Raw genomic sequence first — 144,179 nt, 5'->3', positions numbered from 1 at the left:
CAAATACAAATGACTAATCCAAAATCGTTGGATTAGTACTTGGCAATATTAAGAAGAAAAATTTCCTCCTTACTTTTCGCCCCCAATGCCTCACAGTGACTTTCCACTTAATTGTGATGTTTCCTTTCCTGTCCCAGAAGGGGAGGTGGGTGTTTCTATGGCACTAATATTTTTTATACAGTGTATGTGCCTTTGTACAGACTTCTCAAAGCTTTCTAGTGTTTAAAGTTGACATTACGTAAAGTAGAGAGTAGTAACTTTACAAGTTATGTTATTTCCCTTTAAATATTTTCATCTAAATGGTTTTCATCTGAATGGCTTAATATTATTTGACTTTTCCTTTACAAAGTGGATTTTTTAAACTCCTTTTTCTGGGAGTTGTAACACTGGTTACTTTATTCTTTTTAAGATTTTATTTATTGATTTTATAGAGGGGGGTGGGGAGCAAGAAGTATCAATTCATAGTTGCTCCACTTCAGTTGTTCATTCATTGCTTGTAACATATTCCTGTCAAAGCCCAGGGTTTTGAACCGGAGACTTCAACATTCCAGATCAATGCTTTATCCACTGCACCACCACAGGTCGGCCAAAACTGGTTACTTTAAAACATTAAAAGGAATATAAAAAGCCTTGCCTGTGGTGGCGCAGTGGATTAAAGCGTCAACCTGGAAACACTGAGGTTGCCGGTTCGAAACCTTGGGCTTGCCTGGTCAAGGCGCATATGGGAGTTGATGCTTCCTGCTCCTCCCCCCTTCTCTCTCTCTCTTTCTCTCCTCTCTACAATGAATAAGTAAAATCTAAAAAAAAAAAAAAAAAAAAAAAAAAAAAAAGGAATATAAAATTGAAGGAGTTTACAATATCAGCCTGCTGGACAGAGCAAGATGACAATCAGGCCATAAGACACCCTTTAGAACAGGGGTCGGGAACCTATGGCTTGCGAGCCAGATGTGGCTCTTTTGATGGCTGCATCTGGCTCGCAGACAAATCTTTAATAAAAAAAATAATGACGTTAAAAACATAAAACATTCTCATGTATTACAATCCATTCATTTCCTACTGCTCATGTTCATGGATGTGGGTGGCTGGAGCCAATCACAGCTGTTTTCCGGGACAACACCAAATTCTTATTGGATAATGCATAACGTACACGGGTTGTTATATGGCTCTCACGGAATTACATTTTAAAATATGTGGCATTTATGACTCTGTCAGCCAAAAAGGTTCCCAACCCCTGCTTTAGAATCTGGATAGCCTGTCTGAATTATAGCAGAAAAAAATATGTTTCATATTCACTGGCTTAATTCATAAACTAACTCAGTCATTAGGAGGCAATCATAGTGTCTTTGTCCCTGACAGAATTTTCTTCAGACCTATGGAGTCCTTCTGGCTCTAGAGCCATCATCCTTTCTCCATAGAAAACAAAAAATGGGAGCAGGAAGAAAAACAATCTGTCATAGAATCATGCCAGCCACCACAATCCCTTCTGGATGCTGAATGCTGCCTGGCAGGACTGAGTGTCCTGCCTGGCCTTCCTGCCACTCAGCTCTTTTATGGAGACCTTTGGTATAAAACTCAATGAATCTCCCCAGGGGACTTGGCCCTCTTCCTGTGTCGTAGTCACCTGCACTAAGCACCTATAGTTTCCCACCTTGTTCTGGAGAGTCACTATTATAAATGAAGAAACTATGACTAAGGAAAGTGAGATTACTACACTGTCTTCCCTCCTGCAGTGGGTGAATCCCCACTTCTGAACTCTTCTGTCTCTGCCCCATCACTGTTATTTCCTGGCAAGACAGCTATTGCAAATGCCTGCTTTGTAGAATAGTACAAAGAGTACAAACTTGGAAGTCAGGTAGATCAGGATTCAGTTCTCCCAACTGCCACTTATGAATGATGGATTTGGGTCAAGTTACTTAACCCTGCCATGGTAGGCTGGTAATGGCTCCTAAGGTACATATCCTAATACCCGGGACCTGTGAATATGACCTCATATGGTAATGTTTTTGCAGGTGTAATTAATTAAGGATCTCGAAATGAAAAGATTATCCAGGTGGGCCCTAAATGCCAACACAAGTGTCCTTAAAAAAAGGGGGGGGATGCTATACACACAGAGAAGAGAGCAATGCGAAGATTGCTTCGTAGTAGAGATTAAAGTGATAATAGCCACAGCCAAAAATGCAACGGCTACCAAAATCTGGCAGAGTAAGCAATGGATGCTCCAAGGGGCCTCAATTCAGCTCTGATGACATTTTGATGGCTGGCTTCTGACCTCCAGAACTAAGAGAGAATAAATCATTGTTGGTTTCAGCCATCAACTTTGTGATAATTTGTTACAGCAGCCCCAAGAACTAATACAGCTACTAAGCCTCAATTTTCTCGTCTATTAAGCAAAAATAATAATATATACCTACCTGGGCTGTTTTAATAACAGAAATTAACAAACCCAAAATAGAAGCTCAATCTCTGGCATGTAGTAAGCATAAGGTACATAGCAGCTATTGTTTCTATTATAATTATCTTTATTTTTTTAAAAATACAGATAAAGAGGCCCTGGCCGGTTGGCTCAGTGGTAGAGCGTCGGCCTGGCGTGCAGGGGTCCCGGGTTCGATTCCTGGCCAGGGCACACAGAAGAAGCGCTCATCTGCTTCTCCACCCCTCCCCCTCTCCTTCCTCTCTGTCTCTCTCTTCCTCTCCCACAGCCAAAGGCTCCATTGGAGCAAAGATGGCCCGGGCGCTGGGGATGGCTCCTTGGCCTCTGCCCCAGGCGCTAGAGTGACTCTGGTCGCGACAGAGCGACGCCCGGGAGGGGCAGAGCATCGCCCCCTGGTGGGCAGAGCGGTCACCCCTGGTGGGCGTGCCGGGTGGATCCCGGTCCGGCGCATGCAGGACTCTGTCGGACTGTCTCTCCCCGTTTCCAGCTTCGGAAAAATACACACACAAAAAAAATACAGATAAAGATTGTGGGCAGCTTATCCAAAGCCCATCATCTCTGTTTTAAAAATCAGTCAAACCAAATACCCAGTGGTATCATCTTTGTATCAGAAAAACTGCATATTTATTTATACTTTGTTTCCAGATATGGCCTCTCATCAAAAAGCTGTCTTCTATACTGTTGCTATTTTATGAAATGCCAAATCTATTCATGCTAATAATTAAATAAACCATGTTGCACTTTTTCAAGTATTTAATTGTATGTTTTGCACATTAAAATGAAAAGTAGACATTTCCAGCTGTTTTGAGAGCAGCAAATCTAAATTTAAACTGCTGAATTCTGAAAAAATTATGAATATTTTAAATTTACTCTTATTTTTTTAAAAAAATGTCAAATATTGCTTATTTAAAACTTGAACATTCAGGATCTGCGTTACTGAACCTGGTCCCCGGAGTCAGGTCTTTGCGTCTCCATCATCCTCACCCCCAGCAGGACTTGTCCACAACTGGTGCCCAAACGTGGGGCAGGGGCCTAACCAGCATCCAAGGGATGGATTCTGGAAAGTTAGTGTGAAGATATGCATTAATAACCTTGTAGTGGATGAATGACATCAGAAAAATGGCACTGTGAGGAGCACTACCGATAACTCTCCCCAAAATTTCAACAAGTTCTTCAACCAGTGACAGAAAAATCTATCCTTGGAGCGTCTGGAAGTCCCACACACTGAACACGAAGTGCTATCAACAAGACCACCCTCAGATGCCATTAAGGAAAAGGAAGTCGAATATCATGGATACAAAAGACAGAGATGTAGCACAGATAGATGAGAAAAAATCTAAGGAGAAAAAATTTAATATATTAGAAACCTTGGAGCTAAATGACATAGAATTTAAAATAGAAATCCTAAAAATACTCAGAGATATACAAGAAAACACAGAAAGGCAATTTTTGGAGCTCAGAACACAAAGAATATATTACCAAGGAAATTGAAACTATAAAAACAAATCAGGCCCTGGCCGGTTGGCTCAGCGGTAGAGCGTCGGCCTGGCGTGCGGGGGATCTGGGTTCGATTCCCGGCCAGGGCACATAGGAGAAGCATCCATTTGCTTCTCCACCCCCCCCCCTCCTTCCTCTCTGTCTCTCTCTTCCCCTCCCACAGCCAAGGCTCCACTGGAGCAAAGATGGCCTGGGCGCTGGGGATGGCTCCTTGGCCTCTGCCCCAGGCGCTAGAGTGGCTCTGGTTGCGGCAGAGCAACGCCCCAGAGGGGCAGAGCATCGCCCCCTGGTGGGCAGAGCGTCGCCCCTGGTGGGCGTGCCAGGTGGATCCCGGTCGGGCGCATGCGGGAGTCTGTCTGACTGTCTCTCCCCATTTCCAGCTTCAGAAAAAAAACAAAAAAAACAAAAACAAATCAAACAGAGATGAAAAACTCAATTCATGAACTGAAAAATGAGGTAACAAGCTTAGCTAATAGAACAGGCCAGGTAGAAGGTAGGATTAGTGACATAGAAGAAAAGCAACTTGAGGCACAAGAGAGAGAAGAATGGAGAGACTCAAAAATTTTTAAAAATGAGAAAGCCCTACAGGAATTGTCTGACCGATCAAAAAGACTAACATAAGGCCTGACCTGTGGTGGCGCAGTGGATAAAGCGTCAACCTGGAAAAGCTGAGGTCACTGGTTCGAAACCCTGAGCTTGCCTGGTCAAGGCACATATGGGAGTTGATGCTTCCAGCTCCTCCCCCTTCTCTCTCTCTTTGTCTCTCCTCTCTCTCTCTCTCTCTGTCTCTCCCTCTCCTCTCTAAAATAAATTTTAAAAAAAAGACTAACATAAGAATAATACGTATATCAGAAGGAGAAGAGAGAGAAAATGGAATGGAGAACATATTCAAACAAATAATAGATGAAAACTTTCCCAAGCCTGTGGAAAGAACTAAAGCCTCAAATTCAAGAAGCAAACAGAATACCAAGTTTTCTTAACCACAACAAACCTACTCCAAGGCACATCATAATGAAAATGGCACAAACCAATGACAAAGAAAAAATTCTCAAGGCAACCAGGGAAAAGAAGAATACAACATATAAAGGAAGGCCTATTATATTATCATCAGATTTCTCAGCAGAAACTCTACAAGCTCGAAGAGAGTGAACCCCAATATTTGAGGTCATGAAAGAGAGGAACTTTCAGCCAAGAATACTATACCCATCAAAGCTATCCTTCAAATATGAAGGAGAAATAAAAACATTCACAGATACAGAAAAGATGAGGGAATTTATCATCAGAAAACCCCCACTCCAGGAAATACTAAAGGGGGTTTTCCAACCAGATACAAAGAACAAAACAAAACAAAACCACAAGTAAAGGCTCCAGCAAGAACACAATAAAACCAAATTTAAACTGTGACAACAAAAAAAAGGAGGGGGGACAGAAATTAACAGTAGCAAAGAAAAATGGAATACAGAAGCACTCATAAGATAGTGTACTACAATGAACATGGTAGGTACCCTTTTCATTACTTATTGGTAACCACCCTTGAAGAAACCACCACAGAAGCACATGACTTAAAAAAGGTAGCAACAGCTTGACCAGGCAGTGGTGCAGTGGATAGAGCGTAGGACTGGGATGCAGAGGACCCAGGTTCGAGACCCCGAGGTCGCCAGCTTGAGTGTGGGCTCATCTGGTTTGAGGAAAAGCCCACCAGCTTGAACCCAAGGTCGCTGGCTCCAGCAAGGAGTTATTCAGTCTGCTGAAGGCCCGCGGTCAAGGCACATATGAGAAAGCAATCAATGAACAACTAAGGTGTTGCAACGCGCAATGAAAAACTAATGATTGATGCTTCTCATCTCTCTCCGTTCTTGTCTGTCTGTCTCTGTCTATCCCTCTCTCTGACACACTCTCTGTCTCTGTAAAAAAAAAAAAAATCATCCCCAAGAAAATTGTTTATAGCCACATGTGACTTTGCAGATTGGTTCTTGTATATCTTAAAGAGAAAGACATAATTTATATGCTAAAGAACATAGAAAAAGAAGTGTTTCCCAATTCATCTTACAAGATCACTACCTTAACATTTAATCCTGAAAATACTTGCAAAAATTGCATTATCTATTATGTAGAGATTTAAAATCCTAAATAAAATAGTGGAAAGTATAACCCAGTAGTATATTTTTAGAATATCTTAATTTATAATTGAATTAATGTATTTACCATGTTAAATCAAAAATATAAAAACCATGTGAGCCTGACCAAGTGGTGGCATAGTGGATAAAACACTGGCCTAGGATTAGAAGACCTAGGTTTTAAACCTGAGTTCACCAGCTTGAGTGCAGGTTCATCCAGCTTGAGCACTGGCTAACCAGCTTAAGTGGGGGGGGGGGGTCCCCAGCTTGAACGTGGGACCATAGACATGACCCCATGGTCGCTGGCTTGAGCAAGGGGTCACTGGCTCAGCTGGAGCCCCCCAGTTAAGGCACATATGAGAAAGCAATCAAAGAGCCACAATGAAGAATTTATGCATCTCATCTCTCTCCTCTTCCTGTCTATCTCTCCCTTTCTGTCTGTCTGTCTCTCTCTCTTCTCTTACTAAAAAAAAAAGTTCATGTGATTATCTCAATAGACACAGAAAAAATATTTCACATCTAAATTTTAGCAAACTAGGTATAGAAGGAAACTCTCTCAACAAAAATTTTAAAAACCTACAATTAATATCAAACTCAGTGGTGAAAATCCTGAATGCTTGCTACCTAAAATCAGGAATAAGACAGAATGTTTACTCTCACCAGTTCTAGTTACCATTGTACTGGAGATTCTAGTTGGTGCCATAGTCAAGAAAAAGAAATTAAAAGCATCCAGATTGGAAAAGAAAAGTTAAACTGTCATTATTTACAAATGGCATGTTTGTCTGTGTAAAAATCTGATGTCATCTATAAAGTGCTACTAGACTAATAAGTGAGTATAATAATATTTCAGGATACAAGATCAATCCATAAAAATCTATTGTATTTCTATATGCACTAGCAATAAACAATTAAAAATTTAAATAATACTATTCACAATAGCAACAAAATGTATTAAATATTTTAGCGATAAATCCAACAAAAGATGTGGGGGACCTGTATACTGAAAACTACAAAACAATGAGAAAAAATTGAAGAAGACTAAAAAGTGGAGATATATATATATGTTCTTGGATTGGAAAATTCAATATTGTTAAAATGGTGATTTCCCCCAAATTGGTATGTAGATTCAACATAATCCCAATGAAAGTCTCAGCTTCCTTTTAGAAATTAACAAGTTAATTTTAAAATTCACATGGACCTAGAATCCACAAAGGACCTAGAATTGCCAAAACAATTTTTAAAAAGAAAAAAGTTGGAGGACTAATACTAACTGATTTCAAGACTTATTATACACCTACAGTATTCAAAACCATATGGTATTGGCTTAAAGAAGGATAAATAGATTAATGAAACAGAAAAGAAAATCCAGAAGAAAAGAAACACACATACATGGGCAACTTAGTTTTGACAAAGGTGCAAAGGGGTAAAAAATAAATTCTTCAAAGAATAGTCTTTTCTGGCCCCAGTGGGCAGGCACCGGCAACACCCATACCCGAACACCCTGGGCAGCAGCAGCAGAGGGGATGGCGCGCCTACAAACAGAAAACACATAGGGAACACAGAGGCCACACCCAGTGTACCCCAGTGGCCAAAACCTTCTTTTAAACAGACAAAATGAGAAGGCAGAGAAATGCAACACAAGTGAATCAAGAGAAATCTGCAGAAAAAGACCTAAATGAGTAACATATAACCAAATTACCAGATGCAGAGTTTAAAATAACGATTGTTAGGATGCTTAAAGATCTTAGAACAACAATAGATGGTCATTACGAACACCTAAATAAAGAGATAGCAAATATAAAAAAGGACACTGAGATAATAAAAAGAATCAGTCAGAAATGACAAATACAATATCAGAAATAAAGAACACAATGGAAGGAATTAAAAGCAGGATGGATGAAGCTGAGAATCAAATCAGCAAGTCAGAGGACAAGATAAATGAAGGCACAGAAGCAGAGCAGAAAAAAGAAAAGAGACTCAAAAAGTCTGAGGAAACACTAAGAGAGCTCTGTGACAACATGTGACAACATCCGCATCATAGAAGTTCCTGAAGATGAAGAGGAAAAACAAGGGATAGAGACTTTGTTCAAATATATCATAGCTGAAAACTTTCCTAAATTAAGGCAGGAAAATGTCTCACAAGTTCAAGAAGCATGGAGAACTCATTCATGATGAAAACTCTCAGCAAAGTGGGAATACAGGGAACATACCTCAACATGATAAAGGCCATCTATGACAAACCCACAGCCAACATCATACTCAATGGACAAAAATTAAAAGCAATACCCTAAAGATCAGGAGCAAAGCAGGGGTGCCTCCTTTTACCATTCTTATTCAACATAGTTCTGGAAGTCCTAGCCACAGCAATCAGACAAGAAGAAGAAATAAAAGGCATTCAAATTGGAAAAGAAGAAGTAAAACTATCATTATTTGCAGATGATATGATATTGTATATAGAAAACCCTAAAGTCTCAGTCAAAAAACTACTGGACCTGATAAATGAATTCAGCAAGGTGGCAGGATATAAAATTAATACTCAGAAATCAGAGGCATTTTTATACACTAACAATGAACTGTCAGAAAGAGAAATTAAGGAAGCAATCCCCTTCACCATTGCAACCAAAAAAATACAGTACCTAGGAATAAATTTAACCAGGGAAATTAAAGACTTACACTCAGAAAATTATAAAACATTGATAAAAGAAATCAGGGAAGATACTAACAAGTGGAAGCATATACCGTGCTCATGGTTAGGAAGAATAAACATTAAAATGTCTATATTGCCCAAAGCAATTTATAAATTCAATGCAATACCAATTAAAATACCAATGACTTACTTCAAAGATATAGAACACATATTCCAAACATTTATATGGAACCAAAAGAGAACACGAATAGCCTCAGCAATCTTGAAAAGAAAGAATAAAGTGGGAGGTATCACACTTCCGGATATCAAGTTATGCTACAAGACCACTGTACTCAAAACAGCCTGGTACTGTCATGAGAACAGGCATATAGATCAGTGGAACAGAACTGAGAACCCAGAAATAAACCCACACCTTTATGAACAACTGATATTTGACAAAGGAGGTAAGAAAATACAATGGAGTAAAGACAGCCTCTTCAACAAATGGTGTTGAGAAAATTGGACAGCTACCTGCAAAAAAATGAAACTAGAAAACCAACTTACACCATTCACAAAAATAAACTCAAAATGGATAAAAGACTTAAATGTAAGCTGTAAAACCATAAGCATCTTAGAAGAAAACATAGGCAGTAAGCTCTCTGACATCTCTCACAGCAATATATTTGCCGATTTATCTCCACGGGCAAGTGAAATAAAAGACAGATAAACAAATGGGACTATATCAAACTAAAAAGCTTTTGCACAGCTAAAGACAATAAGAACAGAATAAAAAGACAAACTACACAATGGGAGAATATATTTGACAATACATCTGATAAGGGGTTAGTAACCAAAATTTATAAAGAACTTGTAAAACTCAATACCAGGAAGACAAACAATCCAATAAAAAAAATGGGCAAAAGAAATGAATAGACACTTCTCCAAAGAGAACATACAGATGGCCATTAAGCATATGAAAAAATGCTCAACATCACTAATCATTAGAGAAATGCAAATTAAAACCACAATGAGATATCACTTCACATCAGTCAGAATGGCGCTCATCAACAAAACAACACATAATAAGTGCTGGCAAGGATGTGGAGAAAAGGGAACCCTCCTGCACTGCTGGTGGGAATGCAGACTTGTGCAGCCACTGTGGAAAACAGTATGAAGATTCCTCAAAAAATTAAAAATCGAACTGCCTTTTGACCCAGCTATCCCACTTTTAGGAATATACCCCAAGAACACCATAGCACTGTTTGAAAAGAAGAAATGCACCCCCATGTTTATGGCAGCATTGTTCACAATAGCGAAGATTCGGAAACAGCCCAAATGTCTGTCAGTGGACGAGGAGATTAAAAAGCTTTGGTACATATATACTATGGAATACTACTCAGCCATAAGAAATGATGACATCGGATCATTTACAATAACATGGATGGACCTTGATAACATTATACTGAGTGAAATAAGTAAATCAGAAAAAACTAAGAACTATACAATTCCATACATAGGTGGGACATAAAAATGAGACTCAGAAACATGGACAAGAGTGTGGGGGTTATGGGGTGGGGGGGAGGAGAGGGAGGGGGTTGGGGGTGGGGAGAGGCACCAAGAAAACCAGTTAAAATGTGACAGAAGACAATTGGACTTTGGGTGATGGGAATGTAGCATAATCAAATGTCAAAATAACCTAGAGATGTTTTCTCTGAACATATGTACCCTGATTTATCAATGTCACCCCATTAAAATTAATTTAAAAAAAATAAAATGTTAAAAAAAAGTAAAACTATAAAAAAAAGAATAGTCTTTTCAACAAATAATGCTAAAAAGCTTGTGGACCTCTATGCAAAAAACAGCAACAACAATTAATGTATACTTTGTACCATATGCAAAGATTAACTCAAAATGAGTCATAGACTTAAATGTAAAACCTAAAAGTATAAAACTTTTAGAAGAAAACATAGAAGAATATTTTTTGTGACCTTGGGTTGGACAAAATTTTTCTAAAGCATGAAAATAAAAATCACAAATCATAAAAAAAATAGATAAGTTGCACTTCATCAAAAAATTTTCATTTTTTAAGACTTTATGGGGAGAGGAGCAGGAAGCATCAACTCTCATATGTGCCTTGACTGGGCAAGCCCAGGATTTTGAACTGGCGACCTCAGCGTTCCAGGTCAACGCTTTATCCACTGCACCACCACAGGATAGGCCATTTCATCAAAATTTAAAACTTGTGCCTGGACTGTGGTGGCACAGTGGATAGAGTGTCAACCTGGAACACTGGTGTTGCTGATTTGAAACCCTGGGCTTGCCCCGTCAAGGAACACACAACAAGCAGCAAGCAAGCAATGGGCAACTAAAGTGAAGCAACCATACTCCTCACTATCCCCTTCCTCTCAGTAAAATCAATCAATAAAATCTTTTTTAAAAAATTAAAAGCTTAGACTGACCAGATGGTGGCACAATGGATAGAGCATTGGACTGGGACACAGAGGACCCAGGTTTGAAACCCCGAGGTCACTGGCTTGAGCACAGGCTCATCCGGCTTGAGCACAGAGTTGCTGGCTTGAGCGTGGGATCATAGACATGACCCCTTGGTCACTGGCTTGAGCCCAAGGTCCCTGGCTTGAGCAAGGGGTCACTCGCTCTGCTGCAGCTTCCCGGTCAAGGCACATACAAGAAAGCAATCAATGAACAACTAAGGAGACTAAGGAGCCACAAAAAAGAATTGATGTTTCTCATTTCTCTCCCTTCCTGTCCGTCTGTCCCTATCTCTGTCTCTGTCACACACACACACACGAAATTAAAAGTTTGTGTTCTGAAAAATACCCTATTAAGAAATGAAAAAGACAAGCCACAAACAGGGAGAAAACATTTGCAAAGCATATACTTAACAAAAGACATATCCAGAATATATAAAAAAAACTTTCATAACTCAACAGTAAGTAAACATAGAATCCAATTTTCTAACTAAGCAAAAATGTTTCAACTACCACATTACCAAAGATATATTTGGATGGTGAATAAGCACGTAAAAATATGCTCAGTCAATATCACTGGTCATTATAAAAATGTAAATTAAAATCACAATGAGATACCACTATAGACCCATTAGAATAGTTGAAATTTAAAAGACTGACTATATCTAGTTACAAAATAGTCACAGAGATGTAAAGTACAGTACAGCATAGGGAATGTAGTTAATAATATTGTAATAACTATACAGTGGTACCTTGAGATGCGAGTTTAATTCATTCTGTGACCAAGCTCGTAAGTCAGTCAACTCGTATATCAAACAAATTTTTCCAATTAAAATAACTGAAATAGATTTAATCCATTCCAGCCCTGTGAAACATCCCCAAACCATCCTAAATTATGAAAAAAGACATTTTTAATTAAGAAACACACATGTATACTTTACCAATGCATAACAAAATATGTGAAATAAAAGAAAAAAGTGTTATTTAGTACTGTACTGTATTCTTACCTTGGAGACAGACGAGTGCGGCTAACGGAGGTGAATGGCGGAGGAGGAGGGAGGGAGAGAGGGATGCAGGCACTGTAGACACGTAAACTAAAACTGCACTTTCTTAACACTAAATGTAAACTAAAACTGCATTTTCTTTACTTTAAACAAAACTAAAACTGCACTTCCTTTACTTAAAATGAAACCACAAAAACTTAATTGTAAAAAAAATGCACTTTCTTAACTTTAAACTTAACCTAAGCTGAACATTACATATTTTTCATTTAATCATCACCTGTTTTTGCCTTTTTGGCTGCACTTTCAGCACTTTAACTTGCAGGACTTTTGAATAAAAATCTATCCAAAGAGGTTTGCTTTTGCCTGCCTTTTAAAATGTTATGTGACAAACAAGTGTCACATAACATAAAAAGTGCTGAAGCACAACCAGCTGAAACTTATTCTGGGTGTTTCTTTTCAATGAAACTTAGAAGCTTCTCCCACATTGCCAGCATGTCTTTAATTTCACTTGTAGAAATAACTTCCTTCGACTCTACCTTCTCTTCACTACTAATCTCTTGCAGAAGCTCCGGATGTTGCAACATCTGTAGCTCCTTCATCTCCTCAGTTGAGAGTTCCTCCTTATGTTCCTCAATGAGCTCGTTTACGTCACCCTCATCTACCTCCAGACCCATCGACTTTCTGAGGAACACAATCTCCTCCATTGCTTCTACCTCGGTCAAGAAATCCAGATTTTTTTTTTTTATTAAAAAATTATTTCTGAAGCTGGAAACGGGGAGAGACAGTCAGACAGACTCCCGCATGCACCCTACCGGGATCCACCCGGCACGCCCACCAGGGGCGACGCTCTGCCCACCAGGGGGCGATGCTCTGCTGCGACCAGAGCCACTCTAGCGCCTGGGGCAGAGGCCAAGGAGCCATCTCCAGCGCCCGGGCCATCTTTGCTCCAGTGGAGCCTTGGCTGCGGGAGGGGAAGAGAGAGACAGAGAGGAAGGAGGGGGTGGGGGGTGGAGAAGCAAATGGGCGCTTCTCCTATGTGCCCTGGCCGGGAATCGAACCCGGGTCCCCTGCACGCCAGGCCGACGCTCTACCGCTGAGCCAACCAGCCAGGGCCAAGAAATCCAGATTTTTTAAAAATATTATTTATTTTTTTAGCAACAGACAGGCAGACAGACAGGAAGAGGGAGAGATGAGAAGCACCAACTCATAGTTGCGGCACTTTAGTTGTTCATTGATTGTTTATCATATGTACCTTGATGGATTTGGGGGGGGGGGGAACTCCAGCCAAGCCTGTGACCCCTTGCTCAAGCCAGAAATCTCAGGCTCAAGTCAGCGATCTCTGGGCTCAAACCAGTGACCATGTGTCTATGATCCCATGCTTTAGCCAGCAACCCCATGTTCAAGCTGGTGAGTCCACGCTCAAGTCGGAGCACTCAAGCCAGCAACCTCTGGGTTTCGATCTTGGGACCTCAGAGTCCCAGGAAGATGTTCTATCCATTGTACCATCATGTGGTCAGATACAAATAAATAAATAAATAACCATACCTAATGTTGGCAAGGATGTGAAGAAAATAAAACTCTCATACAATGCTGAAGGAAATATTACATGGTACCATCATTCTGAAAAATTGTTTGGCTGTTTCTTAAAAACAATTAAACACCCTTCTCAGTTTTTCCACTGGATTATGTAGCCTGTTCTAAAATGTCATCTAAATGGGATTATACAGTATATACCATTATGTGTAAAGCTTCTTTTTTTCATCAGAATGCCTTTGAAATTTATCAGTATTGTTGCATATATCAGTAGTTCTTTTTTTATTGCTGAGATTATTCAATTGTAGAAATAAACCACAGTTTATTTATTCAATCACTTATGGATGAACATTGGACTCTTTCCAGTTTGGGACTACTGAGTAAAGCTCTGAATGTTCTTGTGTAAGTCTTTCTGTGAACCATGTGTTCATTTCTCTTGGGTAAATGCCCAGGAATTAAATATCTGGATTATAAAGTAAGTGTATGTTTCATTTCATAAGGTATTGCCAGAACTTTTCTCAAAGTGGTTGTACTATTTTATATTCTCACCAGCAATGTGTGTAAGTTTCAGTTTGAGGTGCAGCAGAAATGGAGATTAACTAAGCACAATCATGAGCAACTTTCTAGAGTGCTGGAAAGGTTCTATATCTTTATATGGATTTGTTTGCACACATTAATGTACTTATCAAAACTCAGCAAAGATACACTTTTGTGTACATTTTGTTGTAGATAAACTTTGTATCACAAGAAAAACTATAAACAAATACTGACTACTAGCCAGTGATATGCTTATTGAAATATTTAAGGCCCTGGCCAGTTGTTCAGTGGATAGAGCATTGGCCCAGCATATGGACATACTGTAATACTGTACCAGGTTTGATTTCTGGTCAGGACACACAGGAGAAGCAACCATCTGCTTCTCTCTCCCTCCCTCCCTCTCCTCCTTCTTTACCTCTTTCCCTCCCATAGCCAGTGGCTCAATTGGTTTGAGCATGGCCTTGAGCACTGAGGATAGCTGGATTGGTCTGAGCACATCAACCTCAGGCACTAAAAATAGCTCTATCCTCAAGCATTGGCCCAAGATGGGGTTACTGGATGGATCCCGGTGGGGGTGGATGTGGAAATCTATCTCACTATATCCTCTCCTCTCACTTTAAAAAAATATATTTAGGGTGAATTGGACTGATTCTACAATTTACTTTGTAGTGCAGCCAAAAATTGATTGGAAGACAGAGGGCTGGTTGCAAAGATAAATATCTGAAAAAACAAAATGTTTTATATGATAAAATAGAAAGCTAATGGTAAAATTTTATAGTTAATAAAAGGCAGTTGTAAAAAATTTTTCATCTTGACTATGTATTTAAACATTTCAAAACAAAATGCTAAACCTGAAAAAAAGGCAAAACTTACTCCTACAATAGGAGCAAACTATTCCACTTTCCTCCTAGATATTTTCCCAAGAGAAATGAAAGCATATGTCCACATAAAGACCTGTACATGAATGTACAAAGCAACTTTACTTATAATGACAATAAACCAGAAACAAGCAAAATGTCCACTAAGAGGTGAGTGGATAAACAAAAGTTCGCATATTCATACAATAGACTACTATTCAGCAATAAAAAAGAACTATCAATATGGGGAACATGAATGAATCTCAAAATTATTGTGCATTCTGAAAGAAACTAACCCCCGCCCCCAGAAAGAGTTCATACTGTCTGATTTTATTTATATAAAAGTCATAGAAACTAATCTATAGTGACAGAAAGCAGAACAGGAATTACCTGAGGATTGGGTGTGAGGAGGAATGTGGAGAGAGGCAGGGATGGGGAGAGAGGGAAGGATTACAAATGAGAACGAGGAAACAGTTGGGCCTCATTGTAGTGATGGTTTCACAGTTATGTGCATATGTCAAAACCTATCCAATTTTACACTTTAATTAGGTGCAGTTCTGTGTATTCCAACTGTACCTCAATAAAACTGTTTTGTTTTGTTTTTTAATTTTTTTAAATTTTATTTATTCATTTTTAGAGAGGAGAGAGAGAGGGAGAGAGGTACAGAGAGGGAGAGAGAGGAGAGAGAGACAGAGAGAAAGAAGGAGGGAGGAGCTGGAAGCATCAACTCCCATATGTGCCTTGACCAGGCAAGCCCAGGGTTTCAAACCGGCAACCTCAGCATTTCCAAATAAAACTGTTTTTAAAATCCTAAGATATTGAAATTTTGAATCTGATAATATATTTTATAATATCTTAATCATGTAAGCTTTATGCAATGAATGCAAAATTATATAATATTGAAATTTTACTAATACTTTAAATTATATTTACTGAAAGTTAAGATTTCAGTTAGCATTTTTAAATTATGATATTTTTAATTCTAAGAGAATTTTATAAACATTTCATAAAATGATTTTAAAAAAGCTCTCAACCAGCCCTGGCCGGTTGGCTCAGCGGTAGAGCGTCGGCCTAGCGTGCGGAGGACCCGGGTTCGATTCCCGGCCAGGGCACACAGGAGAAGCGCCCATTTGCTTCACCACCCCTCCACCGCACTTTCCTCTCTGTCTCTCTCTTCCCCTCCCGCAGCCAAGGCTCCATTGGAGCAAAGATGGCCCGGGCACTGGGGATGGCTCTGTGGCCTCTGCCTCAGGCGCTAGAGTGGCTCTGGTAGCAACATGGCGACGCCCAGGATGGGCAGAGCATCGCCCCCTGGTGGGCGTGCCGGGTGGATCCCGGTCGGGCACATGCGGGAGTCTGTCTGACTGTCTCTCCCTGTTTCCAGCTTAAAAAAAAAAAAAAAAAGCTCTCAACCTGGTATCCAAAATGGCATTAATGGTAAAATACTGGATATTTACTCATAAAGCCAAGAATGCCCACTATTACTACCTTTGTTGATTTTTAAAAAATAAATCTTACACTTTTAGCTATTAGAATTAAATAAGTAAGTTAAATGAAAGGTACAAGTATTGTAAAAAGGGTGATAGACATGTCATTATCTCTAGATGAACTGCTTTTCTACCAGAATTTACAAAAATAAATGAAAGACTTGTGGAAGAAATTTCAGTATTTGATTTATTACAAAACATATAAAAATAATGGTATTTGTATATACTGATAATAATAAAAATGTAAACTATTTCATAATGAAAGACATTTTGCGTTTCTGCAATAAGAAGGCTCATTGGTAAGATGTCAGTTCTATAGAAATTAATTAAATAATTAATTAATTACAGTAAAAATGCCAACAGGATTTCTCTTTAATTTGATATAATTCAAAATTTTATCTGCAAGAATAAACACACAAGAAAAAAAAAAGAACAATATTAGGAAGGAATATCAATGCCGAAAAACTTGTCCAACAAGCTAATAAAATGTATTAAGAAGCCACAGTAACATAAAATTAGGCTGGAATTTGGGGCATCATAGACATATCAGTGGAAAACATTTTAAAACCAGAAACAGACCTGGTTATGATCACAGTAACATCTTAAATCAAATCAACAGGTGTTCTAAGGACAAACCAAAAGAATTCAAAATATAAAGTATAAAAACTGACAAAAACTTTGAACTTTGACCTGTGGTGGCACAGTGGATAAAGCGTCGACCTGGAAATGCTGAGGTCGCTGATTTGAAACCCTGGGCTTGCCTGGTCAAAGCACATATGGGAGTTGATGCTTCCAGCTCCTCCCCCCTTCTCTCTCCCTGTCTCTCTCTCCTCTCTCTCCCTCTCTTTCTCCCTCTCTCTCTCCCTCTCTCTCTCCTCTCTAAAATGAATTAAAAAAAAAAAACTTTGAACTTCTTTCTAACAGAATATACTACAAACAGAAAAGGAAAGACAAATTGTGGGGAGAAAGATAAAATGTATAAGACAGAAAAATGACCGGTTACTCAAATACAAAAAAATCTCTAACAACATAATGCACCACATTAGAAAAACATGCAAAATTATAAACAGAGCACTTTTAAGAAAGAATAGTGAATAGGCAAAGAATGAACATAATTGTTACTATTAATTTGAGAAATGAATATGAAAATAATTCTATAAAGAGAATTTTACCAAATAGGCAAAGATATAAAAGTATAATAATACTAAATATTTGTAAAAGTGACTTTTTGTTGCATTTGGCCAGAAAGAGAGAGGAAGCAAGAGAGACTAGAATTTTTATTTCCCACATTCAGGCTGTGTTCCTCTACCTAAAGCCACAGTGTCTATTATATGGTCCCTCTCTGTAGGCTACAGCTCCCATCAGATTACAGTAAGAGCTCTCTCCTCATATCCCTTCAGACCCAGGGGCCTCAAGTGGAGGTTTCCTTAGATATCTAGTCCTTGTATACATTGTTTCCCCTAATGCGCACCTCTGTAAATGCTCCTTCTGTAAAACTCCTTTTAATAACCCCCTTGAGCAGGGGTCCCCAAACTTTTACACAGGGGGCCAGTTCACTGTCCCTCAGACCGTTGGAGGGCCGGACTATAAAATAACTATGAACAAATCCCTGTGCACACTGCACATATCTTATTTTAAAGTAAAAAAAACAAAACAGGAACAAATACAATATTTAAAATAAAGAACAAGTAAATTTAAATCAACAAACTGACCAGTATTTCAATGGCAACTATGGGCCTGCTTTTGGCTAATGAGATGGTGGTACCCCTTCCGGAAATGTGCCGGGGGCGGATAAATGGCCTCAGGGGGCCGCATGCGGTCCGCGGGCCGTAGTTTGGGGACCCCTGCCCTTGAGTATGGTTTCCTGGCAGGACCCTGACTGATACACAGCCTACCGTATGAATTTATTGTTTAATCTCCATGTGCATGTGTGTGTAGATGCAAAGGTTAAGTTAGACAAGAGTAGAGACACTTGGAAAAATGTATAGATACCAAAATGTGTCAGGAGGGATAAATTAGAAACATACACATGGCCCTGGCCAGTTGGTTCAGTGGTAGAGCGTGGGCCCCGACTGGCGTGTGGATGTCCTGGGTTCATCCCCGGTCAGGGCACACAGGAGAAGCGACCATCTGCTTCTCTACCTCTCCCCCTCCCTTTCTTTCTCTATTTCACTCTTACCCTCCCACAGCAGCCTTGGTTCAATTGGTTGAGCAAGTTGGCCCCAGGCACTGAGGTGGCTCCATAGCCTCACCTCAGGCACTAAAATAGCTCGGTTGCTGAGCAATAGAGGAATGGCCCCAGAGGAATGGGCAGAGTATTGCCCCATCGGGGGGTTTACCAGGTGGATCTCGGTTGGGGTGCATGCAGGAGTCTATCTCTCTGCCTCCTTGCCTCTCACTTAATATCATAAAAGAAAAAAAAGAAACACACACATATTTACATGCACATATACACACTTATAAATTCAATAAGTGATAAAGAATTACTCTCTAAAAACCCATTGCTCAGTTTTTTTGTATAAAATATCCATTTAGACATTCAATATACTCAGACTATTTAAAAATTGCATGTGGAAAATTAAAACCTCAAAAGAAGAAAATACAATTAAAATTTACCCAATCTCTGAGCAAAGAGGAATTTGTAGGCTCCACAGAAAGACTTGGAGGGGAAGATTTGGAAAAGATGAATCAATTTAACATTTAAAGAATGTTGGCCCTGACCAGTTAGCTCAACCAGTTCAGAGCATTGTCCCAAAACAACAAGGTTGCGGGTTCTATCCCCAGTCAGGGCACACATGGGAAGCAACCAAAAAATGCATGACCGAATGAAACAACAAATGCTTCCCTTTACCCTCCCCCATCTCTCCCTTCCTCTCTGTCTTTCTAAAAAAAATCAATAAAAACTAAGTCCTGGCTGGATACACTCGTCCTGGAGCGCACGTTGCTGGTTCGATTCCCCTGTCAGGGCACATACAGGAGCAGTTCAATATTCCTGTCTCCCTCTCTCTGCCTCTCTCTCAAAAAAAAAAAATAATTTTTTTTTAAATTTCTAATGCCCACAAACAAAACTGAATAAAAGTGTATAGAAAAAAAAAATTACGAGGCCAACAAAAACTTTAGATCATTAATAAATATATATAAAGGAAAATGAGAAAAGACATCAATGGAAAGTCCACAAAGTGAAGGTGACATTTTATACCACCTTATAAAACGTTCAAGCCTCATCGCACACAACCCCTCCCCAACCCTATGCCTGTTCCTTTAGTTTAGAACTCTCATTCCTTCCCAATCAAACATTATCTCAACCCTCCACATTCCCACCAAGTCTCACCCTATCTACCAACTTCACAGGCAAACATCTCACCTGATAAAACCCCAGCGGGAACCGCCCCACCTTTGAGCCCACAGGCTAGCCACTGTGTTACTGGGGAAAATCACACAACTATGCAGACTGATCGCCCTTTAAATCAGTGGTCCCCAACCTTTTTCCGGCCATGGACCTGTTTAATGTCAGAAAATATTTTCACGGACTGGCCTTTAAGGTGGGATGGATAAATGTATCACGTGACCGAGACAAGTGTCAAGAGTGAGTCTTAGATGGATGTAACAGAGGGAATCTGGTCATTTTTTAAAAATAAAACATCGTTCAGACTTAAATATAAATAAAACGGAAATAACGTAAGTTATTTATTCTTTCTCTGCGGACCGGTACCAAATGGCCCACGGACTGGTACTGGTCCGCGGCCCGGGGGTTGGGGACCACTGCTTTAAATGAATGACCATGAGTCTCAATTAGGTACTCCACATTGCTCAGAAATCCTACTAAATTCTTCTAATAATTTTGCTTTCCTACTCTTCAAGATAATAATTGCCTTTGAAAGCATTGTCTACCAACTGAATCCACTTCCTTATCTCTCATTCACTTTTCAACCTCCCCTCATCTTTCCCCTTTCCTGATCCATGCTAATAGCATGTTTCTTACTCAGGTTGCCAAATCCCATAGACATTTTTCAATCCTCATTTTATTAAACCTCTCAATTGTTCATATCCTCCACATTGAAACACCTTTCCCTTCTGATTCCATGAAACTTCATCCTCCTTCATTTCTTCCTTGCCTCCTACCTGTCTAGCTCCTTTTCCAGCTTTCCATTCTCTTGCCAATTCTAAAGAGTGTAATTATCCCAGCCCTTATTCTGGGGTCTTCGCACTCTATACTGGATGATCTCATCCATTCTCGTTTATTCTAACATCTATTCCAGGGGTCGGGAACCTATGGCTCGGGAGCCAGATGTGGCTCTTTTGATGGCTGCATCTGACTCACAGACAGATCTTTAATAAAAAAATAATAACATTAAAAATATAAAACATTCTTATGTATTACAATCCATTCATTTCCTATCGCTCATGTTCATGGTTGCAGGTGGCTGGAGCCAATCACAGCTGTCCTCTGGGACAACACCAAATTTTTATTGGATAATGCATAACATACACGGGTTGTTGTATGGCTCTCACAGAATTACATTTTAAAATATGTGGTGTTCATGGCTCTCTCAGCCAAAAAGTTTCCTGACCCCTGATCTATTCTATGCTGCCAACTCTCAGATTTTTATCTCCAAATCAAGTTCGTCTCCCAACTCAAGACTCATATCACCACTGCATTCTCGACATCTCCACTTGGATGTTTCAGAAGCGTCACATCTAATATATTTAAACAGAACTCATTCTTTCTATACCCTCCTCCATCCAAGCCTGTTGCTTCACATTTCAGTAAATGACACCTCCATTAAACCAGTTGCATAAACCGGAAACCTGAAAGTCATCATTGATGACTTTCTGACTTCCTCTTTCTTACTTCCCAGCTCTAATCCAGCACAAATTCTTGCTGATTCTACCTCTCAAACCCATCCTCTTCAACTGAGGATTTGGCCCCATCCAAGCCACCTTCATTTCCCTTCTAAACTACTTTCATAGCCTTTTGACCGATCATCTCACTTCTACTCTTCCTTTTCCCCAATCCATTCATCACACAATAACCAGAAAAATATTCCTCTAATGCAACTCTGTTCAAAACTCTTTAGTGGCTTTCTATTAAAATTAAGATAAAAATCCTGAATCCTCATCATGAGTCTGCACGATGGGATTCATTGTACCTTTTTTACTTCATCTAATATCTTTTCTTTTTTTTCTTTTTTCTTTTTTTTTTTTTTTTGTATTTTTCTGAAGCTGGAAACAGGGAGGCAGTCAGACAGATTCCCACATGCGCCCTACCGGGATCCACCAGGCACGCCCACCAGGGGGCGATGCTCTGCCCATCTTGGGCGTCACTGTTGCAACCAGAGCCATTCTAGCACCTGAGGCAGAGGCCATAGAGCCATCCTGAGTGCCCGGGCCAACTTTGCTCCAATGGAGCCTTGGCTGTGGGTGGAGAAGAGAGAGACAGAGAGGAAGGAGAGGGGTAGGGGTGGAGAAGCAGATGGGTGCTTCTCCTGTGTGCCCTGGCCGGGAATCGAACCCAGGACTCCTGCACGCCAGGCCGACGTTCTACCACTGAGCCAACCGGCCAGGGCTAATATCTTTTCTGACTCCTCATTTTCCTCCAGCCACACTGCTCTTCTTTCAAGTCCTCGAGCATATCAGACTCTTCCCACTGTGGGGGGTTCATATGTGTTTTTCCCTTTACCGATCCACTTTCCAAGGTTCTTTGCCTGTCTCTTATTTTTCCTACTGGTTTCAGCTTAAATGTCATTCTCTCAGAGAGACTTTCCCCAACTATTATCACCCCCAGTCTAAATTATATCTCTCTACTATAGCATCTTGTACTCTGCTCTCACAGAATTTCCCTTGATTTGTATTATAAACCTATTTACATTTTTATTTCTAGTGTGTTTTTCCATGAGAGCTACGTTATACACTGTATTTGAGAACAAGCGTCAGGGAATATTTGCTTGGTCATCACTTTTATATCAAGCACTCTGCCAGCACCTGGCCTATGGTCTTGAGATTTTTTTTCTACATTGGATTAATGAATACATGAAGATTCAGCTCAAGCCTCTCTTCTTCTATAACTCCTTTCTCAGCCACCCTCCCTACTCCCCAAAACTGGTAGATTTCAGCACTTGCTTTCTTGTTCCCCACTGAGTACTGTACTCATGACTCAGTCTTGACCATCTCACTGAACTTGTTTGGGTTCTCTCTTTTTTTTTTTTTTTTTTTACAGGAACAGAGAGAGAGAGTCAGAGAGAGGGATAGATAGGGACAGACAGACAGGAACAGAGAGAGATGAGAAGCATCAATCATCAGTTTTTCGTTGCAACACCTTAGTTGTTCATTGATTGCTTTCTCATATGTGCCTTGACCGCGGGCCTTCAGCAGACCGAGTAACCCCTTGCTTGAGCCAGTGACCTTGGGTCTAAGCTGGTGAGTATTTTTTATTTTGCCCAATTCAGATGAGCCCGCGCTCAAGCTGGCTCGAACCTGGGTCCTCGGCATCCCAGTCCAACGCTCTGTCCGCTGCACCAATGCCTGGTCAGGCTTGTTTGGGTTCTTACCAAATACTACATATCGCCTCTGAGTCCTACTCACATATGCTATCTCCTCCACCTTGGCCCTGCTTTCCTTACTTCGCTGAGTGATCCAGCTCACCTGGTTAGGGTCAATTAATGTTAGACAATGAATTATGGACTTGTTTGAATAGTTCCCTCCCTGGAAAGGAAAGAATAGACCTGCTTCTACCTTCTTAAACCAACACTTTACAATGGGAAAAACACATTAGGAAAAAGAAATTCTAAAATGAGCCATTACTGACCCCAGAGCACACTTTGCTGCTGAAAACATTAACTCTACCACCCACCAATGGAGTGGAACTAAATAAACCAGGTTCTCTAAATTGGCTTCAAGGACAATGTCAGTGTTATCTGTGTTAACAAAATTTTTGGCAAAAAAAAGCCATGGTTACATAAGACAAGAGTGCTTAATTCTCTACATGGTTGACTGGCTTTTTCACAAGAACAGCCTTGAAAGTATCCAGAAATCAATTGATTGAGTAATGTACGCTCAGCAATCCCAAAGTTACAATAGAGCTTAAAATCACTGAGTGTAAACCAGGAAGGCCTTAATAGGCACTGTCCAAGTAAAGATGTACCCTGAGACTAGAGCAGGGGTCCCCAAACTACGGCCCGCGGGCCGCATGCAGCCCCCTGAGGCCATTTATCCGTCCCCCGCCGCACTTCTGGAAGGGGCACCTCTTTCATTGGTGGTCAGTGAGAGGAGCATAGTTCCCATTGAAATACTGGTCAGTTTGTTGATTTAAATTTACTTGTTCTTTATTTTAAATACTGTATTTATTTCAGTTTTGTCTTTTTACTTTAAAATAAGATATGTGCAGTATGCATAGGGATTTGTTCATAGTTTTTTTTATAGTCCGGCCCTCCAACGGTCTGAGGGACAGTGAACTGGCCCCCTGTGAAAAAAGTTTGGGGACCCCTGGACTAGAGAATGCATTGGGAGAGAATGACTAACATGTAACTGACACAAACTCAATCACTGAAGAAGAGCCAAATCCTCCTTTTAGGAAATTCTGCCGGAGTCCACATATTTTAAGCAATTGCTCCTTGCCAAGTGCTTCTTTCCTAACAGGCAAGGGGAGAACCACACAAAACTGTGTTCAGTCAGACATTAACCACCACCACCCAGTCGCCCTTCTCCCCCTTCAACAAGCACCTCTATGACCCCCCTCACCAAATCAAAAATATCTTTAAAATCAAAATATAGATTTGCAGCCACTAGCATTTATGCTGTACCAAAATTGGTTACCAAAACATACCCACCTCCCTGCTGCCTATGGCAGTCTGCTACTCACCTCAGTGACAAAAATTGACAGCTAGAGTGCTTCTTCCTCTACTTCAGAGTTAGTGGGCTATCCTGCTCCCTCCCTTTTAGAAACCACAGCCAAAGATGCTCTTGGTGAGCATCCTCAACGTGCCAAAGGGAAGGGCGGAGCAACCTTGGCAACCTGATTTTTTTTTTTTTTTTTTTACACAGAGAGAGAGTCAGAGAGAGGGATAGATAGGGACAGACAGACAGGAACAGAGAGAGATGAGAAGCATCAATCATCAGTTTTTCGTTGCGACACCGTAGTTGTTCATTGATTGCTTTCTCATATGTGCCTTGACCGTGGGCCTTCAGCAGACTAAGTGACTCCTTGCTCAAGCCAGTGATCTTGGGTCCAAGCTGGTGGGCTTTTGCTCAAACCAGATGAGCCCGCGCTCAAGCTGGAGACCTCGGGGTCTCGAACCTGGGTCCTCCGCATCCCAGTCCAACGCTCCATCCACTGCACCACCACCTGGTCAGGGCGGCAACCTGATTTTAAAAGGGTGCTAGTCTATGATGTAAAAAGAAGACAAAATTATCCTTTAAACGTGAATACTACCCGTTTTATTTATGGCAGACATTAGCTGGTGTCTTTGGCAGAGAACATATTGTGTAAGCTTTTCCATATGGGTTTGTAGCCTTGGAAATATATTATACAAAACAAAAAGCGAAATTTTTTTTGTTTCCCAGTTTGCTCCCACACATTCACCAAGACACCCCATTTTAAAAAATATTTTTTAAACAAAGCAAGAGCCAAGTTTATATTCCCACTTTCCTCTTACCAATGGTGAGTCATTCAGATTTTTACTTCTCTTTTTGTTCTATTTTCTTTCCCTTCTCAATTAAAAGAAATATTTTTGTCACCAGTAACTATTGTACTTCCCATTTTCCCTTTTCTGTTTCTTGGCCTCATTTTTCCTGTCCTCTACCTGAACAAAAGAAAAATTTTAAACTAAATTGAATCATGAGTAATCTGTAATTGAAATATAGTTCATATATATAAAACTGCATTGAATAAGATTTGACTCAATAGATCATTTATTTCTTTACAAATATAAATACAGGTATGTTTAGCATTCATTACAAAATGCTTTTAAAGAGAAATGTAGCCCTGGCCATTTGGCTCAGTGGTAGAGCGTTGGCCTGGCGTGCAGAAGTCCTGGGTTCGATTCCCGGCCAGGGCACACAGGAGAAGCGCCCATCTGCTTCTCCACCCCTCCCCCTCTCCTTCCTCTCTGTCTCTCTCTTCCCCTCCCGCAGCCGAGGCTCCATTGGAGCAAAGATGGCCCGGACGCTGGGGATGGCTCCTTGGCCTCTGCCCCAGGCGCTAGAGTGGCTCTGGTCGCAACAGAGCGACGCCCCGGAGAGGCAGAGCATCGCCCCCTGGTGGATCCCAGTCGGGCGCATGCGGGAGTCTGTCTGACTGTCTCTCCCCATTTCCAGCTTCAGAAAAATACAAAAAAATAAATAAATAAATAAAAATAAAATGAAATGTAAAAATTTTTCTCAAGAAACTTTTATTCTGGAAGGTCACATACTCACATTATGCCAATATCACATTATGATAAAATAACAAAATTGAACTACTATAAACTCTTTTCCACTAGATCAATGACATGAATTTAACAGGAAATCAATCCAGAGTTCCAACTTCAACTTTATCCAATTTAATGTGAAACCTCTGATTATCATATGCTCTATTTAATGAGTAACTAGCTGGAGAGTAGTAAGATTTCAGTTTGATTGCAGCATGATATGTACAAACCAGAGGACTGGTTTTTCTATGTTTAATAATGTTAAAGAGTAATAACTATGTTTTTAAAGACCATGGAAAAATACCACATAGCATTATATAACATTTCACTCCATTTCTTATTCTCTTTATGTTTTGGTTTGAGGCTTGGAGTTTTTGTTTCTTATTATTGTAGTTTGGGGAAAATATAAAATCTATTATAAATTGGTCCTTTAAGGCTCCTTTTCAAAGGCAAATTCAAAAGCAAAAAATGTTTTAGATCAGGTATGTCCAAATTTGCTTGGAACAACATTCTCTGAAGAGATTAGATATACATGCAAAGCAAATACATGATGAAAGAGCAGAAACCTTTTTATATTAGGTCTTTCTTTTTTTTTTATTTTGGCAGAGGTAGATGGGTGGAGTAAATGCCCCAGGAGCACAGGGTTGAGTTCATATTCTTCACTTCACAGCCCATTATCATCACTGGTCTGTGCAAGGCCTCACCCTTATTTTATTTGTTTATTCCCTTTAACCCTCATTTCTCATGCCTTTCTCCTTCATACCCCATAGGCAATCATACCAATGTGTTGAATGTATATATTTTAGTTTGTTAAGTGTGTTTGTAAAATTTATTGTTTTATGTAAAGGTAATTTAGGCAAATAGTATAATGCTATATCTTTCCATTCATTGTTTTCACTCTACACTATGCTTTTAAGCTCATCTATATTGTCATTTATAAATTTAATAGCTAGCCTTACCAGGCAGTGACGCAGTAAATAGGGTGTCTGCCTGGGACACTGAGGACCCAGGTTTGAAACTCTGAGGTCGCTGCCTTGAGCATGGGATCATAGGCATGACCCCATGGTAGCTTGGCTTGAAAACCCAAGGTCGCTGAATCGAGCTCAAGGTCGCTAGATTGAGCAAGGGGTCACTGGCTTGGTTGGAGCCCCCACCCAGGTCAAGGCACATATGAGAAAGCAATCAATGAACAACTAAGGTCCTGCAACTATGAATTGATGCTTCTCACCTCTCTTTCTTTCTGTCTGTCTGTCCTTATCTGTGCCTCTCTCTCTCTCTCTAAGAAAAAAAAAATTTACTTAGCTATTTCTAATTCTTGCCTTGTTCCCATGGTGTTCAACCACCACATTTTACCTAGTTACTTTCCCAGTAATGAACACTCAAGAGAACATTCAACTACCTACTACCATAAATAATGTTGAAATGAAAATTGTTATATGAGTTCTCACATTTATCTGTAGAAACTTCTTTGGCATACATCTCCAGGAACAAAATTACTATATACTAGAGTATAAATAAACCTTTAATTTTTTCAAGTACTTCTGGATGACCCCTGTCCACCAGTACCAGCATTACCTGTAAGTGCTTATAATTTCAAACTTGTCATGATATAGCTTCCTAATAAATAGAAACCAGTATTTCATTGTTTTAACTTGCATTTCTCCAATTATTGATTCATTTGAACATCTCTTCATTTGCCTGTTGGAGTTACCTATATGTTAAATTAGGCAATTTATGTTCATATCCTTTGCACAGTTTCCTATTAGAATTGCTGTCTTGCCCTAGCTGGGTAGCTCAGTTAGTAGAGTATCGTCTCAACATGCCAGGGTTGCAGGATCAGGGCACATACGAGAATCAACCAATGAATGAATAAATGTGAAGAACAACAGACCAATGCTCTCGTTCTCTCTCTCAAAATTCAATAAATTAAAAAAAAACTTTAATTTAGAATTGTTGTTTTTTTCTTGTTGATTTGTATCAATTGTTTGGATATGGTAGATATTAATTCCCTGTCAGTTTAACTTCAAAAATATATTCTCTTCTTTGAATATATGTACCCTGATTTATTGATGTCACTCCATTAAAATTAATAAAAATTTATTTATTTAAAAAAATAAAAATATATATTCTCATTATGTCATCTATTAATTTTGTCCATAGTATATCCCTTGTATAAATCCTTAATTTTGATGTAGTATCATTGTTTTATGCTTTGTGCTTCTGAAGTTTTGTTCTTTCCTTGCCCTTGGGTCACAAAAAAATTCTCCTAAGTTTTCTTCTACTAGCTTTGTAGCTTACCTTTCTTGTTTTGGTTAAATTTTTTTTCTCTAAAAACAATGAAGTTAAAATTACCAGCATCAACGGCACTGATTTTCAAACTTGCACCCAAGAAGCAGTTTAGCAGTTTCAGAAGGAAAAAAAAAATACAGATATTGGTCGACTTACGACCTATGCAACTTACGACCATTCGACTTTATGACCACAATCGCAGGCCACGACTGCTCTGTGTCTGGCAGCGCAAGCGTTGCCCAGCTGGGCTTACAACAGTGCGGACCAGCTTCTGGCAGCACTACCATCTCCACGTGCACCATTTCAACTGTTATCCCAGACTTGGTACAGCAATTTGTGCTTTGTGTCTTGGATATTTTTCATCAAACCCCTCCCAAGATGTCTACCAAGAGGAACTGCTGCCTCAGATGAAGACATCAACGATCCACAGCCATGCACCAGTGGCCAATAAAATATTTCGTACATGTTTATATATTTTGATATGTTTTGCAATTGGGAAAATGTTTCCTATGGTATTTTTTACACCTGTATTTTGTATTTTTGTATGCACCTGTATTTAGTAATTTTGTATGTTTTGCAAATATTAAACCAGTTGTACTGGTAATGCAGTGTTTTACTTAAACCTGACGAATGTAAAAATAAGAAACAAAATGGTGTAGAGATGATACAAATGGCGTAAAGTGAACAAAGAAAATTATGATATATAACAATAATGAAAGAAAATGATGATAAAATATGACTTAAAGATTTTTATAACATCATTTCACAGTACTGTACATATAGCCTACTCAACTTATGACCAAATCGTGTTACGACCGGTCTGTCAGAAATAATCGTGATCATAAGTTGAGCACTAGCTGTAAAAGTATTTTGTTCATGCACATTCAACAAATTTGAAGTTTAGATTATATTTTTCACAGAAATCCCATGCCAGTTTTAAAAGCCATTCTGTTCCTCAGAGTTTTCACAAATGCTTCAAGGACAGCGTTTCAGTGAGTAGGGTAAAGTTCATCTAAACTTACTTTTTCAATATCATTTGGAATCAATTTTTATGTTTGTAAAATTTACAATTCTTTACTGTTATGTTGAGTTATATTTACTCAAAGAGATGTATTTGTCAATCATTCTTCAATAAAGCTGGAAATATTTATTAAACTTCAACATAGTTTATTAAGGAATTCAAATAGTGATAAAATTGTAACAGAAGTATTATCATTAAGAATCACCACAAGTGTACAATGTAAATACAGAACTAGAATTGGTTTAGAAACATCTCTGAGTATGATTATTTCATACAAAACCTGCAAAAGAAAAGTATAACTAAGTATAGTGTTTCATAAGAATTTTGAGAACTCACAATCCATTTTCTCTTGGTCTCCACAGTATTATTTCTTATAGAAATGTGTGAAACATTTCATGCCATTGAAACATTAGGGTTATTTAAATTAAAGCGCCGTGATTTCTCCAGTAAGCCAAATGTGCACAAAATAATGTTTCCCAGTTTTAAAATGAGGAGATTTGGTTGCTAAAGACGAGAGAAAAAAAAAGGCCAACATTACAGAAGCATTATTCAAAGTTTCATTCCTTACAGTCAAAGCAGGCATAAGTTATAGTATTGGTAAGAAGTTTAGCCTGACTTGTGGTGGCACAGTGGATAAAGCGTCGACCTGGAAATGCTGAGGTCGCCAGTTCGAAACCCTGGACTTGCCTGGTCACGGCACATATGGGAGTTGATGCTTCCAGCTCCTCCCCCCTTCTCTCTCTCTGTATCTCCTCTCTCTCTCTTTCTCTCTCTCTCTCTCTCTCTCTGTCTCTCCCCCTCCTCTCTAAAATGAATAAATAAATTTTAAAAAGTTTAATAAGGGCCATAATCAATAAAATTGATATTTTTCTCTTAGAAAACATAAACTACTAGCAAAATTTCTTTAATCAAATAACACCATTGAATTCTGAATATCTGGAATATAGCTGTGGAAAGCAATTACTATCACATATTCATGCTAGAATACACTCCACTCTAATGTTGCTCAAAACCACTGAAATTATGAATCAACTCTTAATGTTATATTAGATAATTTTATACATAATTATATACAGCTCTTTAGATGATAAGATGCACCTGATGGCTTTACATGTTTAGCCCTGGAACTGCATGCGGTAGAGAAAGAGATTACAGTTAACAATTATTTTGTGAGTATATGATATGAAATGGAAAATGTGTGGCAGATTTAGTAGTGATGAATTACCATCTATATATTAGAGCAAGGGATGTGCTGCTGAGCAAATGAAGGTGACGCCTACATGCCAATCCACAGGCTGCTGTTGTGAGTTACAGAGCACAGCTGGCTGTCCACATATACTTCCTGATCTTCACTCAGTGTGAAAGAAATAGTGACAATTTGACAATAATCAAGGTTAAATACTTCAAGTTTTTGATGAGGAAACATTTTTTAAAGAATAAAACTTTTTATGCTGAAGTATGCCAGCTTATCACACTAGTGTTTAAAGTGACGCCTGAAAATAAAATATTGTCCTATCCTGAACAGAATGATTTGTTCAGATCATGCTGTAAAAACCATTTTTAAAAATTCAAATGGCTTCCTTAAACTGTATATCTCAGGAATATACCTGGTATCTTGACTAGCCAGAACCTCTTGTTTTAAGGTAAAAATACCATGATGTTTACAATGCTGAGGTTAAAGTACTGAGATTTCATAAGAAAACTGAATTGTAGTGAAAAAAATGACTTAATAGTCAAGAATTTTATTCTGCCGACACTTGATTCGCTTTACTCTTCAAAGAAAGAAATCTATGGTATCTAGACTTATTTTAATATTACAACCAGATGCTTCAACAGAATATCAAGTAATGTATTTTAGAGCCACATATAACCAAAGAGTGTGTTATTAGACATCCAAATGTTTGAAACAATTGAAACATTAGCATCTGACTGAGAAGAGAACCAAATGTGCTAGTCAGAGAAAAATCTCTCCAACACTTTTGGATCTGTATTCAATCAAAAAATCCAAAACTATCTGAAAAAGTCTGCAAACATTCATTCCCACTTCTGATGACATATAATTGTGAATTAGCATTTTCCATTTGAAGAAAATAAAGGGTAAGAAAACATCTGCGGCCCTGGCCGGTTGGCTCAGTGGTAGAGCGTCGGCCTGGCGTGCGGGAGTCCCGGGTTCGATTCCCAGCCAGGGCACACAGGAGAAGCGCCCATCTACTTCTCCACCCCTCCCCCTCTCCTTCCTCTCTGTCTCTCTCTTCCCCTCCCGCACCCAAGGCTCCATTGGAGCAGAGTTGGCCCGGGCACTGAGGATGGCTCCATGGCCTCTGCCTCAGGCGCTAGAATGGCCCTGGTTGCAACAGAAGAATGCCCCAGATGGGCAGAGCATCGATCCCTGGTGGGCATGCCGAGGAGATCCGGGTCGGGCACATGCGGGAGTCTGTCTGACTGCCCGTTTCCAACTTCAGAAAAATACAAAAAAAAAAAAAAAAGAAAGAAAGAAAACATCTGCATAAAATCTGACCTACAGTTCAGGTGAATCATAATCAAACCTATCAAAGATTATTATTAATAATTTTTTTTTCAGAGACAGAGAGAGAGTCAGAAAGAGGGATAGATAGGGACAGACAGACAGGAATGGAGAGAGATGAGAAGCATCTATCATCAGTTTTTCGTTACGACACCTTAGTTCATTGATTGCTTTCTTATATGTGCCTTGACCGTGGGCCTTCAGCAGATTGAGTAACTCCTTGCTCGAGCCAGTGACCTTGGGTCCAAGCTGGTGAGCTTTGCTCAAACCAGATGAGCCTGCGCTCAAGCTGTTGACCTCGGGGTCTCGAACCTGGGTCCTCCGCATCCCAGTCCAACACTCTATCCACTGCGCCACCGCCTGGTCAGGCTCATCTGCTTTATTTTTAATGCTAGTGGATTTTAAGCCTAAAATTGGTGATATGCATATTTTCTAAAAATCTAATAAGAGATCCATGAATGTCAAAAGTTAGAGAAACAAAGATTTTGGTAAGTATGATGACAAAGTATTTTGGTCTGTGCCTCTGGATAATACAGATCCACAACTAGCATCCAAAGTTTTAGATAGTTTCTAAAAGGACAGTTGTTCTCTTCCTAGGTATGAGACATGGGAATGGCTGTTATTACTATACCATACTATTTTTATAAGTACAACTCCGCTTTACAACCCCTCCCTCTCAAAATTAGAGACTTTTGGGTGTGTTTGGTATAACACAATGCTTTAGTTATTTAAACCAACAACTTAAAGGACTACTTATCCTGGAACTCTAATTTGATTGATGGTTACTAACCAGCTGAACTTCCTACACCAAAACCCTAGATGCTAGTTGTTCAGCTTTCATTGTGAACTCCGTCCTATTCACAAAATTATCTCCTTCCTGCCGCCTAAAGAGAGCATTCAATGCAGCTCAAAGCAATGCCTATTGGAGTCCAGAGCTCTCTCTATTTTAATGGCACTCTATTCCCTGGACCTTACACAAAGCACCAGTTTATCTTCCTACCTCGCAATCAGACCTCTAATTTCACTTTCAGACTTGGACATAAGAAAGTATCTGAATACCAGATACTTTTTAAAAATATGTAGTTGAACTGAAGGTTCCCATTCATTTTATCTGCCAGTCTTTAAAAACTTAGTTAAACTATTTCCACTAGATGGCTGTCTTTACCAAGAACTGTGAGTGATGCTGGCTTGCGGCAATTGGCAAGTTTTAAAAACTTACCTTTTACAGAGGTAAGTACATATGCAGGCATTATTAAACATACTCATGCAAAGCTTTTATGATTCCATATTTTAGACCCCACTTTGGAAAAAGTCAGTAAATGTTAAAAATATAATGTGCTTCTAAAAAATAGAAATTCTATTTGTTTCAGATTGCAATTTTTTATTTGAAATATATTTGAGGCCCTGACCGGTTGGCTCAGTGGTAGAGCGTCGCCCTGGCGTGCGGAAGTTCCAGGTTCGATTTCCGGCCAGGGCACACAGAAGAAGCGCCCATCTACTTCTCCACCCCTCCCCTTCCTTCCTCTCTGTCTCTCTCTTCCCCTCCCACAACCGAGGCTCCATTGGAGCAAAAGATGGCCTGGGCGCTGGGGATGGCTCCTTGGCCTCTGCCCCAGGCGCTAGAGTGGCTCTGGTTGCGACAGTGACACCTCGGATGGGCAGAGCATCGCCCCCTGGTGGGCGTGCCGGGTGGATCCCCGTCGGGCGCATACAGGAGTCTGTCTTACTGCCTCCCCGTTTCCGGCTTCAGAAAAATACAAAAAAAAAAAAAGAAATATATTTGACTTATAGCATTGTGTAAATTTAAGATGTGCAACATGGCCCTGGCTGGTGACTCAGTGTAATAGAGCATCAACCTGGCATATAGACATCCTGAGTTTGATGCCTGGTCAGGGCACACAGGAGAAGCAACCATCTGCTTCTCCCCCACCTCTCCTCCCCCTTTTCTCCCTCTTCCCCTCCCTCAGCCAGTGGCTCCATTGGTTCGAGTGTGGCCCCAGGCACTGAGTATAGCTCCGTTGAAGCACATCAGCCTCAGTACTCAAGCATCAGCCCCCAGACAGGGGTTGCACGGTGGATCCTAGTCAGGGCACATGCGGAAGTCTGTCTCACTGTCTCCCTTACTCTGACTTAAAAAAAGAAAAAGAAAAAGAGTTACACTGAACAGAGATCTAAAAAAAAAAATTATATTTCTTAATTTGAGGATTTTCTACTGAACAGTTTTTTAATTGAATTTATTGAGGTGACACTGGTTAACATAATTATACAGGTTTCAGGCACCCAATTCTATAACACATGTCTGTACATATACCATGTTCTGTGTTCACCCCCCACTTCCCACAAGTCAAGTCTTGTGAACAGTTTTTGATTTCTAACTGGATTTATTACTGTCAGAGAACACTTTCTCTATGATTTCAAGCCTTTGAAATTTTGATGAGGCATGCTTTATGACCTAGCATGTGGCCAATTTTGATAAATATTCCCTATGCACTTATAGTGAATGTGCATTCTGTTGTTGGTGTGTGTAATGATTTGTGTATGTCAGTTAGGAGGTTTGTTAATCATGTTATTCAGCTCTCCTTTTACTAATATTTTGTCTACTTGTTTTAACAGCTATTGAACCGTGTTAGTGTCCCACTACGACTAGAAATCCACTACGACTGTGGATTTCTCTAGTTCTCCTTTAGTTTTGTCAAATTTTTTGTTTCATATACTTTGAAGCTATCTAATTGGTTGTAGATAGGTATAAAATTGTTGTATCTTCCTGAAGATTCACCTATTTTAAACTATTAAATGTTTCTCTTTATTTCCAATAACGTTTCTTGCCTGAAAGTGTTCTTATCTGATATTGGTATAGCTACATCAGGTTTTTTTTTGATTAGCATTTGCATGATATCCTTTTGAATTCTTTTACTTTCAAATTTTCTATGTCCTTATATCAAGGTATGTTTCTTATAAGCAGCATGTAAGTAGGGGTTTTTTTTTTTATATTCTGAAAAGCAGAGTGGAGTTTTTGTTTGTCTCACGTACTGAGGAGTCAAAGATTAGAGTTCAAGACAGGTCATGGAGGAGAACTACCCAAGCTTTTTTTTTTTTTTGTATTTTTCTGAGGTTGGAAACGGGGAGGTAGTCAGACAGACTTCCGCATGCGCCCCACCGGGATCCACCCGGCATGCCCACCAGGGGGCGATGCTCTGCCCATCCGGGGCTTTGCTCTGTTGTAACCAGAGACATTCTAGCGCCTGAGGCAGAGGCCACAGAGCCATCCTCAGCGTGTCCGGGCAAACTTTGCTCCAGTGGAGCCTTGGCTGCGGGAGGGAAAGAGAGAGACAGAGAGGAAAGAGAGGGGGAGGGGTGGAGAAGCAGATGGGCGCCTCTCCTGTGTGCCCTGGCCGGGAATCGAACCCGGGACTCCCGCACGCCAGGCCGACGCTCTACCACTGAGCCAATCGGCCAGGGCCCCAAGCTTTCAGTTTGAACTCTGCAGGCTACCCTCTACTCTGGGAGTGATGAAGAGGCAGAAGGAGCTTCAGGAAAACTGCAGCCTAACCTTGAATCAGCTCAGTCCTGGATTGGGTTAAGGTGATCAGCTCAAACCCTATCTCCCTGGCAGAGGAAATGGCGTACTCACTCTGGAGATTTCCTTATCATTCAGAGCTTCTACAAAATATCTAAATGCCAATCAAAGAGTATCAGGCATCCCATGAAATATATTATAGGACAAAATGACCAGAAACATAATATGAAAACAAGTGATTCAGAATTATAAATATCAGTCAAATTTTAAATATAACTGTGATGACTATATTTAAGAAAACAGAAAGAAAGGAGAAAATAGATTAAGAAAAAGAGGATTTCACCAGAGACAAATGGGGCATAACAGGTCTAACATACATGTAATGAAAGATTCAGCAAATTAGGTAAAAAGGGGAGAATAAATGTCCCAGATGGAAAAAGAAAATGCAGAAAAAGTGAAGGGCAATGGAAAAGCTAAAATATGGGTAAAAAATGAATGGACTTTGACTATATGAAAGAATAGTAATGTTCTTTATGACTTAAAATATGTAGAATTTAATGCATGATAACAATATCACAAATGCCAGGAAACGGTAAATTGAGTTACAGTGCTCTAAAATCCCAGCATTGTCAGAGAAGTAATAAAAGTAATCATTAATTTAAAGCTGTATCGAGGGTGAAATTGTGTTCCTCCAAAAAAGATATGTTGAAATCCTAAGTCCCAATACTCAGAATGTGACCTTATTTGGAAATATGGTCATTGCAGATGTAGTTAGTGAAGCAGAGATGAGGTACTAGGGTAGAATGGGATCATAATACAATATGGTGTGCTTATAAGAGAATGAATGATACGTCTATAAGCCAAGGGGTCCAAGTATTGCTGGCTATCCCCAGAAACTATGAGAGAGGCATAGTTCTTCCTCAGAGCCCTCAGAGAGAACCAATTCTGCTGACACCTTCATATTTGGGCTTCTAGCCTCCAGAACTATGACAGAACACTTTTCTGTTTTTAAACCATCCAGTTGGTAGTAATTTTTATGGCAGCCTTAGGAAACTAATAAAGACTATAATAAATTATGATATTTAGGCTAACCACTAAAAGAACAGCTAAAAAGTATAACTAATAGATAAGAAAAAAGAATAATAGCCCTGGCCGGTTGGCTCAGCGGTAGAGCGTCGGCCTAGCGTGCGGAGGACCCGGGTTCGATTCCCGGCCAGGGCACACAGGAGAAGCGCCCATTTGCTTCTCCACCCCTCCGCCGCGCTTTCCTCTCTGTCTCTCTCTTCCCCTCCCGCAGCCAAGGCTCCATTGGAGCAAAGATGGCCCGGGCGCTGGGGATGGCTCTGTGGCCTCTGCCCCAGGCGCTAGAGTGGCTCTGGTCGCAACATGGCGACGCCCAGGATGGGCAGATTATCGCCCCCTGGTGGGCAGAGCGTCGCCCCTGGTGGGCGTGCCGGGTGGATCCCGGTCGGGCGCATGCGGGAGTCTGTCTGACTGTCTCTCCCTGTTTCCAGCTTCAGAAAAAAAAAAAAAAAAAAAAAAAAAAAAAAAAAAAAAGAATAATATAGTATTATTTAATCAACCCAAAAGAAGATAAAAAATGAAAGGTAAAAACCACCTGATTGAGATATAAAACACATAATAGGATAGTAGACATTTTCATATTATATATTGATCATTACATTAAGTGTACATTTAGTAATGTGCTTCTAAAAAATAGAAATTCTATTTGTTTCAGATTGCAATTTTTTATTTGAAATATATTTGAGGCCCTGGCCGGTTTGCTCAGTGGTAGAGCGTCGGCCTGGCATGTGGAAGTTCCAGGTTCGATTCTCCACCGGGCACACAGGAGAAGCGCCCATCTACTTCTCCATCCCTCCCCTTCCTTCCTTTCTGTCTCTCTCTTCCCCTCCCGCAGCCGAGGTTCCATTGGAGCAAAAGATGGCCTGGGCGCTGGGGATGGCTCCTTGGCCTCTGCCCCAGGCGCTAGAGTGGCTCTGGTTGCGACAGAGTGACACCTCGGATGGGCAGAGCATCACCCCCTGGTGGGCGTGCCGGGTGGATCCCCGTCGGGCGCATACGGGAGTCTGTCTTACTGCCTCCCCGTTTCCGGCTTCAGAAAAATACAAAAAAAGAAAAAGAAATATATTTGACTTATAGCATTGTGTAAATTTAAGATGTGCAACATGGCCCTGGCTGGTGACTCAGTGTAATAGAGCATCAACCTGGCATATAGACATCCTGAGTTTGATGCCTGGTCAGGGCACACAGGAGAAGCAACCATCTGCTTCTCCCCCACCTCCCCTCCCCCTTTTCTCCCTCTTCCCCTCCCTCAGCCAGTGGCTCCATTGGTTCGAGTGTGGCCCCAGGCACTGAGTATAGCTCCGTTGAAGCACATCAGCCTCAGTACTCAAGCATCAGCCCCCAGACAGGGGTTGCCCGGTGGATCCTAGTCAGGGCACATGCGGAAGTCTGTCTCACTGTCTCCCTTACTCTGACTTAAAAAAAGAAAAAGAAAAAGAGTTACACTGAACAGAGATCTAAAAAAAAAAATTATATTTCTTAATTTGAGGATTTTCTACTGAACAGTTTTTTAATTGAATTTATTGAGGTGACACTGGTTAACATAATTATACAGGTTTCAGGCACCCAATTCTATAACACATGTCTGTACATATACCATGTTCTGTGTTCACCCCCCACTTCCCACAAGTCAAGTCTTGTGAACAGTTTTTGATTTCTAACTGGATTTATTACTGTCAGAGAACACTTTCTCTATGATTTCAAGCCTTTGAAATTTTGATGAGGCATGCTTTATGACCTAGCATGTGGCCAATTTTGATAAATATTCCCTATGCACTTATAGTGAATGTGCATTCTGTTGTTGGTGTGTGTAATGATTTGTGTATGTCAGTTAGGAGGTTTGTTAATCATGTTATTCAGCTCTCCTTTTACTAATATTTTGTCTACTTGTTTTAACAGCTATTGAACCGTGTTAGTGTCCCACTACGACTAGAAATCCACTACGACTGTGGATTTCTCTAGTTCTCCTTTAGTTTTGTCAAATTTTTTGTTTCATATACTTTGAAGCTATCTAATTGGTTGTAGATAGGTATAAAATTGTTGTATCTTCCTGAAGATTCACCTATTTTAAACTATTAAATGTTTCTCTTTATTTCCAATAATATTTCTTGCCTGAAAGTGTTCTTATCTGATATTGGTATAGCTACATCAGGTTTTTTTTTTGGTTAGCATTTGCATGATATCCTTTTGAATTCTTTTACTTTCAAATTTTCTATGTCCTTATATCAAGGTATGTTTCTTGTAAGCAGCATGTAAGTAGGGTTTTTTTTATATTCTGAAAAGCAGAGTGGAGTTTTTGTTTGTCTCATGTACTGAGGAGTCAAAGATTAGAGTTCAAGACAGGTCATGGAGGAGAACTACCCAAGCTTTTTTTTTTTTTTGTATTTTTCTGAGGTTGGAAACGGGGAGGCAGTCAGACAGACTTCCGCATGCGCCCCAACGGGATCCACCCGGCATGCCCACCAGGGTGCGATGCTCTGCCCATCCGGGGCTTCGCTCTGTTGCAACCAGAGACATTCTAGCGCCTGAGGCAGAGGCCACAGAGCCATCCTCAGCGTGTCCGGGCAAACTTTGCTCCAGTGGAGCCTTGGCTGCGGGAGGGAAAGAGAGAGACAGAGAGGAAAGAGAAGGGGAGGGGTGGAGAAGCAGATGGGCGCTTCTCCTATGTGCCCTGGCCGGGAATTGAACCCGGGACTCCCACATGCCAGGCCGATGCTCTACCACTGCGCCAACCGGCCAGGGCCCCAAGCTTTCAGTTTGAACTCTGCAGGCTACCCTCTACTCTGGGAGTGATGAAGAGGCAGAAGGAGCTTCAGGAAAACTGCAGCCTAACCTTGAATCAGCTCAGTCCTGGATTGGGTTAAGGTGATCAGCTCAAACTCTATCTCCCTGGCAGAGGAAATGGTGCACTCACTCTGGAGATTTCCTTATCATTCAGAGCTTCTACAAAATATCTAAATGCCAATCAAAGAGTATCAGGCATCCCATGAAATATATTATAGGACAAAATGACCAGAAACATAATATGAAAACAAGTGATTTAGAATTATAAGTATCAGTCAAATTTTAAATATAACTGTGATGACTATATTTAAGAAAACAGAAAGAAAGGAGAAAATAGATTAAGAAAAAGAGGATTTCACCAGAGACAAATGGGGCATAACAGGTCTAACATACATGTAATGAAAGATTCAGCAAATTAGGCAAAAAGGGGAGAATAAATGTCCCAGATGGAAAAAGAAAATGCAGAAAAAGTGAAGGGCAATGGAAAAGCTAAAATATGGGTAAAAAATGAATGAACTTTGACTATATGAAAGAATAGTAATGTTCTTTATGACTTAAAATATGTAGAATTTAATGCATGATAACAATATCACAAATGCCAGGAAACGGTAAATTGAGTTACAGTGCTCTAAAATCCCAGCATTGTCAGAGAAGTAATAAAAGTAATCATTAATTTAAAGCTGTATCGAGGGTGAAATTGTGTTCCTCCAAAAAAGATATGTTGAAATCCTAAGTCCCAATACTCAGAATGTGACCTTATTTGGAAATATGGTCATTGCAGATGTAAGTTAGTGAAGCAGAGATGAGGTACTAGGGTAGAATGGGATCATAATCCAATATGGTGTGCTTGTAAGAGAATGAATGATACGTCTATAAGCCAAGGGGTCCAAGTATTGCTGGCTATCTCCAGAAACTATGAGAGAGGCATAGTTCTTCCTCAGAGCCCTCAGAGAGAACCAATTCTGCTGACACCTTCATATTTGGGCTTCTAGCCTCCAGAACTATGACAGAATACTTTTCTGTTTTTAAACCATCCAGTTTGTAGTAATTTTTATGGCAGCCCTAGGAAACTAATAAAGACTATAATAAATTATGATATTTAGGCTAACCACTAAAAGAACAGCTAAAAAGTATAACTAATAGATAAGAAAAAAGAATAATATAGTATTATTTAATCAACCCAAAAGAAGATAAAAAATGAAAGGTAAAAACCACCTGATTGAGATATAAAACACATAATAGGATAGTAGACATTTTCATATTATATATTGATCATTACATTAAGTGTACATTTAGTAATGTGCTTCTAAAAAATAGAAATTCTATTTGTTTCAGATTGCAATTTTTTATTTGAAATATATTTGAGGCCCTGGCCGGTTTGCTCAGTGGTAGAGCGTCGGCCTGGCGTGCAGGAGTCCTGGGTTCGATTCCCGGCCAGGGCACACAGGAGAAGCGCCCATCTGCTTCTCCACCCCTCCCCCTCTCTTTCCTCTCTGTCTCTCTCTTCCCCCCTCCCGCAGCCAAGGCTCCACTGGAGCAAAGTTTGCCCGGACACGCTAAGGATGGCTCTGTGGCCTCCGCCTCAGGCGCTAGAATGTCTCTGGTTGCAACAGAGCGAAGCCCCGGATGGGCAGAGCATCGCCCCCTGGTGGGCATGCCGGGTGGATCGCGGTAGGGCGCATGCGGAAGTCTGTCTGACTGCCTCCCCGTTTCCAATCTCAGAAAAATACAAAAAAAAAAAAGCTTGGGTAGTTCTCCTCCATGACCTGTGTTGAACTCTAATCTTTGACTCTTCAGTACATGAGACAAACAAAAACTCCACTCTGCTTTTCAGAAACTTTCTGCTTAGCTTCTTAGCCTCCTTCCTGCCCATCACCGCTTCAGAATTCAGCAAAATGGCTCAAGAAAACCTGACCAACTGGGCTCAGTTTTCTTCCCCTCCACCTTTAAATTTGTGTCTCCTTACACCCAAAGGATTGCCAAATGCTCTGGGGCTTTCTCTGCCTTCCGGCAGCAGCCCTTTGCCCAAGACTTTTATTGGATTTTCAGCCGCATTCTTTGAGCATAGAATTGTGAAATTCTCCCTGGAAAAACATGGCTATGGAATGCTCATTCAGCTCTTTATGGTTTTCTCATCTCCAGAATCTTGACTTCTAAAATTCTAAGTTGCCTTAGCAGCTTTCCAATATACATAAAAAGAACTTTTTTAAAACCCAAGTTTTCTAGTTATTCTTAAAGAGTGTATTTTTCTGCCATAAGTTACCCTGTCGCGCTAAATGTAGAAGACCTAACCACAGAACTTTAGGCTTCCTCTTCAGTGAAGCTATTGCTTATGCTTTGGGAAGTTGAATTGCTGAATAAGAGAGTTTCTCATTCTTTAAAAAATCAGGTATATGATGGTCTCTAAATTCCAGCAGTATAGAAATTAATGTGCCCTATAGAAAAATATAAATTTAAATAAATTGTGAGAACTTGTCATTAAGCTATTTTGTCAAGAAACAAATAAGAAAAATAAATATACAAAATTTTAAAACAAATATATAATTAATAAAGATAATTAATAAAGCACATTAAAAATACATTTTATTCAAGATTGGAGAAAAAACATTGTGTTTTCTTAATTTTTATTGATTGATTGATTGATTTTAGAATGAGAGAAATGGAGAGAGATACATCAATTTGTTGTTCCACTTATTTATGCATTCATTGGTTAATTCCTGTATGCATCCTGCCCAGGGTATAGAAACAATGCTCTAACCAATTGAGTTATCTGGCCAGGGCAGGTGAGTTTTTCATAGAAATACAAATGCTCTTATTATTAAATGTATGCTGCATTAACCTAATAAAATAATTTCATTTAAATAAAGATTGGAGCAAAATGTTAAATTTGCTTCATATTGGTATAGATAACCAAACTAAAATATTTATAAAATAAAATTTTTTCAAGTGTTACACCTTAATGAATTATTAGCAGAGGCTTCTTCTTCTTCTTTTCCTTACCTAGATGTATAGAATTGAATTAACAAATTTTTTTATTCACTGAGATCAGGGGAGGCAGAGATGGACTCCTCATATGCATCCCAACCAGGATCCACCAAGCAAGCCCACTAGGGGGTGGTGTTCTGCCCATCTGGGGCATTGCTCTGTTGCTCAGCAACCGAGCTCTTCTTAGCCCCCTGAGGCCATGGAGCCATCCTCAGAACCCAGGGCCAATGAGCTCTAATTGAGCCGTGGCTGCAGGAGGGAAAGAGAGAGAAAGAGAGAGAAAGAAAGAAGCAAGAAGGAGAGGGTTGGAGAAGCAGATGGGTGCTTCTCCTGTGTGCCCTGACCAGGATCAAACCCAGGATTTCCACATGCCAGGCCAGCACTCTACCACTGAGCCAATCGGCCAGGCTGAAATAACATTATTAATTTCATGGTGAGTTAGTATATTATACATCCAGATTAAGCCTTATGTAAAAAAAAATTTTTTTTAATTTATTTACTGTCTCTTTTCTTTTTCTCTATTCCTGATCCCCAACTTCATTTTTAACTTTTTCATTGCCATTTACTTTTTTCTGCATTTTCTTTTCATCTTGGAGAATTTTCTCTCCCAAGATAAGAGCTTGCATCCCATTATAAGGTCTATCTTTTATATATTTAATGTATGTTTTTCAATCTACCTTTCAAACAGGTATTTGTCCTTGAAAATGTGAGAGTATTTTTGTGTATTTCTTAGTTTACATACATGAAACTGAGCTATCAATTGCATTCTTTTAAAATTTTTGTACAACCCTTTTATGAGGTCTATTCACACTGCTCTATGAAAATTCAGCTCATTTCTTCTCAGCACTGCATCATATTCATTCATATGCCTATATATTATTCTTATCTATTCTTTGATGAAGGACATGTAACTTGTCCCCAACTCTTGGTTACCATAAGCAACCGCAATAAACATCCTGTACATGTCTCCTTGTGCATTTATGCAAGAGCTTATCTGGGGTAAAACCTCCAGAGAGGAAATAACATTTCTTGGGGGAAAAAAATATGAAAGTTCTTTTTTTTTTTACAAAATAAGAATACGTTTCTATCTGCTTTAGCAATAACAAAGCATGCCAAAATTTCTGTCTTGAACATAAAATAGCTGAAAGTACCATAGAAATTGAAAAGCCAAAATACCATTTCTATTTATGTAGATAAAATTAAAGGAATACAAAGGATGAAAAGTAAATAGGCATATAATCAATTCCCATTAGGTAGCAAATTAAATACCAAGCCTAAGCTTCCTCACTAAATCATTTCGCAGTTGTGTCTCATTCTCAGACTCCTGCAACCATCACACTTGAGCAGAGTTCACTTGGTAACTTTTTAAAACTTGTTCATTTAATTCACTTGCCCAGGCCGCCATGTTCTTGTGAGCTTTCAATCCTACACAAACCTGTGATCGACAAGCATTTCTCACAACTAATAGCGGCTCTGTGCATTAATTTCCTAGGGCTGCTGTAACTAAGTAATACAAACTAAGTGGCTTATGCTAACAGAAATTTATTCTCTCAATTCTGGAAGCTAAAAGTCTGAAATCAAAGGGTCTGTAGACCTGGTCCCTACCGCCCACTAGTGGGCGTTTCAGCTTTCATGATGGGCCAATCAAGGCGCTGTTTGGTTGCACGGTAGGGACCAAGTTGACCAGCACTGCAAAAGTGAGCGGTTTTTATAAAAAGTTTGACGACCCCTGCATCTTTCCTTGCCTCTTCTAGCTACTGATGGTTGCCAGCAATCTTTACATGACCTTTCTTCCTATGTCTGTGTCTGTGTGTCCTTATCTTTTCTTGTGAGGACTATAGTGATTATAAGGGCCCATCCTAATCCAATATGACCTTGTAGGGAAAACAGCTCTGTTGGGGTTCTTCGCTTGCACTTTGCATGATTAGTGCATGAGCACATGGCAGAGCCACGTGTGTATAGCCTATGTAAGGCTACAGGTGCTTGCCCTTATGACGTATTGCTTGCCCACCACTACAAGGGGCCGTTTTGTGTTTGTTCACCTGCTGCTGTGAGAAGCGGTTTTCCCTTGCCTGTTTGTTGGTCCACTGTTGCAAGAATCTATTAAACAGGAATGGCCCAATACTTTCTGGCTCCACAGTTCTCTACCACCTGGCCTCGGCCACCAGCATTACAGACCTCAATGTAATTACATTAGCAAAGACCTTATTTCCAAATAAGGTCACATTCTGAGGCTCAAGTTAAACATGATTTTATTTATTTATTTTGTATTTTTCTTAAGTGAGAAGTGGGGAGGCAGAGAGACAGACTCCAGCATGCACCCGACCGGGATCCACCCGGCACGTCCATTAGGGGCTGATGTTCTGTCCATCTGGGACCGTTGCTCCCTTGCAACCAGAGCCATTTTAGCACCCGAGGTGAGGCCATGGAGCCATCCTCGGTGCCTGGGCTAACTTTGCTCCAGTGGAGCCTTGGCTGCAGGAGGGCAAGAGAGAGATAGAAAGAAGAGAGAGGGGAAAGGTGGAGAAGCAGATAGTCACTTCTCCTGTGTGCCTTGACCAGGAATCAAACCCAGGACATCCACACACCAGGCCAACGCTCTACCACTGAGCCAACCGGCCAGGGCTGGATGTGATTTTAGAGGGGACACTATTCAACTCAGTATATTCTGCCTTCTAATTTCCCAAAACTCATGTACATCCTAGGCACAAAATACATTCATCCCCACTGCCAAATCCATCAAAATTTTAACCCATTCTAGTATTAAATCTAAATCTAAAATATCATCAACTCAAAAAACGTTCCAAATCTCATCATCTAAATCACTTACTGGTGAAACTCTGGGAATGGTCCATTGTGGGACAAAACTCCTTTCTAACCACAGACCTATAAAACTAGAAAATGAACTATCTGCTTTCAAAATACAATGATGGGACAGGCATAGGATAGATATTCCCATTCCTAAACTGGGGGAAAAAAATGGAAGGAATAAAGGGATTATCTTTGTAAAACAAGTTCACAAGCCAGCTAGGCAAATTCCAGATTTCAAGGCTGAAGAGTCATCCTTTGTGGCTTGATGCTCTGTCCTGTCAGCCCTCTGAGATGGCAGCCCCACCCTGTCTGGACTCTGCATCCATGGCTCTGCCCTTTGAGTTATTCTTCTTTTCATTTTACTCTGTCTCTGTCTCCGTCAGCCTTGGCCAGCTGTGTTTCTGCTGATATAAAATTCTCAAAAATCTTGTCAATCTTCTGTCAGAATTGATATGACATGATTATGATAGCAATAAAACTCTCTGGCAAGATTGCTCAGTTGGTTAGAGCATTGTCCTGGACTGAAAAGGTTGCTGGTTCGACCCCAGTCAGGGCACATACAGGAACAGATCAATGTTCCTGTCTAGCTCTCTCTCCCTCCCCACTCACTTGCTAAAATCAATAAATTATTGAATAAAACAAAAATTGTAATTAAAAATATAAAATTAAATTATAGCAATAAAACTGAGATTTGCAAGACCTATATGAAGGAAACTATAAAACTTTATTGAAATTCATTAAAGAGGTCCTGGCAGGTTGGCTCAGTGGATAGAGCATCAGCCCAGCATGCAGATGTCCCAGGTTCAATACCTGGTCAGGGCACACATGAGAAATGACCATCTGCTTCCCCTCCTTCTCTCTCTTCTCTTTCTCTTCCCCTCTGGCAGCCAGTGGCTCAGTTGGTTCGACTGTCGACTCCAGGCACTGAGGAAGCTCAGTTGGTACAAATGTCAGCCTCAGGTGCTGAGGGTAGAGAGTTTGGTTGATGCGAGCATCTGCCCCAGAGGGGGGTTGCTGGTTGGATCCTGGTTGGGGCGTATGCGGGAGTCTGTCTATCTTCTCTCCTCTCACTTGAAAGAAAAGAAAACAAAGAAATTCATTAAAGAAGACCTAAATAAACAGAGATATGCCATGTTCAAGGATGGGAGGACTCAATATCCTTAATATAGCATTTCTTTATATATATATATATATATATATATATATATATATATATATATATATCACAATTAAAAGGCAAAAATTGTAACCATTAGAAGAAAATAAGGTTATCTTTACCACCTTAGGGTAAAGGAGAATTTCTTAAACACATACAGACATAATCTCTAGTTGAAAATACTTATAAATTCAAGTAGATTAAACTTGAGACATCTTTTCACTATAAAAAAAGCAAACCTATAATCTCAGAGAAGATATTTTCAACACATATAACTGACAAAGGATTAGTGAGTGGAATATATAAGGGAGCCTCAGGTTATGACACAGTTCCGTTCCTATGACAGTGATGTAACTCGAATTTTGGTGTAAATCGAAACACACCCTAGCCTGTCACTTACCTATCCTAACAGTTGTAAAGTCATAGTCTAGAACATAAAAATATAACTAAGCCACAGAAAAAGGAAAAGGACATAAATATACTGTACTGTACACTGTACTATAGTTACAGAAAAAAATGACTCACATCTCAATCTTTTTACGTTTTTATGGGAGTGAGCATAGTAAACATGAAACATTGTATATTGAGACTACTGTAACCCAAGGACCCCCTGTATAAAAAATGCCCACACTCAAAAGCAAAGGCAAACAACCCACTAGAAAAATGGGAAAAACATATAAAGAGGCATTTTACTGAAGAGGAAATACAAGTAGACCATAAACAATAAAAAGATACTCAACTTTATTTGCATTTTTAATACTATCTTAACTATTTTTAAATGTACAGTTCAGTGGTGTATACACATTGTTGTGTAACAGATCTCCACAGTTTTTTATGTTGCAAAACAACCTCTATACCCATTCAACAACAAACTCCATTTCCTCTTTTCCCAAGCCTCTGGTAACAATCACTTAACTTTCTGTTTCTATTTATCTACATTAGATGCCTCATATCAGGGGTTGGGAACCAATGGCTTGCAAGCCAGATGTGGCTCTTTTGATGGCTACATCTGGCTTGCAAACAAATCTTTAATAAAAAAATAATAACGTTAAAAATATAAAACATTCTCATGCATTACAATCCATTCATTTCCTACCACTCATGTTCATGGTTGTGGGTGGCTGGAGCCAATCACAGCTGTCCTCCAGGACAACACTAAATTTTTACTAGATAATGTGTAATGTACATGGGTCATTGTGAGGTCAGGAAGTAAACTTCCAGCCTTTTAATCAAGTAGTCAGCTAGCTAATTGCAGAAACCGTTTTGACGAAGAAGATGACTAAAAGAAAAAAAGAGGAGTATCGTACTTTTCAGCAGGAATGGACAGAGGCATTCGCCTTTGTGGAGAGAGCAGGTTCTGCAGTGTGTCTAATATGCAATGATAAAATTGCATTGATGAAACAGTCAAATATAAAGTGGCACTTCGACACATGCCATATTACATTTGCATCAAAATATCCAGCGGGGGACAGCAGGAAGAAAGCATGTCAAGAGCTAATGTGCAGAGTGCAAGCTAGTCAGCAGCAATTCTGTGTTTGGACCCAACAAGGTGACTGGAATTCGGCTAGCTTTGCTGGTACTTTAGCAATTGTGAGAAACGAAAAGCCATTCACAGATGGGGAGTATGCCAAAACATTCATGCTTGATGTTGCCAATGAACTTTTTGACGACTTTTCGGATAAAGACAAGATCATCAAATGAATAAAAGACATGCCTCTGTTGGCAAGAACTGTTCACGATCATACCATCATGATGGCAAATCAAATTGAGGCAACACAAGTGAAGGACATAAATGCAGCACCATTCTTTTCTCTCGCTTTGGATGAGTCAACAGACGTAAACCATTTATCCCAGTTCAGCGTGATTGCAAGGTATCCTGTCGGTGACACACTACATGAGGAAAGTCTTGCTGTTTTGCCTATGAAAAAGACAACAAGAGGGGAGGATTTATTCAAGTCTTTCACTGAGTTTGCTAAAGAAAATATCTACCAATGGATAAACTTATTTCAGTGTGTACTGATGGTGCTCTATGCATGGTGGGGAAAAACAGAGGATTCGTAGCGCTTCTTCATGAACATGAAAAGAGACCCATCGTAAGTTTTCACTGTATCCTACATCAGGAGGCGCTTTGTGCTCAGATGTGTGGTGAGCAGCTTGGTGAGGTGATGTCACTGGTCATCCGGGTGGTCAACTTTATTTTTGCCGAGCTTTAAATGATCACCAGTTTAAAACACTGCTGGATAAAATTGGGAATAATTATCCTGGTCTGCTTCTGCACAGCAATGTGCGTTGGTTGTCAAGAGGGAAGGTACTCAGCCATTTCGCAGCTTGTCTGAGCGAAATCTGGACTTTTCTTGAAATGAAAAACTTCGAGCATTCTAAGTTAGCTAATACTGAGTGCCTCCTAAAGTTCTACTGTCTCATGGACATAACTGAACATCTGAACCAGCTCAATGTGAAAATGCAAGGCATTGGAAATACAGTCTTATCCCTTCAACAAGCAGTGTTTGCATTTGAAAACAAGCTGGAACTCTTCATCGCAGACATTGAAACAGGTCATTTACTACACTTTGAAAAACTGGGAGAGTTTAAAGATGCGTGCACAGCAAGTGACCCTGCTCAATATCTTGATCTCCAGCAGCTAGTGGGCTTCACATCTAATCTCCTTCAGTCATTCAAAGCACGCTTTGGAGAATTTCGTGAGCGCACTCGTCTTTTTAAGTTCATCACCCATCCATGCGAGTGTGCAGTGGACAGCACAGACCTGAATTACATCCCCAGTGTCTCCGTCAGAGATTTTGAGCTACAAGCTGCTGACCTGAAGGCCTCAGACATGTGGGTGAATAAGTTCAAGTCACTGAATGAAGATTTGGAAAGACTTGCACGACAGCAAGCAGAGTTGGCGAGCAAACACAAGTGGAGAGAAATGAAAAAACTTTAATGCGTGGACCAGCTAATTGTCAAAACTTGTAATGCACTTCTCGTCACATACTACACACTGCAGCGTGTGAGTATTACTGTACTGACAATGTTTGGCTCTACGTATGCATGTGAGCAGTCTTCCTCACATCTAAAGAACATTAAAACAAACCTACAATCACGTTAACGGATAGAAGTCTCAATGCCTGCATGAAGCTTAACCTCACCACGTTATCAACCAGACTACAAAGCCATCATTAATGGTAAGAAGTACTTTATTCCTCATTGGTTAGAAACAGCATAACAATGTTATTAAAAAGAATTCAGAGACTTATTGTACTTTAAAAGTGTTGGTCTTACATAAAATGCACACATTTACTTGTATTTAGTGTTAAACATATTGTATGGCTCTCACGGAATTGCATTTTAAAATATGTGGCATTCATTGCTCTCTCAGCCAAAAGGTTCCCGACCCCTGCCTTATATCAAGAACTGAATAGAGCCCTGGCCGGTTGGCTCAGTGGTGAAGCGTCGGCCTGGCATGCAGAAGTCCCGGGTTCAATCCCTGGCCAGGGCACACAGGAGGGGCGCCCATCTGCTTCTCCACCCCTCCCCCTCTCCTTCCTCTCTGTCTCTCTCTTCCCCTCCTGCAGCAAGGCTCCATTGGAGCAAAGATGGCCCGGGCGCTGGGGATGGCTCCTTGGCCTCTGCCCCAGGCGCTAGAGTGGCTCTGGTCGCAACAGAGCGACGCCCCAGAGGGGCAGAGCATCGCCCCTGGTGGACAGAGCGTCAACCCCCTGGTGGGCGTGCCGGGTGGATCCCGGTAGGGCACATGCGGGAGTCTGTCTGACTGTCTCTCCCCGTTTCCAGCTTCAGAAAAATACAAAAAAAAAAAAAAAGAACTGAATAGTATCCTACTCCAAAATTCATATTTAAGTCCTAACACTTAGTACCTCTGAATGTGACTATATTTGGAGATTAGGCATTTAAAAGGAAAATTAAGATTAAATAAGGGTTATATAAGTGGGTCCTAAGTCAATCTGACTTGTGTCCTTTTATAAGAGAAAATTTAGAGACACAGACACTAGGGATGCATATAAACAGAGGAAATATGAACAAGTCAATGAGAGAGGCATCACAAAAAATAAAACTTGCCAATACCATGATATTGAACTTCTAGTCTCAAGATTTGTAGAAAATTAATTTCTGTTGTTTAAGCCACCCAATCTGTGTTATTTTCTTATAGTAGCCCTAACAAACTAATCAAATGTAAGTGAATCACATAAGTGGACTGACCTACTTCACTTAGCTTACTGTCTTCAGGTTTCATCCATGTTTTAACATGACAGGACTTCTTTTTTCTTTTCTTTTCTTTTTTTTTTTTTTTTTGACAGAGACAGAGAAAGTCAGAGAGGGACAGACAGACAGGAAGGGAGAGAGATGAGAAGCATCAATTCCTCATGCGGCTCCTTAGTTGTTCACTGACTACTTTCTATATGTGCCTTGACCAGGCAAACCATGAGTTTCGAACCAGCAACCTCAGCATTCCAGGTCGACGCTTTATGCTTTATCCACTGCGCCACCACCGGTCACACCTGACTGCTTTCTCATATGTGCCTTGACCGGGGGGCTTCAGCAGACTGAGTAACCCTTTGCTCAAGCCAGTGACCTTGGGCTCAAGCCAGCAACCTTGGGCTTCAAGTCAGTGACCTTTGGACTCAAGCCAGCGACCATGGGATAATGTCTATGATCTTATGCTCGAGCCAGCAACCCTGCGCTCAAGCTGGTGAGCCTGCACTCAAGCCAAATGAGCTTGCACTCAAGCTGGCGACCTTGGGGTTTTGAACCTGGGTCCCCTGCATCCCAGTCTGATACTCTATCCACTGTGCCACTGCCTGGTCAGGCAGGACTTTCTTATTTTTAAAGCTGAATAATATTCTATTGTATGTATATATCATATTTTGTTTATCCAATCACCTGCTGATGAACATTTGGGTTGCTTCCACCTCTTGGCTATTGTGAATGCTGCTGCTATGAACATGGGTGTGCAAATATCTGTATAAGACCTTGCTTTCAGTTACTTTGTCTGTATGTCCAGTAGTGGGATTAGTGGACCATATAGTAGTTCTATTTTAAATTTTTTAGTAAATGCCATACTGTTTCCCATAGCCATTGACCATTTTAGAGTCCCACCAGCAAGGGTTCCAATTTCTCCACTTCTCACCAACACTAAATATTTTATGCATTTTAATAGTCATTCTAATCTCATTGAGGTTTTGATTTGCATTTCTTTTTTCTTTTTTCTTTTTTTGCATTTTTCCGAAGCTGGAAACGGGGAGGTAGTCAGACAGACTCCCTCATGCGCCCAACCGGGATCTACCCAGCATGCCCACCAAGGGGCGATGCTCTGCCCATCTTGGGGCATCGCTCTGCCACAATCAGAGCCATTCTAGCGCCTGAGGCAGAGGCCAAGGAGCCATCCCCAGCACCTTGGCTGTGGGAGGGAAAGAGAGAGACAGAGAGGAAGGAGAGGGGGAGGGGTGGAGAAGCAAATGGGCGCCTCTCCTGTGTGCCCTGGCCGGGAATCGAACCCGGGACTTCTGCACGCCAGGCTGACGCTCTACCACCGAGCCAACCAGCCAGGGCCTGATTTGCATTTCTTTAACCACTCAGTATCTTTTAAAAATCACACTGCAGTGACGTCAGAGAAATGGCGCTGTGAGAAGCGCGGCTGACAAATCTCCCCAAATTTTCAACAAGTTCATCAACCAGAGACAGAAAAATCTATCCTTGGAGCATCCGGGAGTTCCACACACTGAAGGCGAAGGTAGGGTCCAGTGAAAAATTAACTAAATATATAATCAACCCCGAAGGAAATAAGTCGGACAAAGGAACCCTCTGCCTTCCTCACTAACCTGAGCAAAGGCTGCTTTCACTTGGAACTGGGGTGGGGGGGCTAAGGGTGTGGAGGAAGCTAGGCTGCGGCACAGCTGTTCGTTCAAGCTGAGGAAAGAGTGAGCCTGTGGTGAATCAGCCCGCGCGCCGCGGGCAACAGCTGCCAGTGGCACACAGGGAGTGCGCCAAAGCGAACTTCCCTATGCCCGAGCTTCTCTAGGCGGGTGGGGCGCCTCACCCAGCCATTCAAGCTAACAATCAAGCGTCGGGGGAGGGGCGCATTGGCAATTTTCAGTCCTTTCTGAAGCAGATCGGCAGGTCCAATCGGTGAAATTAGCTTAACCCACAGTCTGCTCACCTCCCAACTGACCTACGCGGCTCTAATTGACAAGATCTCTCTCAGTTCAGCGATATAAGACAAGAGGTGTGATATTTTTTAGTGCCTCTTGCTAAAGGGGTGGAGGCAACTTCTGATTGGCAGAGCTTTCATACTCAGGGATGTACGCTAAAAAGAGGGATTTGGCAGATGTTAAACCTCCTGTATTCCAGGCAGCGACTAGGGCATCTTCTTCCCAGCCAAAACAGGCTACAAAGTGCGGAAAGCCTGGGGAGAGTGGTCCCACAGAGTGCTAGGCGTGCTGAACAGGCCTGGAGGCTCATAGAAAGTCACCTTGAGAGCAGTTGGCTCCCAGCCCCGCCTGATTACACTGGCAGCTCTGACTGCCAGAGCCTTACCCAGAGCCCTGCATTGAGTGGGGATAGAGTGGGGATTTTCCAGCTCTTTGAGCCTCTTACTCCCCAGACAGAGGCAGCGGCAGCCTCATAGCTGGATCATCAGGCTGCTAATTCAGGAAGGAGAGACTAGGAGAGAGGCTCCGGGAAAACGGACTCTCTCATTGTGAGAGCCTGCAAACGCTAACAAGACTTGACTACCAATGAGACTAAATCCTAATATATGACATCGCTGTAGAGCAGGGGTCCCCAAACTATGGCCGGCGGACCACATGCGGCCCCCTGAGGCCATTTATCCGGCCCCCGCCGCACTTCCGGAAGGGGCACCTCTTTCATTGGTGGTCAGTGAGAGGAGCATAGTTCCCATTGAAATACTGGTCAGTTGGTTGATTTAAATTTACTTGTTCTTTATTTTAAATATTGTATTTGTTCCCATTTTGGTTTTTTTACTTTAAAATAAGATCTGTGCAGTGTGCATAGGGATTTATTCATAGTTTTTTTTTATAGTCTGGCCCTCCAATGGTCTGAGGGACAGTAAACTGGCCCCTGTGTAAAAAGTTTGGGGACCCCTGCTGTAGAGTCTCATCAACTGCAAATCTCTACCTAAGTGTGCCACAGGGGCAGAGACTGGGGTACAGAGTCACCAACCAGGAAGAGGGAGAGGAAAGAAAAAAAAAAAGAAGTTCTCTCTCAAAATCAAGAAAAATCCACAGACTTTATAACTTGTTCCACTATTTTTTTGTTTCTTTCATCTTCTTGCCTTTATTATTATTATTATTTCTATTTCCTCCACCTTGGTTCTTTTATTCTCTGCTCATCTTATTCTTTCCTCTTCTTGAACTACACTACTCATAAGTGTTACATTTTATTTCTTTTCCTCTTCCTTACTCTCCATGAGGGTTGCACTCCAAAACCCTTAACTCTCTCACTCCTTTTGTTTTTTTTCTTTTTTCTTCTTTTCCTTGTCCTCTTTTTCTTATTTCTCCCTCTCTATTAGTTTCTTCTTTTCTCCTTTTACTTTTTCTCTCATTCAATCCTCAATCACGAACAAATTATTTAATTTGGGACTCAAGATTTTTTGTGTGGCATTTTGGGTGCTTTTTACTTTGCTTTTTAACTCATTAGCATTCCTCCCAACCCAGGATCTCCATTCTATTTAGTTTTTGCTCCACTTAATACAATAGGTTTTTTTTTCCTTTTTCCTGTTTCCCTCTTATCCCTCTCATTATATCTCTTAGTCGACCATCACTTACAAGCAAATCATTTTATACCTGACCCAAACTTTTTCCTTTTTTGCATATTGTGGGTCCCTACTTCTTTTTTTGCCCCTTGAACACTTCCCCCCAACTCAGGCCCTCCATTATAGGCAGTTTTTGTTCCATTTAGCATAATATAATTCACAGTTCATCACGATATTTTCCTAAGGAGGAGGGAAGAGGAGGGGAAGAGAAGAAAAAAAGGGGGGAGAAATAATAAATAATTGTTGGGGGGGTTTTTCCAAATTTTTTTCCATTTTTTTACTTTTTTTTTTTTTAATTTTTATTCTTTATTAATTCTCATTACTGCTATCAACAAGACCACCCTCAGATGCCATTAAGAAAAAGGCAATCGAATATCATGGATACAAAACTTAGAGAAGCAGCAGAGATAGATGTGGAAAAAAACTATGGAGAAAAAAGTTAATATATTGGAAACCTTGAAGCTAAATGACAGAGAATTTAAAATAGAAATCCTAAAAATACTCAGAGATATACAAGAAAACACAGAAAGGCAATTTAGGGAGCTCAGAAAATAACTCAATGAACACAAAGAATATATTACCAAGGAAATTGAAACTATAAAAACAAATCAAACAGAGATGAAAAATTCAATTCATGAACTGAAAAACGAAGTAACAAACTTAGCTAATAGAACAGGCCAGATAGAAGGTAGGATTAGTGACAAAGAAGAAAAGCAACTTGAGGCACAACAGAGAAGAGAGAGACTCAAAAATAAAAAATAAAAAATGAGAAAGCCCTACAGGAATTGTCTGACTCCATCAAAAAGAATAACATAAGAATAATAGGTATATCAGAGGGAGAAGAGAGAGAAAATGGAATGGAGAATATATTCAAACAAATAATAGATGAGAACTTCCCAAGTCTGTGGAAAGAACTAAAGCCTCAAATTCAAAAAGCAAACAGAACTCCGAGTTTTCTTAACCACAACAAACCTACTCAAAGGCACATCATAATAAAATTGGCACAAACCAATGGCAAAGAAAAATTCTCAAGGGAGCCAGGGAAAAGAAGAATACAACATATAAAGGAAGGCCTATTAGATTATCATCAGATTTCTCAGCAGAAACTCTATAAGCTAGAAGTGAGTGGACCTCAATATTTAAAGCCCTGAAAGAGAGAAACTTTCAGCCAAAAATACTATACCCTTTAAAGCTATCCTTCAAATATGAAGGAGAAATAAAAACATTCACAAATACAGAAAAGATGAGAGAATTTATCATCAGAAAACCCCCACTCCAGGAAATACTAAAGGGGGTTTTCCAACCAGATACAAAAAACAAAACAAAACAAAACCACAAGTAAAAGCTCCACCAAGAACTCAATAAAACCAAATTTAAACTGTGACAACAACAAAAAAAAAGGGGGGGAGAGGACAGAGATTAACAGTAGCAAAGGATGATGGAGTGCAGAAACACTCATAAGATAGGGTACTACAATGAATATGGTAGGTACCCTTTTCATTACTTAATGGTAACCACCCTTGAACAAACCACCACAGAAGCACATGACTTAAAAAAAGGTAGTGAGGATGATGTCAGAGTAATGGCACAGTAGGAAGCGATACCGATAAATCTCCCCCAAAACTCAACAAGATCTTCAACCAGAAACAGAAAAACCTATCCTTGTAGCCTCCAGATGTTTTGCAATACACCCAAAGGTATGGTCAAACGAAAAATTGGCTAAATATATAATCAAACCCCAAAGGAAATAGGGAGTAAGAAATGCTCTGCCTTCCTCACTAATCTAAATAGGGCTGCTTTCACTGTGAACTGAGAGTATAGAAACTAAGGCGGGCAAAGGGGGTGAATAGATCCAGGCCGTGGCACAAACGGCCAAACTAGGCTGTGGCACGGAGATCCAAGCTGAGGAAAAACTGTGCCTGTGCCGACCCAGGCAATACAAGCTAACATTCGTGCCAAACCCAGACAAAGAAAGAGAAGTGTGGCAGCCATTTTCCCCAATCTCCTGGTCGGTGCATGCAGATAGTGGGCGAGAGATTCCTTCGAAAGCCCCGGAAGTGGGTGCCCGTGTTATCCCACAGAGGGGCAGAGTCAGGTGCCTTTGTGTGGGTCGAAAGCAGAATCTCCAGGCTGCCCCAGCGCCCTGAAAATGCCACACACGGGGAGGGAACGAGAGCCAATTCCAACGCTGGAACTTTTCCGTGCGGGCGGGGGTTTCACTCAAAGTGTGAGGCGGCCGGCCTGATATCCTGGTTGGCACACACAGAGAGTGGGCCAGAGATTCCTTTAAGCACCTCAGGAGTGAGAGCCCGTGTTATCCCACAGAGGGGCAGAGTCAGGGGCCTTTGTGTGGGCCGAAAGTGGAATCTCGGGCCACCCCAGCACCCTGAAAAAGCCGCGCACGGGGAGGGAGCAAAAGCCAATTCCAATGCTGGAATTTTTCTGTGCGGGTGAGGGTTTCACTCAGAGGGTGAGGCGGCCGGCCTAATATCCTGGTCTGCGAGCAGATAGTGAGCAAGAGATTCCTCCAAGTGCCTCGGCAGTGGGTGCTCATGTTACCCCACAGAGAGGCAGAGTCAGGGGCCTTTGTGTGGGCCAAAAGCGGAATCTCCAGACCGCCCCAGTGCCCAGAAAAAGCCGCGCACGGGGAGGGAGTGAGAGCCAATTCCAACGCTGGAACTTTTCCGTGCGGGCGGAGGTTTCACTCAGAGTGTGAGACTGCCGGCCTGATATCCTGGTCTGCGCACAGATAGTGAGCGAGAGTTTCCTCCAAGCGCCCTGGGAGCGGGCGCTCCCCCGTGTTACCGGACAGAGTGGCAGAGCCAGAGGTCTTTGAGTGGGCGGAAGCCCCGCCTGATTATGCCAGCAGCTTTGACTGAATGAGTCTTACCCAGAGCCCTGTGCTGAGTGGGAATAGAGTGGGGAGTTGCCAGCTCTTTGAGCTTCTTACTATCCAGGCAGAGGCAGCAGCAACCCCATAGCTGGATTATCAGGCTACTAATTGAGGAAGGAAAGACTAGGAGAGAGGCTCCAGGAACATGGATTCTCTCACTGTCAGAGCCTATAAATGCTAATGAGCCTCGACTGCCAACGAGACTGAAGCACAATACATGACATCGCCATAGAGACTTATCAACTGCAAACCTCTACCTGAGCATGCCAAAGGGGCAGAACCAGGGGTACAGAGTCACTGACCAGGAAGAGGGAGAGAAAAGAAAAAGCAAGAAGATAACCTCTCAAAATCAAGAATAATCTGCAGACTTTATAACCTATCCCATTTTATTATATTTGTTCATTTGTTTCTCTTATCTTCATTCTTGATTTTTTTTTCCTCCTCCAATTTGGTCGTTTAACTCTCTGCTGGTCTCACTCTCTCCTCTCCTTGGACTACACTACCCATAAGTGTTACATCTCCCATTATCTTTTCTTTCCTCTTCCTTTCTCTCTATGAGGATTGCACTCCAAAACCCTTAACTCTCTCTCTCTCTCTCCTCTTTTTTCTTTTTTCTTCTTTTAGTGGTTCCCTCTTTTTTTCTCTCTCTCTCTTTCTTTTCTCCCTCTATATTAGTTTCTTCCTTTCTCCTTTACGTCTCCTCTCATTCAAACGTCCATAACGAACAAATTATCTTATCTGGGACTCAAACTTATGTTTGTGGCATATTGGGGGTTTTTTACTTCACCTTTTTAACTCACTAGCAGTGCTCCCATCCCTGGTTCTCCATCTTATTTAGTCCTTGTTCCACTAAATACAATAGTAATTTTTTAATTTGTCCCCCCATTTTCCTGTTTCCCTCTTATTCCTCTCATCATAACTCTCAGTCAACCAATACCTAAAAGCAAATCATTTTATTCTTGACTCAAATTTTTTCCTTAATTGCTTTTTGTGGGTCCCTACCCCCTTTTTTTTCTTTTTTCTTTTTTTTTGCCACTTTATTACTTCTCCCCAATTACGGCCCTCCATTATAGGTATTGTTTGTTCTATTTAATACAATATACTTCACAGTTCACCACAAGATTTTCTCAAGAAAGAGGGGAGAGGAGAGGAGAGGAAAAAAAGAGGGGGGGGGAATAATTTCCTTTTTTTTATTTTAATTTTATTTTACTTTTATTTACTTAATTATTAATTTTTTTAAAAAAAACAACTCTTCGATTTTTTATTTTTATTTCTTTAAATTTTTTATTCTTTATTAAATCTCATTAACACTATCAACAAAACCACCCCCAGATGCTACTAAGGAACAGAAAATCAAATATCATGAATACAAAAGAAAGAGAGGTAACACAGCTAGATGAGGAAAAATCTATAGAGAAAAAATTTAATATATTGGAAACCTTGGAGTTAAACAACAGAGAATTTAAAATAGAAATCCTAAAAATACTCAAAGATATACAAGAAAACACAGAAAGGCAATTTAGGGAGCTCAGAAAACAACTCAATGAACACAAAGAATATATTTCCAAGGAAATTGAAACTATAAAAACAAATCAAACAGAGATGAAAAACTCAATTTACAAGCTGAAAAACAAGGTAACAAGCTTAGCTAATAGAACAGGCCACATAGAATGTAGGATTATTGAAATAGAAGACAAGCAACTTCAGGCAAAACAGAGAGAAAAAGAAAGAGACTCAACAATTAAAAAAAATGAGATAGCTCTACAGGAGTGATCTGACTCCATAAAAAAAATAACATAAGAATAATAGGTATATCAGAGGGAGAAGAGAGAGAAAATGGAATGGAGAATATATTCAAACAAATAATAGATGAGAACTTTCCAAGTCTGTGGAAAGAACTAAAGCCTCAAATTCAAGAAGCAAACAGAACTCCGAGTTTTCTTAACCCCAACAAACCTACTCCAAGGCACATCATAATAAAATTGGCACAAACCAACAGCAAAGAAAAAATTCTCAAGGCAGCCAGGGAAAAGAAGAATACAACATATAAAGGAAGGCCCATTAGATTATCATCCAATTTCTCAACAGAAACTCTACAAGCTAGAGGAGAGTGGACCCCAATATTTAAAGTCCGGAAAGAGAGGAACTTTCAGCCACAAATACTATACCCATCAAAGCTATCCTTCAAATATGAAGGAGAAATAAAAACATTCACAGATACAGAAAAGATGAGGGAATTTATCATCAGAAAACCCCCACTCCAGGAATTACTAAAGGGGGTTTTCCAATCAGATACAAAGAACAAAAAAAAAAAAACAAAGCCACAAGTAAAAGCTCCAAGAAGAACACAATAAAACCAAATTTTAACTATGACAACAACAAAAAGAAAGGGGGGGGAGAGGATGGAGATTAACAGTAGCAAAGGATGATGGAGGGCAAAAGTACTCACAAAATAGTGCACTACAATGAACAGGGTAGTAACTCTTTTCATTACTTAAAGGTAACCACCATTGAAAAAACCACCACAAAAGCACATGATTTAACAAAGATATATGGAATCAACCAAATAAAAACAAAAGATAGAAAAACAAAAGAGAAGGATGAAACAAGACACAAAACTAACAGAAAGCAATCTATAAAATGGCAATAGGGAACTCACAAGTGTCAATAATTACACTAAATGTAAATGGATTGAACTCACCAATAAAAAGGCACAGAGTAGCAGAATGGATTAAAAAACAAAATCCAACTGTATGCTGCCTACAAGAAACTCATATAAGTAACAAGGATAAAAACAAATTCAAAGTGAAAGGCTGGAAAACAATACTCCAAGCAAATAACATCCAAAAAAAAAGCAGGTGTAGCAATACTCATAATGCTGATTACAAGACAGCAAAAGTACTCAGAGACAAAAATGGCCATTTCATAATGGCTAAGGGGACACTAAATCAAGAAGACATAACAATTCTTAATATATATGTACCAAACCAAGGAGCACCAAAATATAAAAGACAGCTACTTATTGACCTAAAAACAAAAACTGACAAAAATACAATCATACTTGGAGACCTCAATACACCGCTGATGGCTCTAGATCGGTCATCTAAACAGAGAATCAACAAAGATATAGTGGCCTTAAACAAAACACTAGAGCACCTGGATATGATAGACATCTACAGGACACTTCTTCCCAAAGCAACAGAGTATACATTTTTCTCCAGTGTACATGGATCATTCTCAAGAATTGACTGTATGTTGGGCCACAAAAACAACATCAGCAAATTCAGAAAAATCGAAGTTGTACCAAGCATATTTTCTGACCATAAAGCCTTGAAACTAGAATTCAACTGCAAAAAAGAGGGGAAAAAAACCCACAAAAATGTGGAAACTAAACAACATACTTTTAAAAAATGAATGGGTCAAAGAAGAAATAAGCGCAGAGATCAAAAGATATATACAGACAAATGAAAATGACAATACGACATATCAGAATCTCTGGAATGCAGCAAAAGCAGTGATAAGAGGGAAGTTCATATCACTTCAGGCATATATGAACAAACAAGAGAGAGCCCAGGTGAACCACTTAACTTCACACCTTAAGGAACTAGAAAAAGAACAAAGACAACCCAAAACTAGCCGAAGAAAGGAGATAATAAAAATCAGAGCAGAAATAAATGAAATAGAGAACAGAAAAACTATAGAAAAAATTAATAGAACAAGGAGCTGGTTCTTTGAAAAGATCAACAAAATTGACAAACCCTTGGCAAGACTTACCAAGGAAAAAAGAGAAAGAACTCATATAAACAAAATCCAAAATGAAAGAGGAGAAATCACCACGGACACCATAGATATTCAAAGAATTATTGTAGAATAGTATGAAAAACTTTATGCCACTAAATTCAACAACCTAGAAGAAATGGATAAATTTCTAGAATAATACAACCTTCCTAGACTGAGTCAAGAAGAAGCAGAAAGCCTAAAAAGACCTATTAGTAGAGAAGAAATAGAAAAAACTACTAAAAACCTCCCCCAAAAAGTCCAGGCCCAGACGGTTATACTAGTGAATTCTATCAAACATTCAAAGAAGACTTGGTTCCTATTCTACTCAAAGTCTTCCAAAAAATTGAAGAAGAAGCAATACTTCCAAACACATTTTATGAGGCCAACATAACCCTTATACCGAAACCTGGCAAGGACAGCACAAAAAAAGAAAACTACAGACCAATATCTCTAATGAATACAGATGCTAAAATACTAAGCAAAATACTGGCAAATCAAATACAACAACATATTAAAAAAATAATACATCATGATCAAGTGGGATTCATCCCAGAATCTCAAGGATGGTTCAACATATGTAAAATGGTTAACGTAATACACAATATCAATAAGACAAAGAACAAAAAACACATGATCTTATCAATAGATGCAGAAAAGGCATTCAATAAAATGCAACACAACTTTATGTTTAAGACACTCAACAAAATGGGTATAGAAGGAAAGTATCTCAACATGATAAAGGCATATATGGTAAACCGTCAGCCAACATCATATTAAATGGCATAAAACTGAGGACTTTCCCCCTTAAATCAGGAACAAGACAGGGTTGTCCACTCTCTCCACTCTTATTTAACGTGGTGCTAGAAGTTCTAGCCAGAGCAATCAGACAAGACAAAGAAATAAAAGGCATCCATATCGGAAAAGAAGAAGTAAAAGTATCACTCTTTGCAGATGATATGATCCTATACATCGAAAACCCCAAAGACTCCACAAAAAGATTACTAGAAACAATAAACCCATACAGTAAGGTCACAGGATACAAAATTAAAATACAAAAGTCCATAGCCTTTCTATATGCCAACAATGAAATATTAGAAAACGAACTCAAAAAAATAATGCCCTTCACGATTGCAACAAAAAAAGTAAAATTCCTAGGAATAAACATAACAAAGAATGTAAAGACCTATATAACAAAAACTACAAAGCACTGTTAAAGGAAATCGAAAAAGATACAATGAGATGGAAAAATATTCCTTGTTCTTGGATAGGAAGAATAAATATAATCAAAATGGCCATATTACCCAAAGCAATGAGTGAGTCAGAGAGAAGGATAGACAGGGACAGACAGACAGGAACAGAGAGAGATGAGAAGCATCAATCATTAGTTTTTCATTGTGCATTGCTACACCTTAGTTGTTCATTGATTGCTTTCTCATATGTGCCTTGACCACGGGCCTTCAGCAGACCAAGTAGCCCCCTGTTGGAGCCAGCGACCTTGGGTTCAAGCTGGTGGGCTTTTGCTGAAACCAGATGAACCCATGCTCAAGCTGGCGACCTCAGGGTCTTGAGCCTGGGTCCTCTGCATCCCAGTCCGACGCTCTTTTCACTGCGCCACCGCCTGGTCAGGCAGAAACCTATGTACTCTTATTGATCAATGTCACCTTGTTAAATTTAATTTTCTAAATAAAATTTTAAAATAATAAAGAACCAATCAAGACTGTGCTTTTTAGACTAATTAAACTGTACCAATTTAGAGTTCTTATTTGCATAAAGATGAACCAAACATGGAACAGGGATACTCTCTCTATATAAGTCAGCTCCCCTCTGACTCAGAGAACACACTTTCTCTTCCCCCAGAAAACTGAAGGCTGGAGCTGAAACACCAAAGATTCCCCTGGCCCAGGGTGGACCCCACACAGGTGAAGCAGACAAAATTCTCTTCCCATAGCGGCATTGTTTAGCCATGCTCTTCATAATTGAGCTGTAACACTACTATGCTATTCTCACAACCATGCTGTGTCACAATTGAGCTGTTTGCAGTCAAGTTTCCTTCTTCACTACACTTCAAATGGGGGGGGGGGGTCCTGTTGGCATTGAATTGGTGCTATCAACCATTGGTTGACACCAGGAGAACATATAAGGGTATTCATAGGATCTGGCCAGTTTGCTCAGTGGATAGCACATCGGCCTGCATGGCAGACATCCCGGGTTTCATCCCCAGTCAGGGCACACATGAGAAGTGATCATCTGCTTCTCTTCCCCTCCCTGTGCCCCTTCTCTGTCTCTTTCCCTCTCACAGCCAGTGGCTTGATTTGAGCGACAGCCTCAGGCACTGAGGATAGCTCAGTTGATTTGAGCATCAGCTCCAGACAGGGATTGCCAGGTGGATCCTGGTCTGGGCAATGTAGGAGTCTGTCTCTTTATCTCCCCTCCTCTCATTTAAAAAGACAATAAAATATTCATAGTGGCCCTGGCCAGTTTGCTCAATGGATAGAGCATCAGCACAGCATGCAGACTTCCTGGGTTCAATTCCCAGTCAGGGCACACAGAGGAGCAAAGATCTGTTTCTCTCCCCTTTCCTCTCCCCATTCTCTCCCTTTTCTCCTACTGGAGCCAGTGGCTAGACTGGTTCAAGCATTGGCCCCAGGCACTGAGTATAGATCAGTTGGTCCAAGTATGAGCCTCAGGCGCTGAGGAGAGCTCAGTTGATTTGAGCATCAGCCCCATGGGGATTGCTAGCTGGATCCGGTCCTGGTGCATGTGGGAGTCTATCTCCCCTCCTCTCACTTATTAAAAAAAGAAAGTCATTAAAGAAGACCTAAATAAACAGAGATATGCCATGTTCAAGGATGGGAGGACTCAATACTATCCTTAATATAGCATTCCTTTATATATATAATCACAATTTTTTAAAAAAAAGAATGTTTATAGCATTAGTGTTCACAACAACAGAAAATTGAGAAGCAAATGGCCAATAGAATTGTGGTATATTCACGTAAGAAAACTCTTTATAAAAGAATAAAAATGAATTCTTACATCTTAAGTGATAAAAGATCACAAAGACTGATATTTTTATAAATCTCAAAAACAAACAAAACTAAACAATATGTTGTTGAGGGATACACACATGGAAAGAGATTAAAAGTACAAATAAGTAAACGGAATAATAAATTCCAATAATATATATATTCGGAATCTATTTGGCAAGTGCAAGAAATGGGGAAGAAAAAGACAGATGCCATAGTATTGCTTATATTCTAGTTCTTAGGTGACTTCAAGGATATTTTTATTAATACGCCACAATTTAAATTTATACTAAATATATTATGTACATGTATATTGTCATAATTTACATATTTATAAAAATGCTCCCCAAAGCGTTCATCCTCTACCTTTTATCACAGTTGAGTCAACACTTCAAACAAAAACTGAATTTCCTGAAAAACAGGTTAAGAAGGCAAAAGGGAGGAAATGCTTGTCAGCTTTGTCAAAGGTCAACACGTACCATTTCACGTAAGCAAACCTTTCTTCTAAATAGTTTCTTGAGGCCAGGGCATGGAGTAGGGATGACAATAAACATCTACTATACATCACTATCTTTTTTTTTTAATAATTTTATTTTTTTAATGGGGCGACATCAATAAATCAGGATACATATATTCAAAGATAACATGTCCAGGTTATCTTGTCGTTCAATTATGTTGCATACCCATCACCCAAAGTCAGATTGTCCTCTGTCACCTTCTATCTAGTTTTCTTTGTGCCCCTCCCCCTCCCTCTCCCTCTCCCCCCTCCCCCTGTAACCACCACACTCTTATCAATGTCTCTTAGTCTCACTTTTACGTCCCACCTACGTAAGGAATAACGCAGTTCCTAGTTTTTTCTGATTTACTTATTTCACTTGGTATAATGTTATCAAGATCCCACCATTTTGCTGTAAATGATCCGATGTACATCACTATCTTTAATGTGAAAATTTTGTGTTTTTCTTGCTTAGAAAGTAAAATAAATAAATAAAATAAAAATTGCAACTTATTGTCCCATGTGTCCATACCTCAACCAAGTCAGTATAAGGTCTACCAGAAAGTTCTGTCCGTTTTTGGAATAAAACAAAATACAAATTTTTCTTACCGTCAATAAACTATTAAATAATATAATTGCCATTATTATTAATAATTTCTTGCCAGCGTGAGGGCAATTTGAATATCCCATTTTTGAAAAATGTTTTATCTTTTGATGCAAAAAATTGCATCAAAAGAAGCACTGAACCAGTGCTTGTTTGTTATCTTCTTCATTTTTGAATTTTTTGCCCTTCAAAAAATTTTGTAAGGGCAAAAACCAGTTATAGTCGGAGGGTGCTAAGTCCACGGAATATGGTGGATGTGACAGACATGCTTCTGTAGCATTTCTTCCTTGTTGAAATTTGTAAAAATTACAGTGGCGTAAACGAACTTTATCAGTAGCCATGGGTACACTATCACTTCACACATAAGACTAACGTGAATCAACTTTGTTTTAGTTAATTTGCTACGTCAGTATGTATACATTAAGTGATAAAAATAAAGAGGCACACTGTTGGGCAGATAAAATGTATTATGCTCACTTTGTTAAAAATGATGCTGCCCACGTGAGGCCATCGCCCAGGTGATATTAATGTGTGTTGAGAATCCTTGCAGCCTGGGGCTTGGTTTTGGGATTAAGCCTTTCCCACCCTTTTTGATGTGGGGTGGTACAATCCAGTCATGCCTCAGAGAAGTGACTTTGTATTAGAGACTTCCCTATTTTGTATATTGGATTAGAGGTTGTGAAGCTACAATATAAAATGGGGACGGAGCGGGAGCTTGCTCTCTTGGTTCCTGGGATGATTGGCATGAGAGAGCAGAGGGAGCAGAGCAGAGAGCAGAAAGAGGCCATGTGGCCAGGAGAAGCAGCCAAGATGGCGGAGTGCTGAGTGAGATGCCAGTCTGTGCAGAGTTTGATGCTGGAGAAGGAAGGAGATGGGGAACTGAGGAGAATAAGGCTGGTGAGCTAGAAACCTTTGATTCTAGGAAACTCGGATAAGTCAGTGGCTTTGTGAACACTGAATGTGAGTGGGTTTTGGAGCCCAGTGTGTGTTTTTACTTGCCCGCTGGGTGCAAGCTAGAATTAAAGAAAATGGCCTATCAGTTTTTGGCTCCATTGTTTCTTTACTGACTGTCCGAATCCAATGCGAACCCGCATGGGCCAGGCTGCTGTGATAGTGACCCTGGTGGCCTTGCCTCCTGGCTGTACATTTGGCGTAGTCTGTGGCAGGATTCGATACAGATCGGCAAGGAGCCTTTGAGCAGTGGAGTAGAGGACTGGCTAGTGTTAGGGTTCCCCATGGCTGTCCTTTTGGGGATTGTAGGCTGGCTGATTTTTACAGCCATGCGTGAGGAAACTGAGAGCTCTGTAGAAGAGGCTGCCCAGGACCTGCAAACCGAGCAGTGGAAGGAGCTGGAGCAAACGCAGGAGAAACTGATGCTGACCCTGGAGCTGGAGGAAGCGCTGGAGGAGGAGGCCGACCAGGTTTACGAGATTTGCCTGGAAATGGAGCAAACGCTGGAGGAGGATTCAGAGGTTCGTGAGTTGCAGTTTGCCCTCGATGTTGCGGAGAGCCAGCAGCGGCGGGAGGCCGGGGCTGAGGCCGGAGATGAGGCTGGTGCTGTAAGGTCTGCAGAGCAGAAGGCTGCGGCAGCCCGGGGCTCGAGCCCAGCAGTGGGAGCTGATGTTTCCAGTTCCTCTTTGGAGGATGAGGAGAATCGGACTGGAGTTGTGATCCGCAGTCTCCAGAAGGTGAGAGCCCAGAAGCAAGGAGTTCTTACTATGCTCCTGGTGGGTCTGCGATTTTGGGGACATAGGATGGACGTTATCATGCTCTCCAGAGCCAAGATGGAAATGCTGACTGCCATTGCCATGTGCCCCTCTTTGGGACAGTGTAAGACCTGCGAGGATGGCAGGGATGAGGGGGTGGCTGATGCCCTATGTGTGTGGACTGATTTCCTGGACTACGACCGGAGTGGGCTTGGCTCCTTTGTTGGATGGATTTACGGATTACGGATTTTGGACAATGTGAAATACCCTGATGGGGGTGGGGGGTGGCTTTGCTGGAAGAACTCCCCTGCCCCGGGAAGCTTTTACCGTGGCTAGGAAGAAGGCCGAGGACATTTTGTGCTTTGGGCATAGTGCTCAGAGACTGGTGAAGTGTATCTTTGTAATTGTTGAAATTGTATGATTTGCCATGTTGTTGTAATTTGTGTAATGTGCCTAATTTCCTTGTACAGGGATGCCGGTGGTATAGATTGTGGGTAGTAAAGTGAGCATAGGGGTGGATTGTTGGGCAGATAAAATGTATTATGCTCACTTTGTTAAAAATGACGCTGCCCACGTGAGGCCGTCGCCCAGGTGATATTAATGTGTGTTGAGAATCCTTGTAGCCTGGGGCTTGGTTTTGGGATTAAGCCTTTCCCACCCTTTTTGATGTGGGGTGGTACATACAATCCAGTCATGCCTCAGAGAAGTGACTTTGTATTAGAGACTTCCCTATTTTGTATATTGGATTAGAGGTTGTGAAGCTACAATATAAAATGGGGACGGAGCGGGAGCTTGCTCTCTTGGTTCCTGGGATGATTAGCATGAGAGAGCAGAGGGAGCAGAGCAGAAAGCAGAAAGAGGCCATGTGGCCAGGAGAAGCAGCCAAGATGGCGGAGTGCTGAGTGAGATGCCAGTTTGTGCAGAGTTTGTATCTGGGAGAAGGAAGGAGATGGGGAACTGAGGAGAATAAGGCTGGTGAGCTAGAAACCTTTGATTCTAGGAAACTCGGATAAGTCAGTGGCTTTGTGAGCACTGAATGTGAGTGGGTTTTGGAGCCCAGTGTGTGTTTTTACTTGCGCGCCGGGTGCAAGCTAGAATTAAAGAAAATGGCCTATCAGTTTTTGGCTCCATTGTTTCTTTACCAACTGTCCGAATCCAATGCGAACCTGCATGGGCTGGGCTGCTGTGATAGTAGCCTTGGCCCTGGCCGTGGCTCCTGGCTTTACACACACACACACACACACACACACACACACACACACACGCCAAATAAACATGCTTACCTGTCGAAACTTGTGATAGAAACGGACAGAACTTTCCGGTAGACCTTATATTTATGTATGGGCCATTTAGTCCTTAGCTAATAACTATGGGAAGAGTAGTTAGCCAGAGTCCTCTCAATTATTTAGAATAAGAACAAACTTTCATTGCTTTCCTAGTTTCCTTTAAAATGATCTTGGGACAGCTTACCCCAAATTCCATCAAGTGGAAAGCAATCCCTTTATTTCTGAAAAACAGTCTACAAGAAACAACAAAATAGTACTTGTGGAGTAAGGGAAGAGACAGTCAAGAAAACAGAAAAGAAATCCCCGGATAAAGGCATTGTGGAAGCTGACAAAAAAGGAAAATTCCCACACTAAGCATGCCAAAATAATATGAAAGATCGGGGTGGGGGGTAACTTTTAATGGCTCTTTTCGGTGTAACAGCAGTAAGGAAATTAAGTTAAGGAAAGTCATGCTTTAAAAAAGAACAAAAAGAGCCGTCCGACTTCAGCAACCCCATCACAAAGATGGCGATGGGACAAAACCCCCTCTCCTCCCGCGTCCGAGGGCTCTCTCCTCACATTTCCCACAAACCCTTCCGCGCCGCCCCGCTCGCCGAAACCCGCCTGGCCGGGCTCCGACCACTGCGCACGCGCAGCACGTCGTCACGTGCGCTCCCAGGACTCCGCGGAGCTGGCAGGAGGGGTTTTCTTAGCTTCCGCCGTCGCGTCGCTTCGGGTCTCGAAAGTCGAGTTCGCGCTGCCTCCGCCGCCGAGGAGCAGTCGGGGATCGCGAGGCCCAGCGAGGGGCGCGCAGCGACGCGGCCATGGGACTGTGCCGAGCCCGGGGACAGGAGGGAGCCGAGCGGCCCGGGCCCTGAGCGCGTCTCCTCCGGGGGCCCTCGCCCTCCTGCTCGCGGGGCCGGGGCTCCTACTGCCGTTGCTGGCGCTGCTGCTGGCGGCGGCGGCGGCGGCCAGGATCATGTCGGGCCGCCGCTGCGCCGGCGGGGGCGCGGCCTGCGCGGTCGCGACCGCGGAGGCGGTGGAGCCGGCCGCCCGCGAGCTGTTCGAGGCTTGCCGCAACGGGGACGTGGAGCGAGTCAAGAGGTTGGTGACGCCCGAGAAGGTGAACAGCCGCGACACGGCGGGCAGGAAATCCACCCCGCTCCACTTCGCCGCAGGTAACACGCACAGCGCCGCCCCGACTCGCGCCAGACCCCATCCGCACAGCCGGGTTTCGCAGGCTCCAAAGCAGACCTAGTGCTCCTCTGCCCCGGCCTTTCCACCCTGTGACTCTGATCTTGGTGTTCTCATACTCGTCAAGTGGGACTTGAGATCGGGGTAGGGGGGAGCGTGCGGCACTCTGTATAATTTGGGGAGGGGGCTTTGTTTTGTATCAACAATACCTGTGTCAACTTCCGGTCTTGCTACCCTAGAAGGCCTCTCTGCACACAAGAAAGGGGAGGCAGACACTGGACCTTGTAATCTCAAAGGCCAGTTATCTCCACAATCTTTCTTTCAAAATCCACTATAGTTCCTATTAGTCCAAGGTATTAAAGGCCTTTGTAAAATGAAAAGATGTAATTTAGGACTAGCTTAATTGGGCATTGACACATTTGCAGTAATGGGTATATTTAGGTAGTCAGTCATTAGCCAGTTTCTGGAGCAACTAGAACTGGAAATTGTCAAATTCGGGCGAACTGTGGTCTAATTTACATTGAGTCTGGGAAGGTGGTCTCTGACACACACACACACACACACGTATGCGCACGCACTCAAATTGGGGTGAATAGTAGGATGAGAAGAAAGATGATGGTGTGGGTCCTTTAGCGTAGATGTAGAGTTCAAGTTAAATTGAGACTAACCTCTCCTCATTCTGAGATTTAGATCATTTTAATGACAATATTGTTTAGGTTGACTATGATATAAACATTTAATTTTATTGAAGGCCCTGGCCGGTTGGCCCAGTGGATAGAGCTTCAGCCCTGAGTATGGATGCCCCAGGGGATTCAGGGAACCCATGAGAAACTACCATCTTTTTCTCTCCCAGTCCGCTGCCTTTTCCCCTCCCGCAGCTAGTGGCTCCATTGTTTCAAGCCTAGGCCCGGGCTCTGAGGATAGCTAGGTTGAGCACGGGTCCCAGTCCCGGGTTGCCCGTGGTGGTTGCCAGGTGGATTCCAGTTGGGCTGTATGTGGGAGTCTAACTCCCCTTCTCTTATAAAAAAAATTTTTTTGATTGAAGAATTTAAAAGAACTAGAAATTAAACACAGATTTTTTAAAATGGAATTTATTGGGGTGACATTGGTGTGATAAAATTATACAGGTTTGCCCTGGCCGGTTGGCTCAGTGGTAGAGTGTCGGCCTGGCGTGCAGGAGTCCCAGGTTCGATTCCGGCCAGGGCACACAGGAGAAGCGCCCATCTGCTTCTCCACCCCTCCCCCTCTCCTTCCTCTCTGTCTCTCTCTTCCCCTCCCACAGCCAAGGCTCCATTGGAGCAAAGTTGGCCCTGCGCCCTCGCTGAGGCCTCTGCCTCAGGCGCTAGAATGGCTCTGATTGCAGCAGAGCAACGCCCCAGATGGACAGAGCATCGCCCCCTGGTGGGCATGCCGGGTGGATCCCAGTCGGGCGCTTGCGGGAGTCTGTCTGACTGCCTCCCCGTTTCCAACTTCAGAAAAATACAAAAAAAAAAAAATTATACAGGTTTCAAGTGCACATTTCTACAGCGCATCATCTATCTATTGATTGTCTTGTGTTCACTGCCCCAAATCAAGTCTCCCTCCATCACCATTCATCCCCCCATTCAGCATTTATACTTTTCACTTCGAGGAAGACCGTGATTATAACTGTCCTCATGATTGAAAGTGGGAGTAAGTTCTCATACTTCTGATGATCCTGATGTTTTATTTTGTATATTACATGATTGTTTAAAATAATTTTTTGAAAAAACAGAAGGATATGCTTTAAGTACTCTGTTCTTTGGGAGTAGGTGTGGTGAGCAGAAAAGGAACATAAGAAAGATTTCCTGTTCACAGACATTACTTTACACTTTCTACCAGCTGAGATTTACTTGCTTTAACCTGTCCGTTTTAAATTGTAAATATTATTGGGAGGTATGCTTTCTTGATCAATTATAATTTTGTTGAGTTCCTATTGGGGAGCCTTTTTAAAAAGAGAAAGTTTGAGGGACTGTTGGTGAAAGAACTAGAGACGGCCTTTGGACAGCAGAAAAGGAAGAATACTAAAGTCAAATCTCACCTGTTCAGCTGTTTTGCCTAAAATTGTGGTGTTCATTGGTGCCTTTCCTCAACCAATTTGGATTGTCCTGTTTGACCATGTAGTCAGCATTTGAACAACTGATTTGGCAAACTGTCATAACTAGCTGATATGTAATTCTCTATTCACTTGATCTGTGGGATAAAAATAACCAAGGAAGATCTTAGTTGCTGCCTTTCAAGAATTTGGTGTATTAATGAGTTCATATCTGAATATAGTAATATTTAGAGGTTTAAGACTGTGGGATTAGCTTTTTACTGAATTCGTTCCTCCCACTATCTCACCCTCAGTTCTGTCCCAGCATTTCAAAGTACTTTCTGCATAGATTTCATAGTGGTTTGTTTAGACCAAAATGGAAAACTTATTTTAGGAGTAAACCCACCCCTCACAATTTACCCATATTATTAGGTTCAGCTTATAAGATTAAGAATTTAAGGTATAAAAAGAGTATAAAGTAAAAATTGCTAATGGTCTACATTCAATCAGGGCTTTAAAACCCTACATTTAAAGCTAGGCATATAACTCCATAAATTATATAAGCATCTAATTACTGTGTTGTAAAACCTAAAACAATATAATATTGTATGTCAACTGTAATTGAAAAATAAAAATTTTTTTCAGTCATGGATGCCAAATCACAAAAAAGAAACTTATTTTCTAATTATCTTTGTAAATTCAATCTAAATTACTTGATTAATGAGAGAGAACTTTATTTTTAAATGAATGTATCCAGCTGCATTTTTCTCTTATGTATGTGGAGACTACATTTTATATCTTTGGTAAATAGTGAGATTATCAGCCATATTAATGTGCATCTAAACATGCCATTGGAAGCTCACTGTCGGTGGTGAGACTATGACCAGTTTCTTGGGTTTGTACATTATAGAGTAATCTATGGAGGAAAACTTTCTTTTAAGCTAATTAAAGTTTGTAGGTTTTACTTGGGGAGAGCATGTACCATATTTCCCCATGTATAAGACGCACCTGAGACCCTGGCCGGTTGGCTCAGTGGTAGAGCGTCGGCCTGGCATGTAGAAGTCCCGGGTTCGATTCTCCGCCAGGGCACACAGGAGAAGCACCCATCTGCTTCTCCACCCCTCCCCCTCTCCTTTCTCTCTGTCTCTCTCTTCCCCTCCCGCAGCCAAGGCTCCACTGGAGCAAAGATGGCCCGGGCGAGGGGGATGGCTCCTAGGCCTCTGCCCCAGGTGCTAGAGTGGCTCTGGTCGCAACAGAGCGTCGCCCCCTAGTGGGCGTGCCGGGTGGATCCCGGTCGGGCGCATGCGGCAGTCTGTCTGACTCTCTCTCCCCGTTTCCGGCTTCAGAAAAATACAGGAAAAAAAAAAGAGACGCACCTGAGATTTGAAAAACAACCCACCAGAATATACTGGTAAATATATACAAGTACAAAATAATGCGTGCCAAGACAACAGGCGCGAAAAAGCAGGAAATACAAGTAAAAAACAAAACAAAACTGCAGGCACTGTATAAGACCCACCCAATTTTTAGACCCCAGATTTTTTGAAAAAGAGGCGTCTTATACATGGAGAAATACGGTGTTTGATCCTGTTTTGATGTCCAAGAAACAGGAATGCTCTGTGCAGACCAAGAAAAATGGATCACAATAAAAGAAAAAATTTAAAAATGGGTTTTTTGTTTGGTTTTTGTTTTTTTTAGAGACAGGAAGGGAGAGAGATGAGAAGCATCAATTCGTACTTGTGGCACTTTAGTTGTTCACTGATTGCTTCTCATATGTGCCTTGATGGATAAGGAGGGGCTCCAGTGGAACTAGTGACCCCTTGCTCAAGTCAGTAACCTTGGGCTTCACCCCTGTGACCTTTGGCTCAAGCCAGCAACCCCAGGGTTATGAACCTGGGTACTCAGAGTCCCAGGTCAATGCTCTATACCAGGGGTCCCCAAACTTTTTACACAGGGGGCCAGTTCACTGTCCCTCAGACCATTGGAGGGCCGGACTATAAAAAAACTATGAACAGGCCTGACCTCTGGTGGTGCAGTGGATAAAGCGTCGACCTGGAAATGCTGAGGTCGCTGGTTCAAAACCCTGGGCTTGCCTGGTCAAGGCACATATGGAAGTTGATGCTTCCAGCTCCTCCCCCACTTCTCTCTCTCTGTCTCTCCTCTCTCTCTCTCTCTGTATCTCCCTCTCCACTCTAAAATGAATAAATAAAAAATAAATAAAAATTTAAAAAAAACAAAAACTATGAACAAATCTCTATGCACACTGCACATATCTTATTTTAAAGTAAAAAAAAACAAAACAGGAACAAATACAATATTTAAAATAAAGAACAAGTAAATTTAAATCAACAAACTGACCAGTATTTCAATGGGAACTATGTTCCTCTCACTGACCACCAATGAAAGAGGTGCCCTTTCCGGAAGTGCGGTAGGGGCGGATAAATGGCCTCAGGGGGCTGCAGTTTGGGGACCCCTGCTCTATCCACTGCGGTACTGCCTGGTCAGGCAAATTTGTGTCTTTTTATCTAAAATACTTAGTTAAAAAAATAATCAGTTGCCATTCCCAAAGGAGTTCTGTTAATGAGAAAAGTAATCAACATAAACTGGAACTTGTTTGGTGTTTTTATTATTGAACTAGATTACATTTCTTCTAGATAACTATGCTTTAAGAAACCATTTTTATGAGAAAAAATTGTTTCCTCTTCAATCCACCACTGACAGCTCCTTTCCCTCTACTGCCCCCCCCCACACACACACACAGAAGATATAAATGAATTTTTTGTGACATGTCACAAAACTTGTAGAGGCAAGTTGGAGTAGGGAGGCTGCAGCCTCCTACTCCATTTTTAATTTTGCTAAAAGCTAGAGCTCTGAAAATCTTGACAATGTAATCCCCTAGAAAAGAGCAGATTTCAGTAAAGGGAATTGCTTCTCTGAACTTGTTTCTGAAAAATAAAGAAGGGCAGAAACTTTCAGAGAAAGTCATCTTATTGTCAATCATAGCCAAGGAAATATTTATACATAGCAGTCTCTAGAATCTTAGAACTGGGGCAGTGTGTGTGTGTGTGGGAGGGGGTAGAATTCCATGGCTTGAGAATTTTAAATATGGGGCTGTGGAGAGAAGTAACATTTAGTAGAGAAATTTGTCAAATCATTTATCAGGTTCAAGGAATTAAAATATAGAGATGGTGGAAAGAGATTGGCAATTATGATATATATGAGAATGGCAAGTTGGAAAAGAGCTTGCATTGTAGAATTCTAGCTACACAAAGTAACACTTGTTTGTGTTTATAGGTGTGTTATGTTACTATTCTGTATTTGTAGTATGCTACTCAGCCATGTTCTTTGGACTGGTCTGACTGAACCTCAATTATTGTATTCAATTGTATGAATTGCATATGAGAAGGATTTTTTTTTATTATTCAGGAGGGAAGTAGAATGAGAGCATCTGGAATTTATTACACAAGCAACAGATGAAAACTAGAGTTACTTATTCTCGAGATGAAAGAATACTAAGGTTAGACAATGTTACTGTCTTCAGATGTGTGGCATACAGTCCAGTAGAAAAGTAAGTGGATATGATTTACACGGCTTCAGCAGTCAAAACAAGTGCCAGTAGATGGAAGGTTGCAAGGAGTCAGATTGCTGTTAACAACCTGATCAACTGTGGAATTGGCTGGAAATGCCCAAGCAGTATCTGGATCGGCATTTTTCAGAGATGTTGTAGGAAGCATTTCTGCATAGGTTGGGTATTTGGACCAACAGGGTATAAGAAAGTGGAACGATTCCCCCAGTTGAAGGGGATAAGAGCTTCTGTGCTTCCCATTTGTATGTTTTCCCAAAATGGTAATATTAAAGACATCCAGTAATATTTCCTTCTTTTGCCTGTAGGCCAACACCATAATTATGGGAGATGCACAAAGTATACCTGCCGCAAACCAGCACTACCAGTAATTCCAGGTCCTGAGGGAGAACGAGGTGGAATAAAGAAAATAAAGAGAAATAGGATGGAATCTGGAGGCCTCTGCAAGCTGATGACAAAAACAGAGCGCTCTCCACCCCCAACCCTGCTTTATTTATAGGGCAAAGTGAGGTCATTAGCAAATCAGATCATTAAAGCAAAGTCACATTTCTAAGGCAACCCAAGAATTCTCCCAAGTGCAGAAAACCCCCACCATATATAACATCTAACTTCATTAAACAAAAGATACAAGGGTAACTGCCTCCAGTCTTTCCGAGGGACATGGAGGATAGGCCGAGTACAAACAGTCCAGCACCACAGCTAACATGGAAGCGTGGAGAAAATGGTCTTCAGCAACTTCACTAAGCAAGTGAGGTGGGGGGTTTGGGCAGAATGTCAGCTTACTGCCAGTGTCCCACACCTCTGTCCCCCAAAAATCTAAACTGCAAAGACCTTGTCAGCTTGCAGTCCCCAACATGTACCCACATTCCATACCTAAGACTAGAATTAGAGATTGTTTCCAAGATTGTTTTTTGCTGTGTGCGTGTGGGGGGTGATTAAATCCCACATCAATAGAAAACCCATATAGCAAATAAACATCAGTGTATTTAAGAATTCAGAATCTTTCTTGTCTTAGCAGACCTCCCCGTATATTATTAAGACTTGAGCTTCACTTTTTTCCTTAACTCTTGCTGGACTTAGATGTAGGCAATTGACTTGATTAACAACTAGTTTGGAGTACTTGTTTCAGTACTTCCACATTTAGAGTGTCAGAATTTCATCCCCCCAGATAGATGGCACCCTTTTCCAAGTTTCTCCTGGACCAGACAGATAGTGTATCTGCCCTAAGTTGAGCTGGGCAAACCTTTTGTCTTGTACTCCTCAGTCTATATATGTGGGAAATACCTTTCTTCGGTCTTTGCTAACTAAAGTCACTAATAAGTTTAAAGTAATATCCCTCAGAAAAATCTGACAAGAATCCTGCTATATAAGTCAAAGCCTAAGATGGCTTGATTATATATCCCATCTCAGACTGCAACAGCCTTCTGTTTTCATGGCATTTATTGACATTCTGTTTCTGAATGTTTTCTTCTGACAAAGCTGCACATGACACCAACTTACCTTCAGATTGTCAAGACATCACTGTCATTTCATATTAGACCAGTTGTATTATCAATGGCCCATCCCATTTTGGAGGGAGGTGCAGCTCTTAGTAAAACTGCTCTGAGAATAAATTGGTTTCTCTATAGTGCTTTCCACTGCTTTATAGCTTTTTGAAAGCCATTCAGACAAAAGGATGGTTCTAGTATAGCAGCCAGATCTGATACTGGTAACAATAGTCATGCTTAGCAAGACAGTTCCTGGAACTGCTGAAACTGATGGCCCCTAGATAGTAATGAAACTTAACAGGAGAGAAATTAAATAGACTGCTTTTCTTAGTGGTCACAAATCATCAGCTCCATATTCTCTGTGAGGGTCATTTGCTTACTGTTTTAACAAAGTATTAGACATGCACTAAGCAAATACTTATTAAGTCCTAAGGACTTAATTAAGGACATAGATTAAGTCCTATATGCTATATCTTGGCCAGTGAACAGAAACGAACAGATCACAATATCTGCTACTAAGTGACTCAGTGCATTGATCAGCAGACTTACTTTCCAAATATACCTGCTTTTTGTTTCACCGTTAGTGCTTTATAGTAGATTCAGACTCAGTGTATGATTTCATCAGAATTTTCACACTTGGAGCAGTGTTTGAAGATGAGTGCTCTTGGCCCTGGCTGGTTGCCTCAGTGGAGAGAGTATTGGCCCGGCATCCAGACATCCCAGATTCGATTCCCAGTCAGGGCATACATGAGAAGCAACCATCTGCTTCTCTTCCCCTCTCTCTCCCCTTTCTCTGCCTCTTCCCCTCTCGTAGCCAATGATTCAGTTGGTTCGAGTATCAGCCTCAGGTGCTGAGGATAGCTCTGTTGATTAAACCATCGACCCCAGACAGGTTGCCAGATGAATCTTGGTTGGAGCTCATGTGGGAGTCTCCCCTCCTCTCACTTAAAAAAAAAAAAAAAAAGATGATGATGATGATGAGTGCTCTTCCATTATTCTAAGATAAACCACAATATATCCTGAGTAGCCATGACTACTACTTATTTAAGCTTCTGATTCCTTTGTAAAGAGATCCTTAGGATGTAGGAATTGGCACTGACTCCAAGGATATGACTATTCGTGTTCTGCCTGGCTAGTGAGAACACGATCAGAATATACCCTGCAAAGTCATTTTTCCTTCAAAAAATGAGTACTTAACAGATGCTTTGAACTATTGAGACCATAAGAATGGGGATTTCATCAGGAATTAGCCTGAGAGTTTAGGAAGCATCTTAAATCTAAAGATTTCACCAAACTCCTAGCAGTGGAAGATTTAAGTTTTAAATAGCTACTTACTGATTCTCTCTAAATAGTTTCCTAATTTTAAGCCAAGAAATGGCTTCAAACATTCAAAGTATCGGACTCTCATCAACTCCCAGGGTAGCAACATAACCTCTGCTCACATGTTATAGTCCTTATGTGCCTTTGAAAACATGCTGATCTCTGCTGTCAGTTTCCAGTAAGGTTTCAGACATCTTAGTGGCTGAGGAATTGTACTGACACAAAGTTATAGAAGTAGAAGGTATATGTGTCCTGGACTGTTGGTAACTATATAGATAAAATCACTTAACCCTTCCTACCCAGCTTAAACTTCAATTTCAGTATTTATTGAGTTTGTCTCTGGTTTTAAACAGCTCTCTTCCGAATTATATTTTGACAGAAAACTACTGCTTGACCTTTCTTCAGCTAGATTGCCAATCCTTTGGTACAGATATCTTCCTAATTGACACTACCTCTTATAACATCTAGATATTCTGCTACAACTATTTCTGTGCCCACCTCACTCTACTTTGTTTGGGAAATTAGCCTGTGAGTCACCATTTTGATTACTTTTGATGTGTTACCTCTGAAAATATAGTGGCCCTCTAAAAGTATTGAGTACATCAGGTAACTTTCCAAAGGAAGAGGTATCATATTTCCCCATGTATAAGAAACACCTTAATTTGGGGGCCCAAAATTTTGGGGAAAAAATGTATTACATAAAGTTATTATTTTTGTGTGTTTGTGACAGAGAGAGGGACAGACAGACAGGAAGAGAGAGAGATGAGAAGCATTAATTCTTTGTTGAGGCACCTTAGTTGTTCATTGACTGCTTCCTCATATGTGCCTGGACCTGGGGGCCATAGTAGACCAGTGACCCCTTTCTCCTGTGACCGGTCAAAAGTGCACCATGACTTTACGGACACACTGTATATATAGGTATTTGCTTGTCCTATAGTGACCACTGATGTGTTGTAGCAGTAGTTTCCATACTGTTCTAAGTGGTACCTTGGGAACTATAGGGATAATTTCCTTTGGGTCTTTGGGAGAAGAAGAAGGAGGATTCAAATTGAATAGTTGTATTAAGTTGAATTCAGTTAATTTACAACATTATGAGTGCCAACCATGTACCAGGCATTAGGTATTTTTGCAGTGAACATGACATATATTAAAATTTTATATATGATTTCATGAGGAAATGCTAACTAGAAGAGATAAGTGCACCCCCATGTTTATTGCACCATTATTTACAGAGCCGACATACAGGAGCAACCTAAGTGTCCACTGATAGAAGAATAGATGAAGAAAGTGTGGTATATATACACATGGAAATATTATTTAACTGTAAAAAAAAAAAAAAGTAAAATCTACCCTGACCAGGCGGTGGCACAGTGGATAGAGTGTGAGACTGGGATGCAGAGGACCCAGGTTCGATACCCCGAGGTCACCGGCTTGAGCACAGGCTCATCCAGCTTGAGCGTGGGCTCACCAGCTTGAGTGTAAGGTTGCTGGCTTGAGCCTAAAGGTCACTGGCTTGAGCAAGGGGTTGCGCGCTCTGCTGTAGTGCTGCCGCTGCCCCCCCCCCCCCATGGTCAAGGCACATGTGGGAATGCAATCAGTGAACAACTAAGGAGCTGTAATGAAGAATTGATGCTTCTCATCTCTCTCCCTTCCTGTCCGTCTGTCCCTATCTGTCCCTTTCTCTGTCTCTGTCTTTGTAAAAAAAATAGTAAAACCATGCCATTTACAACAACACGGATGGACCTTGAGGACATTTTAAGTGAAACAAAGACAAGTACTTACCATCTCGCTTGTATGTGGAATCTAAAAAAAATAAACAGAAAAAACGAACTCATAGATACAGAGAATATCTGGCATCTGCCTTTTTGAGCATTCTGTGTCCTGGCTCTCGTCAATGATTTGCTTTCATGCTTCCATGCCCGTGTACATTTTGTTTCAGTTCAGATATCAGTGCTGGAATATCCTCTGGGGCAGTCCTTTCTGTTCTCTTTCTATTATTTAGGTATTCCCTTCTTTGAGCTCCAGTAGCACTTTATATATACAGTGGGACCTTGACAAACGAGTTTATTTCATTTTATGGCAGAACTCGTAACTCAATTTGCTCATATGTCAAATCTAATTTCCCCATTTAAATTAACGGGAATGCAATTAATCTGTTCTGGTTCCCAGAAACCACACAAATTTTTTGTTTTGTATGCTTTTAAATAAGAAAATATACTTTATAAATAACAAATAAATATATATAAAATAAGAAAATGTAAAGAAATAAACTGGTTTATGAAGTGTATTTACCCTCAAGGTAGAGTGAAGATGCTGGTGGGTGGGAGGGGGTCATTAGCATAACACTGGCCCTTCCCTAGCAGGAGAGTAATTAGCAATTTCACAGACAGCTGCCCAGTGCCATTTTTGACAGAGAAGATGAGCAAACTCAGAAAATACAAATTTTACAAACTCATTTGCCCAACTATCATTTTCTTCACTGACTTTTGGCTTTTTTGCCACACTTTCCTCTCTTTCACTTAGATGCCATTTCACAAAAACCTTTCCATGGAAGTTTGTTTCTTCCTCCCTTTCAGAAAGTTCAGCAGTCTATCTAGTGGAGGGTGGTGGAAGCTCGTGATTCAAATATCTGCTCGTGATTTAAAGTGCTCATGTAAGGTACCACTGTACCTCTATTAATGGCAGTTATATTGTGTTGAAATTGTTATTTCTTAGAGTTTCTTCCCATTTTAAATTGAGAGCTATTTGAGAATAGGGAGAAACAAAGATACTATGCCTTTGTGACAGAAACTAGCAGTATTAAATCCAGTTACTCTCTTCAACCATCAAACTCCTTCATAAGCTGCAACCAACCAGACCTAGAACCAGACATACACCTAGAGACATACACTTGGAATGATCGTGCCATTCTTTCTCATTATCACTCTGGTCTTTTGGGAAGGACTACTTTCATGCTTGGTAGTTTTAAGAATATTCTGGTAAAATTGCAGATGCATGAGAAAGTCCTTTCTTTCCCCAAACACATATACCTCCTCATCTGCTTTAACATATGCCTGATTTTTTTATTTCACAATTAGCTTTAAAAAAATGTTAAGTCCTGTTATGTGGGAATATTAAGAGATTGAAACTCATCGGTATTAAATCTGTAAACCAGTACAAATGAGTTGTCAGGCTTCTTTGTTAGGTATGTGGGTGATTGCAGCAGAACTGTGGGACCTGGGTTTCTAAAGGAGGTCTCCTACCTAGAAAGAAGTTGTTTGTGTTGTGCAAACAGCAAAGTGGGTTCTCCTTTAACCCTTTGAGCACTACGAACGTTCATCTACGTCCTCATGCCTCCTGACCATCGAGTACGATCATACAAAAATTTTTATTTTTAAAATGTGTAAAACAACATATTCTTGTTCTTGTTCCCATAAATTGGTTATCAAACAAACATGATTTTAAGTTAATAAAACTGTAACTGGTACTGATTTTATCTTTTTTTAAAAAAACTCAATACTCAAAGGGTTATAATACCTGATTCATACTTTTGCCTAGGATCACCTCTTTCAGTCTGGATGACATAGACATAGACAAAGATAAACTGTGAACAGATTCTTCTCTCCTGCTATCTCCCTAGTCCCCCAGTTTAGTAGAAACTTCTTATGAGGTAGATGTGGAAAGAAATTCTAGCAAGAGTTATGTGCTTTGAGCATCTGAAAATGTATTCACACTGAATGTGCAAATTCTGTTTGCAGTTTGAAATCCTGTTATAGGTGGAGTGGGAAACGTTTGAACCTTAGGCTTCAGTCACTTATTTCATAACCTTTTTCTGAAGTTAGTAGTACTACCCGAGGCATTGGAGAAACGCTTTCGCTTTCTCATTAAGTTAGTGATACAGTTCAGACCACCTTTTCATCAATGAATTCTTGAATTGTTGAATCTCTCTCTTATTTCCCATCCAGAAACATTTTTGCATGGCTTCTACTTGTTAATTCTAATTTGATGTATTTTCTTTGGAGGAATTAAATATGAGTAATTTGTTTTCTTTTAGGTTTTGGGCGGAAAGATGTAGTTGAATATCTGCTTCAGAATGGTGCAAATGTCCAAGCACGTGATGATGGGGGCCTTATTCCTCTTCATAATGCATGCTCTTTTGGTCATGCTGAAGTAGTCAATCTCCTTTTGCGACATGGTGCAGACCCAAATGCTCGTGATAATTGGAATTACACTCCTCTCCACGAAGCTGCAATTAAAGGAAAGATTGATGTTTGCATCGGTAAGACTATTCACTTTCCAGAATTTTTCTGAAATAGTTTGTAACTATTTTGAATCTGAATTGACTTTGTTAATAAGATCAAACTGTCCAGGCTGAATTTAAATAAGAACACTTTAAGAATCTTTTTGTGTATGGTACTGGGCTTAAATTCTTTAGAGAATAAAGACAAGATTCCTGTTTTCTAGAAATTTGGATCATCTTGGGAGCTAGCACACACAAAGAACCAGATAAAGTCATGGCAGAAGTGAACAGAAGTGTTAGAGGGTAATGAGTGCAGTGAGTTGGCTGGTGTCCAGTCACTCCTTCCCGAGTCTTTATAAAGAACTGTGAATACCAGGTTAAGGAGCTTGATACTGTTAGTAGATTGTGTAGAGTCATAGAAGACTTTTAAGGAGGGGAACAGCAGTGCTATATGGGAGTAGTAGTATATTTTAGAAAAAATGATCAACTAGGGGCTGGATAGAATGGATGGCATCAGGGAGATTAGCTAGGAAACTGTAAAATAATCCAAATGAGAAATGATAAGGGTTTGTAGGGTTATTATAGGAAAATAGAAATGGCAGGATAAGTAAAGAAGTATTTGAAGGAAAAATCATCAGTCGTTTGGAATACCTGAGCAAACGAGATAGGATTGGCTCAACAGATTGATGATTAACAGAAAATTTTATGTAAGAAGGCTGGTTCTTTGAGAGTTTTTATTAACCTGGTATTGACTTTTCTGAGCCTGACATAATCAGGGATTTTAGACTCTGCTACTTTAGTTCTATTTCCTAATGCAAAACAGGGACAGATGAAATCCTTGAGGCAGCTAGAAAGCCAGTTCTGTGTACTAGGAAAAGTCTGGGGCTCTATACTGGACTTTATTTGTTCTCCCCTGCCCTCCAAACCCCAAACCACTATTTATACCAAAGTCACCGCTTAGTTTAAATTAGGTAATTTATAAAGATACAGAATAGATTTAGTAACCTCTGCACAATGCTCCTTTCCTGTGTGTTATCTTCTATTGCTACTGCCTTCTGCTTATAATTCTTTCCTAGTTCCTGAGTCTCAGACATGTAAATAATTAGTTTTAGTGATGTAAGGTTTTCCAAATATAGATATCAGTCTGCAGTATCCAGTATTGGGTAGCTGAGGTATACAATATGGCTAGTCAAAATTGAGGTAGCCCTGACTGGTTGGCTCAGTGGTAGAGCGTCAGCCTGGTGTGCAGGAGCCCCGGGTTTGATTCCCGGCCAGGGCACACAGGAGAAGCGCCCATCTGCTTCTCCACCCCTCCCCCTCTCCTGCCTCTCTGTGTCTCTCTTCTCCTCCCGCAGCCAAGGCTCCATTGGAGCAAGGATGGCCCGGGCACTGAGGATGGCTCTTTGGCCTCTGCCTCAGGCACTAGAATGGCTCTGGTTGCGACAGAGCAATGCCCCAGATGGGCAGAGCATCGCCCCCTGGTGGGCATGCCGGGTGGATCCCGGTGGGGCGCATGCGGGAGTCTGTCTGACTGCCTCCCCGTTTCCAACTTCAGAAAAATAAAAAAATAAAAAAAATTGAGGTAGACTTAATCTCAAAAAAGGAATGCACAATATCTCAATTTTATATTGCTTGCAATATAAATAAATACGTATTAAAATGACAATATTTTGGATATTTTGGGTTAAATGTGTTAATATAATCCTTTTTTTAAATGTGGCTCCTAGAAAATTACTTATGTGGGGTCAAATTTTACTTCTGTTTTATAGTACTGTTACGCATAGGAATAGGAATTTCTGTTATGACAGGAACAGTCTTTCTAATATTGGTAGTAGTCATTTGGAATGAGAAAACAAACTTTCAGTTAGACTTGCCTTTTATTTCTTTATACATTCTTAATCTGTCCTTAGTCACTTGTCTAGCAAAGGAAAATCTGACTTTAAGTTTAGGGAACACTAATTTAATGTAAATAATACTTTAAATAATAAAGATATATTTTTATCTTTAAAGTATAGCATTTATACTGTTGTGATAGATTTTTAAATAACCTTGAGACCTTGACCAGAATTTTTGAGAAAACAATTTACTAAAATTGTCATGATTACCATCTTGAAAAAGTAGTCTTGCTATTCTGCAGTGCTTTTACAGCATGGAGCTGAACCAACCATCCGGAATACAGATGGAAGAACAGCATTGGATTTAGCAGACCCGTCTGCCAAAGCAGTGTTGACTGGTAAGTCTGTGTAGTCTCTTTGGGTATTCCAGGAAAAGTAAGAAGTATGAGTTTGCCCCTGGCACATAGCTTGGTTGGTTAGACTGTCGTTCCAATAGGCAAAGGTTGCGTGTTTGATCCTTGGTCAGAGCACATACAGTAACAGATTGATGTTTTCTCTCTCTCTTAAATCAATCAATAAATTTTTTAAAGGTTTTATTTATATAGTAGGGGTCGGGAACCTTTTTGGCTGAGAGAGCCACAGATTTTAAAATGTAATTCCGTGAGAGCTATATAAGGACCTGTGTACATTACACATTATCCATTAAAAATTTGGTGTTGTCCCAGAGGACAGCTGTGATTGGCTCCAGCCACCCGCACCCATGAACATGAGCGGTAGGAAATGAATGGATTGTAATACATGAGAATGTTTTATATTTTTAACATTTTTTTATTAAAGATTTGTCTGCAAGCCAGATGCAGCCATCAAAAGAGCCACATCTGGCTTGCGAGCCATGAGTTCCCGACCCCTGTTATATAGCCTGATCAGATGGTGGCTCAGTGGATAGAACTTCGACCTGGGATGCTAAGGACCCAGGTTCAAAACCCCAAGGTTGCCGGCTTAAGCGCTGGCTCACCAGCTTGAACTCAAAGGTCGCTGGCTTGAAGCCCAAGGTCGCTGATTTGAGCAAAGGGTCACTGGCATGGCGGGAGCCCTCTCATCCCCCCTCAAGACACACATGAGAAAACAACCAATCAACAGCTGAAGTGCTGCAACTACGAGTTGATGCTTCTCGTCTCTCTTTCTTCCTGTCTGCCTCTGTCTTTGTCTCTGTCTCTCTCACTTTAAAAAAAAATAGCCTGATGAGGTGGTGGCGCAGTGAATAGAGCATCAGACTGGGATGCGGAGGGCCCAGGTTCGAAACCCCGAGGTCGCCGGCTTGATCATGGGCTCATCTGGTTTTTGCAAGACTCACCAGCTTGAGCCCAAGGTCACTGGCTTGAGCAAGGGGTCACTTGGTCTGCTGTAGCACACACCCCCACCTCCCGTCAAGGCACATATGAGAAAGCAATCAATCCTGGATTATTAGTGAATAACTAAGGTGCTGCAACAAAGAATTGATGCTTCTCAACTCTGTTTCTATCTGTCTGTCCCTATCTGTCCCTCTCTCTGTCTCTGTAACAAACAAATAAATAAATAATAAAATTATTTGATTTTACAAAGAGAGGTGGGGAGGAGTGAGAAGTATTAACTCATAGTTGCTTCCCTTTAGTTGTTCATTGATTGCTCCTTGTTATGTGCCTTGACTGGACAAGCCCAGAGTTTCAAACCAGCAACCTCAGCATTCCATGATGGCACTTTATCAATTGTGTTACTGCAGGCCAGGCTCAATAAATAATTTTTTCTTTTAATGAGCTTACTAGGTAGACAGCTTCCTACATTTAATCACCTCAACTATATTTTTAAAATATTATCAGTCAGTTATTTTTCTTATGGACAGTTGGAATTTGATTCTTGTCTAAGAACAGTACAGCTTCTTTTCTTTTCAAAAATGGTGTTCCTTCTTCACTGTTTCATGCTATTCCCTCCTTTAATCTTTTAAAAGAATTCTGGGGGCTCAAATGAAGCCTTGCACTATTAACCAGTATGCAATTCATACTGTGGGCAACAGTTTGGATTTTGTTTCTGCAAATCAGTAAGCCCTGTCTGTTTTGTTAAATTATGTTTTATTTAAAAAGTATTAATTTTAAAGGCTTTATATTCATTATAAATATAAAAGCTGTAGGCATAAAACGTTTATATTTAATCGGGTTTTTTTAATCCTATTTTTATTGTATATACAGATATTCCTTGGTGTTCACGGGGGATTGGTTCCAGGATCTTCCCTACTCCCCCCACAGATACAAAAGTCTAGATGCTCAAGTTCTTTTAAGGTGGCGTAGTGCATGTAGTCAGCTCTCTGAATTCATAGATTTCCACCGTGCATTGAAAACACTGTTTTTAGTCTGAGGTTGGTTGAATTCATACCTGCAGATATGGAAGTCTGACTATTTAAAATAACATTATAAAAACAATTTAGTGTTTAACAATCTTTTAGATTCACAAGAATGTTAAGATGATGTCAATTGGTGATGCCATAGATTACCTCTTATTTCTAAATGTTGGTATATTGGATTGGTTTTGTTTGTTTTGTTTGTCTTTTTTTCTTTTCTTTTTTTTTCTTTTTTTTGTATTTTTCTGAAGCTGGAAACTGGGAGAGACAGACAGACTCCCGCATGCGCCCGACCGGGATCCACCCGGCACGCCCACCAGGGGCGTTGCTCTGCCCCGACCAGAGCCACTCTAGCGCCTGGGGCAGAGGCCAAGGAGCCATCCCCAGCACCCGGGCCATCTTTGCTCCAATGGAGCCTTGGCTGCGGGAGGGGAAGAGAGAGACAGAGAGGAAGGAGGGGGGGGTGGAGAAGCAGATGGGTGCTTCTCCTATGTGCCCTGGCCGGGAATCGAACCCGGGTCCCCCGCACGCCAGGCCGATGCTCTACCGCTGACCCAACCGGCCAGGGCCTTGTTTGTCTTTTGAATGAAGTTGTGGATGCATTTTGTGTGTTAAGCAAATAGTATATTGGTTTTAGAATAATTTAAGGAGTAAGAACTGGCAACCTCAGCATTCCATGTCTACACTTAATCCACTGTACCACCACAGCTCAGGCTAAGGAGTAAAAAGAAAGGGAAAGGTTCACCTGTAACCTTAAACTATGAAAAACTTTGTTAAAATTTTGGTTTATTTCCTTCCTGGCTTTCCTTTTTCTGTGCATGTTGTTTTTATATAATTGCAGTTACACTTCATTATGTAGCATTAAATCTTTTTTCCCCTTTTATAACAGGTATTCCATGTTCTTCATATAAATATTTTAAACTGTAGAATATTCTGTCGATTAACCATTTCCATTTATTGGAAATTTACTTCCAGATTTAAATGTTTTAAATATAATCCAATGAGCATTTTTATGCATAAAACTGTCGTTAGTTTTGTAGTTGAATTTTTTTTAATTTCCATGTTTTTTCCTAATTCACAGGTGAATATAAGAAAGATGAACTCTTGGAAAGTGCCAGGTGTGTAATAAATGTATATCATGAAGCCTTCACCATTTAAATATTTTTTGCAATAAGCAAAATATAAAAGAATGAATTTTTTAAATGTTCACATAAATTGTTTTCGAAGGATCTGATAAAGAATAGAATTGCTAATGAATTTTTGTGTGTGTGTGTATTAGGAGTGGCAATGAGGAAAAAATGATGGCTCTACTTACACCCTTAAATGTCAACTGCCATGCAAGTGATGGTAGAAAGGTACTTCCTTTTATAATGACGTTTGTGTTCTCTCCTGGTAATGTGAAAATGCATTTCTCTTTTATAAATTAAAACATTTGATGCAAATACTGGTAGATTCTTTTTAGCAGTAATTTGGATTAATTCTTGAACTTAGTAAAACAGTATTGATAATAAACATTTAACTGTTTGCTTCCTATTTGCAATAATGAACTTATAAACTTTTACACAATACTTTTAAGTCTGTGTTGGGTTTTTTCAGACCAAATTGATGACTACTTAAACAATAAAGTTTTGAAGCTTTTGGGAGGATTTCTGGTTTTGTATTTGGATTCTTAGCTTTTTATACAATTTTGTTAATTTTTCTGATTTAACATTTCAGTCAACTCCATTGCATTTGGCAGCAGGATATAATAGAGTAAAGATCGTACAGCTGTTATTGCAACATGGAGCTGATGTCCATGCTAAAGATAAAGGGTAAGAACTTGAACAAAAATTAGGGTTAAAAAAGTTTTGTTGAATTTATTGAGGTAACATTGGTTAATAAAATTATACCGATTTCAGGTGTGCAATTCTGTAATACAGCATCTATATATTGTATTGTGTGTTCACAACCCCAGCAAAAATGAGGATTTCTTAAATGTTACTATCCTTATAATAATTTCTATAACTTTATAAAAATCTTTTTTTTTTTTTACCCAACAGCATTAACATTCAGTGAGTTTTTATAATATGCATACTGTTCTGAGGATATAGGGAATTATCAAACGTTAGGGTAACTACTCTTAAGGCTTATGCTACACTTTACGGGAGCACGAGAAGATACCTACCAATACAAGTTCTCCTAAGTGTGAGGTGATAGGGAGGGACATTGCTGTAGATGTGCCCAGAAGGGAACTCTCAGTGATAGCCATAGTGGTTGGGAAGTCCTTCAGGACTGGATGGTACTCGACCTGTACTCAGTTCAAGAAAGCAGAGAGTTTAGGAACCAGCACTCTGCAAGAGAACTGGTGTGAGAAGAGGTGCTAAAGCAGGTATTATAGCATATTTGGGAAACAGTGACTAGACCACCTTGGCTAGGGTTGAAGAAATAGGTAAGAATCAGGATTTATATTACTTGGCATTTTAGCCTAAGAAATTCAGACTTCATTCTATGAGTCTCATTAGCAATTGAAAGATCTTAAGCAAAGGGGAATGATTATTCTAAGAGGAGTTTTAAAGAGGTGCATTCTGGCAGCAATGTATACAAGTAGATTAGAGAGGGAGACAAGAAGTGAAAGGAGCAATTAGAGAATTTCAGGGATTCGGCATAATGAAGATCTATAGTAGTGGTGGCAGAAGAAATGGAAATGAAAAGAAGACACAACGCAAAAGATATTACAGTGTAGACCTGGCCTGTGGTGGCACAGTGGATAAAGCGTCGACCTGGAATGCTGAGGTTGCCGGTTCAAATCCCTAGGCTTACCTGGTCAAGGCATATATGGGAGTTGATGCTTCCTGCTCCTCCCCCTTTCTCTCTGTCTGTCTCTCTCTCTCTCTCTCTCTCTCTCTCTCTCTCTCTCTCTCTGTCTCTCTTCTCTAAAATGAATAAATAAATTTAAAAAATATTTTTAAAAAAAAGAAAGAAAAAAAAAAGATATTACAGTGTAAAAATGGACAAGATCCCTTGACTGTCTGGAAGTGATGAGAAAGAAAGGAATAAAAAGATAACTACATATCACAGTTTGAAGCTGAATGAGTGAGACCCAATGATGTACATACTAAAATCCAGGATGGAAAATTATTTTAGGGGAAAACATTGAGTTCACTTTTAGAACTCTTGGTTTTATGAAACTCAAGTGGAGGTAGCTAGTAGATAGTTGGAAATGAAATTATTGCTCAGGTAAGTAAGAAATTATAAAAATTGCTAAGGAAAGTCGTGAGCCTTTAAAGAGAAGACAGATAGAAATAAAGCCTAAGGCATCACTCAGCACAGGATATTTCAAGAGTTTTGAAAGACAATGAAGGTGTCCGTGGTAATTAATTGTGAGTAATCCCCGTGGAGAAGCAGCTTAAAGGTAGGTTAAGATTTTAAGGTTTCACTGTACCTTCTTATATAAAAAGTTTTTCTTCCATTGCCATAATGAAGGCATTGGGTCTTAGTTTTATTAAGAAATATAGCAATTTACCCTATAGTATCTCAAAAAAAAATGTTTCAAAGAACAGTCAGTGTTTGAGCTGTCTGAGATGGAAAAAGATGTATAGAAGTAAGCAGGAGGGAGGGAACTCTATGCTACACCCAGGGAATAGTTCCGCAGAGAGGCATGAAGTGAACCTCAAGTGGTTTGGTATACTGTTATTGACAGGTAAGACTAGATAGGGTCATTTCATTGTATGACAGGCTAAGCAGTCGGACCCATCATTTGAAAGCAAGGAAAAACCAGTGAAAGATGTTAAAACAAGGAGTAACCACATCTGATAATTTTTTTTAAAAAGTCTCGCTATAGCTTGAAGGACAAATTGAAATGAGGGTTATTTCAGTAATACAGGGAGAACTAGTCAAGGCCCAAACCAAGAAAGTGGCAGTGCAGTGGTGGGAAAAAGATGGATTTGAGAGAAACTTGGAACTAAAGTTGTTAGGACTTAGGAGGTTAGGATACACAGGAGAAGCGATCAATGAGTACACAACTAAATGGAACAAGTAACTGGAACAGTGAATTGATGCTTCTTTCTCCCTCCCCCTCCTCTTCCCTCTCTCCATCTCTCCCTTTTGCTCTCCCTCTCTCCCCCTCCATTCCCCTCTCCCCCTTCCATCTCTTCCTCCTCCATTCCCTCTCCCTCTCCCATCCCCCTCCATTTTTCCCCCTCTTCCCCCCTCCTCCTCTTTCCCTATCTCCTCTCAAGCCAAGGGGAAAGTTGTTTTGTTTTAGACTTTATTTATTCATTTTAGAGAGAAAAGAGGGTGAGTATAAGAGAGAAAGGGAGAGGAGCAGGAAGTATCAACTCCCATATGTGCCTTGACCGGGCAAGCCCACTGCTTTGAACCAGCGACCTCAGTGTTCCAGGTCGACAAAAAAATTTAAAAAAAAAATAATTTTTAGGACTTATGGTTCAAATGGATAGTATTAACATTTTTATTAGCAGGTCACATAAGCCATTTGCTATTTAAATCTAAGTTTAAATTAATTAAAATTAAAATAAGTCTATGGAATCTGTAATAACAGGCTTTTCTCTCCTCATACTGTAGTGATCTGGTGCCCTTACACAATGCCTGTTCTTACGGTCATTATGAAGTTACTGAACTTCTGGTCAAGGTTAGTTTCCTTGTAATTTTCTTATAATTTTATGTTATTTTAAATACATAGTGATCTGTTTTCTATGTGTTTTCAGCGCTTGGTGGAGATAAGAGTATTTAATTACTACAAATGTAGATGATCGCTAGGGCAGCATCTGACTGCTTGAGATTTTGGGGATACCATAAGATTTTAAGTATAAAGCAGCACTATCATTTTATAAGTAGCAGATTACAGGATTCTATAATTTGTGACTAAAGTGAACTTTCAAAACTCTTGAAATATCAGAGAGCAATTTTTAGTGAATTGTGTATTATTAAAACCAACCATTACATTTGCAAGACTTGCCCAGCTATACTTTGAGTTGAAACAGGCTCATTTGGTAAGCTTTATTTCTTCCTGTATATTGGGTAGCTATTTTTTAACAATCAGGATCTCAGGACTGGTAAGAAATTACTTATTTTGCTCCCTGTTGGATGAGAATAGAAAATATATGTCCTCTTTAGAATGGATCCAAAGATGTTACCCACACCCCCAAATCCTTTTGTCCCCCGGTCTCTATATATACACTGCTCATAAAAATTAGGGGATATTTCAAAATGAATATGAAGCAATAAAAAAAAAAGAAGCATTTGATTTTTTTTTATTAAACAAAAACATCAGAAAAGCAAACAAGTCAAAGAAAGTTGTTTGATTATGCAAATGAGATGCAAAACCAACTTTTATTTCATTGGTGAAAATGCACTGTACAAAAGGCTGAAAGTACTGGAGTATCTGCACATTCCCTGATCCCCTAATTTTTATGAGCAGTATATGCAGTTGACCACACTCTTTAGACTTCTCACTCTGCATTCATTATGCCCCTTGAATACTTCCTCAGTCTATCAGCAGCTGTCATAAGGGAAAGAAGACATTTATTACCAATGCCTCTGTACTTTCCTTTGGGGTATGTGCTACCATAGAGTACATTTCCCACAGAAACAACTTTATTATGATTAGATACTCTGAGTAGCCCATAAGCCTTTTTAAATTTATAATGTAGCTGCATTATAATGCATTTATAGCAGTAATGCTTTTGCTTATTGTAAAACTGGATCTTGAATTCAGTAGAATATTTGAAATATTATGGATAACAGTAAAACATCATACACATTGCAATGGGACTTTTATAGACAACCAAATGGTGTTTTTCTAAGACTTAGTGTTTACTAAGAGTGAGAGGCTGACTAGAGGTTATTATACATATCGAGGAGGTTAGAAGAGGTGAGAGTGCAAACAGTTATCAGAGTAATGAAATTCAGGAGAGTCAGGAGAAAGCAAATACCTGTAAATAGAGACGGGATACAGGCAGAAGTCTTGGACAACACTGAGTCAGTAGGCAGCCCTTGCTAAAGAGTCTGGCTAGCAAACACTGGCATTTAACAGTAAACATGCTGTGCCTGCTTTTCATGACCAGGAAACATACAGATTGTGATTTGACTGCTTGAAAAGCTAACATAATTGTATGCCACTAGTAGAAGTATAGTGTCAGGAACAAATTTAATAACAGATGCATTGCACTTGCACAGTAAAACCATACTGAGAATATTGTTATAGACTCTTTAAATGAATTTTTTAAACTGAAATATATTTATTTGAGGGCCACTGAGATGATAAGATGTCTCAAAACCATTTAAAAAGAAGGTGTTTAGACAGGAAAAGAAAAATGTAATAGTTGCCTTCAAATATTGCAAAGAAGAATATTGATCTTCTTTGCTCCAAAGAAGACCAGTAAATCAAAGTTTAAAGTATATATTTAAATTAATGTAAAAGAGAATTTTCTAACAGCGGGATTTATCTAGTAAGTATAAGAAGTTATGTTGAGAATTAGTTTCTCTTCATTGAAAGTCCTAAGAGTAAGTAGCTGGTTCACCTTCTACAGGTATGCTATAGAAAGAATTTTGCGCCTGATGAGAGGTTAAACTAGAACAGAGGTCGGGAACCTTTTTGGCTGAGGGAGCCATGAATGCCACATATTTTAAAATGTAATTCTGTGAGAGCCATACAACGACCCGTGTACGTTAGGCATTATCCAATAAAAATTTGTTGTTGTCCCAGAGGACAGCTGTGATTGGCTCCAGCCACCCACAACCATGAATATGAGCGGTAGGAAATGAATGGATTGTAATACATGAGAATGTTTTATATTTTTAACATTATTTTTTTTATTAAAGATTTGTCTGTGAGCCAGATGCAGCCATCAAAAGAGCCACGTCTGGCTCGCGAGCCATAGGTTCCCGACCCCTGAACTAGAACGACTTCTGTGGTCCATCCAACTCCAATACTTGGAAATGGTTAAATTAGAAAGACTGACAGTACTAAGTATTAGCAAGGCACTGGGACACTGAAACTCAAACATTGCTGGTGGCATTGCAGAAACAATATAGCCACTTTTAGAAAAGTCTAATAGAACACATCTGCCATATGACCTAGTAGTTTTATTCCTAGGGGTATGTGCAAAAGGAATGACAGTATATGTGCACAAAGAGACTTGTACATGGATGTTCATAAAAGCTTATTAATACTAGTCAAAAACTAGAAATAGTTCAAGTGCCAAATAGTCCATTGACAGGGTTATGGTTAAGTATATTATGATATATATATACAATGGAATGCTACTACTCAAAAGTAAAAATGAATTACTGCTACAACATGAATGAATCTCAGTGAGAAAAGCTAGACACAGAGTATATACTTGTTTCATTTTTATGAAACTCAAGAACAGTTAAATCTAATACATGGTGCTAACAGAATGAGGGCAGGAATTGTCTATAAAAGGAGTATGAACAAACATTCTGGGATAATGAAAATGCTCTATATTTTGAATTTTGGGTATCTTGAATATGTATAGTCCTCAAAACACATCAAACTACAGTTGGCCCTCTTCCACGATTTTATTTTCTGCAGTTTCAGTTACGTGTAATCAACTGTAGTCTGAAAATATTTTAAATGGAAAATTCCAATGATAAACAATTTATAAGTTTTAAATCACATACCATTCTGAGTAGTGTGATCAAATCTCACATTGTCCTATTTGAGACGTGAATCCAGCGTATCCCCACTGTATATACAGCTGCCCGTTAGTCATTTAGTAGCTGTCTCTGTTACCAGATCACCTGTCCTGAATTGCACTACTTCTATTCAAGTAACCCTTGTTTTACTTATAATGGCCCCAACATGCGAGAGTAGTGATACTGGCAATTCCATTATGCCAAAGAGAAGCCTTTAAGTGTTTCCTGTAAGTGAAAGGTGAGTACAGTACAGTGGGGAAGGGGCACATTCACATAAACTTTTATTACAGTGTATTGTTATAATGGTTCTATTTTATTGTTGTTAATCCCTTACTATACCTAATTTGTAAACTAAACTCTGTCGTAGGTGTATGTATAGGAAAAAGCGTAGTGTATGTAGGGCTTGGTGTTATTCGTAGTTTTGGGCATCCATGGGGGTACTGGAACATAACCCCAGTGGATAAGGAGGAACTGCTGTACTGTATGTGCTGAAGAACTCGGCATTTTGCCATACGTAAATCAGATCTCAAAAGAAAAAATTAGTTTTTGGAAAAGATGCATGTTAAATCTAAAGCTTCATTCTTAACTGTTTTTAACAAAAAATTAAATAGGCCTTTGGGTAGGCGTAGCAACCAGCTACTATTTCTTCTGTGAAGGAAAAAAAGGTATTATTTTTCTGAAATAATTGGTTTCAAAAGTAAACTTTGGGATCATAACTTGTTTGAGCTTACATGATGTTAAATCACAAACTGCTAATAATTCTAAGGTCTCTTAAAAATTGAGCACTAACTGTGTGCTTTCCTCACCCAGCATGGTGCCTGTGTCAATGCAATGGACTTGTGGCAGTTCACTCCTCTTCATGAGGCAGCTTCCAAGAACAGGGTGGAAGTGTGCTCTCTCCTCCTGAGTTATGGTGCAGACCCAACACTGCTGAATTGTCACAATAAAAGTGCTATAGACTTGGCTCCCACACCACAATTAAAAGAAAGATTAGCATGTGAGTATAAAATGATGAATATTTATCTAAAATATTACGATATCAAAAAAACTAAAATTTACTTCTTGTTTGCTTCTAGAAATTTTTAAGTAATAGAATATTTTCCTTTGCTGTGTTGTTCAGACTTTCATCATTTGGGAGTTTCTACTCGTTCTGTTCTTAAGATACTATGAAAAGAAAATATATTTGTATTAGTTTTTTTTTAAGTCAAGTTAAATGCTTATATATATGTATTAGTCTTAAAATGGTATGCTTTTGAAAAACATTTGGGTTTTATTCCTTTCCTGGGAAACTGCCATGAAGTTCAAGTGTTATTTGTAGGATTGCCGTCTTGTGAACATAGTCCCCGGTTTTACCATATAATATTCTTTGGTATCTGGGCGGTTTTGTATAGCTGAAGGAGATGTAGTGAGAAATAGCCACCTAGTTTGCAGTACAGATACAGTTTATAATACATAAATAGAAAACTATTTTGGAATAATAAAAGATAATAGATGGAATAAAAGAGAGGAATCTTGAAAAAATACTATCTTTTATTTGTTTATCAGTAGGTGCCTCTTAGGAATATCCAGTTTGTCTAGTACCTTGTTTGCTGATGTGCGAGCAAAGCCATATATTACTGCTATAATTTCAGTGTAAGGACTGTGGTCACCCTCTGTTTTCTTTAGTACTGTGCTTTGGAAAATTCTCAGCTCTCTGGCATGGGAATATATTGCAGAACTCCAGATACCTCCAGACCAAAATAGACCTTGAGTTGGCCGTGTACTAAATTCGTGTATGCAGTTAGGAATGAATTGGATCATAACTGAGGGGAACTGGAATAAAGGGGTTATATTTGGAGATTATCTTTAGACTCTCCATTTGGCTATTTTGGTAGATATTTTGAAAATAATTTCAAGAAAAATACAGTGTCTTTTGCTAGGGAAGTCCTATCAATTTGATAATTCTCATGCAGATTTATTTATCTTTTTCTTCATCTAGATGAATTTAAAGGCCACTCTTTGCTGCAGGCTGCAAGGGAAGCTGATGTTACACGAATCAAAAAACATCTCTCTCTGGAAATGGTGAATTTTAAGCATCCTCAAACACATGAAACAGCATTGGTAATGTTTGAGATTTAAGTTTTTATAATACAATAACCAAAAACATGCAAAACTAATTATAATGTCCTGTGTCTTATGATGATGATGTAGGGGTAGGGAAAATACCATAATGTCCTGCTCTTAGAAGGATCATCGTTTTAAAATCCATGCTTTTTAAAACTTAATACTTATATATACATAAAGAAAAAATTTCAGCCTGACCAGGTGGTGGCAAAGTAGATAGAGCATCATACTGGGACTTGGAGGACCCAGGTTTGAAACCCTGAGGTCGCCGTTTTTGAGTGTGGGCTCACCAGCTTGAGTGCGGGGTTGCTGGCTTGAGCATGGGATCATAGACGTGACCCACCGTAACTGGCTTGAGCCCAAAGGTCACTGGCTTGAATCCAAGGTTACTGGCTTAAGCCCAAGGTCACTGGCTTGAGCAAAGGGTCACTCGCTCTGCTGTAGCCCTCTCCCATCAAGGCACATAGGAGAAAGCAGTCAGTGAATAACTAAAGGAGCCGCAGCAAAGAATTGATGCTTCTCCTCTCTCTCCCTTCCTATCTGTCCCTCTCTCTGACTCTCTCTATCTATCTCTGTCATAAATAAATACGTAAATAAATAAATAATAAAGAAAATTTCAGCCTGACCTGTGGTGGTACAGTGGATAAAATGTTGACCTGGAACACTGATGTCACTGGTTCGAAACCCTGGGCTTGCTGGTCAAGGCACATATGGGAGTTGATGCTTCCTGATCTTCCCCTCTTCTCTCTCTCATCCTCTCTCTCAAATAAAAAAAATTTTAAAGAAAAAACTTCAAACAATACAGAAAAATAGACTACCTCACACCCCCAAAGGTAGTGCTACTATTCATATGAGTATCCTTCCAGAAAAACGTTTTATTTTTATACTGGAATATGTTATGTGTAATTTTTTTTATCGTGGATAGTACATATAATTTGCTTTTTATTATAAAAATTTTGTTTATAATTGAAAATTTGGAACCCACTGAAAATGAAAAAATAATTTTACTACCAAGATAAAAACCACTTGGCTTGACCTGTGGTGGCGCAGTGGATAAAGCATCGACCTGGATATGCTGAGGTTGCCAGTTCGAAACCCTGGGCTTGCCTGTCAAGGCACATATGGGAGTTGATGCTTCCTGCTCCTCCCCCCACCTCCTCTCTAAAATGAATAAATAAGTAAATAATTTAAAAAAAACACTTGGTCTCCCCTCTAGTCTTGTAATATTTTTCAAAATTAGGTCTAAAGTCTGTATAGCTTTCCTCTATACTGTGTGAATGAAGTGTATGAATAGAGGCTACTTCTCTGATAGAGGTAACAACCACTCTGTAACAGAGTAAATGAGAACCAGGCAGTGTGTGGGAAAAAAAGCCTTAGGAAAAGCTGGGAGCTAGTAAGGAAAATAGAAGGACAGGAAAAGAAATTGTATATCAGAGGCTGCCTTAGAAGTAGAAATGTAAAAGGAACCAAGTCCTGCTGTATGAACTGCAGAATATACTTTGGGTGGGGAAAGACGGCCCTAAAGAAATTGATGTATTTAGGGGCAAATGTAATTCATAGTAAATAGCCTTACTTACTTAATATCTTCCAAGGTTGATTTTCTTCCTTATGCTGTGATGTAAACTATTGTACGTAGCTAATGTAGAAACCTACCTACAAAGCACTGTAGACCTTTTGGCTACTTAAAAAATATATCCACATAAAAACAGTAGCAAAGCTTTAGGTTAATTAATGTAGTGTAAAATTAAAATCATAGCAGTATTGAGATGGTACAAAGAAATTTGGAAAGACTAACGGAGTATTTTCTGGTCTAAAGAGCTAATACTACATGTTGTTTTCCCTAAATATTCTATAAAACACCTTGTTTCGTTACTAATCGTAAAACATACTAGAGCTAAATATTGGGTGGTTGTGGTCCAGGGGCAGTGTCTTCCAGGCTTCCAGAGTTTACTGGCCCTCTCCCAGGATGGGGCAGACAAGTAGGGGAGCAATTTGAAATGGATGTGATCAAAATTCTTGAAAATAAATTAGTTTCATTCTGTGTGCCATCCTGATAGATGTTTTGGGATGATTACTCATATCAAAGGAGATATATTCACCAATTAAAAATGGTTTTCTTGAGAGCAAAGATGATTTTTGTATTGGCAACAACATCAAAGAATGAATCTGAAACAAAGTAGTGAAGATCAGATAAGCTTTATAATTGACAACAGGTCAAACAAATTTCATGTGTACTATGTATTTAAGTGTATAAAACAACTTAGCTTAACAATGATCTAGAACTTTTTATTCCATGAATTTTCAAGTTTTAATTTTATAATGTATATACATACATTGATTTAGTCATTCACTCGTTTAGTCATTTATTGAACACCTGTTGTGTATGAGTATCATCATGTATGTCGGGGATGCAAAGATTTGGGACATGACCATGAGATACTTATTAGGTTTATAACTAGCAAACCCCTATCTCCTGTCTCCCTTCCTCCTTGATATATCATATACATAAAGTCTGCCACATCCACCCTGAAGTGTATCATTTTCCACCACTGATTTTTGCCAAACATGTTATCCAAGCTCCTTATTCTGCTTGGTTGAAAGAGAAACACATACTTCTCATCTGGTCCGCTATTCCATCGGTGCTATTACCAAACAGAATCCAGAGCTGATGACTGCTGTTATTTCTCCATGTGAAGAAACCCTAACTTTTGGGGTGTTTTATTAACCTTTAAAAAATAACAAACATCATTCTAAATGGGAACAGTTTTGAAAAGAGTATTGATCACATTAAATTCTTCCTTTTTTCATCACATCACTAGTGGCTTTTGAAAGATGTAGGACAACTATAAAGCTTGCTCAGAATATTTAGTAATAAATAAGTTATCTGGTAAGTAATAAGTTATCTGATAAGATTTTCAGGTCCTGCCAGAATTTGCTAATCATTGTACATTCTATCCAATAGCAAGTCTTTGAATGGCAAAGTTAATAACAAGTTAAGGTAAAAAATTATGGAAAAAAGTGAAATAACTTCTTGATTGGAAACACAAATATTCTTAGATAAAAATCAGTCCTGTATAGTCCTTGATTAATGCTGCAATTTAAATTATCTAGCATTGTGCTGCCGCATCTCCATACCCCAAAAGAAAGCAAATATGTGAACTGTTGCTAAGAAAAGGAGCAAACATCAATGAAAAGACTAAAGAGTAAGTATATTTTTAATAATTAAAAATTATTGACATTTTATTTTTGAAAAAATATGCTTATTGTCTGGCTGTCTTTTTCTCTTTTAAGATTCTTGACTCCTCTACACGTGGCATCTGAGAAAGCTCATAACGATGTTGTTGAAGTTGTGGTGAAACATGAAGCAAAGGTATTACCTTTTTGGTAATCTTTGGTGATGATCCAGTGAGTTATTTTCTATTTAGCAAATGAAATGCCTGACTTCCTAAACTATTTACTTTCTCTTATGTATTACCTTTTTCCTCTTAATCTTACTTAAAAATAGTCCTGCAGATACTTTTTCTTTATCAAAAGTTTTTCTAGAAATCCTGTGGATTTATTCAAAAGTACATTATGCATTTATATCTTTCATTCTCTATCCCCTTTAACCATACCCCACTGGTCAAATTACCCTTAAGGTGTTTTTCTCACATTTTTTCTTGAAGAAAATATCCCCAGCTAGTGAAAATATTGATTCTGACCTGTCATCTTTTCCAGTATTCTTTTCTCGTATCTTCTGTTCCTTGGTTACCACAGTAGCTCCTGTTATTTACCCCAACCAGAGTCTTTCTTCCTCTCTGTTTTCTCTGTGACTAAGCCAAGGAACTTGGAACAAAAAGAAATAAGTTATTTAAATGGCTTGACTCAAAACATAGCTCCCCATATTGGGAAGTGAATACTACTCCTATTGGGAAGTTACTGGTTTTTAGTTTGCATTTGTACACAAAGCATTTTATTCATGGAATAACTGTTTTCATCCAGGCTATAAATCATCATTTCCTACCCAAGAACTTTAAAAAATAATACTCAGTAAAAGATATACAAAGAATCCCAGATTGGGATGACAGTCACCTAATTCAGCAGTTTTTACCGTATTTAGCCACAGATCCTTGCCTTTAAACAAAATCTTTAGTAGAAATTCATTATGTAAGAGAAAGAATGAGCTGCTCTTAATGAAGGGAGAGGAATGAAAAGAGATCCCTTTCCCCTTACGTGGCCCTGAGGCTCTTCTCTAAATGTGCATTGCAGGAGAGTTTTCTGATCTGTCCTTTTGAGTTTCCCAGTCAAGGAACTACTTAGAATTCTACAATTTCTTTTTCTGTTGCCTCTCAAGTGTCTTAATTTCCCTTTGATTTGGGGAAATTCTTGATAATGTATACTCTCCATCTTTCTACTGTAAATTATTGAATGAAATAAAGTTATTTCTGCTTGACTGTTTGGCATATCTCATTTGTCTATCTGTTCTATAACTTTCACTGATTGGTTTTTTGTGCATGTGATACATTACTAAAAGAAATTATTCACATTAAATTTGAGTTGTAAAAGAGTCTTGGCTGGGGCGGCCAGCCATCCAGGTTTGTCGAGACCTGAGGGATTTCCAGAAACAGGACTTTCAGTGCTAAAACTGGGGAAGTCCCAAGTAAACCAGGATATGTTGGTCACCCTAATCTTAAAATAGAGGGGTACCCATATAGTTTTCTTTTTTTTTCTTTTCCAAGTGAGAAGAGGGGGGATAGACTCCACCATGCGCCCCGACTGGGATCTACCCAGCAACCCCCATCTGGGGCCAATGCTCTTCCCATTTGGGGCCATGCTCTCAATGGATCTATTTTTGGCGCCTGAGGTAGAGGCTCCACGGAGCCATTCTCAGTGCTGGGGAAGGGGGGTATGGAGAAGCTTATGGTTACCTCTCCTGTGTGCCCTGACCAGGGATCAAACCCAGGACGTCCACACTCCAGGCCAATGCTCTACCACTGAGCTAACCGGCCAGGCCCCCATATAAATTTTTAAGTGGATGTATTTGATATTTCAGTGAGTTTTGGTTGTATGAATAAATAGGTTAATTGCCTTCAGCATTTTAAATTGCTTTTTAAGTTCCATAAACCTAGAGATTAGCCATTTATGCTGTATAGTCTGAAATTGGATTCATTGGGAAACTCTTACTATAGTTCTGTTTAAATATTCCCCAGTTCCATAAATGTGAATTGGACAGCGTCTCAAAACACACAGTGGTTACAGGATTGATTCCTGAGCAATTTAATTTCTCAGTTATATTTTGAAGAGTTATTTTCCTTGCTGGGAGGGGTGAAGTGGGGATGTGATAGGGGAGGTGTTATAGGTGATTGTTTTAATCAGCATTTTAAAAATTACAACCAAGTTGAAAGAACTTTGTAGAGAATAACTATGAGCCTATCCACCACCTAGATTCTGTTATAACATTTTACTATATTTTACTATGTATCATCTTCTCTTTCAATTTATCTTACCTTTTTTATACATTTCAAAGTAGTATGCAAATTACTGTGCACTTCTTAAATATTTCCAAATAGGCATTATTTAGAGGTCTATATTCATTTAAGATTTTTTTTGTTTTTGGTTGTGGTGTGTTTTTTATGTAAATTTACATGCCCTGAAATGCACAGATATTAAATATACATTTACTGAATTTTGACTGATACATACACCTTATCAGAACTCACCAAGATATAGAACATTACCTCATGGAGGAGACAGGGACCCGTCCAAAGCAGTTTCCTTCCCTAGAGACAATAACTTCATTTTTGCCTACGTAGATTAGATTTACCTGTTCAAGGCCTTCATGTTTATGCAATCATACAACTTGTGCTCTTGTGAAAGGCTTTTTCCTCAATATACTGTTTTGGAGATTCATCCACTTAACAGTATGTTCCTTTTTATTGCTCAGAAGTTCCCTATTCTGTGAATATACCATAGTGTATTTATTTGTATAGGCTATTTTACATGATAAAAATGGTAGAAGATTAAGCAAATAGAAATGTGTCTTTTTGTCTGTCTGTCTGTTTTTGTAAGTGGGAAGCAGGGAGGCAGAGAGTCAGACTCCTGCATGTGCCCTGACCAAGATCCACTTGGCAAGCCAGTGATGCTCTGCCCATCTGGGGCTGTTGCTTCGTTGCTTGGCAACCGATCAATTTTAGCACCGGAGGCAAGGCCATGGAGCTATCCTCAGTGCCCAGGGCCAATTTGCTTCAACCGAGCCAGGGCTACAGGAGTAGAAAAGAGAGAGAGAGAAAAAAAAAAAAGGGAGAGGGGGAGGGGTAGAGAAGCAGATAGTCTCTTCTCCTATGTGCCCTGACTGGGAATCGAACCCAGAATGTCCATACACCGGCCTGATGCTCTACCACCGAGCCAACCAAACAGGGCCAGAAATAAGTATTTTAAAACTAATCTAATCTCTGGCTTTGTTACTGACTATTGTCTCTCTTCAGGTTATTCTCCACATTTCTGAACCTCAGAGATCCATAAAAAATAACTGTTACTCAACATCTCACATTTTTATCCCAAAATTGAGTCTTCATTCTGATGTCAACTTTCATGAATTGTTCTAGATTTGAACATAAATAGTTGCTTTGAGTAGCCTTCTTAAGAGAATAATTGAGAATTTAAAATTAGTAGCAGATGTAAAATACATGATTGGATAATTTAAATTTTGCATTGAAAGCTAATTTCAGCTTTTTCTGCATTAAGGTTAATGCTCTGGATAATCTTGGTCAGACTTCTCTGCACAGAGCTGCACACTGTGGTCATCTACAGACCTGCCGCCTACTCCTGAGCTACGGGTGTGATCCTAACATCATCTCTCTTCAGGGCTTTACTGCTTTACAGATGGGAAATGAAAACGTGCAGCAACTTCTTCAAGGTATTAAATACTTCCATTAAATTAATCTTTTTAAATTAACCTTTAAAATCTATCATGTAATGGTTGGTGGTTAAAGGAAAAATTTTAAAGAATTTTTGGCTGTTATTTCTTCCTAACTCATTCTACTCAGTGCCCAAGTGTCATTAAATCTTAATTATGACTTTGTTCCAGTAGCATTTTTCTACCCAATTTCTCTGAATAAATAGCTGACTCTTAAGTTTTTATCTAGAAACATCTTAAAAGTATGATACAATAGTAGCTATTTCCTTTTAAAGAAGGGAAAACTTGGAAAGGTAGGTATTTCATAGTAGAGCAACTATAGTGATAAATAATACTTTAAGATTGGCCCTATTCATTCTTTTTTTTTAAATTTTTTATAATACAAGGAAGGCGTGTAGATTTTGTACAAGGTAGCCAACTATTTGACTTACAAGAATATATAGTATTTAACTATTGAATTCGCTCATTTATTGCATTTAAAAATATTTAAATATTTACACACAATCTATAAATATCTACACATAGGTTAAAATTTTTAGCCTAGAAGTCTGGTCCCATGATTTTCAAGTGTCTTTGCCTACATCTCCACATTTTACTAGAATTTTAATAGAATCTCTGACATCTGAAAGCTCTAATGAGAAGAAATGTAACAGATCAAGCCTTTTGTATCTTCAGTAGTTGCCCTTGAGGATCCTTCTATGTGTGGTCTAGAAACCACATTTTGAGAAAAACACTGCTTGAATAGAAGTGTTAAATGAGGGCAAGTTGATAAAACCTCCCGGAAGCTGCCAAACTGTGAACTAACCGTAAGACTGCTGTACTTGCCCATGTACTACATGTTCGTTTCGGTGTCAGTTCTGCGGATATAACACTAGTCCTATTCCGTTGCCTAGTGATAGATACTTATAGTCTTAGTAGTTTTATGCAAAATGCTATTACTTACTTTTCCAGTTGGTGTCTTAGAATAAATGACCACAATCCAAATTCCTGGGTCAAGGGATAACGTAATTGTTAAGTCATCTTCCAGAAAGGTTGTTATGTACCATTTTACACTCTGCTAACAATGTATGACAGGACCTGTTTTTCTTTTCAGCAGTAGATATTATGATTCTTAATCTGCTTGTGTGAGTTTTTGTATGGAAAATTATACAAAAGTAATACAGAAGAATAACAAAAGTTACACATAAAAATTATACAGAAGAAATAGATGCTTTTTTTTTTTTCATTTTTCTGAAGCTGGAAACAGGGAGAGACAGTCAGACAGACTCCCACATGCGCCCGACCGGGATCCACCCGGCATGCCCACCAGGGGCGACGCTCTGCCCACCAGGGGGCGATGCTCTGCCCATCCTGGGCGTCGCCATGTTGCAACCAGAGCCACTCCAGCGCCTGAGGCAGAGGCCACAGAGCCATCCCCAGCGCCCGGGCCATCTTTGCTCCAATGGAGCCTCGGCTGTGGGAGGGGAAGAGAGAGACAGAGAGGAAAGCGCGGTGGAGAAGCAAATGGGCGCTTCTCCTGTGTGCCCTGGCCGGGAATCGAACCCGGGTCCTCCGCACGCTAGGCCGACGCTCTACCGCGAAACAGATGCTTTTTAAATGCAAATTATAGAAATACTGCCATGTAGCTCCCCTTTTCCCTCTTAGCCCACTAATACATGGAAAAAAAGTATCATTATTTCAGTCTTAAGATACATTTTGCAGTATTTTTCCATTTTTATACTTGCCTTTGTTTGTACATAACTTTAATACTTTAAAGCCTGGCAGATATTTTTCCAAATCAATTTTGATTCTGCTTTTAGTCTACTCTAAGATGCTTTTTACTGCTATAATATAAAAAATAATCACTTATAGTATCTTCTGTTATATTTAAGGTTTACTTTTTATACTTTAATTCATTTGGAGTTTATTTGTTCTGAGATACAAGGTGCATGTTTTCTTCTTTTCCAACAGGATTTATATAAACTGTAAAACAGAATTTTAGAACTGAAAAAATCTGAGGCCCAGAAAGTTCAAGTGACTTGCCCCAGTCAGATAGCTAACGTCAGAACCATGATTAGAGCGAGCTCTGGCCATTGCTCTTCTGTGTTTTTCCACCATTCAACAGGCTTGCTCACAGAGCTGGCCATCTTTCATCATCTGTTTTATGTTTCTTTACATTGCTTAAATCAGATTTTATTATTATCATTCACATTTACAATTTCGCTTATATGTGTTTCCAAATAAAAGTTTTAAAAGTCTTACTATTTTTTCTCTACTATCATTGGTATTTGCTATATAATCTGCCAAACTATAAAAAATTTCTTTGAGATAAGATGCCTCCCTTAAAGTGTGGTCCCACCTTCTGAGTAGGAGTTAATTACTCTTTCCTTCTCTCTCTTTAGAGGGTATTCCACTAGGTAATTCAGAAGCAGACAGACAATTACTGGAAGCTGCAAAGGCCGGAGATGTAGAAACTGTAAAAGTAAGATGATCTTATGTTTTTAACTTTGGGTTTTTATTTTGACAATGTTTAATGAATCTGTACTGATACAATGAAGAACCTAGTTGTTTATATGTGCCTTGTTTTAAAAGGTAAATAATGCTAATCTAGTCCTCTGAAAATAATCATTAAGTAATAGAAGAAACTTTTTAGTTTCACATGCATCATGGTCATAAATTTAAATAAACTGTATGTTTATGGAAATGAGTTTTATTTAAAGAACCTAGGCATTTGTCACTTTAAAAGAGCATATATCAAATGACTGTCTATTATTGTTTACATTTAATATATAAAACCCAGGAGGAGGGAAAAAACTAAACAGTGTTTCATTCTGTCTATATTTCTTCTGGTTTCATTTCTTTGCCGCCAGCTCCCCCATACCATGGTAAGGACCCAGTGTTTAAATATAGTGATGATACTGTGTTGTTACTTTTCAGAGCCATTGTCTCCTTATAATCTTCCTATAATCTTCAGTTCATCTACACTGAATTTTTTTCCTCTCTCAGAGGAACAAACGTCAGCTCTTACATGGCCCATCTACTATAATAGTCTTCCCCCGAGTAACTGTGTTCTTCCTTAGATTTTGCTTGACTTTTTACTATAGAAGCATATTTTAATGCCTATACCAAATACTTCTGTTACCTACAGAAACTGTATATCCAGGTAAATATGTAACTCAAAAGGCTAATATTTTGAAAGAATAAGACTACTTTTTAATTCGGCTAGTATAAATTAAAGTTAATTCAGCATATTTTATGAGTTGCAATAATGTAATAATTTTTTTTTTTGGCAATTAAGCGAATAGTAGGAAGTTTTGTTTTGCCCTTGTCTCTGCCCCAGTCTTTTCCAGAACAGTGAATGTCCTATTTTAGGGGTCATTAATAGGTAATAAGTTTTATAAAAATCTTAACTGTGATTTGATTTATGACAGAAGTAGCTATTTAAAGCATTATTACTATATTTCTATATGGTGTTCTCAGTCCTAAACAGACCCACCCCATAAAAGTCAATGTTAGATTTTTCTGAGAATAGAATATGAATGTTGGTCTCATCTGAACTTGAACGCTGAGAAAATTTATTCGCTGTCTTTTTAAATAAGAGGTCTATGAAAGTTGATTTAAAAGTCCATGGGATTCTTTCCTACTGCTTTATCTTTGTAAGTAGTACAGCTATCCCCAAATACTGCAGAGGGTTTTTTTGTTTGTTTTTTAAATTTTATTTTGCAAAGAAAAAATTGTATTATAATGCGGTCTTATTGTTTGATGTGTTTTATATTTACATTCTCATTTCTTTAAGTAGGAAGCTTATAGGATATTGAAAGGGGGATTTTGTTTCTCTTACTGGCCGTGTTGGCTTGTGGAAAAACAAATCACTTCTGTTAAAGGTAGTGAGCTGAGTTGTTCTTTCCCCCTAAATAAATTAAAGGGAAACTAGTTGATTTTTTTTGTGAGGGGTGATCAAAAATTTTTAAATGCTTGTCCGGTTAAATGATCATAAAAGTATATTCATTGCACATAATAGTAAAAACAAGACTGCAATATCTTTAGACATAAGGGTGATTAACATTCACAGACTAGCCACCTGTCTGCAGTCTGGCGGTTGAAAACCACTGGTCTTCAGGAAGAAATAGATAAAGAGATGAAATTGGGAGCAGGAATTGGTCTTAGAGAACAAAATAATGTGATTGGATTGAGAAAGACTTTCTTCTCCCTTACTCTCTGTGAATAGGAATCAGGTTGTCTTCCCTCGCCTGTCCTTTTAAAATCACTTGGTAGAATTTTATTTTCATCCACTTTTCTATTCTTTATCTAGCTCTAGGCAGGTGAATCACGGGGACAGTAACATGTATATTACCCAATGAATACTTCAACTTAAGTGCTCAATTGTGTTTGTTTAGTGGTGATCTGTAGACTAGATACTTCCTGTTAGAAAACCTGTCAGTGCAGACAAAACTAAACTGACAAGTAGGCAGTAGAGTGGCTGATGATAACTACCAAACCTAGCGCTGGCACGTGTTAAGAATACTCATTCCGGCCCTGGACGGTTGGCTCAGTGGTAGAGTATCAGCCTGGCGTGTGGTAGTCCCGGGTTCGATTCCCGGCCAGGGCACACAGGAGAAGCGCCCATCTGCTTCTCCACCCCGCCCCCTCTCCTTCCTTTCTGTCTCTCTCTTCCCCTCCCGCAGCCAAGGCTCCACTGGAGCAAAGTTTGCCCGGGCACTGAGGATGGCTCCATGGCCTCTGCCTCAGGCGCTAGAATGGCTCTGATTGCGGCAGAGCGACACCCCAAGATGGGCAGAGCATCACCCCCTCGTGGGCATGCCGGGTGGATCCCATTCGGGCTCATGTGGGAGTCTGTCTGACTGCCTCCCTGTTTCCAGCTTCGGAAAAATACAAAAAAATAAATAAAATAAAAAAATACTCATTCCTAGAGCCTAACTTCAGACCCATGGAATGTCATCTTTCAAATGGGACCCTGAAACTATATATCTGATGACGACCTCTTGTTTGGGTAGCATTAAAGAGTTTTTTCAGTCCTGAGATTAAACTCCTGATAGTTGATTTTTTGGTTTATTCAGCTCTAGGCTTTTAGGATAGGATAGTAAAGAGCGGAGGGGAAATTAAAGGAGGATATGGGGGGCTAAATGGTGATGGACAAAGACTTAGCGGAGTAAACACACAATACAGTGTACAGAGATGTGTTGTAGAATTGGACGCCTGAAGCCATATAATTGTATAAACCAGTGTCACTCCAGTAACTTTGATGAGAATTTAAACAAAAAAGAGAGTAAGGGTTTTTACTAATACTGATATTCTTTTGACTTTTTTTGAGCACCATGATTTATTACCAGTGTCGCTTTTATTCCTCAGATGTTTATGCTTTTCATGCAGAATACTCTTAAGTATTTTAAATGTTACTCTTAAGTCTTTCTCAGGTAGGTTTTTCTTATCTAAACCAAATAGCACAAAAAATTGTTTGACTATTTTTTTAATTCTCCCAAGGATGGTATATAAACAATAACATTCTGTTAATTTATTCCATATAATGCAATTTAATTCTCTAAATGTAGTTCCTTGACTATCAGCATCAACACTATCTAAGTAACTTGTTAGATATGCAAATTCTCAGACCCCAGCCCAGTCATACTGAGTTAGAAAATCTGGATGTAGGACCCGGTGCCCATGAAAACCTGAGAAGCACTGGTCTGGAGCAGTCCTTCTAAACTTGAATGTGCTTACAGATCAGCTGGGAATCTTGAGAAAATGCTGACTCTGACTCAGTAATGAGGGTCTTAGATTCTGAATTTTTAACAAGCCCCATATAATGGTGATGCCTTTATGTATTTGCCAAAAATGCAATTTAACAATTGCTGATAATTGATACTTAGATTACGTTTATGTAAATAGTAGTACTGGTAATGATAAAATTTCCCTACTGGTTTTGGCAAAAGATTGTATAGGCATAGATGAGAGGACCAGAGGGATAGGGGGATTCCCACTAAGTAACGAGATGAAATATGAATGCGCCTGACCAGGTGGTGGCGCATGGATAGAGCATCGACCTGGGACGCTGAGGACCCAGGTCTGAAACCACAAGGTCGCCAGCTTAAGCATGGGATCATAGACACGACCCCATGGTTGCCAACTTGAAGCCCAAGGTCACTGGCTTGAGCAAGGAGTCACCGGCTCAGCTGGAGCTCCCTTCTCGTCTGTCCCTCTTTCTCCATCTCTCTAAAAAAAAGAAAAGAAAGAGAAGAAAAAGGAATAGATAGCAAATAGTTTCTGAGGATGATTTGATGAGACCAGAAAATAACTCAGATTTGAAATTTCTACTAAATGAATGAAAATAAGAAACCAGAATATGTAACAGCACTATATGTATGCTGTGTTCCCTCCTATAGAAACTGTGTACTGTTCAGAGTGTGAACTGCAGAGACATCGAAGGGCGTCAGTCCACACCACTGCATTTTGCAGCTGGCTATAACAGGGTGTCTGTGGTGGAGTATCTGCTGCAACACGGAGCTGATGTACATGCCAAAGACAAAGGGCAAGTATCACAATTACTGTGGCCTCTCCTTCCTCTACCAGACCTTTTGAGGAAAATCTGAAAATATTTTTATGATGGTTGGTAGCTCTTTTATTTTCAAGAAAGTCTGTCTCCTAACATTAGCTTAAACATAGCTTCATTTTAGTGAAGATTTTATGATGGATAGCAGTCATATACAGACTTATTTGCATAATGCCTTATGATTTTATAATGGCCAATGATGTTACAGTATTAGTGTGATTTTGATTTAAATGTCTTCGTTTTGCTTTGAGGATATTTAAATTCTTCCAGTTTATCTTAAAATTATTTTTTTAAAATATATAGTTTTGATTCTAGATGAGTATATATTTTGTTACATTCTCTTCAATTTTAAGTATTTCCTTCCTGCCCTTCCCAAAATAATTCCATTTATATTTCAATAAATATTAGGGTCTGTAAAATAGAATCAGTATAATCCTTTGTACAGTTCAAGAAATTTATTAGCTATATGTAATTACTTAAAACGTATCTTTGTGTTGCATTTCTTTTCAGAGGACTTGTGCCTTTGCACAATGCGTGTTCTTATGGACACTATGAAGTTGCAGAACTTCTTGTTAAGCATGGAGCAGTGGTTAATGTAGCTGATTTATGGAAATTTACACCTTTACATGAAGCTGCAGCTAAGGGAAAATATGAAATATGCAAACTCCTACTGCAGGTATATTTAAGCACTTACTATTGACATGGTGTATCACATAGACTATGTTTGATGTTTCTAATAACTAATATAAACAAACTAGTAAGGGGGTAGGAAACAGTTACCTAATTCTCTACCTGGATTTCAGAAAAAATATCAGGAACCGTATTTAATCTATGAGTACATTTGCCACACATTGATTTATTATTGTATAAAGTCAACTATGATCATAATATTTCTCTGTGGTAAGTTTTCTTATTTAGTACATTAACTACTAAATAGTTGATGGGTTATGTAATTTATAAGCCAGATTTATTCAACACTAATAAAATTGATAGTACAGGTTCAATACAGTTACTAGTGTAGCTATTTTACAGTAAAAACAAGAGTAAAGTTAAATTTATACTTTATTTCAATATTTTTGAAAACTAAAAATGGCACGCATGAAAGTTAATTTATAGTGGAATACTTTTTTTAAATGTAGTTTAAACTTTTGACATGTATTGCATTATAAAAACCCAATAATTAACTGCCTCTATATTCTTTTTATTATAATTTTATGTGTATTAAATTAAACATTAATAACAATTATGTTAATCTTTAAGGTAGAGTCTCAGTAGAAAAAGTTTCCTTTAGTAGAGTTATACTGACTGTTTTCTCATTGACCAAGGGCAAACTTAATTCCTCTATCTTTTTTGCATGCCCAGCATGGTGCAGATCCTACAAAGAAAAACAGGGATGGCAATACTCCTTTGGATCTTGTTAAAGATGGAGATACTGATATCCAAGATCTGCTTAGGGGAGATTCAGCTTTGTTAGATGCTGCCAAGAAAGGTTGTTTAGCCAGAGTTAAGAAATTGTCTTCTCCTGATAATGTGAATTGCCGTGATACCCAAGGCCGACATTCAACTCCTTTACATTTGGCAGGTAAGGGAAGGATGTTTCGCAGATTTAGGCTGATGACAGCTAAGATTCATTTTACCAGAGTAAAGTATTTTCTACAAGTAAACGTAAAGGATTCAAATCAAACATTTTCTGATACCACTCTTGTACTCGAGTATGTCTGTACGGGGCAGCTGTACTTCGTGCTCACTTTAGTCTGGTGTGTTACATTCTGTAAGAACAATTGAAAGAGGCTCTGCCAGTCACCATGTAATTTGGAACTTTTATTTCAGGTCACATTATTTGAATCATCTTTGGTGAGTTTTGGGTGTAGAAACTTGAAAAATATCCCTGCATGAGCCAGCCTTCCATTCTCCTGATGATATAGCTGTTAAGCACAAGCAGGAAAAGAATCTTAAAAGACTTTCAGAAGTTACATAAACCTCTTGCCAAGTTATTTGTATTAGTTACAAAATGCCACAGACTAGTGGCTTAAACAACAGAAATTTATTTCCTCACAGTTCTGAAGATAAATATGTTAAGGATTGGTTTCTGCCGAGGCCCCTCTCCTTGGCTGGCATATAGCCACCTTGCAATCTCAGATGGCCTTTTCTCTGTTGTACACACATTCCCCCTTTGCCCTCTCCCTCCCTCCCCTTCCCCTTTTTCCCCCTCCACCTCTCCTTCTCCCCCTTCCATCTCCCCTTTCCCCCCTCTACCCCTCCTTTTTTCCCTCCCCCTTTCTCCCCTTTCCCTTTTCCCTTCCCTCTCCCTCCCCTTTCCCTCTCCCTCCCCTTCACCCTTTTCCTCTCCCTCTGCCTCCCCCTCCCTCTCTTTCCTTATTTCTCATAAAAAACCCAGTCAGATTGGATGAGGACCTATCCTGAATGGCTTCATTTTAACTTAATTACCTCTTTAGAGGCCCTATCTACTTGACAAATTCTAAGGTACTGGGTGGTTTGAGCTTCAACATAGGAATTTTGGAGGACACACTTGAGGACATAATATTTGTTATAAGTTTTCACTGCACCTTTGTTTTTAGTGCAAATATACAATCTTATGATTTCAGTACAGCATTTTCAGCTGCATTGAAGATGCTAGATCAGGCATGGCCAACAGTTTTTGCCCCCGGGTCAGATTAGAAAGAAAACTTTTTTCACGGGCTGGACGAAATATTAAAATTAAAAAATGTTAAATACAAAAATAATTTGTTTAAGTAAACAAAATTTTATTATGTAATTTGTTTATGAATAAATGTGAGTGAAAAAATTTAATATACAATATTTTAATAAAAATATAATTACATACCGTATAAATATCCAAACTGTATCACAATCAATATTTAAATAATAGAATGAGCTTGAAGGTGTTATATCGCAAATAAAACAATTATTTCCTTTTACAAACAGCCTGGACACATTTTCAGTTATCAACTGCAGCTATTTTCTATGCTACAATGCCACTTGATTCAGCACACTTGACCACAAAAATAACAAATTGTTTGGCCTTGGGTGCGCACTGGCAAACTCCGCCTAACAAAATGTGGGTTTCACATCGCCGCTAAACGTCAAACAGTTCATATCGAGTACAGACAAGTACAAAAGTTGTAAATCTTTATAATGGAATTTTTTTAAAAAATGAAGTATCAAGCCTGACCTGTGGTGGTGCAGTGGATAAAGCGTCAACCTGGAAACGCTGAGGTTGCCGGTTCAAAACCCTGGGCTTGCCTGGTCAAGGCACATATGGGAGTTGATGCTTCCTGCTCCTCCCCCCTTCCCTCTCTCTCTTTCTCTCTCTCCCATCTCTATAATGAATAAATAAAATCTTAAAAAAAAAAAAAATGAAGTATCATGAATCCATTCGACCAATTATTAGAAGTTAACCCTAGATTAGTCACATGCGGAATTCTTTTCCACATATCACAATCTTCTTAAATATCTCGATTTCCAATAATCAAAGACGCTTCCGCTTCTGAGTAGCTGAGATTTTAAAGTAGCGGAGAATATTAAAAATTTAATCGCGAGCCGCATAAATTCATTATGCAGGTCGAATTCAGCCCGCGGGCTGTATGTTGGCCATTCCTGTGCTAGATAATGGGTCATTAAAACCATTGAGCTATAGCTAATATTTCCGTGGATTTGTGTCATAAGTATGTTTGACTCATACAGCTTTATCTAAACACACATGTTTTAAAAGGAGAAAAAAGTAATGCTGGTGTTTCTGCCATCCTCTGTAATACGGGAGATGAAAATGTCTTCCAGTTCATTTCAATCTCATAGTAATTGTTCCGAGTATTTAAGGGATAATTTTGGTTATATGTGATTTTTACCTTCCAATTCTCACCCCATGTAAGTTGGGTCCCCACTACCCAAGGAAAAGAATTACTCTATTTATGGGTCTTTTAGAGAATTTTGGAAGTGATAAGCCACAAATGCTAACATGGTGAGAAAAAGTTTTTCTACTTTCACTGCCAATCAAGAGTTTCTAGTTCGTGCAAAACAGGAGGTGATCTGACCTCTGATTTGAACTGTGCTGTGTATATTTACTTGTGTTAGCTTTTAATGTTTTTATGGTACCTTATCTAGAACATTTAATATTGTCATTTGAGTCTATGTTGTCTTTGTAAGTGGCAAATATGTTATATACACAAAATATTTCTGCCCACCTGGGCAGTGTTATCCCTTGAGACCTAGAGGGACTTTTGGATTTAGTGTAACTTAGCTTATGACAGTTTTGTAGTTTTTTGTTTTCTTCATTTTTACTAATTTTTTTTTTGCGTTAGATCCTCCATAAAAAGGATAAAAACTACAATAAAAAATAAATGTGTTCTGGCCAGGCGGTGGTACAGTAGATAGAGCATCGGATTGGGATGCAGAGGACCCAGGTTCGAAACCCCAAGGTCACCAGTTTGAGCGTGGGTTCATCTGGTTTGAGCAAGGCTCAACAGCTTGAGCCCAAGGTCACTGGCTCAAGCAAGGGGTCACTCGATCTGCTGTAGCCCCCTGGTCAAGGCACATATGAGAAAGCAATCAATGAACAACTAAGGTGCCACAGTGAAGAATTGATGCTTCTCATCTCTCTCCCTTCCTGTCTCTCCCTCTCCCTCTCCCTCTCCCTCTCCCTCTCCCTCTCCCTCTCCCTCTCCCTCTCCCTCTCCCTCTCCCTCTCCCTCTCCCTCTCCCTCTCCCCCCCTCTGTCACAAATAAATAAATGTGAATAAAATATTTTAAAGGGTTTTAAAGTTTCGGGTCATATATAGTTTTATTTTGGCAAAGTTAATTTCCAGATTTGCTTTCTATAAATGTGTGTCAAAATGTACTTCACCATAAGAATATGTAGTGAGATAGCTGACAGTTCCCAAGATGACAGCTGAGAGATTATGGCATATTTATAAAATACTAATTTTTACTTCACAGGTTTATCAACACATAGGTTCTGCTGCCAGACTTATAGAGATGTGTACCCCTAAGTTCTCTCTAGCAAAAAGCATGTCCTTGTGACCTTCTGGGGAATTGGTATCCTGAGACCCCTGCAGGGTGTTGTCTCCTGCTTTGCCCGCCACTTGTGTTCTTAAATTAACTTTCATATGTTTGAGTGCCTTTTACTTGCAGCCTTTGAGACCATGTATCTGAGTTCTGGAAGTTGTATATAACAATCATGAAGGCAGGGACTTTGATAAGAAGGTTTTAAAAGATATAAGCGAGTCATTCAGATTCTCAGAAATAAATGAATATTGTCACTCAGAGCTTTACAACTTAAGGCCAGTGGGCAGATTTTTTTCATAAGATAAATTGTTAATAGACTCCAATGGGGAATTTCAGATTTCTATAAATATGTTTATTTCTATATTAACAATTAAAACAATTTTACTTCTTTTCTAAATCAGCTGGTTATAATAATTTAGAAGTTGCAGAGTATTTGTTACAACATGGAGCTGATGTAAATGCCCAAGACAAAGGAGGCCTTATTCCTTTACATAATGCAGCGTCTTATGGGGTAAGTTCTTCATGTCACCTTTAAAAGTCTCTGAAATTTTCAAAGTGAAAATCAGTATTGCAGTTCAATGAGAATTTAATTTGATTTCCTTTTAAAGAGAAGTGAATATGAGAGCTAAAGAGGTTAAATAACTTCCAAGTTTCAATTCTGAATGTGTTGTAAGCTTGTGCGTGATGTGCAGCACACTTTTCATTAATTTCGTACCTTACCACCTATCTCTTATTTTCATTGAGCTGCCAAGTGTTGTGTATTTGGTGCCCAGGAAGCTCATTAGGATTCATAGGAATCTGTAGGTTCAGATGCATTGTTCCTGACTAAAAGCCCTAAATGTCACAAACAGTATTGACTATCCTCAATAGTATAATTTGAATCATTGAGGAAGGATTTATAAATTGATGTTCAGCAGTTAACACCTTAAATAAATGATAAATTGTTTAATTATATTAGTTTAGTTTAGTTCCCTCCTTTGCAGAATCTTTCATATTTTTTAGATAGTTTCTCAAGTAATTTAAATGTCTACGATAATTTTTTATTAACTACCCAGAAATTATGATGTTGAGGAGAAGCAGTTTTTCATTTCCAGACTAAGTATGAAAACATGGAAAACTAGGTATATGGCTAGGTTTTTTTAGAAACTAAAGTGTGATAAAATTTCAGACTATAACAGGAATATTTTCTTTTACAGCATGTAGATGTAGCAGCTTTACTAATAAAGTATAATGCATGTGTCAATGCCACGGACAAATGGGCGTTCACACCTTTGCATGAAGCCGCCCAAAAGGGACGAACACAGCTTTGTGCTTTGTTATTGGCCCACGGAGCTGATCCTACTCTTAAAAATCAGGAAGGACAAACACCTTTAGATTTAGTTTCAGTAAGTGATGGGCTCTTTGAAAAATCTCAGTGCTTTTCTCGCTTTTTAAAATTCACTTGGTATATATAAAATGTCTTCATGGTGAATGTGTAAAATCTGGTTTTTAGCCCAATTTAAATGCACGAATTTTTTAGTATCAAAATATAATAACTAAATAATAGGATTATCAGTTCCTGTGTTTTAAATACTTGGAAAAATGGAAGCATAAGGTATAGCTGCTTACATTCGTTGGGAAACAAAACAGGCCCAGGCCCCATTCAATGCTGTTCCAGTGCATATGGTGTAAGATAGTATAGGACAGGGCCCTGACGAATCTCCCCAGCTAGGAATATTGCCCTCAAGGTGCAGCCACAAAGCCTGCTTCTGCTAGATTACCTCCCACACCACTTCATCCCAAAGTTCCTGTTTCTTACCCACCACAACTGTTCACAAAACAGTTTTATTCCAGTTTTCTATGGAAGTCGTTTTGTCTTCCTCTCCTAAGGGAACTCACGTAGGAGTCTCCATTCTGGCTTGTACTCTGCTTTGGCCACTGTAACACGGGTGCCTCTCTTGCCTTTACCCTTGAAGAAATTGACCAAAGCAGTGGAGGAAAAGGGAGGAGAATTCTTGAGGTAGGAACAGAAGTCTCTTCTGCAGACTGCTTTTTACTGAGAGAGATTTCATTGTTCCAAGTTACATTGAGAAGCTAATTTAGTTCAGCTGCATTGGTGGTTAAATAGACTTTTCTCAGGTTGACAGACCGTTTTAGCAACACTTTTTTTTTTTCAGGGAAATACCTTTCTCATTCCAAACTACCTTCAAAATGAACTTTTCTCCTTCAAACCACCCATTTATTAGTCCACCAGATATAATTGATAATGAAGCAAAGTGCTGTAGAGAACATGTGTGGGCTTTAGAGTCAAACAGACTGTCTTGGAATTCCAGCTGTACCACTTAGACTTGTACAGTCTTGCAAGTTGCCTAACCTCTAAGCCTCAGGTTCCTCATCTATAAATGGGGATAAAACGTATCTGGGTAGTATGAGAATTGAACAAGGTAATACACTTAAAGTTATTGGCATATACCAGATACATAAAAAGCTCCCAATAAATGGTGCTAATATTATTTTTAAATGTTATTTACAAACTGAGTTTCATGAGAGTCCTCAGACTCAAGGGAACAAAAAGATGAGGGTCAGAATAGGCATTATAAATGACTGACCATGAAAACAAGTACTGCCCTGACCAGACAGCTCAGTTGATCAGGGCATCGACCTGAAGCACAGAGGGTACTGGTTCGATCCCCAGTCAGAGCACTTACAGAAAAAGATCTCTCTCTCTCTCCCGCTCCCCTCTCCCTTCCTTCCCTCTCCTCCTCCATCTCTCCCCCTGTCCTTCTCTCCCCCACCCCCTCTCTCACTCTGTCCTTCTTTCTGACTCTCCCTCTCTCTCTCTCCCCTTCTCTCCCTTTCTCTCCTCTTCTCTCTAAAATCAATAAATTTTAAAAAAGAAAACAAGTACTGATTTACTTCTTGCTGAATGTTAACTATTTAGTATCTTAATTGAGCATTGTGAAAGAATGGTATCTGTCACTAATTAAACAAATTAATGTACCAGTAAATTTGGGGATTTTTTCAATTCTATCAAATTTGATTAAAATGATTACCTTTGTTATCTTCCAAAAATGTTCAGTTTTGAGGAACAAATGTATTATTGAATATATTCAAAGAAGCAGTCATAATGTTTGCTAAAGTTTCATGTAAGTTGAATTATTTCTTTCAGAATAAATGCATGGGTTAAAAGTTCTTACCTTTTTAGGTTGATATTTTTAATTGTAGTATCAAAAATATTTATTTTATACTTGCCACATTTAACAGTTTTTATATTATGTCTTTGAAGAGACGTTCTGAATTAATGTTTTATAGTTAATATAGTTGAATATCACTTATTTGCTTCACTTTCTAAAATAATGATTTGTTAAAAGCAATTCTAGTGCAAATCTGCTGGGGTTTGTCATTTTAAAATGTATTTTGTTGGGGATAGTAGAATTTTAAAACTTGCTAATTAAAAATGTCATCTCTCTGACATGTACCCTAGGCAGATGACGTCAGTGCTCTCCTGACAGCGGCCATGCCCCCTTCTGCTCTGCCTTCGTGTTATAAACCTCAAGTGCTCAATGGCATAAGAAGCCCGGGAGCCACTTCAGATGCTCTGTCTTCAGGTCCTTCCAGCCCATCGAGTCTTTCTGCGGCCAGCAGTCTTGATAACTTATCTGGGAGTTTTTCAGAACTCACTGTGGTTAGTTCAAGTGGAACAGAGGGTGCTTCCAGTTTGGAGAGGAAAGAGGGTGAGATGCTACAAAGATAACTTTCTGACTTATATTGGAGTCACATATTGGGCAGTTGGAATGCTAAAAAGTCATTTTTTAAACTTTAAATATAAACATTAGTGTCAGGTTAACAGTAATCTAACTAAAAGTTTTAGTCTTTTATTGTTTTCCTTACGTTATTATAATTTCTAATAACACCTTTTCCTTCCGAGTTGAGACTTGATGCTGCTAACTTACTCTTTAAATGTAAATACGCTTTTTGAAAGGTTTAGAAATTCTTTTGGTTGAGTTGTTATGCCTTTTATCTACCTCTTCCAGTGTGTTACTAGAGTTATGAAATACTTTTTTATCCCATGTCAAAAACCAAATTTTGAAGATCCTGTTTTAAAAGAGACCTGTAATCTCTAAGCTGTTCTCTTTATCCTTTACCTGTCAGGATTTATCTCACCTTATGTGACACTGTGAAATGTTTTTCATAAATTTTTTGTGTGTGAAGTAACTTACATCCTCAAAGATAGGGAAACTTTCTTAATGGAGACAAAATAGACACACTAGTAGTTTCAACTCTATGGAGACTTAATTTTAAACATAGTTAATGAAAAGATTTTCTTTTGAACCTGAGAATATCCTATTGGTTAACTGTTTGTTCTAATGATGAACTCTTACAGTGTTCTCTTTGTATTATTTGATGTTTTGTTCAATGGCTATTAATATTTTACTTCACTTTTACTTTCTTTATGTATATAGCAGTGTTACAAAACTGTTATAATGTTAATATCTATTATTCTGATGTGAAATTTTTTCCCTCAGTTCCAGGGGTAGATTTTAGCATAACTCAATTTGTAAGAAATCTTGGACTTGAGCACCTAATGGATATATTTGAGAGAGAACAGGTGAGTAATGAATTGTTTCGCTTGGTTTGGTGTTTTATGGAACCTCAAGGAAAAAGTAGGACAGAACTTGAAATGTTCAACTTGTTTGGGGGCTGATTTTAAGAAACTGAAAATCAGTTACTCTTTTGATTTGGCTTGATCTTGGAATTTCTGTTCAGTTTATTAGCACATAAAAATGGACTCTCATGTAGTAATAGAATAACTTTCTTTAATGCAAAGTTTAGCTTATTCAACCCTGAAAGGAAATTAACCTTGAGCCCTGTTTGTTTAGTTCTGTTGTGTCGGTCACTACCCACTCTAAACCTGACACTTCACTAACCACTGTGTAAATATGCCATCTATATATCTGGGCTTTTCTAGGATGGTACCCGGTTGTAGTACTCTGTCAGAATACAATTACAGATTTTTTGTTGTTGTTCAGAATATATATAATAGTTACTATAGACTTGAACCCTAAGGAATTTTCGATCTAGTTATGGGGACCTGTACCAAGAACATGTGAAGTGTTAGATTTCTGGCATTGAATTTAGAAATTCAAAGAAAAGGTTACTGTGAGCTGGACTCCTCCGGGAGAGCTTCATGGAACATGTGTAAATAGAAGAGGATTTGTTTTAATGTCCTTAGTTTTACAAAGTAGAAATAGTGTATCTGAGATAAAGTACTGGTTTGAGCAGTGGTGCAGAACTGCCAGTTAGCATAGTCTAGAACCCGGAGGAACCCCTGAAGGCATCGGGGCGGATGGAGAGGCTATGGTAGAAAAGAGAATTACCTGAATGTGCTTAATTTGAAAGTATAGTACATTTTTGTTTTGCAGTTTGATTCTTTTCAGGTTTTTATGATAAATGATACTTGTAGTAGTTCATGACCCAATTTTAATTAAATTAGCTAATTAGCTGAAACTTTTCAGTTTGTTTAATAACTGGTTTACTACTTTCATTCCTAAGCTGTTCAAAAATTAATTAAGTAAATATATGAATCAAATACATTGTGACAATATATGAATGTCCACCAAATGAATAAGTCTTCTAAACAGTTGTCCTTTTTTGTAAGATCACTTTGGATGTATTAATTGAGATGGGGCACAAGGAGCTGAAGGAGATTGGAATCAATGCTTATGGACATAGACACAAATTAATTAAAGGAGTTGAGAGACTTATCTCTGGACAACAAGGTATTTCATTTTAAACCATTGCTATTGTCAGCTTAACAATTTCCATAAAGATAGTCCTCAACTAACTGATTGATCATTTTAAAATCTATAAGAGTACATTTAATAGGAGGAACTTCAGGAAATCTGAAATCAAGTCTTGACTCTGCTACTGTTAAGCTTTCTGAGCTACTGCTGTTTACTGTGTGAACCTAAGTAAAATTTCTGGGCCATTCAGAAATTTGGGAACTGCTTTAGCTCCAGAGATATGTCTGTTATTTGAAGTTACTCTAGCTCTAAAATTCTTATTTTAAAAGGTTTTAAACCTGGATATCTTGTATCTTAGGGTAATAGGTAATGGCTAGGTTATTTAGGCCTGTCTATAAAATACTTTATAAATCTCTCTTTTGTTGTAAATAGCTAAATTCTAAGTGTCAAAAATTACATTTAACTTCATTGTTAAACTGAGGAAATAATTTACCCTGGGGTCTGAAGCACCCTATAATTGAAGTCCTGGCTGTACAACCAGAATTGAAGACAAACCTCCACTAGCAAAATTAGAGGAGTTTTCAGGAAAGAATGACTACCTTCCAGGATAGGGTTTACCTCTTGAAGAAGGAAAAAAGAGTACCTCTAAAAAGTAGGTGATTCAAGCTAAGAAATGCTGTAACCTGGGAGTCTGGAGTAGGATCAGTTAAAAATAGGTGCATTCTCCTTGCCTGGTAGGCTCTAGAGCAGAATGTTTAAAATGTGAGATAGTCTTGGATAGTTATGGTATAGTTAACAAAACTTTCTATAATATTAAGAGGAGAAAGCCAAAGGCTCCCTAGAATGTTAGTATACAATATAAATAACATCAAAAATGAAGAGGAACTCGAACCCTCAGTTATGGAGTGCCACCATGACTTTTACTACAGTAACACCATCTGGCAGGATAGCAGGTGTGATGGAATCCTTGGAACAAGGGTCATTTAGGAAAGAGGCAGGTTAAAAAGGAGAGCAGGCATTAGGCCTCTTTCCTAAATGACCCTTGTTCCAAGGATTCCATCACACCTGCTATCCTGCCAGATGGTGTTACTGTAGTAAAAGTCATGGTGGCACTCCATAACTGAGGGTTCGAGTTCCTCTTCATTTTTGATGTTATTTATATTGTATACTAACATTCTAGGGAGCCTTTGGCTTTCTCCTCAGCGTGCCAGGGCAATGCTCCATTCACTGAGCCACCTAGCCAGGCCCTCTCACAAAGTTTTTTAAATGGAATCTTAAACAGAATCTTCCCATTTTTTTTGTTATATCTGTAACAATTCTTTAATTCTCTACAACAGTATCTCCAAAGCTCTGCTGTTTTCTCAGGTAGGGATCAAATCCTTTACTGTTGGGTCAGTGCACGGCAGTTTGCCTCTAGAGGTTAAGAGCAATATTCTAATTCTGAGTTCTGGTCTGACTAACCTGACTATCATCAGCATCCGAACTCTGATAAAGACTTATAGGGAGTACAATGTCTATAAGGAAATATGGAGACTATATAGAGGTGAGTATTCTACAGGATAAAGACTGTGACAAATGTTTGACTAAGGCCTCTTGGACCGCCCTGAAGAAAGACATTTATCAGTGTTGAAATAATAAGGACAAGTAAACTACAGACCTGATGCACCAAATAATGGCTAAGGCTTTTAAGTCAGAAACACAGGTGGCATGGAAGTACACATACGTGTACATACACACCTGCTGCTTGGAGGCAATGTCTGTTTCCATCACTGTTTTCTGCACTTTTCAATGCAGTCTTAATAACAGTGTGCCAGATACGATGATGTGTTTAGTATACAAACACGGCCTGCTCTCTTTTTTTTCTTGAGAGAGGCAGGGAGGCAGAGACAGACTCCTGCATGTGCCCTGACCGGGATCCACCCGGCAAGCCCCCTACTAGGTAATGCTCTGCCCATGTGAGGCCGCTTCTCTGTTGCTTGGCAACCGAGCCACTTCAGCACCTGAGCCATCCTCAGTGCCTGGGGCCAACTTGCTCAAACAGTGTGAGCCCTTGCTGCAGGAGGGGGAGAGAGGGAAGGGGAAAGAGAGAGAGGGAGAGAGACATGGGAGAGGTAGGGAAGCAGACAGTCACTTCTCCTGTGTGCCCTGACTGGGATTCGGACCCGGGACCTCCACGTGCCGAGCCAACCAGCCCGGGCTGCCTGCTCTCCTTTTTAACCTGCCTCTTTCCTAAATGACCCTTGTTCCAAGGATTCCATCACACCTGCTATCCTGCCAGATGGTGTTACTGTAGTAAAAGTCATGGTGGCACTCCATAACTGAGGGTTCGAGTTCCTCTTCATTTTTGATGTTATTTATATTGTATACTAACATTCTAGGGAGCCTTTGGCTTTCTCCTCTTAATATTATAGAAAGTTTTGTTAACTATACCATAACTATCCAAGACTATCTCACATTTTAAACATTCTGCTCTAGAGCCTACCAGGCAAGGAGAATGCACCTATTTTTAACTGATCCTACTCCAGACTCCCAGGTTACAGCATTGCCCTGGCACGCTGAGGTTCAATCCCTGGTCAGGGCACGTACGAGAAGCAACCAATGAGAGCACAGCTTAAACGGAGCAACTGGGTGTAACAATGAGTTGATGCTTCTCTCTCTCTCTCTCTCTCTCAGATGAGGGGGGGTTGAGCTTTATGAGAGTAAAAGAAAGATATATGTGGTTATCTTGACCATTGATATTCAGGAAATATGACAAATTTATTGCATTTAATTAAAGAATCTATTAAAGGTTAGAAAAAGCATTCAGTAGTTAGTAAACTTAATGGATTTCTCATTCTAGGATGATTTAAAAGGTTGAGTCATGCAAGTTTCTGTCATAATTCTTCCTCATAGTTGTAAAAGATAAAGGGACCAAATGCTGCACATTTAGTAAAGGAGATAATTTGAAGAAGAAAAACTTACTAAGAATAGAAGATAAAGAATAGAAACATTTTTCTGAACTATTTCTACAAAACCCTTATGATTTACCAGGTCAAAAATTAGTTTAAATGCAGTATAATGTTCTGGTTTGGATCCTGGAAGAGAAAAAGGACATTAGTGGGAAAAATTGGTAACTTAGAAAGTTTTTAAAAATTGGTAGTAAGCATCAAGTAAGTCGGATTATTTTTGTTTCATGTTATTTGAGGGGGGGGATGAATTTTTTTCTTTAAATTTCATTTGCTAGGTCTTAACCCATACTTAACTCTGAACACTTCTGGAAGTGGAACAATTCTCATAGATCTGTCTCCTGATGATAAAGAATTTCAGTCGGTGGAGGAAGAGGTATGTTCATATACCTTAAATAAATGTTGGTTCAGTAGGTAAGTCTTCTGGACATTTCCAGATCTACTTGAAAATGTAGTAGTATATTTGAATTATCCCTAACTCTTTTTACAACCTAAAAAAGCTTTCAAAATCAGCATTTATAATACACTCCTTCAATGAACCTTAATTCCAGTAACTTGGTTCAGCACTACAATTAATCCTAACATAGAATTCCTTTAGAGAAGAGATTGCTGTCATTTGAAAGAAATTGCTAATGTCACCTCCCTTCGTGAAGGCAATTGCAAAGCCCAGTATCTCAGACAAGACCCAAAATAGTAGATGACATGTATCCAGAAAGTGTTTCTTCCAGCTTTCTTTCTACAGAACTGGTGGATTCACTGAGATCTTTTGATAGTGCTTTACACTTTGAAGAACACATACTCTATATGTGTGAGTTGAGCACAAAGATACAAAATTGAATGACATATTTAATTCTAAAAGCCAAGAAACTCCAGTTCTTGATGAAATACAAATTGTGTTTTATTAGGTCAAAACACCTGGGAACAAATAAATCTTTGTTTCTTGGTATGTCAAGTAGTTTTATGTGTTTAGCTCACCTATGTATCCAGTTGGATGATTCTTCCTTTAGTTTGCATTATATAGTTTTCACCTACAAATAACTCTTTTCAGATTGATTATACTAGCTAACAGCCATCACTAAAAAATAGTACTTATTAATTTATAGAGCTCATACTCCTTAAATAACAAAAAATATTAAAAACCCATTTAATCTCAAAAATAGAATCATAAAAATCAAAAACCATGTTTCTCAAATCATAAGAGACATAAAAGCTAAATATTTGAAATATTTTTCCATCAGATGCAGAGTACAGTCCGAGAGCACAGAGATGGAGGTCACGCAGGTGGAATCTTCAACAGATACAATATTCTCAAGGTAATAAGTTAGTAAAAATAAGGTTTGCCGAGACCATAGATTTCAAAGCCTGAAAGCAGATTGGTCCATCCAGTAAGTCTTTGACATTGGCATCAGGGGACATTTGGGGAAAGAATATACCCTTGGAAAGATGAGATTCTGAAAATCTTGTGCTATTTTTATAACCAATAATTCAGTGTTTGTTGAACATAATTCAAGTTTAAGGCTTATGCTTTATGTTGGGGTAATGATAAGTCCTTTAGGTTTAGGACTTCATGTAAACTACTATTAAGGTGCTCTATGGTAACAAAGCTGAATATTTTAGTGGGCTCGAAAGGATATTATCTTTATAGCTCTATAACTCTTATTTGTCCTAACTGATATATTTCAGGTTTCTGTGAGTTGACATACATAATCACTTTTTTATAATTTTGGTAGTACTCCCTTAATACCATTATCCTTTCCAAAAACAGTCTTTTTAAAATGTTTTAAATCATTCTAATGAGAGTCCTGTCTCCTTATTGATATGTTACTTTTCTAGGGACCTTTTGCAACTTTGCTATTTTTCTTGAACTATAGCAAACAAAACTGTATACTCTATTTGAGATGCATGATGATTTTGTAATACCTATTGATACAGTCTTAATCATTATTAAAATAAGATGGTTAGAATTAAAATGTGGCAAATATCTAATAGCTAAATTTTAAACTCAAAAGTGAATAGCATTATCTTTCAGCTATTGTATTACTGTTTCACAATAATACATTACTATGAGTATAATATTAGATGTCATATTTTAGAGTTAGTGAATACTAAAACTGTACATTGAGATTGCTGTGTTCATACTATTAGAAACAATAATTTAAAACAAATATTTGGCCTGACCTGTGGTGGCTCAGATAAAGCGTTGACCTGGAAGGTTGAGGTCACTGGTTCAAAGCCCCAGGCTTGCCTGCTCAAGGCACGAATGAGAGTTGATGCTTCCTGCTCCTCCCCCTTCTCTCTCTCTCTCTCTCTCTCTCTCTCTCTCTCTCTCTCTCTACCTCTACCCCCCCCCTCTAAAAATGAATAAATAAAATCTTTTTTAAAAAGGTCTACTTTAAAAAATATATAAAATTAAACATTTGGGTAAAGGATCATATGTCTATGTGGGCTTTTTTTTTTAGTTTATATCATAGTATCACAGAAGAATCGCATCTTAATATTTCCATTCATTGAAGACATATAGTAATTTTTAATAAGATGATTATGCCTATTTCAGGCAAATTTTCCATCAAGTCTGCTTTGTGTCTGCAAACAGTAACGAGCAGTTTGTTAAGGACGAAAGCAGAGAGAATAGACATTTGATTACAGAGCACAGACACACCTCGCTTTATTGCACTTCACGTCAGTGAGCTTCACAGATTTTGCCTTTATTTACAAATTGAAGGCAAGACCCTCCCCCAACAAAAAGATTACAACTCTGTTGTAATATTTGCTTTATTGTGGTGGTCTGCAATTGAATCCACAGTATCTCTGAGGTGTGCCTGTAGTTGAATTTGAGAACCATGTTTTTCTTCCTCTATAATAGTTATTTTAACTTAGTATATTTAATGAAAATGTTTTCAATGATAAGACTTACTTTTGTTACTTTTCAACCTAAATGAGATCTCTCTGTGCCAGTTGTTCCTTGATTTTGTCTGTGGCAGTATTTTGAATTATTTTGAGCCAGCACTCTAGCTCCCACATGTGCCCTAGGACCAGCAGGGGGCTGTAGCACCTTTAAACACAGATAAACAACTCAAGGATTGTGAAATTTGACCCCATTAATTGAGATCAACATCTAACTTTAACTCTTCTCCAGACAAAAATTATTGGCATTGGATGGACAGGGAAAGAGAGTAATAGGGGGTGTGCATGTATGTATTTTAAGAATATTTTTTGCCTGACCTGTGGTGGCTCAGTGGGATGAAATGTCGACTGGAACACTGAGGTCACTGGTTTGAAACCCCGGGCTTGCCCAGTCAAGGCACATAGGACAAGCAGTCAATGAACAACTGAAGTGAACCAAGCACGAGTTGATACTTCTTGCTCTACCCTCCTCTCTCCTCTGGAAAATCAATAAAAATCTTTTTTTAAAAATTTTAAAGATTTTTGTTTGGCTGTTTCAAATACTTTTAATTAAAAACATATAAAGATAGTACTTTGAGCCAGATAAATCAGGGGGAGAAATATAATATTCTCTTTTTAATATGTATAGAATGGAACAAATCTAATTTGAAGATACTTAGTAATAATTGTAAGTTAATGAGAATGGATATATTTTAATCAGTTAATGGTATTATTGGTATATGACCATATATAGTTTTTTTTCCCTTTGAAGTTTTCAGTTTTCAAAATGTAGCTGTATTTCCATCTTTATGGTTGGATCAAAGTATTTTTAGTTGACTAAAATAACACATAATTTACATTTTAGAGAAAAGTTTTGCCTCTTCTGGCTGTCTGGCCCATTTTTGGTTAAGACAAACAAGATAAGTAATTATTGTAAGCTAAAGATGTGATTTTTCTGGTTTCCTTTTTAAAGATTCAGAAAGTTTGCAACAAGAAACTATGGGAAAGGTATACTCACAGGAGAAAAGAAGTTTCAGAAGAAAACCACAACCATGCAAATGAAAGAATGCTGTTTCATGGTAAGATTCCTCTCCTGCCACCATTCTCTGCAGTAGGGCAGTGTTTTGTCAGGTCTGAGTAATTAATATCTGTATAGTCCTCATGTCATTAAAAAAAATAAACTAAATTTCTGTAAATTTTATACTTAACCATAATGGGAAAAATATAGAATTGGAAGCATTAACTATTCATATTTTCCTTCTTTTTATAGTAGATTTTGCTTGTTATGATCATTCTGAGAAGTTTTTTTTTAACTAGTTTATTGAATTAAAATTAAGATAAGATCTGAAAATCACCCTAGAAGAATGTATACATCCTATTAACTTGATTGTCAAGAGCCATTGTCATAGAGCTTCTGTTTTCTAAGAACTTTTGTTGAATTGAGAGCGCCATTACTTATACTTATCATAGTTGAGATTTCCTTTTCTTTTTAATGTTGTAGTTGGCAGGTATTGATTGATCTTTCAAGTAAATATCAATGCACATATTAATGTAGTATTTATCAAGTCTTCAGGCATATTACCCATAATAGCTTCAATCTATTCCTTCATTTAACCTTGATTGCAGAAAAATTGTAGAAACCTGTAAAGTTTTATAAAACAGCATTTAAATTTCACATTTCCTGGAAGAATGGCTATAGCAGTCTGAAATGGTATATAATATCTAAATGGTATTTCTCATTCTAAAACTGCAAAAATCATGATAATTTCTTGGCACAGAGAAAAATATTTATGTATTGACTTAATGATTATAATGAGTGGTTTTTCTATTTGATAATAAAAATGATTTTGGTTTTTCCAAGTCAAGTAAGTGATTCTGTTCTTTAATATTTCTGTAAAGTGGAATTCATTATATTTTCCTGTTTCTTTATGAATAGGGACACTTTTTGATGAGTCAATTAGATATGTTATATCAGCTTTTCCCAGCTTCCACTCTTGCCTGGCTCCCATGCCCAGTACCTCCCTTTAGCTAAGCTCCCCTTTACACAAATGCAAGGAAGAAGGAGAAAGAAGTCGATATGCCGGATATAAGGGCACACCACATTTGCACATGGAATCTGTTAAAGCCAGTGATGACAGACAGAGAGCATTGGAAGGGAAGGAGAGACAAGGTATAAAGAAAAGAATGAACATGAAAAGATCACTTTAGCCACTTTTTTCTTTTTTTTTTAAAGTGAGAGGAGGGGAGATAGATTCCTGCATGCATCACTACCGAGATCTACCCTGCAGCCCCCTCCTAGGGCCAGTGCTCAAATCAGCCAAGCTATTCTCAGTGCCTGAGGCCAATGCTCAGACCAACAGATCTATCCTCAGTGCCTGGGGCAATGCTCAAACCAATTGAGCCACTGGCTCCAAGAGGGAAAGAGAAAGAAAAGGGGGAGAGGGAGGGAGAGAGAAACAGATGATCACTTCTCGTGTGTACTCTGACCAGGGATCAAACCCGGGATATCTGCATGCTGGGCCGATGCTCCATCCACTGAGCCAACTGGCCAGGGCCATTTGGACACTCTTGATATCTCAAAAAAGTACAAAGGCATTTTTATCATTGTAAGACCTAATTAATTCAGCCTTGATGTATGAGGTGATTTATAAGACTCTTGGTTCTGATTTGTATGCATTTAGGGTCTGGCATTTGATACCTCTAGCATTGTTATTTCAAGTGATCTGTTATTCTAATTGAATCTGTATGTGTCTTCATTTTGGCAGCTGAACCCCACCACTTTATTAGAACATTAATTGACTTTCACTATTCCTCTAAAATAGTTATTCTAAAGTGAACCAGCTGACAGTTGTTATCCTTGTTTTTTATTTTGCTTTATTGTATGCTTTATTGTATGTATGTTTAAGAATTTAACTTCTAAGAAGCTTTAGTTTTTGTTCTTCTAAGATAATTTCAAATTTTTACTCGTCTGTATATATTCTAGGGTCTCCCTTTGTCAATGCAATTATCCATAAAGGCTTTGATGAAAGGCATGCCTACATAGGTGGCATGTTTGGAGCTGGGATTTATTTTGCTGAAAACTCTTCCAAAAGCAATCAGTATGTATATGGAATTGGAGGAGGTACTGGGTGTCCAGTTCACAAAGACAGATCTTGTTACATTTGTCACAGGTAAGAGATCACTTGTTCTTATGTATTTTTGTGAGAATCAGATAAGAACTGGTTTTATATTTGAAAATGGGGGGGGTGCAAGGCATTATTTGGACAATTTTAGGAACCCAAGGTAGGTGTGTTTCAGGTTGTTTTTGGCCCTCTCACTAGTTATGATAGCTAGTATTTGTTTAATGATCTTTATGAGCCAGGCACAGTTCTAAGCACTTGATCTGTTACCCCCATCTAATCATTAATACATTTGGTGCTTTAAAGAATGTGGAATAGAGCACATCATTGGGCATGAAAGAGATTTTTTTTTGTGGCTCTTGAATATTGTAGGACTGTGGACTCTTTAAATTAGATTCTAGCCCTGGCCGGTTGGCTCAGTGGTAGAGTGTTGGCCTGGCTTGCAGAAGTCCCGGGTTCGATTCCCAGCCAGGGCACACAGGAGAAGCGGCCATCTGCTTCTCCACCCCTCCCCCTCTCCTTCCTCTCTGTCTCTCTCTTCCCCTCCTGTAGCCGAGGCTCCATTGGAGCAAAGATGGCCCGGGCGCTGGGGATGGTTCCATGGCCTCTGCCTCAGGTGCTAGAGTGGCTCTGGTAGCAACAGAGCGATGCCCCGGATGGGCAGAGCATCGCCCCCTGGTGGGCGTGCTGGGTGGATCCCGGTTGGGCGCATGCGGGAGCCTGTCTGATTGCCTCCCCGTTTCCAGCTTCAGAAAAATACTAAATAAATAAATAAATTAGGTTCTAGTATTCACATGCTAAAATGGTATTACTTGTCAAGACCTATTATTTCATGGTGATGCATGAGTATCTATCTCTTCCATTATGATATCCTAATTCTCAATTTGTGATATTACTTAAAAAGTAATCATAAAAGTTATAATAAAAGTTATAATAAAAGTTATAATGTGTTTTATAACTTTTTTCAGGCTCTTAGAAAGCTTGTTATTATCAAATAACTACTGTACTCATTTCAGCAGCACGTACTAAAATTGGAATGATACACCCTGCGCAAGGATGACACCCAAGTTCGTGAAGAGTAAATTAAAAAGAAAAAGGGGGAAATAACTACTTTGTACTTTTTCCCTCCACTTTCAGTTACCCTGATCTAACTCAGTTGTTAAAATCAGTCAAATAACTTGGCTCTAATTGATAAACTCCTCATAGGTAAATATCTTTTGCCATTTGAAAAACTGAGTAAGTAATTATTGAGACTTATTCTACAGTTAGGGCACTGCTTATAAACATCTATAGCAGTAGACCTGGCCAGATAGCTTGACTGGTTAGAGCCTCATCCCAAAGCGCAGAGGTTGCTGGTTCAGTCCTTAGTCAGGACACATACAGGAACAGATCGATGTTCCTGTCTCTCCCCACCCCATCCTCTCTCTCTAAAATCAATAAACATTGGAAATAAATAAAAATGTTTAGACTAGAATTGCAAAATGTAAAAATATATATATCTAGAGCAGTAGTTACCAAATATTAGCAAGATTCAGAATCACCTAAAGGCTAAAATGCAGGTTCCTGAGCCCTGCCTTCTGAGTTGCTGATTTAGTATGCTTGGGGTGGGTCCCTAGAACTGGAATTCCTACCAGGTTCCCAGGTGATACTGATGCTTCTGATCACTGTTCTAGAAAAACACCCAGAGCAGTATTTCTCAGTCTTGGTATCACATTGGAATCGCCCAGGAAGCTTTAAAAACTTTGTCCCACCCTTGGAGGTTCTATCTTTAATTGGTCTGGAGTATAGTGTTGGACATTAAGATTTTTAAAGGTGTCCCAGCTGATTTTGAAAGGTTGCCAAGATCAAGAATTACAGTCCTGGAGAGAGAGGTCTGTTTTTGATTTGTTCTTGTTCTTCCCCTAGATTTAGACTTGTTTAGGTATCTGAAATCACCCCTCCTGGGTATGACTTCCTATTCACTTTTTAAAAAATCGATTGATTTTTAGAGAGACAGACAATAGGACAGAGAGGGAAAGAGAGAGAAGCATTTATTTATTGTTCCTCTTAATTGTGCATTTATTGGTTGGTTCCCATATGTTCCCTGACCAGGGATCAAGCCACAACCTTGGTGTTACAGGATGATGCTCTCTCTAACTAGCTGAGTTAACCGGCCAGGGCCTCCCATCCACTTACATTTTAGATCATAAATTGGATGATTAGGAGGCTTATAATTTCTTGAGCTTCTATAAATTGAACGCTATTGTTTTTCCTTGACATATTATCTGGAAACCAAATAGTACTGGTTATTAGTAATAAGCAGTGTTCTAGTACCTCTTCTAAACTCTTTGAAGTGGAGTGTTTGGTTGTTTGGAAACTTAAGACATATATTCTGGATTATCATGGGACTGATTGTGACAATAATAGAAAATCTATTAGAAATACCAAGGTTCCAAAGGTCATAATTTTTTGTGGGTTGTTTTGTTTTTTCAGCCAAGATTTTTTTTTTTTTTAAGAGAAGGAACATCAATATGTTGATCCACTTACTTATGCATTCATTGGTTGATTCTTATATGTGCCCTGACTGGGAATTGAACCTGCAACCTTGGCATATCGGGATGATGCTCCAACTAACTGAGCTCTCTGGCCAGGGACTCAAAGGGCATGTTTAGAATAAAAAGTATAGATAGCATCTCTTTGGAGAATAGAATCATCAGCTGGTCCACAAAAGCTCTTGTTATCTCCTCTAAACAGAAAAGAGAAACAAGTAACTAAAGAGGGTGGAGGGGGACAGCTCATTGGAATTAAGGAAGGCCAGTCATATGCCAGAGGGGAGTGGGAGAGCAACCTACTTAAACTTCTGGTAAGGGAAGACCTAGTTAAGGAAGTAACATTTCAGCTGAAACCTGCAAAATGAGTGTTAGCCAGCTGAAGAGTGGTAGAATAGATACACCATTCTTGATGGTAGAGGAAACAGTATAGCAGTGGTCCCCAACCCCTGGGCCGTGGACCGGTACCGGTCCGTAGAGAAAGAATAAATAACTTATATTATTTACGTTTTATTTATATACAAGTCTGAACGATGTTTTATTTTTAAAAAATGACCAGATTCTCTCTGTTACATCTGTCTAAGACTCACTCTTGACGCTTGTCTCGGTCACGTGATACGTTGCCACTAAAATTAAACCCATAAACTAGCAAAATGAGTGAAAAACAAAATTCTGTCGAGTTTTTTTGCGAAGTGGAAAGGGTCAGTGAGGAGACAGAAGAAGAACCTATGACCTCGAAGAAAAAGAAGGCTTCATTTAACAGACAATAACAGAAGTCCTACTTGAAGTATGGATTTATCGCAACTGGTGATTCTCACGCACCAAGGCCGCTCTGCATAATATGTGGCGACCGGCTAAGTAATGAGGCAATGAAGCCTTCAAAACTGCTTCGCCACTTGGAGACCAGGCACCCTACTTTAAAAGACAAGCCTTCTGAGTATTTTGAAAGAAAAAAGCATGAACAAGAAGGACAGAAACAATTACTGGTGGCCACTACATCAATAAATACGAGAGCACTGAGAGCATCATACTGGTGGCTAATTCTATTGCTAAGGCTAAGAAGCCATTCACCATTGGTGAAGAATTGATCCTTCCAGCCACTAAAGACATTTGTCGTGAACTTCTAGGAGAGGCTGCGGTTAAAAAGATAGCACAGATGCCTCTTTAGGCTACCACTGTCACACGGCGCATTGAGGAAATAGCAGAGGACACTGACTCACAATTGCTGGAAAGGATTAATAAATCACCGTGGTACACTCCAGGTTGATGAATCTACAGATATTGACAACAAGGCAATGCTACTTGTTTACATGCGTTATCTTTATCAAGAGGATGTGCATGAGGATATGTTATATGCAGTATCATTGCCAACCAAAACCACAGCCGCAGAACTATTTAAATCGCTGGATGACTATATATCAGGAAAACTGAAATGGTCTTTTTGTATCAGCATATGCACAGATGGAGCTGCTGTCATGACCGGAAGGATGTCTGGTTTAACTACTCGGATTAAGGAGGTTGCACCTGAATGCGAGTCTACGCATTGTGTCATTCACAGGGAAATGCTGGCTAGCTGAAATATACCACCGGAACTTAGCAGCATATTGAATGATGTCGTTAAAGTTATTAACCACATCAAAGCACATACCCTTCACTCGTGCCTGTTCGAACAGCTTTGTGAGGAAATGAATGCGGAGCACAGACACTTTCTCTTATACACAGAAATAAGATGGTTATCCCAAGGGAGGTCCCTGGCCAGAGTGAATTACGAGAGTCGCTGCAGAGATTTCTCTCAGAAAAAAAGTCACCGCTAGCAGCACATTTCAGTGATGAGGAATGGGTCGTAAAACTCGCTTACTTGTGCAACATATTTAACAACCTCAGTGAACTCAATCAGTCACTTCAGGGGAAAATGACAGTTGTCTTCAAGTTGGCAGATAAAGTAGCTGCATTTAAAGCCAAACTGGATTTGTGGGGACGACGCGTGAACAGGGGTATATTTGACATGTTTCAAACATTTGCGGGAATTTTGGAAGAGACTGAGCCCAAGCCTTCATTGTCCCAGCTGGTGCACGATCACCTGTATTTGCTTTTAAAAGTTTGAACACTACTTCCCAACCACAAAAGACCCACTAATTGCCAAGGAATGGATCCGCAATCCATTTGTCAACAAACCAGGTGAATCCAGCGTGTCTATGCAAGAAGAGGATCAACTACTGGAGATTGCAAATGACGGCGGCCTTAAAAATATGTTCGAGACTACAACTCTGCCGGTGTTCTGGATTAAAGTCATGGCAGAATACCCCGAGATCGCCACAGAAGCACTAAAAACCCTGTTGCCATTTCTGACATCCTGTTTGTATGAAGCAGGATTTTCTGCAGTGACAGCAACCAAAACAAAATTACAGAATAGACTGGACATAAACAACACACTTCAGGTGTCATTGTCTCCCATTACCCCTAGATGGGACCCTCTCATTGCAGAGAAACAAGCTCAGGGCTCCCACTGATTTAGCGTTATGGTTGTTGAGAGATAGGCTACTATCTCTCATTCTATATAAACATTATAATGAAAAACCCTTAACTTACAATATTCATAACAATGGTGAGTTGTATTTTTCATGCACTTTATATTTGTTTTTGTGTTGTATCTTATTTTTAAGGCATGTTTAAATGTTACCATAGCGACTGGAAAGTGTTTGGAGGCAGAGAGGATGTTACTCATGTTATGTTGGTGCAATGTTAAGAGGACGCTTCTAATAAAGTTGCATATGAGTACACAATAGATTCATGTTTATTGTCATAGGTTCATGATTGGTAGCGAGCCTGAACCTATCATATTACATATTGATGTCAGACATGAAACGTCAGAATAACAAATTTAAATACAGCCTGAATAATGAGGACATGCTTGTTCCTCCTTTAACTTAGCCCAATAAATATCGTAAGTTCGACAATTATATTTTAAAATACCACAGTTTTTACGCTGGTTGCATAGTTTTATTTTGTGCATTTATCCGTCCCACCCTAAAGGCCGGTCAGTGAAAATATTTTCTGACATTAAACCGGTCCGTGGCCCAAAAAAGGTTGGGGACCACTACAGTATAGCATTATATGTCTGACAGCCAGGGGATAAGAAAGTGTGACCTATGTGAAGAAAGAAAATGTCTGGAACATTAACACAAGATAAGATTAGAGAGTCTGGAGCCATCGTTAAGGGGTTTGGATTTTCTTCTAAGTACAATGAGCAGCCTTTAAAAGGGTTTAAGCAGAAAATTGATGTGATCTGATCTTTTCTGTTTTTTGTTTCCTAACTTACTGGTTGTTTAGAAGGAAAATAGTTTAAACATGAATTACAGTAGAAACAGGAAGGCTAGTTTAGCAGCCATTGTTATAGTCCAGGTGAAAATTTAAGAGAAAAGAATGGATTTCAAATACATATATTTTATAGGTAGAATCCAGTGAACTTAATTGGAAAAATGTGCTCTTTGCAAGCAACTTCTTGGAAGCCTCTTAAACCTCCTCCTTCCCACTTGGGCTCTAATTTGTGCTTTTGCTGGGATACAAACAGGATGGCTGAGTCTGCATATCTATAAGATTATTACATATTCAGGTTTTATATAATTAAAGTAACAACTTATTTCATTAATGAGACCAGAAGGCATTCTTATCAAGTTCTTTTAAGGGTGAAATAAAAAATAATCGTAAGTGTTTATGTATAAATGTATTAAAAAGCTTATTCAGTATGCACAAATAAAATTCTCATATGCTATCTTGCCTTCAAGACATCTTTCCGTTTCCCTTTACAGGCAGCTGCTCTTTTGCCGGGTAACCTTGGGGAAATCGTTCCTGCAGTTCAGTGCAATGAAAATGGCACATTCTCCTCCAGGACATCATTCAGTCACTGGTAGACCCAGTGTAAATGGCCTCGCCTTAGCTGAATATGTTATTTACAGAGGAGAACAGGTAATTCAGTTTTATTTGTTCATCTGCAGCAATGCTTTAGAACCCTACTTTAACCTCTTCTTGCTAATCTCTTAACATATGTTGCCTTAAGAAATGGGTTTCTTTTTAAATTTTTTGGAAATAATTTCAAACTAACAGAAAAGTTACTGAGACAGTAAAGAGAATTTCCTTTAAAATGTTAACATTTTAATACTCTCTTCTTTATCCATCAATCCCTCCCAAGTTCTGTGTGTGTATAATATATATATAATTTTTCCCCCCTTCCCCTGAACTGCTTGAGAATGCAGTTCCTTTACTGTTAGGAACAAAGGCATGCTTCTTTACCCTTAAATATGTACTTAAGTGTATTTCATAAAAAGGAGATTCTCTTAAAATTATCAAAATCAGGAAAATACCGTTGATATATCTAACTCACAGTCTTTAGTGAGATTTTCCAAATTATTCTGGATTTTGTCAGCTTTTCTAAAATATAATTAATCAAAATCCTATATTGAATAGTTAACCTGTCTGTAGCAAGGAAGTATGCAATTCCCTCTTAGTGACACAGATCCAGTCAAAAGCATTTGTTTAATTGTGTTGAATTGGAATCACCTAAGTTATTAAAAAACACATACTTAGTACTCTTCTAGACCTGCTGATTCAAGATCTAAGAGATTGGAATCAAAGTAAGGATGTTGAAAAAAATGCCCTTACATGGTTCTGATTCACAGCAGTAATTAGAACCTCTCCCTAAGGTTAGAGATCCTTATGGTAAGTCTCCTTTCAAAAAATCTGTTTACACTATTTTAATTTATCTTTCTCTTTCAGGCTTATCCTGAGTATTTAATTACTTACCAGATTGTGAGGCCTGAAGGTATGGTTGATGGATAATTATTTTAGGAAACTAACTCCACTGAACAGAAAATCATTTAAGCAACTGGTGGCCTCTTAGTTTTTACTCCTTTGCTGAGAAAAATCATCTTGTTCACAAGCCTGTGGCAAAAGGATAAAAAATGTGAAAGAAGTTTAACATTGTGACTTGATAAAGCTTTAATAATGTACAGTGTTTTCTAAATATTTTCTGTTTTTCAGCACTTTAACAGATGCCATTCCAGGTTAAAACTGGGTCTGTCTATACTAAATTATAAACAGAGTTAACTTGAATCTTTTATACGTGACACAATGATTCAAACAAAAACTGTAATCCCCTCAACAGAACTCATTTTACTAATACAGTACTGTGTTCTTTAAAACACAGCATTTACACTGAATACAGTTTCATTTGTAAAACTGTAAATAAGAGCTTTTGTACTCGCCCAATATTTATTTACATTGCTTTGTAATATAAACCTACTGTTTTAGAACTGCAGCGGTTTACAGATTTTTGTCATATGTGCCGCTCATCTGCACTTCATCCTGCATCATCACGATTGAGTGATCTTGACATTTGATTTCAGAGACTTTGTCAGTTGGGAAAGATTTATTATCACATTTAATTTGCTGATGGAAGCATTAATCACTCATTAGAAATCTTTCCCATTTAAGAGCCTGTTTCATGACTTCTCTAGGGATTTAATTTGTGCTACGTTTTTACAATTGAGATACATTCCAAAGAGCTCTAACTATGATAGTCCTGATTACTTTTTTTTTATTGAACTTTTTGGGGTGACACTGGTTAACATAATTGTACAGGTTTCAGGTGCCCAATTCTACAAGATAGTCTTGATTATTAAAGATGCTTCTCTACTAGCATCAAACTCTGTGTTTCACATTGGAAACATTTTTCATGTTATTTTATGAAAATTAGAGCAAGTGCTTTTATTTTTTTAGAGAAGTGAAGTCCTGCCAATGAATAATTATGGTGTTCTTTTCATGGAATATAAATAGGAAGGTAAATTTCAGAGGTGGGAGGGTAATCTTGAATAATTTTCCAATATATTCTAATCACATTAAATGTAAATTCGAAGAAATAGCAAATTAGAGTGGGTGGTCTTTGTCATATTATTTTTCCTATTCTTTTTTCTTGGCCTTACTGTTATATTTATAGCCAATCTATACACCATAGGCAAGCTCCACCTAGTTCTCTCCTGGCCTCTTGAATGGGTAGCTACAGTGAGAAGGGTGCTCTCTGCTCTGGGTTGCTTCATCCTGATGTTAAACCCAGTTGGAAAAGCCTTTGTGCCCTCCCTGGTGACCAGGGTTATTTGACAACTGTGGAGAGAATGCTGTCCCTTAAAATGCCATTCCTATTTTCTAATGTAAACTATGTTTTCCAGAAAAATGCTGAAGAGTTACAGCTTGTCAGTGTGTTGACTCTCGCTTCCTTATAAGTCAAGACAATATTTTTACCCACTTAAGTTTTTGTAACTGAGGACGTTCCCTTTCACTCTATACCAGTTTACCTTGTTTTACATTTTACTCAGTGTCTAACTAAATGGCCCTTTATAATAACGTGTACATAAAATGCTAGACGATCATGTTTCTTATCTTGAGTAAGAGTTAGAGTAATGAATATCTGGAGTTTCTATAATGTAAATTGTGATTATTATTTAAAAGGTCAATTCCTGACCTTTAAGTCATTTTATACAGCTCTCTAATAATTACAAATGTGATCCTAAAGTCATTTCTTGAAACTCAAAAAGAATATGCCAAATTTTATGTAATTTTTCAGGGTCTAGAAGCTTCCAGGTTTTATAATTAGAAGATAATGAGATGAGTTAATGGAGTTTATATTTACATACCTTATCTCTCAACATTTAGCCCATAATCTTCACCCTATGAGTGAATCTGGAATTGCTTATCATGTAAAATTAGCGTGGTCTATGAGTTTACAATATTGCAGCCTGTGTTGTTTCATCTAACCCATTGCTTAGTGTGTTTTTCTATGGATGATTATATTATGGTTAATATGTTAGCATGGCAATATTTTCAGATAGGTTTTTGTTTGTTGGGAGCTTGGGGGGGTGGAAGGGTTAGGGGATTTTTTTGGAGTTTTTGCATGAAATATCTTACTTTATAATGATGAAATTGCTTTTTTTTAATTTTGTGAATTATTTTGAAGTGAGATTTAACTTTTTGTGTGAGTAGTACTATTATATCCATCTTGAGTGTCTTGTACTGTATCACATTCCATACCCTCATTTAATTCATAATAAACTGTTCACTTTTTTTCTGGGTAGCATGGTAATTTTTGGAGTAGTATAAATGTGTTGAATGGACTGTGAGAAAATGGATTAAGATTACAATAAACCACAATTGCAGGAAAACATTGTATTTCTGAATTGAGTAGTGATAAAGAATGCATTTTAAACGTTGAAATGTAAAATGTTGTGACCATATCTGCTCAGATGCTGTAAGATTGAAAGGAGCTATAAGATGCTTTTAGACATTTAGTGCTCCCATTACAAGTTTTGGCAAACCTTAAAGCTCATTCCTGGGAAACCTTATCTTCTTAACTCATGAAGAGGAAATATAATTTTGTTTTACATATTATATAAAAAATTATAAGTTTTCAAATCTTAAAAGTTAATGGTATTTATTACTCTTAAAAGAAAGTATGGTAAATGTATTTTAGATTTCAGTATGCTAAGTGTTCATGTATGGGATCAATTCTCTGCTTTTCATAGTAAGAGAATAATCGTACAAGTAACTCATAAGACATTGCTTTTAAATATTTTTTAGCAGCTTTATCTTCCTGATTTAGTTAGGATAATATTAAAGTGTTTGCTAGTTCCTAAGCCTGCATTCCAGTGTATGATGTGATCCAGTTGTTTGCAGGGAGTTGAGGACTGAAAACATGCAAATAAATTTCCCTAAGCCTTTGTCATTAGTGTTTCTGACTTGCCCTATAGCTACTGTCCTGTCCTGTTAGAGGCTAGAGTGACAGAGTAAGCGAGTTGTCCTGCCCATTCTTGACCAGGAGAACTGTCATATTTTTGTAAATTTAGACTATACTGTGGCCTTTCTGCTATCTCCTAAATCCTACCACCCGACCTCCCTTTTCATGCTTACTAGCTTAGACAGGCTGTAACCTAAAATCTTAGTTATACCCTCCTAGAAGGTTTTCCACATCCAAGCCACCATTATCAGAAGTGTCTTCTCCAATTCATTATTCACACCCACAGTTGTCATTCCCATCACACAACGAGATACAGAGTCCCCGCCAAATGGTCTGCCAGTCTACTAAAGAGCAATGTTGTACAAAAGTGGCCTGTCGGTTGGGTTGGTCTGCACACGTTACCAACCCATGGAGAGAGGAAAAAATTTAGAGGAAACTTAAAGCAGTTATACATTGCTGCAGTGTTTTTAACGAAAATATTATTCTGCAACAAATTAGAAATTAAAAGGGGAAAAAACTGGTTTCTCTCCGATAATTTGAAAGATATAAGAAATACATCTGTTTTGTTTACCAATAGACCAATCACTTAGCACAACCTGGCACATAATAATTCCTCAGGAAACTTTTGTTGTGCTAATAAATATTTATTAAATGACTGGGCTCTATGCTCATATGGATCTGGATTTGAATTTTACTTTATCCCTTCTCACCTGTGCAGGCTTGAACAAATTACATAACCTTGATAAGCTTTATAGTACTTAGAGGATTGTGGAGAAAACTAAATGATATTCTGTATGTGCCACTAAAAAAATCTGTGAAGTAGCGACTATATTTTATTATTTATATATATTTTAAGGCTTTATAAACCCTCTCCACACCTTTTTTTCTTTTTTTTTTTTTTTTCTGAAGCTGGAAACAGGGAGAGACAGTCAGACAGACTCCCGCATGCGCCCGACCGGGATCCACCCGGCACGCCCACCAGGGGCGAAGCTCTGCCCACCAGGGGGCAATGCTCTGCCCATCCTGGGCGTCGCCATGTTGCGACCAGAGCCACTCTAGCGCCTGAGGCAGAGGCCACAGAGCCATCCCCAGCGCCCGGGATCTTTTGCTCCAGTGGAGCCTTGGCTGCAGGAGGGGAAGAGAGAGACAGAGAGGAAGGCGCAGCGGAGGGGTGGAGAAGCAAATGGGCGCTTCTCCTGTGTGCCCTGGCCGGGAATCGAACCCGGGTCCTCCGCACACTAGGCCGACGCTCTACCGCTGAGCCAACCGGCCAGGGCCCACACTTTTTTTTTTAATTGATTTTTTAGAGAGAGGGGAGTGAGAGAGAGAGAGAGAGAGAAGGGGGAGGAGCAGGAAGCTTCCACTCCCATATGTGCCTTGACCGGGCAAGCCCAAGGTTTCGAACCAGCGACCTCAGTGTTTCAGGTCGACGCTTGATCCCACTGCGCCACCACAGGTCAGGCCCCCACACTCTTATAAACCTTCCCCACACTGTTATTAACCTTTCCCACACTTATAAACACTTTCTATGCTCTTAAACACTTTATACACTCTTAAACCTACATAATTATAATGACATAAAATTCTATATGGGTACTCACCAGTGAGTGTACTACAACTTAAATGAAGATGATGATTTAATATTCTTTTAATATGTTTTAATTAAATTTTTATATTTTCAATTTTTTATGCTAGAAAATGCTTTTTTTTTTTACCACAAAAATAATTAAAATAATAAATATATAAAAATACCTATATAGCCTGACCAGGCGGTGGCGCAGTGGATAGAGCATTGGACTGGGATGCAGAGGACCCAGGTTCAAGACCCTGAGGTTGCCAGCTTGAGCACGGGCTCATCTGGTTTGAGCAAAGCTCACCAGCTTGGACCCAAGGTCACTGGCTCAAGCAAGGGGTTACTTGGTCTGCTGAAGGCCCACGGTCAAGGCACATATGAGAAGGCAATCAATGAACAACTAAGGTGTTGCAACGAAAAAAACCCTGATGATTGATGCTTCTCATCTCTCTCCGTTCCTGTCTGTCTATCCTTCTCTCTGACTCTCTCTCTCTGTACCTGTAAACTAAATAAATAAAAATTAAAAAAAAAAAATACCTATATAGCCCTGGCTGGTTGGTTCAGTGGTAGAGCATTGGCCCAGCGTGTAGAAGTCCTGGATTTGATTCCAGCCAGGGCACACAGGAGAAGCACCCATCTGCTTCTCCACCCTTCCCCTTCTCCTTTCTCTCTTGTCTTTCTCTTCCCCTCTCACAGCCAAGGCTCCATTGGATCAAGGTTGGCCTGGGCACTGAGGATGGCTCCATGGCTTCCGCCTCAGGCACTACAATGGCTCCAGTTGCAACAAAGCGACACCCCAGATGGGCAGAGCATCATCCCTAGGCATGCTGGTGGATCCCAGTCGGGCACATGCGGGGGAGTCTGTCTCTCTGCCTCCCTGCTTTTCACTTCAGAAAAATACAAAAAAAAAATTTTTTTAATAAAAATACTTATATACCGCAAAATCCCACAATATAGCAAAAAATCCTCAATACAAATTATATATATATACAATTTAAAAATCCGCGATACAGTGAGACGCGAAAGTGAACTGCAATATGGTGAGGGACGACTGTAAGTGGTAAGTGGTTATTATAATTAATATTGTTATTTTCCTGAATGCTCCAGGACTAGTAGTTGAGTTTTCTCACTTGTCATGGAGACATAGAACATAGAATTTTAAAGCAGCAAGGTTAGCGGCACATTTAAAGCCCTTCATTTAAATGAAACTTAACACATTGTAGACAGATCATGAGAATTCTCATGTTTTCTGTTCTAAGGCTTGTGGCCAATCACAACAATTACCGGCTTTTCATTGTCATTCAGAGAGAAACAGTGTAACAGAAAACATTCGCTGAAGTTAAACATTATAAAAGGAGTTAAAAGTGATTGGTCTGTTGTCGTTAATAATAATAACTTTTATCTAATTTGATATTTTTGAAGTGCTCAGTGACGAAAAACATGGATAGTGTTTTCCTCATGGATAGTGATGAAAAACAAAATTCTGGATATATTTCCTGATAATTTATCAGATATTCCAAGTGAAACTGATGAAAACTTTGATAGTGGCAGTGACATAGTTATTCCTTCAAAAAAGGCAAAAAAATAGTCATTTCAAGTGATTCCAAACCTGAGAATTTGAAAATTCCACACATGGTTTTGAGTGTAATTTGTGTCTTGGTTGCCGAAATAATGATTGATCAAAAGAGGACTTTCAACCTCACTTGGAAAAATTTGAAGGTAATTCTGGGGTTACAGTTTATACCGTCTGATTCTAGTAATATCATTGAAATCACCAACTTGATTTTTGACAATAATCTGTTTGAACTATTTTGTCATCAATTGAACATATATCATAACCAAAATTTGGGAAAGCACAAAATTTGGAAAGCAATAAAGTGGTCTTCTGTTACTCTAACAGACATGAACAAATTTTTAGGACTTAATAGTGCTAATAGGGCATACTCAGAGAATACTTGGAAAGAATATTGGTCTACAAATTCAATTCTACCTGTTCCACTATTTCCTCAGACAATGAGTCAAAATCGTTTTTGAACAAATCTGGACTTACTGGCATTTCAATGACAATACAAGCATGATTAAATCTTCATCCAGGCTATTTAAAATTCAATCTGTACTTGACCACTTTATTAGTAAATTTCAAACAATATATAAACTTATACGAGAATTATCATTAGATGAAGGCATGATTCCCTGAAGAGGACGTCTTCTATTTCGAACTTACAACCCAGCTAAAGTGATTAAATATGGTTTACTTGTAAGAATGGTATGTGAGAGCAAGACTGGGTATATTTGCTATATGGAAATTGACACAGGTGAAGGAAAATGCTGAATGACTCTGCTGTGTCACTACTTGGCCATATCTAAAATTGGGGCATCACATGTACCAAGGTAACTATTACAATAGCGTTTCAATTGCAGAAACTTTATTAGTACATAAAATAAGAGTTTGTGGAACAATTTGAACAAATAGAGGCTTGCCAAATGTTTGAAAGATAAAGCATCTTTGCTTAAAAGAGGTGAAAGAGCCTTCCGAAGAAAGGTGATGTTTTATTATTGATGTGGAAAGATAAAACAGAAGTTCAAATTATTTCAACTATCTATGATGCTTCCTCTTGTGAAGCAGAAAAGACAAATGGGCATACTGGAGAGGAAATAAAGAAGCCCGTTTCCATTGTGCAGTATAATAAGTATATGCAAGGTGTTGATCTTGCCTGACCAATATCCTACTAAAGTTTGCAAAGCATGCAAAAGTAATGGTAAGAGAAGAGAAATACGTTACATTTGCCAGCTTTGTTTAGTTCCACTTCATATTACACAGTGTTTAACAAAGTATCATACTTTAAAAAGATACTAGCTTGTAAGAACGTAATAAATAACTTCAAAATGCAATGGGTATTTAATTTTAAAACGTGCCTTTAACATTTATTTAAAATGTTTTTGTACTTGTTCAATAGAAACTTATCTGGCCACTGGGTAAAGCTAGCAATAAAACTACTGGTCCGCAATGTGTTAAGCTCAAAATGTCAAGTAGACAAATCGAATCCGTGGGTGCCTGAGGATCCCAGTTTGAAATGACTGGTAAAAGCTCCAGACCTGACGGGGCAGCCTGGTTGGAGAAGGAAAGTGGACCCAAATCCCAAGTTGTCTCATGCTGCTACAGTATAGGAAAAACAAGCCCCAATCAGAAAGCCGAAACAATCTGGAGCACAAGTCACTTCATACAATCTTGAAAGATTAATGCCCTCCACAAACTTAATACTAGAATAACTGTCATAATGTTTAAAATGATTGTGAGGGGGAAGAAAGCAAAAAACCATTAGAAAAGATGACTATGAAAAAAGCAAAGTAGATTTGAAAAACCTACATAATTAATGAAATTGAGAACTCTGTGGACTAGGCCACAGATTGGGCATATCAGAAGAGAGAATTGGTGAAGTAGGAGATAAATGAGGAAAATTCCCGGGTTGTAATCAAGGAAGAGATGGGAAATAGGAAAGGGCTAAGAAACATGGAGAACAGAATGAAAAGGTCCAATGTAAACAGGATGGAATAGATTTGAAGATTTTTCTACAATTTATAAAGGATGTATGAATCCTCAAGTTGAAGCATAACAATAACTAATCTACTTC

The 144,179-nt window shown here is 39.2% G+C and overlaps 1 protein-coding gene across 3 annotated transcripts; it reads left to right on the top strand.

The window, feature by feature from the left end:
* Nucleotides 1-68,390: 68,390 nt before the first annotated feature.
* TNKS2 (tankyrase 2) lies at nucleotides 68,391-138,958 on the top strand. 3 transcript variants are annotated; one of them, XM_066355659.1, is made up of 27 exons: nucleotides 68,391-68,886; nucleotides 81,379-81,603; nucleotides 83,702-83,797; nucleotides 86,852-86,888; nucleotides 87,050-87,125; nucleotides 87,487-87,581; nucleotides 90,331-90,397; nucleotides 94,237-94,423; nucleotides 95,405-95,526; nucleotides 98,641-98,732; nucleotides 98,821-98,899; nucleotides 102,253-102,424; nucleotides 104,806-104,885; nucleotides 108,805-108,950; nucleotides 109,482-109,647; nucleotides 110,334-110,553; nucleotides 114,395-114,504; nucleotides 115,190-115,378; nucleotides 117,457-117,706; nucleotides 118,499-118,581; nucleotides 119,632-119,752; nucleotides 122,940-123,037; nucleotides 123,900-123,974; nucleotides 126,518-126,623; nucleotides 128,528-128,714; nucleotides 135,001-135,157; nucleotides 135,965-138,958. In XM_066355659.1, the coding sequence occupies exons 1-27, from the start codon at nucleotides 68,688-68,690 to the stop codon at nucleotides 136,025-136,027; spliced, it is 3,498 nt and encodes a 1,165-aa protein (XP_066211756.1). In that variant the 5' UTR covers nucleotides 68,391-68,687; the 3' UTR covers nucleotides 136,028-138,958. The 3 variants fall into 3 exon arrangements, with proteins under 3 accessions (XP_066211756.1, XP_066211758.1, XP_066211757.1); XM_066355661.1 differs by lacking the exon at nucleotides 115,190-115,378; XM_066355660.1 differs by lacking the exons at nucleotides 98,641-98,732; nucleotides 98,821-98,899.
* The last annotated feature ends 5,221 nt before the right edge of the window (nucleotides 138,959-144,179 follow it).

The sequence above is a fragment of the Saccopteryx leptura genome, chromosome 13 (genome assembly GCF_036850995.1).
Source record: "Saccopteryx leptura isolate mSacLep1 chromosome 13, mSacLep1_pri_phased_curated, whole genome shotgun sequence".
Classification (NCBI taxonomy): domain Eukaryota; kingdom Metazoa; phylum Chordata; class Mammalia; order Chiroptera; family Emballonuridae; genus Saccopteryx; species Saccopteryx leptura.
The sequence above is the reverse complement of the archived record's forward strand: the minus strand, read 5'-3'. Positions and strand labels throughout refer to the sequence as shown.

Excerpts from the sequence above, each read along its gene's own strand:
- TNKS2 (XM_066355659.1), top strand. The coding sequence starts at position 68,688 with ATGTCGGGCCGCCGCTGCGCCGGCGGGGGCGCGGCCTGCGCGGTCGCG. Across the intron at positions 87,582-90,330 it reads GTCCATGCTAAAGATAAAGG|TGATCTGGTGCCCTTACACA; the intron begins GTAAGAACTTGA and ends CTCATACTGTAG. Across the intron at positions 123,975-126,517 it reads ACAGATACAATATTCTCAAG|ATTCAGAAAGTTTGCAACAA; the intron begins GTAATAAGTTAG and ends TCCTTTTTAAAG.